Source organism: Tenrec ecaudatus, chromosome 1 (assembly GCF_050624435.1).
Source record: "Tenrec ecaudatus isolate mTenEca1 chromosome 1, mTenEca1.hap1, whole genome shotgun sequence".
In the NCBI taxonomy this organism is placed as follows: Eukaryota; Metazoa; Chordata; class Mammalia; order Afrosoricida; family Tenrecidae; genus Tenrec; species Tenrec ecaudatus.
In genome coordinates, this window is record NC_134530.1 from 167,725,569 (window position 1) to 167,866,926 (window position 141,358).

General features: G+C 54.4%; 1 protein-coding gene across 2 annotated transcripts; it reads left to right on the forward strand.

Moving 5' to 3' along the window:
• Positions 1 to 656: 656 nt before the first annotated feature.
• On the forward strand, positions 657 to 120,145 carry KIRREL1 (kirre like nephrin family adhesion molecule 1). Of its 2 annotated transcripts, none has more exons than XM_075563644.1 (15): positions 657 to 1,018; positions 99,766 to 99,915; positions 101,625 to 101,774; positions 105,574 to 105,731; positions 107,627 to 107,777; positions 108,629 to 108,734; positions 108,823 to 108,971; positions 109,057 to 109,184; positions 109,678 to 109,852; positions 109,940 to 110,040; positions 112,176 to 112,374; positions 113,511 to 113,618; positions 113,772 to 113,911; positions 114,407 to 114,484; positions 114,677 to 120,145. In XM_075563644.1, exons 1-15 carry the CDS (start codon positions 967 to 969, stop codon positions 115,154 to 115,156), a joined length of 2,325 nt encoding a protein of 774 aa, XP_075419759.1. In that variant the 5' UTR covers positions 657 to 966; the 3' UTR covers positions 115,157 to 120,145. The 2 variants fall into 2 exon arrangements, with proteins under 2 accessions (XP_075419759.1, XP_075419760.1); XM_075563645.1 differs by having other exon boundaries at positions 109,726 to 109,852.
• The last annotated feature ends 21,213 nt before the right edge of the window (positions 120,146 to 141,358 follow it).

Here is a 141,358-nt window from a genome sequence, read left to right on the forward strand (position 1 = left end):
AGCAGCCCTACTGTGCACTTACTTCTCTAGCGCTGGATTGGTAGGGGGGGGGAGGGGGTAGGGGGGGGCGTTTTATCTGCAAAACCCCCCCATCCTTTTACCCTAGTCCGCAGCATTCAGTACTCAATTGAGAATTCTCCCTTTGAGAAAAACAGAGGTTCGATTCTGGATGTTAGGTTAAAAAAAATTTTAAGAGGTTTTTATGCTTCCTAAGCCACTAACTGCCCCCCCCCAACACACATAGACGCCCACCCAAAGGCACCCATACAATGTTCCTCACCAGAGTCCTCCTCTAGGCTAGACACCCCCAGTCCTTAGCACCGCTACCCCCCCCCCCCGCCCCCACTGTCTGGTTCCACGGGTGGGAGAAGGGACCAGTGCGCAGGGGTCCAGCCGTCCCGGTGCCAGCACCCGCTCTGGCTGCGCGCTTCACCCCTTTGCCCTCAATTCCTTCCTTCCTCTCTTTGCTCTCCGCCTATCTCCGTTCCAGCGAGGAGTGTGTGTGTGTGTGTGTGCGCGCGCGCCCGCGCGCGCGCGCGCTGAGCGGGTGAGCGCGCGTTGGGGGAGCAGGGGGAGGGCTTGTGGAGGGAGGCGCCGTCGGAGGGAGAGTAGACGTCAGGAGGAGGAGGGAGGGAGGGAGGGAGGGAAGGATAGAGGGAAGGGAAGGGAAGAGAAAGGGAGAGAGCGGCGTAGAGCTCCAAAGCGAGCCAGGGAGCGGAGAGCTAATAAAGGAGAGCCCGAGAGAGGGCGGGCGGACCGGGAGCCCCGGGAGGAAAGAGAGAGGCACCGAAGGGAGGGAAGTGAGTTTGCGCGTGTAGTGGTGTGTGTGCCTGTGTGCGTGTGGGTGTGCAAGGGCGGGCGGGCGCGGGGCGGGCGGGCTCCGGGTCCCCTCCTCCCGGCCCGCCGCTCTCGCCGCCTCTCCAACTCCGGGGCCCAGGCGCCGCGGGCGCACGGCGGGCGGACAGCATGCTGAGCCTCCTCGTCTGGATCCTCACTCTCTCCGACACTTTCTCCCAAGGTAAGCGCCGCGCCGCCCTGCACGCCCGGCCGGGGGGCACCGCCCGGGGGGGGGGTTGGGGAGAACGCGGGGTGCGGGCGCCCGCGGCCAGCCCCTGGGGGCGCAGCGCCACGCGGAGGGGGCCCGGGGCCGGCGCGGAGTCCTCCGGGCTGGGGAGAAGGAGTTTCCCGAGGATCGGCCCAAGTTGCTTCCTCTGGCTGCGCGGGGGGACGGAGACTGGGGGCCGCGGGTGGCACTCGGTAAGGGACCCAGACACTCAAAGTCTGTACGGCAGCCCTGCCTGTCCCCTCCCACCGAGGCCTGGAGACCGGACGCCCCGAACCAGCCCGCGGGGGACGAGGGAGGTTTCGGAGGGGGCGGGGGTGGGGTAACGGAAAGCTGGGGAGCCAGCCTCTTGAAGATGTTGCTGAGGGAATCCCCACCACCCCTCTCAGTCCCTGGGAGAGGGGGCGGGGGCGGGGAGAGGGGTGCTGAGGCGGAGCCGAGGCTCCAGTCCTGGGGCTGCCCCTTCCAGAGCGTGGGAGAGGCGCCCCGAGGCTGCCAGTCTGGATTGGGAACCCTGGCTCACTGAGGCTCGGGCTGGGGAGTGGAGTTCTAAAGACGCTTTGAATTGGGGAGGGGGTTCTGCAAGGGAGCAGTTAACACCCCAGATGGGGTCAGAAAGTGTTGATGTCTGGGGCCTATTTGGAAATTTGGAACTGGTGGGGGGGGGAGCGGCTTGGAGGGGAGGTTGAGAGATTAGAAAATGTTAATATGTCCTGGGGGGGGGGAGGCAGGAGAGCAGGGCACTGAAGGACACAGGGGCCAGGCTCTAGCCAGGGTCAGGGTCTGTGTGAGTGGGTCTTTGCCTCCTGGATGGTACTCTGAGGAAGCTTTTAATCCACACTGCCCCTTCCCAAAATGGAGCTGACACGCAGAGAAATGGACACACAGTCACAGGATTCTGAAACCGACTCCTCGCTTTCCGAGACACGGATATACCCACAAACATCACCCACACGGAGACAGACACAGACACACAAAGACAGCGACACGTCTGAGGAAGACACGCAGACTCCTCCTCCTCCCCCACATCACACACACCCGCACACACATGCTCCCAAACACGGCAGCACCTGGCGACACAGGACATGGGTGCATGCCGACGGTGACAAGGGCACAGGCACACTTGGACACAGGGACACCCCTACAGATAACGGAGCCTCCAGCAAACAAAGAAACTTGAACAGACATCCTTGTGGGCACATACCTAAGGAGACTGGCCACAAAATGGAGGAGGTGGTCTCTTTCCCGGAGGGGGCAAATCTGGGGGCAGGAATCCAGCTTGGACAGAACAGTCTCCAGCGGGCATTGCACCCAGTTCCCAGTTCCCTTCCTGGGCTGATGGGGGCCTGTTTCAGGGGGCATGGGATGTTAACACTGGACCTCTGCTCTCCTTGCCTGGCCTCTCCCAGCTTGGATGCCAAAGCCTGGCTGAGTTTGGGGTGGGGTGAGGTGGGGAGGCAGGTTCTGATCCATCACTGACCCTAGGACACCCTTACTCCCCAGCACAGTCAAGACCCCAGGAAGGGTGCACATCCCTGGTGTGAGCCCCCGAGAGTGGGAGGTGGTCCTGGAGAAAAGGAGGAGGCCCAGCCCTGGGGTTGGCAAGGCAGGCCAGCCACTTGGCTGAAAGTTGGGAAGATGACTGAAGTTCTGACTTTGTTCAGCCAGGCGGCTCAGGCAGGGGGAGGCCCCAGGGGGGTGGGGGAGGGCCGGGCCTGATGCGTGCCTACTGGTAGGTGTGGGGGACAAGCTTCTGTCTGCCCTGTCCCTGCAGTCTTCACATGGCAGCAACATGGATACGACTGGGCTTTCAGGAACAAAAGCTGCATTAACCACACAGGCCAGACATGCGGATGGGATCAGGGACAGAGACGGTCAGAAAGAGCCCTGATGTGTGGTGTGCCTTGCTCCCTTTGGAAAGGAGAAGGGCTTGGGGAACTCTTGAGCTTCCCACCTGCCTGTCTCCAACCCTGGGGAGAAGCTGGCCTGAGGAAAGTGTACACAAGTGTTGGGGTGTAGGGAGAGGACAGGCAGGAGGGATGAGGAAGTCAGTGGAAGTGTTGCTGGGAAGCCAACTGGGGGCAGCGGGACAGGGCGCCAGGGAGGGTAGGAGTGGGGGTCTGGGGAGACTTGGGACCTGGTGTGGGGGTGGCAGGACCCGCTCCTTGGCTTCTGTTCTTCAAATGAAGGCATTCTAGGTCAGGGGCAGGAAGACTGGAAAAGGAGAGAAGGTGGAGGTAGGGGTGGAGGTGAGGGATGGGGTAGGGGTATAGAAAAGGTGGGGGAAGACCACAGAATTGAGGGGAGCTGAGATGAGAGGGGAAGGTGGGGGGTGGGGGGTGATAGTGTGAAAACCAGCCTAGGCCGGGGAAATAAAAATCGCATTCTGAAGAATTTCAATAGGCTTCATCAATCTTCATTTTTCACTAAATAATTTTCTGTATCTTATCTAAATGAAAACCATTATCCTTCCCCCCGTTTCCATCATGCGCTGGCTCCTCAGACTGATTACACTGAAAATTGAAATATTTATTCATTTTCTGGGAGATTTTCTCGCTCCCCAGTCTCGGGGAGGAGAAATTGAAAAAGAAAGATTATAGCTAATCAGAGCAATGTGGGATGACAGGCCGGCTAGGGGCGGGAGCTGCCTACAGAGGGGAGTTGGGGAGTAGGAAGAAAATGTCCCTTCAGCCCCCAGAGCTCCCCCTGGCATCCCTGCCCCTGCTGTTGAGGGGGGTGTGGGGCAGAGGGAAGAGACCCCAGGGCCTCCTAAAATCCCAGCATTCAACTCCCAGAGTGCAGCTGCATCCTGGCAGACCACAGCAGCCTGGAAAAGGAGTTGGGAATAGGCTATCCCCTTTACACACACACACACACACACACACACACACACACACACACACACACACACTCCCCTCTCCCTTGCCAAGGCTGCCAGAGCAGGGCGCTGAGGTTGGGAAAGAAGTCAGGAGAGGTGTGGCAGAAATCAGGATACAGGTCCCTCACCTTGACCTTGATTGGAGTCTAGTCCATCTCCTACCCATTGAGGCCCAAAGGGGCAAGGGGTGGAGATAAGTCCTCTGTGCCTGGCGTTACCCTTTGCCACAGCCTTGGAGTCCAGAGAGCCCTAATCAGGAGCAGAAGGGGCATCTGGGCTTCGTTCCCAGAGCGGTAGCCACTGTGGTTGTGGCTCTGATTTTGGTTCTCTGGGCTGGAGAGGAGGTGAGGAAGCCTCGCCTCGGCTCCCCTGCTCATACTCCCTTGACATGACAACTGTGTGCCGTGATGCAAGGCGCCTCTAGAACTTCATATACACTAGGACCAAGTCTCAGCTCCTCTCGGATCTGACACCTTCTGACATAGCGCTGTGTACACGGTCCGTGTTAGTGGCCACCGAAGTGGGTTCCAACTCACAAGGACCTCACGTAGAACAGTGCAGTGCTGCCTACTTAGTGTGCTCTGTCGGCAGTATCTTCCCGTATTCCCGTTCAGCGTTGTGGTTATGGTTTTGAGTCTCTTCCAACCGAAGGGCCTCATCTACCGGCAGTATGTCTACTGGAGTCAAACACTCAGTGTTTCCAAGGCGGTGAATCTTTACAGAAGCAGACGGCCTCATCTTTCCTCCATGGAGCAGCTGATGGTTTTGAACCTCTGACCTTGCGGTTAGTGGTCCATTGCTTACGGGACAGCACCACCAGCTAGGGCTCTGTTCTGAACTATAAGGCTTCATTGGCTGGTTTGGGGAAGCAGATCGCCATACCTTCTTAGTCTGTCTTAATCTGCATGCTCCACTGATACCTGTTTGCCACACTTGAAATCCAAGTGGGATAGCTTCCGGCATACGGTAACGTGCAGCCCACCGCAGTACGCTGGACTGACAGTGACACGTGCTTCTTATGCAGCTGATCAACTGATGAGCGTGATATCGTGTTGGAGGGAGACAGTATTACGTGATGATTGAATCGCAAACTTCCGTTCCTATTACTTGGTAGTCCTGTCAGCTTGCACAAATTGTGTTCCCTCTCTGGGCCTCAGTTTGTCTGGAAAGTGAGGATGGTAATGATACTTTATAGGGTTGCGATGACAATGACATACATTCTTGCCGCTGGATGCTGTGGAGTTAGTTACAACTCTCAGTGACACTGCATAACAGCAGAGACACTGCCCGCTCCTGCTGCTTCCTCTGTCTTTCTTCTGCATTGAGCCCCTTGCTGTCGCCACGGTGCCGATCCATTTTGCTGAGGGTCTGTCTTCCTCGTTTTTGCTGCCCCTCTACTTTACCAAGCATGGCGGCCTTCTCCAAGAACTGCTTGGTCCCTCCTGATCACATATCCGAGTACATGAGACCAAGTCCCGCCACCCTCGCTTCATTAAATGTATTAGCACATGCGTCAAGTGTGCGTGCGGCACAGTGTCTGGCACGGAGTCAAGTGCCCACCCATGCCTGCTCCGTGGACGCAGAGGCTGGTGGTGGGTGGATGGGCAACGACTTCCCTGCACCTGCTTCCAGCCCTTCTCCAGTTTCTCGCCCCAGCTGCCCAGTTACTTGGTCTGGACTTTCAGTCTCACCTCTTGGCTGCTCCTGGAGAGCAGCAGGTGGGGGCAGCGCCAGAAGGCAAACCTGATCAGCTTCTCCCTTGCTGAGGGAATTCTTTAGGAAAAGGTCTAGGGCAGGGCCTTGAGGAGCTAGTGGAGAAGAAGTGGGCGTTTGCGTGAGAAGTCGCTAGGACTCTTGTGTGAAATGAGGAGAGGCAGTGTCCCTGAGTTGGCGGCATTTCCGAGCCTGGGAAACATAGGGATCAATTCCTCAGCGTTTGCGCTAACTCCTTTATATGCATGATCTTATTTCATCTGTACAACAACCCCCTGGGACCGGCTCTGTGATCAGCCCCATTTCATGGATGAGAAACTGAGGCTTAGGCGGCTAAGCATCTTGCCTGGTGGGTATACTAACCGGATCATCCCCAAGTCAGTGCCAACCCCCCTTTGCCAGGGATCCCAGGATCCCACTTGCTGCCAGACAGGGCTGATGCTGGGCTGGCTGGGACCGATTTTACTGGTCCACCATCAAAAAAGGACTAGAGGGGGAAAGAGAGTTTCTCATGCAGGTGAACTGACTCAAGGAATGTAAACCAATGCTTCATTTGATTCCTGTCCTACTTAATGTTGGTGTTCAGTGATTTTTCTTTGACCGCGCGATGGTGCTGGGAAATGTGCTTATTTGTTTGCTTGTTTTTGAGGACTTGACTCGATTTCTAATATTAAACCGGCCTTACGTGTCCGTGGTCTACAGATGTGGGGACTACTTCTGGTCCATGCTGTGAAGTTCCAGTGGTGGCAGAGTGGTTGTGCATGCACTGCTAGCCACTTTAAGTAAGGTCAGTCGTGTGAACCCACCAGCTACCACTCCCCAGGAGAAGGAGGAGGCTTTCTGCTCCTCAAGAGTTCCAGTCTCAGGAACCCACAGGGGCCGCTCTGCTCTCTCCTACAGAGTCCTCGCTGAGAATTGGAATGGGCTCATTGGCAGGGAGTTTGGAGCCCTCTACCCTGCTAGGGCTGGCTCCTGGAAAGGACAGAGTCATGCCCAGAGACAAGGCATGGGGTGCCGAGTGGTGCCCCCTGGGGACATCCCAGAACAGGGGTCCCCCTAACAGCGCTTAACAACACCAGGCCCCATCCCACATCCACCCCCCCCCCCGCAAAGCCTATTGCCATCAAGTTTCTGATAGCTACCCGATACAGGCTTTCCAAAGCTGTAAATCTTTATGGAAGCAGATTAAAAACAATTTAAGCCACATACCATTAACAGTTACAGTCTCAGAAACTCACAAGGGCAGTTGTACCTTGCCCTAGAGCAGTGGTTCTCAACCTGTGGGTCGCGACCCCTTTGGAGGATTGAAAGACCCTTTCACAGGGGTCACCTGATTTACAACAGTAGCAAAATTATAATTATGAAGTAGCAACGAAAATGATTTTATGGTTGGAGGGTCACCACACCCTGAGGAACTGTATGAAAGGGTGGTGGCATTAGGAAGGTTGAGAGTCACTGGTCTAGGGCCAAGGCCAAGGGCTGGTGTCTTGTCTAGAGGGCTGCTAGCAGTTGACATGGACTGCTGGCAGTGAATTTGGTTCTGGGTTTTATTTGCATACTTATTATGCCTTCAAGGGAAGTTAATATTGTCCGCATTTTATAGATGGAAAACCCAGAGTTGATAGTTTAAGTAACTTGCTCCTGGAAGTCATCTGCCCAGGGTTAGATTCCAGTGATGTTTTGTCTCCCTGAAAAGTCACTTTGGAGCCAGCCACTTCAAGTGTGGAGTCGTGGCCTCATGCCTCCCGTATAGCTGGCAGCTGTGGAAAGGCCGGGAGGCCATCCTGCATCTTCTTCCTTATCCTGGGCCCCACAGTGGCGGCCCGGTTCCGTTCCTCCTTTCTCATTCCATTCTCACCTGGAGTCCACACCCATTTCCCTGCCCGTTTGGCTGACTGGCCATGAGGCAAACCTTACTGTCAGGATCTAGGCATTGCTACACGCCGGTGGGAAATGTATGCGCTGCCTCTTGTCCAGAGCTTCATGATGCCCCAACCCACTCCCTCCACTCTTGGAGCCATTGGACGTTTCATTCATTGGGTTACTTTTGAGGTGTCTCACTGCCACTGAGTCCATTCCCACGCCCAGCAACCCTCCAGGACAGGGCAGGACTGAAGTTCCCAGCCGGGAACTCTTCGGGGGAAGTGGAAAGTCTTCTGGTCTGGGCAACTCTTTCATATGTTGATAGAGCTATGGAGGCACCCTTGGATGGTGGGTAGTAGTTCTTTATTCAAAAGATAAGAAAACAAAGAGGGAGAGAGGTTCAGTGACCTGCCTAGGGGCTGGACCAGAGGGAGCAAATTCCCTAACCTCCTCCCTTTCTGTGAGGTGTTTCTAGCTGAGGATCTGGGGATTCCTCTCCAGAGATGGAGACAGCCACCCTCCTTCCTGAACTAGTCCTGACACCTGCCTGCCTTCTCCCCAGGGTCTGGTAGACTTTGGGAGAAGGCTTGACCGAAAGGCGGAGGCTGTGGGTGTGGTAGAAGCACACAGTGGTACAAGAGAAAGGGTTGTCTTGGCGACCCTTGAACCTACACTGTAAAGCCAGGGAGAGGCTGCTCAGCAGCCAAGGGTCAGTGGAATGGGCTTTCCCAGCGGGAGGGAGGGAGAAGACCATTTTGTTTCTGTGGAGGGCTTAGACTCTGTTTTGCATTCATTAGTAACTGACTGGACATTGACAACTGTTGGTAATTCAGGTGTTCTTATGCCCATTTGCCAGATGGGCAGAGGGGGAGCCATGGACTTGAGCAGCGTGCTCAAGATTACACAGCCAGTAAGTGAAGGAGCCAGCAGGGAGGTTGGGGTGGAGGTCAGGGACCATACCCTCCCTCCACCTCTTGGCCATTCCTGCTTCAGGCATACACATATAGTCACACACACACACACACATACACACACACACACACACACCCATATGCCCTTCCTCACACACCCATTTCTCATACCGATACCTGTAAAGACAGATGCCATATATACTCCAGTATAAGCCGACCCTACTATCAGCCAAGGCACCTAATTTTACCACAAAACTGCATAAGAAATGTGCTGAAAAATTCGGCTTATACACGTGTATATACGGTACTTCTCCCCAATCCATCCATTTACCAGAGCACCGGGGTGCAGCACTGCCAACTTCTTGTGTATCCTTTTTCCTCCGCTCTAGCAGCTTGCCCTGGCAGGAGTCCTGGTGGTGTAATGGTTACGCTATGTGTTGGCCTGTGATCCTCCTGGGGCGGCAGTTCGAAACCACCGTGGACTGCGTTTTCCACTTGCATAAACAGTTTCGGTCTCTGGTCTCTATGAAATGGCATCGACTTGATGGCAGTCCTGCCCGTCTTAGAAGGCAGGGTGTTTGTCCAGCCGTGAGCACTTTGGATGCACACGTGACCCGCTTAGCAAAGTCAGAAGCCACTGGGTCCCCATTCTGTGACTGAGTCTGTCTCCTTGCTGCCGCCCCAATTTCTGGCTCTTACACCTGCCTTCCCAGCTCTGATTCACAGACAATGAGACCCTGATTAAGTTCTTGGAGCCCCAGGAAGAAAACTGCTCTGGCATCCAGGCACCACCCCAAATTGCACTTGTCTTTCTTCTCACCCCATCTCCCTCCAGCCTCTCCACTTCTTCCCTCCCTCCACCTTTAATTTCTTCACCAACTTTTATTAACCTCCTTTGTCTCCAGGGGGCTGGAGCTGCATCCCCCTCTGCCCTCCTTGAGCCCATTTAACAAAATTGGGATCGTATTGAAATAAATGGGCCTTGCAGCCAGCCAACCTCCTTAGGATTAAGAGTCTTAAATCCAGGGGTGGAAATCTCCAGCACTCCCTGGCAAATTCTGTGAGTTTCCCAGGAGATAATGCTGCTGTTTCATTCCTCAGGGGGACCTGGCTCTGGGGAAGGTGATGGGAGAATCTCCCTGAAGGCCAACGGGACCTGACTTTAAGGTGGGGATGGGGGAAGGCTTGAGCCTGCTAGGCCTTCCTGACTGGGTTGCCCAAAGACACCACCTTATCTCAGGCGGGGCTAGAAGCGTAGATTCTTCTCCAGGGCTGGGTCTTTTCATACTTCTTCCTGTCCTGGGGAGTGAGGCATATATCCTCACAGGAAGATGTGTGGGTCCATTCATTCAGCGGAAAGGTATTATGGGCTTCTATGAGCCAGACCCTGTCTGTAGTAGACACTTGTGATACAAAAGAAGGAAAATACAACTTTCCCTGAAGAATCTCATCTCACGTCTCTCTTCCGGAGCAGATGCTTAACCTCAGTGGGCCTCAGGTTTTTCTTGCAAAAAAATGGGGGAGAATTACATTTTTAAAGACCAGCGAATGGCTACTACTATTTGCAAAACATAGTGCTAGACATTATGAGGAATTAAAAAATAAAGGACAGTATCTGATCTTGGCCCCTCCCTCTCAAAAGCTTTGAGTGGCCCTTCCAAAGCGGTGTCCTTCCTTCCGTGCCCGGGACTCCAGAAGAGGGGAGAGTGTGCTGTGGGCTGACGTGTCCAGGAACGGGCCCATGGAGGAAGTAGGCTTAATGATGGGCAGGATGTGGATATGGCAGGAAAGGGAGAGAGGACATCACCAGACGGGATGAATTTCTCAAGCCAAGCCCAGGATGTTCCAGGGACACCAAGACTGGTGGAAGCTGAGGACTTGGATGGGAGAAGAGTAGATGAGGACTGGCCCAGGAAGGCCTTGAGTAGGCCAAAGTCTGACCTGTCGGGAGTGGGATTTCTGTTTGGCACAATCTTAAGTGTTGGGCTGATCATTCCTCTCCTGCCTCAGCAAACCCTCCCCTTCTCTTACGCCCTTGGCTATGGATATTTGCACCTCTTCGATTAATTTGTTTTTTAATTTTTAATCGGTGAAAAAGGTAACTACGAGCTTGACTATGAATGCAGAAATGAGCAGAGAAATAGCAGCCTGTCCTTGGGACGTCTCAGACTAGTGACCTGGGTTGGGAAATTGAGGAAAGCTTTTTCTCTGAGAATCCTTCAGACAAGCAAACCCACTGCTATCTAGTCAATTCTGACTCACACAGCTACCCACTAGGGACCAAGTAGCACTGCCCCTGGGGGTTTCTGAGAACTCTTGAACTGCAGACCTGACCTTGAGGTTGGTTGGGTATGAGATAAAGAAGCCTGGAAGCACAGTTCAGGGGGCCCATCCAGGCCCCGCAGCCTGGTCTCTTTGGAGCCTGTGCTGGGTCTACATGATTATGTAAGTCTACAAGGCCCAGAATCCTGGGGAACCAGATGACCCCATTGAGGATCGTGGTGCATGTCGTCCTTTTAAGGTCATGCTAAGGGGGCCTGGTGGTGCTAAGGATTAGGCAGTGGATTGTTAGCTACAAAGTCAGCAGTTCAAAACCACCAGCTACTCCTTAGGGGAAAGATGAGGCTTTCTACTCCAGTCGAGCAGTACTGTCTCAGAAACCCACAGGGGCAGTTCTACCCTGTCCCATCTGGTCACTGTGAGTCAGAATTGATTGAATGGCAGTGAGGTAGCTTAAAAATTTTTTTTTTAAATCTGCTTCCATGAAGATTTCTAGCTTTGGAAAACCTATATGGGTGTCGGTATCAGATATGGCTTCATATCAAGAAGGAAAGCGTGTTTGGAAACTGACTGTGTTAGCAATTGTACAACACTGCTTGATGTGATGGAACTATGGAATGATAGGATATCTGCATGAGCTCCCAATAAAATGGTTTCGAACATATAGGTTTGCTTTTGGGGGGCGGTTGGAGGGTGGAGGCCTGGTAGTGTAACCGTTAACCCCGGGCTTAGCCTCCCATGCAGTGGCTCCACACGAAAAAGAGATGACCCCTCTGGGGCCGCGGAGCACGTGGCCCCAGGAGTAGGCATTCCCTCCATGGCACCTCCCCACTGCAGCAATAAAGGTCCTGCAGGCGGACCCCCGCTGCTCCCGGCCTCAGATGGGCAGACATTTGACCACCCCCCAACCTAGAAATGCCCCAGACCTCCACGAGGAAGTGAGCGCCGGCATTCTTTATCCCCCAAATGGAAACTTTCCACCCGCTTCCCGCCTTGGGCTCGGTGCGTGGCCCGGGACTGGGCACCGGGCACCGGGCAGGGGGAAACGGTGAGTGCAGTGCAGCTCCCCCGCTGGGGGCTCTCCCTGGGCGAGGGCGATGGACGCATGCACACACACTGACTGGACCATCCGGAGAGATAAAGGCTTCGAGTGAGGTATGTGAAAAATGCCGGAGCCCCAGGGTCCCGGTGGCGGCCCGGAGGGGGAGGGGGAGGGGGCGCCCGCCGACGGGAGGCCGAGCTGCGGCGGGCGGGCGGGCGGGAGCCTCTGGAATGCGGCGCTGTTCCCGACGCCCCGGCGCTGGACAATCCCTGATTGTGCCCCGGCTCCGGATGGAAGGAGCGAAGGAATCTGAAGGAGGGCGCCCAGATCCCTTCCAAGGATTATGATTTCCAGGAAGAAAGGCAGTTTATACAAAGCATACGCTCCCCCCAATCTCCCAACCTCTTGTGTCCAGTTCCCCGACTCCTCCCCTCCTTCCCACCCAATGGAGCTGATTTCTAAATTAACTTCGTCCTTGTAATCAGCTTAGCGGAGGGCTTTCTTTTCTTTCTTTTTTTTGCTTTCACTCTCTCCCTTTTTCCTGAATTCTCCCGGGAACAGCCTGGGGCCCTGCTCGCTCCATTACCCAGCATTGTCAAGCCACGAGGTGCTTTGCACTGCTCCTTCCCATTCGAGTCACTTAACTGGGAGGTCATTAAAAGGAAGGACGCCACGGACATGGGGAAGATGGGCAGAGAGGGCGAGGGAGGGAAAGGGAGAGGAAGAGGGGTGCTTTTTAAATGAGCAGAAATCCCGGAATAGTGCACGCTGGCTGGATGGGTGCTGCTTCTGAAGGAAGTTGGGGTTCTCCATGTCAGCTCCCTCATTGCCGCCCTGCCAGAGCTGGTCGGCTCACCAGCACGCAGGTTTGTGGGAGAGAAACCAAAGAACCCCCTGCCCACCGCCATGGACCTGGTTGCCACTCTCAGTGACCCTGGCAGCCCGTTTCTCTAAAGATTAAACCAAAAGCAAACGCACTGCCATCGAGGCAGCTCGACTTGTGGCCGCCCTATAGGACACGGTTGAACCGCCCCAGTGGGTTTCCGAGGCCGTGACTCTTTGTGGAAGCAGAAAGCCTCATTCCAAAGTGGGGCGCGCCTGGTGGTTTCGAACTGCTACCCACAGGGTCCTTTGAGGCCCAACGTGTAACCCTTTACTCCGCCAGCCCTGGTGGCGCTGTTGGGTAAACATTGACCTGCTAACTGCAAGATCAGAGGTTCAAACCCACTAGCCTCACCGGAGGAGTGATATAAATCCATCTGCTCGCTGTGAATAGGAATCCATTCTGTGGTCGTGGGGGAGAAAATGTTGTGAGGTGCCCCACCTCGCCCAGCTTCAACAGCCATCTGTTCGCCAAGATACCGGGGTTTTAGTCCCAAACCCTGAGCAATTGACTTGTTGCTCTATGCCTCTGTCTGTATTGTCTCCCTCCCCCTGTCCTGGAAATCTTACAGTTTCCTGGGAGGTGGGCCAGGGAGAACTCCCAGAGGCCCCCCACATTCCTCTCTTCACACCCCTCTCTCCTAGGAGCACTCAGGGCTGGCTGTGGCCACCTGTGCGTCAGCACTCCCGCCCCCATTCCTGGATCAGCAATTCTGTGCTTGGTGTTTGATCCTGGACCAACGGACCATCACCCAGTATACAGCCTACGGGAGGCCTCTCCCCACCAGTCAAGGGGTGAATGAGAATGCAAACTAATTTTAATGTCAGTTTGAGCTAAATATAATTAGAAAAGAAAATCTGACTTTGCAAAAATCCCCACTACAATGACTGTCTTGCAAATCCAGGTTGAAATGACTTCTGGGTTATCTGCGGCGCTGCTGCTCTCTGTTTATGCAGAAAATTGAAGGGGGAGGGGTGTGCCTCTGAAGTCTGCATCTATAGGGTCTAATTTATGTAATACCTTTGCTGTTTTCATCCCAGGGCTGTGTCATGTGAGGTGAGTCTGTCCTCTTTCAACTCAACTTTGTGCCCTGCATGGGGTAACACCTGGAGTGCCCCAGAACCTCCTACCTGGGGGCCTGGGAGCGTCAGTCCCTCTCCAGTGGACTTGATCATGATCTGCTCACTTAATTAGAGCCTCTGCTTTCTCACCTATAAAAGCAACTCCTTAGGGTTGTTATGAGGATTGAGTAAAAGAATCTATATTAAGGAACAGTATTTGGAGCATAATAGGTGCTCAATAAATCCTAGTTATTAGGAATATTGCCTAGTGCCTGCTTTTTACACTTCACAGCCTAAGGCCGATCTGAGGACGGAGGCTCGGGGAAAGGAGCAGTGAACAGATGTAGGTCAAACCCTGTCTCATGGCTCTACGGAGTAGAGCTGAGCTCCACGGGCATGTTAGTGACTGTAATCTTGACAAAAGCGAGCGCCAGGGCTCACTTCCATGACACTGCTGGCTGGGCTCAGTTAATAGAGAGGATCCGATGGTTTGCACCATGCAGGGGCCTCATAGAGAGCTAAGTCTCCACTGTCCACTGTGCCAAGGGAAGTGGCCAGCGGTGTGGGTAAGGCCTGCATTGCTGGCCTCTGGGGTACGGTGCCATGGGAGTTCTGGAGAGGCAGCCTATAATGGAATGGAAAGAACCGTGATTTAGTATTAAGTGTGTGCCCTGGCCCTGGAGATGGAGTGGCCTCTTAACTTCTGTGAGTCTTAGTTCAGTAGGGTGTTCACACCGCCTTACCTAGACTTTCAGTCATGGAAAAACCTGGTTTTCCCAGTATACTGCAAGGTAAGCATGGTTATCATTTTAACCTTTATCTCCCCAGAAGGTCTCAGCCCACCCAGTGTGTTAGAACAATGCTGCGCAAACTGTGGGCATACGCGGACACCCCTGGGGATCTCCTTCAAGTGCTGCTTGAGATACAGATCTAAGGTCAGGGTTGAAACCTGCATTTCTAAGTCTCTCCTGCCCCAGTTCCCAGGTGATGCTGATGCTGCCTGTCCTAGAACCACACTTGGAGGTGTTGGAGGATGTTTCCCCTTCGGGAAATAGATCTTGAACATTCTAATGGAAATCAAAGAGAAAATAGAATTCATGTAATTGAATTCATTTCTCTGCCAGTTTAGTTGTATAACAGAGCCCGGGTCATTGATTCCGCATCATCGATATGTTTGTTTCCAGGAAGCAGGTTGTGGGATAGGAGAGGTGCCGTGCTTGCCTCCGTATCTTTCCACGGCCCCAAGACTGACTCATCCCCGTCTTCTCTGACACCCACAGACTTACCCCCCCTCCCCCAAATCTGTCCATGCCAACAGTTGCCAGCTGCAAATTCAAAAAGTAATGAGCGGATTTGTTGGAGGAGACTTCTCTCTGCCGACGCCAGTGATTTCTACTGGGATTTAAATTTATTTATTTATTAAAAAGTTCTCATGATTCAACTTTTAGTGGGAGATTTGGGAGGAAACACTTTGAGCTGTAGTGTAACCATGATCATGATTCTATTGGTTTTGGCTTGGGAATTGGGCCATGAGAAGATGGTGTGATTTGGGAAGGGAGGTGGGTCATAGCTTGGTTGAGGCCATGATTTTGGGAGAGCAATGGGGAGTCTTCTCTGGATAAGTAAGATACATTGTTTAGTCAATACAGTGAACTGGTTTGTGTTCTCTTTCTCTCTCGCTCCTCCATCTCTGTGCAGAACCTCCAGGCACTGGAGGAAGATCTGAGGACCAGAGAAGGCAGAACCCCAGCCTTCAGGCTCCCCCAGGCTTAGTGAAATTAGTCCTTATAGCTCAAGAACATTGACCACTAGGGCCCTGAGGAAAGGGTGTGGGGTCCATGTCTGACCTCCTTCAGCCACACAAGGAGAAGAAGAATCCAACTTCACATCTGCCCAAGGATGATTCATGAGGCAGAGGTCAGGCACACCTCTACCCTCCAGCCTTTGTTATCCTATTCTGACACCACCTGTCCCTCTCACAGCACTTTACTTCTCCGTTGGGTTTGATCATCCAGTGCACTAGCCACACAGAGTTCACAGACAATACTTGCAATTATGAGGCTTCATTAGGCAAGTTAGCAGGTTACCACAAGTTAGGCTCAGAGAGCATTCTAAAGACACAGACCTTTTGTTCACCAGTGAGAACACCAGCCACACCGCTGAGCACATCTCTCTCTGGCCCATAGGCTCTCCACTACAAGATCATTTGACCCAGGCTAGTGTTACAAAGGGTACCCACTCAGCAGAGGTACTCAGCTCTACTCCTCCCATGGGCCGAGCACTCTCCATCACTCTGCCTCATGATCTCAGCACGTCTCCTCTGCTGTGTCCCACGGTCTCAGCACTGCAACTCTGGTGCCTTGGCTGGAGCTTGCACATGCTCAGGAGTGGGATTCCTCTGTTCCTACTTCTGAGGTGGCTCACTTTTATACCCAGCACAATGGCAAAGTTGACCAATCCCCAAGCTAGAGGCCTCTATACCTTATTTGCATGACAAAGACGATGGATGGAAGAGCCATACCAAGTTAATTTCATTTCATCTCAGGAAAAACTTGGTGCCCTCTTCTCCCCTCCTGAAAAATGACAGACACACATTCGACAGCCTGCCAGTACACAGACAAACTACAGCCGTATATCCAGGGGCATTTCAGAGTCAACAGAGAAGGCTGTGGGAGTTCTGGGAGTGATGGTTCTTTAGGAACTCAAGCATCTTGGGGCTCTCAAGCCTTACTCGAATCAACTGCCAGACACCAGAGTGCTAATCCTCTTTCTGAAGAAAAAGAGATTTTACTAGCTCTCTCAACTCCCTCACTTTCATATCTAATAATCCCTGACAAGCAGGAAGTTCTCCTTTGTGTCTACCTGGAACCCTTCCTGCCCCTGCATGAAAACTTGCCACCGAACGGCTCTCCAATCTTCTCTATTTTCTGGATAAATAACATCTTCTCCAAGAGGTTCATTTTTCTCACACTTCAAAACAAACCCCGAGAGGGGAGAGGCGAGGCTGCCTCTGAGGCCCCAGCCGAGCCACGGCAGATTGTCTTTCCAGGGGTCAGATTTGCTTTCCAGCAAATCTCCCAGGCTGTCCTCCCATAGCAGCGTGCTCCCTACCCCCAGCCCTTGTATCAGGGCTAGAGGATGGTGCTCCTGGGAAGCTGGCTGAATCACCATGTCCTTAGCTGTCCAGTTTCCCCTTGTCAGCAGCTCAGAGCCACTGGGGACTGGAGGGCTCTGGTGTCCTTGTCACCACTGCTACCTGAGAGCCCCTCCTCCTCCCTCCAAGGGGTCTTCAGGGGCAGGATGAGAGAGAGAGGCCCTGGCATCTGCACCCGAAGCCAGGTATCTGCAGCAACGTGGGCCATGGTGGGCACGGCGGAGGTGGGGCTACTCCACAGTTGGGTTTCTTCTCGATTCAGAGAAGGATGGTTTTCCTCTTGGAATCACCCCAGGATGTCCTCAGCCCAGCCCTGCACTAGTGGATCCCAAAGGATGTGAGGGTGGGCGGATAAAGGAGGAGACTGGGTGTCCGTGACGGGGTGCCTGCCTTCAGGACTCTCCTAATAAGGAGCTGGAACTTCTCTTTGGGATATTGGACCCTATGCGAGAAGCTCAGATGTTTGACCCTAAACTAGAACTAACTTCGTCTTTTTAATTGGGGAGACAGGTTCCCGGTCTTTCCCAGGGTCCAAACATGTACAAAGACCATCCACTCTGCTATGTGTGCACCTCCTCCCGTACAGAGGTGCAGTCTTGGGTGGACATATGAACCGTGATAAGAGCTGTAAGAGCCCCCAGTAAAATGATTTGAAAAGAAGAAAGGCAGAAGGTTGTGCAAGGAAAGATGGAGGAGGCCTACCCATACAGGTGGAGGCAAAGTCGGGGCCAGGAGGCCTTCCTGCCCACCTACTGCTGAGTGGGCTGGAACCTCTGGGAGCTGGAGCTGCGGTGTCACCTCGCCAAAGGTGGCCTGTGCAGCATTCACACCAGCAGCGTGACACACATCCGCACACCCACACAGGCAGCCATGCACTGCAGGAGAGGGCTGGTGTGAAATCAGCTCCCGCTCCCTGGAGGACCGGGCGGCATCGGACTCCTTCTGAGGAGGAAGAGCTGATGCGTCCTGCGGGAGAGGAACGTGGGTGTCCCGGGCACCTGGGAGAGATGGGAGAATATGCTGAGCTGGTTCCAGCAGCAGGAGTCAGCCTGTGGGGCAGCCTGCATTGGTTTGGGGGCTGTTGTCCCCTTTCTCAAGGGTAGGAAGAGAGGACAGTCATGGCCCAGGGTCCTGGACGTGCTGCCTGGTGGCCTGGCACAGGACAATCTGCACAGCCTGGCTGCCTGTCCCCCAGCAGAGCCACACGCCCCAGTGCTCACAGCCGGTCGCTCCCGGGCCCTCTTCCTCCTGCTGTCCTTCCCTGTCTGTTGGTCTGTCACTCGGCAGGAGTGAGATGCGCCCTGCTCCTGAAGCATTTGGTGCTTGATAATTTGTGGATTATAGCTAACTCTCGATAAAGATTCCCCTAATTGCTTGGCTCACCTCAGGTTCTATCATCAAAGCAAAGCCGTGAGGCCCCCCTCTCGCCCTCCTTTTCTTTTTATTATCTCTTAATTAATCACTCTGGCTTTCACACTTAGCAGATAATTACAGTCTCCTGGGCATGCAGCTCATTTTCATAACCTCCTGCTCCAAAGCCAGCAGCCAGGGGGTGGGGAGGGAAAGGGAGAGTGGGAAAGAGAGGTGCTGGGGCAGGGGGAGGGGAGGGGGGGTCCGGGCAGCTGGTGGGTGAGACCTAAGTTGAAGAGGAAGGGATTGGGGGCAGCAGCCACAGCGACCTCAGGGTTGTGAGCATGGGAACCAGGAGACTAGGTCTTGCCCAGCAGACCCAAGGAATCCTTGCCCTGCCAGGGAGCAGGGAGGTCAGTCCAGTGCTCCCGGGCAGGTGGAGGTGGGCAGCTGCCTCTATGTCCGCCTGTGCTGACCCTGTCTCTACCTGAGCTTCTGGTGCTCTGGCTCAGTTGGCCGTCAAGGGTGGAGGGGCAGGAGGTGTGTGTGGTTGGTGGCATGAAAGCAAGAGGGGTACCAGCTGTCTTGTTGAAGGGAGCTGGGCACACACGAGGAGCTCTGGTGGCACTGTGGTTACAGCACTCAGCTGCAAACGGCACGATAGACAGTCTGACCCCCGCCGTTCCAAAGGAGAAACACATGTCTCCAAGATCTGCAGGCTTGGGAACCCTACAGAGCAGTTCCCGTCTGTCCTTCAGGGCTGTCATGAGCTGATGTTCACTTGACCAGCAACAAGTGTGGTTGGTTTTGTGTGTCTGTATTTTGAAGACACACACCCAGGGTTTGAACCCATGATGTTGATGTTGTTGTTGTTGTTGTTGTTGTTGTTGGGTACCTGTGAGTCAGCTCCGACTCATGGGCATCCGATGTACAACAGCGCCCGGCCCTGTTCCACTCGCACAGTGGCCCTGTAGGAGCCCCTGGTTGCAGTCACTGCGCCAATCCATCATGTTCAGGGTCCTCCTCATTTTGGCTGCATCCCATCGGAGAGCGAAGAAAAATGGTGGTTCGGGAGAGTCGTCCGTGGGAGAAGAATTTGCACCCTCTACCCCAAACTCAATCCAACACTGGTGGGTAGTTATGCAGCTTGTGGGGGTGCCGTTGAGTGACCCTGTCTCCACAGGGCACAGAGCGCAGGCCAGGAATTGAGGGGAAATGGGAGGGAGAAAAGGTGGTCCTCTCTACTGGGCGCAACCCTTCTGAATTGGCTGGGCAGCTGGATCTGGCATCATGGGGCCCGGTGCTTTCCTTGGGCTTCCAATCCAGAAATAAAAAGAAAGGGCACAAGTGCAGATGAGGGATTTGAGAGACTCAAGAGACTCAAGAGACAGAAGTGTTTACCCAGCGAGTCCAACACAGAACTGGACTGCCTTGGGCTGGCGGCCTGCCCTCATGACTGTCCACCTTTATTGTGTTAATTGTGGTGGATTCCAACACTTGGTGGGGTGCCCCCCTCACCCCCCACCATCCCCCCCCCCTGCGGGCTGCCCCAGCATGCAGAGTAGAACTGTTGCACTCTGTTTCCAGAGACTGTATCTGAGCTTCCCCTGGGTGGGCTGACCTATTAGCCTTTCAGCTAGGAGTCAAGGGCTTTAGCTTGAACTTGAGAATGAAGTAAATGGGATCCTACTACTTTCTTTGCCCTTACCTATCCTTCTAGACCTGGGGTCGCCAAAAGTGAGGATCATAAGCCAGGTGCGGTTCTTTCAGTCTACACATGTAGCTCGGAAGTCAAAATGAACATCGTTTCATTTCCAAACATTTTAAAGTCTATTTATTCGGATAGCGATTTCATTTGTTTGTGAAAATACATGTATGGCTCTTGAATAATTTTAAAACTTGTTGTGAGGGACAGGAATGGGCTCCTCCATCTCCAGTTTGCTGACCGCTGCTCTAGATCTTGGGCTTGTCCTGTGACCTCCGTTGAGTCTCGGGTTGAGGGAGTCTTGAAAGCCTGCAAAAAGTCTAAGCAAAGCCGAGTCCCTGGCGCATGATAGGTGCTTCAATGAGGGAACCCTCAACAAGGTCAAAACTTAAAAAAACCCAACTCACTGCTGTTGAGTCGATGGCGACTCATAGCAACCCTACAGGACAAGGTAGAACTGCCCTTGTGTGTTTCCAAGACCGGAACTCATTACGGGAGTAGAAAGTCCTGTCTTTCTCCCGAGAAGTGGCTGGTGGTTTCAAACTGCTGACCTTGCCATTAGCAGCCCAGCTTGCAGCCACGACACCACCAGGCCTTCGCTTAATGAGATCGTTTGACACAGTAGCCAAAGAAACAGACTCACCTACAGGGACGGTCCTGGAGGCGGCAAAGGATCAGGCAGCATTCCCATAAGACTACTGTGTCAGTCTGGGTACTTTAGAGAAACAAATCCACAGGAGCTCATATGTATAAGAGAGAGTTTTATCTAAAGGGTAAGTGCACATCAAGAAACCATCCCCCCCCAGTGTTGCCCAAGCCCACAAGTCCAACATTAACCCATATGTCAGACACCCATCCACAAAGTCCTCCTCCATCTCACAAAACACACGCAGTGATGCCGACTGTAGGAGGAAAACCGAATCAGTGAGCGTGTAAGCCTCTCAGCGCTGGCAGGGGTCTCCACGCAGCTGCTCTAGCACCCAGGGGTAGGTCCATGTGGCTTCTCCTGGGAGATGTCTTGCAGGAAGTGAGCCTTGCCAGCTGAAGCAGGGGACTGGTTAAGGCAGCTGCACCCTGGTCTGACCACCAGAAAGCAAGAGACCTGAGAACTAGAAAGGTGAGGCTCACCGACCCATTTATCCCTCCGTCTTCCAATTACACCAACAAGTGCTTATCGGCCAGGTTGGCACCATGAACTAACCACCTCCCCCGTCATGAATTAGAACCACTGGATGGCAACTCCCAACAAGCTCTTCCGGACTAGCATTCTCATTTCCACCACCCTGGCTAAGAGCACCAAGCTCAAGCCCTGTAAGAAACACATGCATGTTAGTCCTTTGAACGAGGCTGGTGAGGGCAGGAGGGCCCTTCGGTTCTCTGTCCTCACTAAGGGAGGGCACGCAGCTTCTACCCTGTGCTCCTTTGGGAGTCCTGGCCGGCCACGCCGCTCTGTCCCAGGACAGTTTTCTTTCCACACATACACTGTTTGGCCTGGAGCTGTCTCGAGCTCAGAGTTGATTGGCATTCAGCTCCAGGCAGAGCAGGTCTTCTTTTCCTCCAGGCCTCTGACTGGCTGCTGTGTCTGTCACGGAGCCAGTGTGCCAAAGGGTTAAATGGGCGAAGTCCCACGTGGATGACAACTTCGGGTGCAGCTTTGTCTTCTTAGAGCCATTACGTAAGCAACCAGCGAATCAACCCCTCTCGGCTGTGTAGTGGAGTCCGACTCGGGGCGACCCCTGTGTGGCAGAGTAAGTGTGCTCCATTGGATTTTCAGTGGTCACGATCTTCAGCCTGGAGACCACCAGGCCTTTCTTCTGAGGCACATTCAGGTAAACTCTAACCTTTCGATTTGCACCAGGACAGGCATGAAGTGTTTTGTTGCTAGGTACTGTGGAGCCTTGTGGTTGTGTTAGGTGATGCTGAGTCTCAGCAGGTGCTGTGGCATGTCCTCTGACTCACGGGGACAGAACAAAATGCTGCCTGGTCTTGTGCCACCTGCTCAAGCACGGGTATGTGTGAGCCCATTGGTGCAGCCCCTATGTCAGTCCGTCTCCTTCAGGGTCCTTTGGCTGGCCCCCTACCTTACCAAGCATGACATCTTCCTGGAGCAGTGTCTTTGGTCACTCTGATGGCTCGTCTGGGGAGAGCAAGACCCAGTCTCACCATGCTTGCGTCGAAGGAAAGTTCCGACTAGACTTCCTCCTGGACAGGTCTGTTGATTCTTATGGCAGCACATTTGATATTCCTCTACTCTTTGCCAACACCCGGCCCTAAGGTGTCAGTACATTGCCTTGCTGCTGTTAGGCTCCATGGAGTGGGTTCCAACTCATAGCGACCACAAGGAAACACCGCCCAGGCTCCTGCCATCCTCACAATTGCTGTTATCTCGGAGCCCATCATTTCAGCCACTGGTCAGTCCATCTCGTCGGGGCCTTCCTTCCTCTTTTAACCTGCCCTTCTACTTTACCAAGCAGGATGTCCTTCTCCAGGGACTGGTCACTCCTGATACCATGTCCAAAGTCTGCAAGGTAAAGTGTCACCATCCTTGCTTCTAAGAAGCATTCTGACTGCCCTTCTTCCAAGACGGGTCTGTTTGTTCTTTTGGCCTTCCGTGATACTCTCAGTGTTCTTCTCCAGGACCATAATTCAACGAGACATCACAATAGGAACAGCTAGATTCAGAAGGCAGGTACGGAAAGAACGCTGAGTGTCACTCTAGATGTAGATTTTAACCTCATTTATGTCTCTTAACGGAGTGACCTGACACTGACCTGGGCCAGTTTTCTTATCACACGTTAAGAAGCTCCATCTCCCAGTCTGGCTGCACAGTTTTCTGACCCCGCCAACCTGTGGGAGGTCCTGAACAGGCACTACATCTCTGGGGTTTCATTTGCAAGTCAAGGCTGGGGCACTGGTCTCAGAGGGGTACAGTGGGGCAGCCCAGGAGTAGCAGTGCATGCTCAGGGCAGAAGCAAACATCTTACCTAGTTTCCAACCTGGTCAGGGCTTGGGCTCAGACAGCAGGGGTGCCCACCCCGGTAAACACTCACAGAGAGACCCCTGGGGGTCTGTTCCAGGAAGGTTGGGGGACTCTAGACAAAGGGCATGGGTGCTTTGTGTGTGCTTGTTGATACGAACGGTTCCCTGAAGAAACACGCTCTGACTTTGCCCTGAACTTTAGCTTCGGTCTATGAAAAGGCTCTGCAGAGTCTTGTGGGAACATAAACATTTGGCAGATTTCTTTCCCTGAAAGCTATTTCTTCGCCTTTCTTTTTCTGGGAACTTTCACCCGCAAGATCAAGGCCTCCTCCACCCTCCCCTCCTCCCTCCCCTTTGCCAGAGTCACCCAACTGCTGTGCCCGCCTCCCTGCCCGCCTGCCCACTCCACCCCCCCCCCCGCCTCTCCCCTCCCCCAAAAAGGCAAAGGAAAACAAAGTTAACTGGTGTATACTGGGAATCACCTCCACAAACTGGGCCAGAAGAAGACTGAAGCAAACAGATAGCTGCCCCCAGAGGAGGGAGAGAGAGAGAGAGAGAGAATAAGCAAATTGCATCTGTGGTGAAAAGTGAATTCCAGACATTTAAAATTCTTTTGGTTTTAATCATCTCAGAGGCTGACCATAGCCGTGGGGGGAAGGGAGAAATGAAAACCAGGGCCCTGGATGCTGGGGGAAGGCAGGAATCTCGGCTGGCCCTGGGTGAGCCCAAAGGCTTCCATATACAGGTACTGGCTCCTGTCCTCAGCCCCTGTCCAGTGCCTCCCCCTCCCACGCTGCGAGAAGATCTCTCTCTCTCTCTCTCTCTCTCTCTCTCTCTCTCATTTTACAGGCTCAGTTTACACTCAGTCTTAAAGCACTGACCTTTCAGTTTTCCAACCAGATTGCATGTTCCCCAAGGCCCTGGACTATATTTTGCTAAAAACAAAGCAAAACAGAACCAAAATAACAAACAGCAGCCCCCACTCTCTTAGCTGGTTGCTCCCAGGGTCCCTCAGTGAGAGTCGGGGCCCTCGTAGAAGGGTTCCCTCATCTTTAAAATACGAGCAAAAGCCAGATTCACTGCCACGCAGTCGCAGCGCCCCCCATAGGACAGTGCCCACCTGCTCCTGTGGCCTCCCGAGGCTGTCACGCTTTTCAGGAGTAGAGTCCCTCTTTCTCCCGGGAGGGGCTGGTGGTTTCCAGCTGTTAGCCTTGAGGCTAGCCACCCAACAAACAACTGTACCACCGCTGCCGCCACCACCGCCAGCCAAGGCTCCTGCATCTGCAAAACAGAGGCCTATACAGGGTCTGTGGGAGCCTGCCTGGCCCTTGCTTAGGGGTTGGCCTTGCCGGAAAATGGTGACTCTCCTCAAGGTTGGCTGTTTGAACCCACGCAGGTACTCCCTCGGGCGGGAACGAGGCCTCGTGAGGGCGGTAGGAGCATGCCCCGCGGAGCATGTGTTGGAATCCGCCCTGAGACAGTGGGCTTGTTTTGTGTTGCTTTTAAGAGTGCCAGGAGATGAGCCGAGCCCCGAAGAGACTCCAAAAAGAACTGACAAGCCCGACCGGAAACGGAGGGTCTGTTCTACACTGCTGTGGCCTTCCTTTGGCCCTCACAGGCTCTCTCCAAGATTGGCTTAGGAGCTGAGACTTGTGTGATTTGCGGAGGCCTGGGGGTGCAGGGAGCCATCCTGCCTCTCGCCCCACAGGTGCACCCTTCCCCTGGAGAACGGCAGCCAGCAGAGCCCGAGGACACGACACGGGGGCAGCTATCTGGCTCCTCCATTCGTGCTCCCTGAGGTGATAAGGACATTTTTTCCCTGACCACTGTGGGTTTTAAGTTGAGGGACGGGATCAAGAAAAATGTGTCAGCTGGGTAAGGTGATAAGTTGACAGACCCAGAGCCAGGGGGAGGCTAAGAGAGAAGCCGGAAGTGGCTGGGGAAGATAAAGGCAGCGATGTCGCGATGAAGCCACGCTCATGAGCTCTTTCTTTCTTCATCTGCGGCCCCTCATCTGTGTCCAGCATCTTTCTTCTCTCTGAGCCCCTCTCCCAGCCCTTTCCTCCCCCAACGTCAAGTTCTCTATTCCTCTTTCCCCATCTGGAGGCTTCTCCCCCATGCTCATGACCACCAGCGGTATCTCCTTCTTACTCCCTGCTCCCCCTCAGACTTTGATTCTTGAGCCGTGGACTTTGTTCACACATCCCACCTCCCACTAACCTTCCCCAAGAAGATGACAAAAGTTTGAGCTCCAGGCACATTAGAGTTTATGTCGGGGCGTGTCTTGAATTTTAATCTTGACCATGCCTCGAAGCTGCTGCCGCTTCTTGGGCAAGGCATGTCCTCTTTCTGCTTCTCAGCTGTCAGATGAAACACTCCTCAGGCGATGCCCAAGACCCACACAGTCTTCTCTAGCCTCAGGGAGAGAGAGCAGACTGCCTAGGTTCAAACCCAGGCCCAGGCATCTCTTTCATAGGGGGAGGGCAAAGATGATATGAAATAATCTGAGTCGAATCGGCCTGGTGTCTGAAATACACGAAGCGGGCGGTATCTGCTAGGTCTTATCTCTAAATCAAAGGCCAGCATTTCACTGGACAGAGTCACGTGAAGAGCCTTGGGTTTGCAGTCAACTTTCAACTCTGACTTTTAGTGGCTTCTTTTCCTGGCTTCTGGTGTGACCTTGTACAAGTCAGTTTCCTTCATGGAAATTCCTAAAACTGGTTCTGCCGGCTCCTGGGGCTTGTGAATGCAAGCTAACACAAACTCTTGTCCTTGTCCCCGTGCCTCTTCACAGTGCCTGTCAGCATGGTTCATCCCCACGTGGCACCTTCCCCACTCTGGGGCAACCACACGGCTCTCTAGGCATTACCAACATCCTCAGGGAGCACAACCACCCTGGAGCTAGCCCTTGGGAGCCCTTGAGCCAGCCAGAGGAAAAGCTAGAAGGGTGGTGGGGGGGACAAGTTTCTACTCCCAATCCATCGCTTGTTCTAAATGCGGCAGTGGTATTCATCTCGACCTTGACTCAGATGCACAACCTTTGCGTATGCGCTATAAAACGGAAGGGAGACATTTCTGTTGCGGAGCAGGGAGTAAGATATTTTGTCATCTAGGCCATTTCAGAAATGATTACATTTCTCCATTAACCGGTGGACTCACCTGTTGGCTCAGGGTCCAAAGCAACCATCGCCACCGCTGTGCGGGTCTTCCAATGCCTGCAGACCCTCCGGGCAGAGCAGAAGTGCCTGGGAGGATTTCCAAGGCGGTGGGGTGTTTGTGGCGGCGGACGGACACGTCTGTCTGCCGTTAGAGCTGCTGGCGGATTTGAACTGCCCATCGTTCAGTTGGCAGCCGAGTGTTTCAACCACTGTGCCACCGGCGCGCCTAATTCACGTTCAGGTCTAGTGAAAGAGCCAGCAGGGTGCCCACAGTGAAGGTCCCTAGGTCATCAAGGAGGAGTGAGCCCTGGCGGTGTAGTGGTGACGCATTGGGCTGCCAACCAAAGGGTCAGCAGTTCGAGACCACCAACCAGTCCTCGGCAGAAAGAGGAGGCTTTCGACACCCCTAAAGGGTGACAGTCTAGGAAACCCACAGTGGCAGCTCTACCCTGCCCTGGGTTGGAAAGGCCCGGAAGGCCCGGAGTCCTTAAGATGATCAAGATGGGGGTGGGGGTGGGTGAGGTGGAGGCCGTGGCTTCCTCTGACAACCTCTGAAGTGTGTGACGAGGGTTGGATTGATGAGGGTGGGTTGACGGATCGGTCCCATCTCAGCCCTTGAACAGATAAAGCAGGCCCTTCTTAGTGCCAGACAATAGGAACCTTTTGGGTCTCTGACCCCACCCCCAAGACTGCCTAAGCTAAGACCTCTCCTCAGCGGGCTCAGGGCCCCTCCGAGGGAGCTCTGCGAGAGAGCTCTGTTTGAAAAGCACAGATTTAACCCGATCCCTGGATGTTGTGACAAATGGCAAGTGGGTGACGTGGCTCACTGCCCCAGAGCAGCGACCAGAGCTGAAAGGGACACCTCGGCCCTTCACCCCCTCCCCAAGCCCCCCACCAGTCTGGGAAGCCATTGCGTCTGATCCTCGCCACAGCCTTCCCTCCTCCTCAGTCGACTCGCGGTCTTCCTGGGCGTGGGGGGGAACCTGCTGTCCAGTCATCTGAAGGAGTTGAGGCCCACACTGGAAGAGAGAATCAAGGCAACACTACTCCTGGGACTGCCAGGAGGAACCCCCACCCCCACCAGAGATGCCCTTATCCTCCAACCTCTGCCCCCTTCCCTCCTCCGGGGCCTGTTCTTGCTGTCATGGCAACCCAGGGATTAGGACCAGCTTGGAAGGCCAAAGATGCGGAAGGGTTTGTAGAGGAGGCAGGTGGAAGGAGGGGATGAGATGATGATAAAGAAACAGAGTTGCATTGGGGGCGGGAGGGGGCAGCAGGAGAAGGTTAAGGGTAGGGGCATCGAGAGAAATCTCCTGCTAGTCAGAGGGAAAAAGGAGGGGTGGGGTGGGGGGTGGAGGGAAGAGAGAGAGAAACCTCAACTTTTATTTAAAATCAGAGAGCAGTTGTACGCCCGAGTCGTTGCTATGGCAACGGCAAAGAAAAGGAGATAGAGAGCTTGTGAAGCCGTGAAAACCCAATAGGGGTAAATGTTTAAAGCCAGGAACAAAAACCAGAGATAATTAAGTAACAGGCTGCAGGTTCCATACTTCTGCCCGTTGTCGGGGGACTTGGCCCCGAGATTCCAGCCCGCTCTCACCTCTCTCTCCCCTTCTCCCAAGCAAGCCCTCGCTCACCAAGAGCATTTCACAGCAGTCGCCCCAGCCCTGCAGAGGGGACTCCCTTCTCACTCCACCGCCCCCCTCAGGCCAAGGCTGGGCACATCTCTCCTTCCCTATTAGGGAAAATGTGCTCTCCGCAGGGAGGCAAGGGGGCGCTTGGCTCAATGAATGTGAAGGACTTCCACCTGAGGTGGACTGCTTAGTTATGGACTCTCCTTCCTTGGAGCATCTCACGGACAGAGGCTGGCAGATGGCGCAGAGGAGGCCGACCTCTGGGTCTCTGGGATGCCGGCATTCCGGTTCTTCCTCTGGAAGGGGAGATACGTTCTAGTCTGGGGCTTCTTACCTGTGTTAAACACTACCTCTGATCTCCGGTGGGCTGCGCCTTGGGGTTTTCCCAGGAGAATGCCCCTCCCCAAGCCTCGATATGGCCCCGGGCTTGTCATGAGACCTGGGGAGGATAGGCATGCTCTCCGAGGATCCCTAGTGGTGTCGTGGTTACTCATTGGCTGTGCTCCCCAAGATCGGCAGTTCAAAACCACTAGCTTTCCCTCTGTAGGAAGACGGGGCTTTCTGTTCCCATAACGATTTACCGATTTACCGTCTCAGAAACCCACAGGGGCAGTTCTATCCTGTCCCCAGGGAGGAGAATACTCCCTGCTGTTTTATTTTTTAAGGAAGTCTTAGTCAAATCTCCCTTCTACTTCTCCAGCCTCCCCACCCACCCCACCCACCCCAGACATCACGACAGCTGCTCAGTCCCTTCTCCTGCTCCCCCAGCGAGGGAGGGCATCTTTGGGGTTCGGTCTCTTCCGACCTCTAGCTGCCTCCTCGGAAATGGTGACTATCAGAGAGGGCTGTGATGGGCTTTGCCCCTCTCATCTCGGGAGGCAGCTCTGCACCGGGGCCGGAACAAGTGACTCGGACGAGTCCTGCGTTAAACCCACAGCTCCCCGTCCCGCCGTTTATCACCCGCCTCCAGCCCATTCCCCCCACGCTCTGAATTTTATCCTGAGACTAAGCCAAGCCGCCAGAGAGTTGCGAACCGAGACCGAATGGCTTTGGCCCCTCAAAGAACTGCTTTTCCTGAGCTGAGCCTTTGGCACCGTGCCACCAGCCTGCCCTGAGGAATGCTCTGAGAAGCAGCCTCCGAAACTCCGGATTGTATTTATGGTCGGAATGTCGCCCAGGACGTTGTCCTCCCCATCACAGTGTCCTTTTATGAGGCTCCGTGGGAGGCATGCCTGTAGCTGTACTTTTTCCTAAGCATTTTATGGACGCCTGAAACTCGTGGCGCAGATTTCGTTTGCCTTCTTTGCGCTGGCTGCTTGGGAGCTCCAGGCCAACCCCTCCAGTCATCTGGAAAGAAGCCTTTGAGATCTGACGGGCACAGGATTTTGGACTCACTGGATCTTACCCTCAGTCTATTTCTCCTGCTCTTGTTCGCCTCCCCGGCTTCCCTGTGCTCCACCAGCCTTGCGCTCAAGGCACCGACTTCCATTTCAATCTACATCTTTTTATATATCATTGAAGTGCGTGTGTCTTTGTTGTTGCCCCAAATCATGAATGAGACAAGTGCACACGTTGGATGAATTACGATCGCTAAACCACAGAGCAGCGGCAAACAGCAAGCAAGCGAGGGGAAATGTCAGCCATTATTTTAAGTCAGCGAGTAACAGGCACCGTCTTTCATCTTGCTTGCGGAAGGCCTGGAAAGATGAACCAAAGACCTCACAGAGCGATCGGAGTTCCCCAGGCTGAACCCCATCAAACCCACTGCTGCCCCGTCCACTCCGAGATACAGTGACCCTGTTGGGCTGGTAAACCGACCCAGAGGGTTTCCAACCGTGTGACTCAGTAAGCAGACAGACCACCACTTCTTTATGACAACCATGGCCCAAACTCACTGCTGTCAGGTCGATTGTGACTCATGGTGACCGTGCTGCCCGCCCCTCTCCTCCCAGTGGGGAGGTGTTTCTGAGGCTATAACTCTTTACAGGAGCAGAAAGCTTTCCTCCTGCTCCCTTGGAGCAGCTGGTGGAATTGAACTGCTGACCCTTCAGTTAACATCCCGATTCATAATCCACTACGCCACCAGTGCTCCTTCCCCGGGCCTTACGGCCTCTGTAAATAGATTTAACTCCAGTTGACCCACCCAGTAGAGAGAGAGGCTCCACCCACATGGGTGACACCCAGCCACTAGGATGGTAGTGTGTTGTTTTTCAGCTTTGCAATGCATCATGGTGTTCATAATGATAATAATAATCAGATTTGCCATGCTTATTAGTGTTGACTTGGGATGCTAAATGAGTTTCTAATTCCCTGCTCACACCAAGCCTGACAGCTGAAAGGTTCTGGGTGGCAAAGGGAATCAGCCTGCCTGGGATTAAGATTTTTCCATGGATAATATCCAGCCGGCCAGATTTTTTTGTTGCATCAGCCTTGTCCGGCCTGGCTGGGGAGAGCAGGCCGCCTGCGGAAGGCACCAGGGTTAGACAGGCAGGAGTTAACAGGATGCGGGCTCTGTGTCCACACCACGCACCTTCACAACTTGATCGGGCTCGGTGTCCTGAGTCTTTCTTTCTCGTCCACTCATCTCTCGCCAACCTTTCATTTTCCTGACAGTTCTGTTTGGTTCAACCCAGCGATGATGGGGGCCTGTCCTACACTCGAGCCACTTTTAGGCCTTGTGGGTGCGAGCTCCCTGCCTCGTCGCAGGGCGAGACTCCAGTGTGTTGTGTTGCTTCTGCATTGGAGAGGTCCTGGGGTGGTGCTCAGTTGCTGACCACAGAGGTTGACGGTTTGAATCCACCCCTAGGCACCTCGAAGAAAGGCCTGGCTGTCTGCCTGTGGGCGCTGACGACCATCATGAGTCAGTCACAGGACGCTCGGCCACAAGTGGTTTGGGTTTGCTGGCCTTTTGAAGATGGAGCGGGGAAACGGATTGCGCTTGGTTACGGATCTAAAGGCTGGAGGTTTGAACTCACTCTGTGGCTCTGAGAGATAAGGTTTGGCCATCTACTTCCATAAAGATTCCAGCCAAAATGTCCTTGGAGGTTCTTCTGCTCTGTAACATAGAGGTTCGTTACCAGTAGCTTTCAACACCACAGCAACAGGGTTTGGATGGGTTTTTTTGTTTTTGGTTGGGGGTGCGGCGCGGGTTAGGCCTCAGTGTAGTGGTTAGTCATGGGGCTGCTGACCTCAAGGTTATCGGTTTGAAACCACCAGCTGCTGTTGTAGAGAAAGACGAGGCTTTCTACTCCCATGAAGAGTTGCCGTCAGAAATGCTTGGGGGCAGTTCTGCCCTTCCCTCGGGGGTCACTCTGAGCTGGGATGGACTCCTGGCATGAGAGGCCCGGTGGGTGTGCAATGTCGCCGTGCTCTAGACTGCGTCAGGTCCCTGGTCTTCCGCCTGCCTCTGAGTCGGGGAAGCCCTGCCCAGGATACCTGGCCCCGGCAACCGGCTTCTCTCTGGACGCCTGGCTGTTTTCCTGCCATCGTTTCCTCCTGGCCCCCAGCCCCTGGCTCATTTCTCTCAAGGTCTCCTGTGACTCTCCTTACATCTTCCCTTTCAAAGGCCTTTTTTTCCTTTCTGAGTTTCAAGGTCTCTCTCTTCGATGAAAATAAATTTCTGAAATAGAAAACAGCTCCATATTGGTTTCTTTCTTTCTCTCTTTCTGCCCTTCAACTTTTCTTCTTCTTTTCCAATCACTCACCAGGATAGAAAATAAAAACAGCCTCCCCAATCTCCTAGTTCTTTTGCTCAGCAGACAAAAAGATCCTTCAGAATGAGAGGCGAAGGGGGAGAGGGGAAGGGGAGAGAGTGAGAGAGAAAGGATTCCAGTTAAAAATCTCTGTCAGGGTCAAAAACCTGACAGAAAAGCTTTGTTTGAAGGGAATGCGAGGGGAGAGGAGGAGGGAACTGGAGACTGGTAACTCTCAACCTCCAAAGGCGCAGGCATCTGGAGAGTTGAAGGAAATCTAGAGACTGAACATCCCCATTGAAGCCTTGGAATCCCTTTGATTTCCTTTTTCACAAGAGGGTCTTCTCCTTTCCGGGCTCCTCCAATGCACAGGGAGGGAACATTGGGAGGTGCGGAGGAGGAAGGGGAACTCAGAAACTACTGCCGGGGTTTTCATTCCACTCCGGGTCAGAACTGTCCAGAGTTGCTTGGGAAGACTGCAAAGCAGCTGTGGGCCTCTTGGGAGCCCCGGGGCTCCAGCAGGGCGTCCAGCAGGCGCTGCCCCTGCTGCTTCCCTGGAGGGGGATAGAGAAGGGAGTGAGCGCCACGGGAGCCGGCGGGCGAGGGTGACTGACTGGCTGTGGAGAAGCTGGTGAAACTCTAGGAGGACCCTGAGGCCAGGTGGGAAGCCACCTGGTGGCGTTGCCCTGGAGAGGAGGCAGATGGGTGCAGAGTTGGGATGAAGTGTGAGAGGAGGGGGCGGGCATGGGTTATGTCGACAGAGGTGGGGGCCAGGTGCCAGCTGCTCACCAGGTCTAGGCATCATGGAAGAAAGGGTTAAGAACACGCCTCCCTGTGAGCAGGAGGAAAGCCCAGGGTAACTGCCGAAGGGGTGTTCGAGACTGGACTCGGAAAGAAAGCGCAAAGTGGGTACCTGGGTCTGAGGGTTCAGAGGGAAAGGGAGGAAACAGGAGCCCATGACCCAGGAAAGAATCCTGCCCACCTGCCTGCCTTCTCAGGAGGCCGCCCTGGTGGCAGGGTGGGCGAGCCAGCTCTATTTGTGGCTAGTGCTTAAATCCCAGGCTGCTTCTGCCTCAGCACCTGGTATCCAGCCATCGATTGATGTGTGACGAGGGAATATGAACCGATTTTAATATTAGCCTGAACAAAACATAATTAGGAAGAGAAATCTGCTTCTGCTGTCGCGGCTGCTGCAGCAGAGAAATTACATAAGGTTCGTTTGGTGGCGTGGGGCCGCCTCCCCCGCCCTCCTGCTGGGAGGGCCTGGTGCATGGACCTGGCCCACAGAGGCCTAGAGCCACCCGGCGCTCCTGAGGCAGACCTGGGGCCTGGAGCAAACCTGAGACCCTCCTCAGGCAGCCGGGAGCAGACACCACACAAGGGCACATTCAAATATGTCAGTATGCAGAGAGCCAGCCCACAGGCAGAGGGGGAAGGGGCTGGACAGAGTGGAAAAGGACAAAGGGCCCAGGTGCCGCCAGGCTTCTGTGTGGGGGAATGGGAAAGCAGCAGGGAATATATATATACATACATACATATACCGAATTATCCCGAGACAGTTGCAAGAGAAGAGGATGGATTCAGGAAAAGAATTCACCTGAGCTTATTGTCCTGAATGAGCAGGATTATTTCCGTCTCCGATGGACAGTAGGGAGATTGGAGAGACAGTGGTGAGAGCCCGCTAACCAAAAGGTTGGCAGTTTGAAGCCGCCCAGGGTCTCCGTGGAGGAAATTGCTGGTGGCCTGCTCCTGTGAGGATGGCAGCCGGGACAGTCCTGTGGGGCCGTGTCCACTCTCACGTGGGTTTGCGAAGAGTCAAAAATCAACTCCGGGCACATGCCCCCGCCCTCTTGACAGCCGGGGGGGTGGGGTGGGGTGGGGGGGCAGGGCATGGCGGATTGTGGTAGAGGCTCTTCCAGAAGTTGGAGGGCATCTAGGGGAAGGGAGGGTTCTAGGGGTGACATCCCTGCTGAATGTTTAGGCCCCAGAACTTGACCTTCCTGGGCCGGGGTCCCTCACGGGGAGGGAGGGAGGGGTGGGCAGACCGAGCTGCTGTTCATTGTGGGCACTTAACTAGGGTGGAGGGAGGCTGGGGTGGAAACTCCAGGCCTAATTGCTAGGTCTCTCTCAGCTCTTCCCGGGAGCACCGGGCAGGAAATTCCAGGCTTGTAGGATCATTGCTGCGCGCAACCGCAGGGCTAGGGAAAGAGGGCGAGAGGCAGAGGGAAGGGAACTACGTCCTCTCCATCCCCACCCCGCCCCCCTTTGCCATGAGAAACATGTTTGCAAAAAGCAGAGCAAGTGGGGAAGGCTGAGAGGTCCGCAACCAGACAAGGGCTCCCCTGGAAAGAGAGGTCCAGGGCTGGGGAGCCTGCAGGCCCTGAATTCAGTTTGAGGTTGGAAATAGACCGCTGCGGACGGGGCAGGAATTCGTTTTCTCAGAGTGAGGCTTTTGTTTTTTGGTTTTTGCTCTGAGGAATGACCCATGGCTGGGAGCTTGCTTTATAAGAGTGGAGCGAGGATGCTCTTGTGCAAGGAAACGGTGGGGAGCAGGGAGCACACGGGGAAGGGATCTTGGGGTCTCCAGCTCAGCCTTTTGCTACATCTAAGGAACAAGCCAAATGGTCAGCGGGCCCCTCCCTCTTTGAGATCTCTTCCCAGAAAGCTGGGTTTTGGAGCAAAAGGGGTTCTGCTGGTCACTGTCACCTGACGGTCGCCTCTCCGGGCCCTGGACAACTGCCATGACAAGTTCTCTTACCTTTGGTCATGGCCCCTTCAGCCTGAGTACCCCCTTCTCTCCCCATTGCCCTCGGGATCCTGGCAACCACTGTTCAGGAAGTTGCCCTGACTTCTGTCAATGAATAAACTAGCCCTTCGATCCTGCCTGAACCATACACCACGTGCTGGGCAAGCCAGTTCCAGCTCACGGCAACCCCGCGTGTGCCAGAGTAGAAGTGCGCACCCCAGATTTTCAGTGCCTCACTTTGGAGGAAGTAGATCGCCAGACTTTTCTTCCTCCGTGTCTCTGGGTGGTCACGAACCCTTAGCCGTTGTTAGCAGCAGAAAGCATCGCCCATTCTTCATCGCAGTGAGCCGTGCCTCTGCCTCCTGCCCTGGACTCTGCTCCTGGGGCGGACGGACTGTGTCTTGTTCGTGTGTGTCCACTTCCTCTCCTCTCCTCTCCTCTCGATCCCCAGCAGTGCGCCTATCAGACAACAGAGTCCGTGCACCGCACACATGCACGCACTGCTTATTGAGTGGATGGATTATCCCGTTGGTCAAACTGCAAACAGCAAACTCATGGCTCTTGAGTCACGGCCAACTCGTAGTAACCCTAGACGACCCTATAGAAAAACCCCAGCCCCTCTGCCCCCAAACCGTGAGTTTCTGAGACTGCAACTCAGAAACTGGCTGGTGGTTTCGAACTGCTGACCTTCTGGTCGACAGCATAACGTCTAGCCAATGGGGTTCCTTCTGTCCGGTTGGTAGATCCCTGTAAGGAATGCTGCCTTCCAAGTCTGGCTCTTCTTCGTGCAAACCCACTTCTCACACGGTTCCTTAATAGGTGTTCAGGGAATGCAAACACTTTAAAAATATTATCTTCTGTAGCACATAATTAGGTGCTACTAAAAATTCATTATCATGCTTTCTAAAGCCCCCAAGAAACAGCCTTTGCATTATCTACACCATGGCTCATCCTCAGTGGTGCCGATAATCAAGATGTGAATGTTTTCATCGTAATTGATGATGGGCCACCTTCAAGGGCAGTTGGATCTATTGGGTCCAAGGAGGAAGAAGCTGTGGTCTGTGTCCTGGGTCATTTTGTCTTTTCAGTTGCTAACCACCCTGGGCTTGCCCAGTGTCCTTAAGATTGGTGGCCCCACCCTAAGCAGCAAGCTAAAAATGACCACTGTGGGCTGGCATCAAGTATCTCAGCCCAAACCTCAAAAGTCCACAGGCAAAATATATCGCAGCCAGCTCTCTTTCTAGGGCTGCTTCTTTCTTGGAAGGAAAATACAAAAAATATATCATTCTTTTTGCTGCTGCTTTAAGTCTTGTGTCCCGTTTGCTATGAGAACTCTTTTTCTTAAAGACCGGGCGGGATCGGGAGGAAGCCGAGGCTGGGCGTTCTGCTCCTGACCAGGTCCTGGAGATCCACAGGGGCCTCTCTACCCTGCCCTGTAGGATCGCCGTGAGTCCGAATGGACTCGTGACAGTGAGTTTGTGTGTTTGTTGAAGACAGTACTTTTATAGCGGCTCTCTTGACGGAGAAACGTAGCATCAGACTAGCGAGTGGGACACTTACACGCGGCCAGCTTCGTCAGCTGGAGAGAGAATCGTGGCATTGGGAACTCGGGGTGAGGCCTCAACCCGCTCCTGCTCTGGTCTTGGGTTGCATTCCTGATTCTGTTCCCGAGCAAGCTGTGTGGCTTTGAGCATGGGACCTGACCTCACGGGGCCGCCACGGCCTGGCCTCTCCGTGGAGAGGTGGGGCTAGGTAAAACCAGACATGCTTTTGTTTGGGGCTGTGGTTTTTCGCTCAAGTCTGCAAGCGAGGTTCCAAACTGTGCATGTGTATGGGTTTTCCGTGGGAGGTCACATGCCTTCAGTAACAGGTTTTAAAACGGTGTGCTTGAGAGAAAAAGAGTCTAGTTATGCTTTTTCTCCCCTACCTGGCCAAGACTGAGGGACCTCCCCACGCCCCCAGGTTCTTGAGTGTGACAGCTGTGGTGGGTTGTATGAGAGGGTGTCGCCTCAGCCCTGGCTGTGCAACTGCAAGTTTCAGGAGCAAATGATATATGTGGACGCGCACATTCACATCCTCGATATAGGGGTGTGTGTGTGTGTGTGTGTGTGTGTGTGTGTATGTCTCTGGGATGTATGCATCTATACAACTACAGATAAATATAATGCAGCCTGAGGTGTTAAATGCAGAATAGACAGGAAGTGATAGTGGCTGTAGGCTGGGGAGGGGGCGGGGGCGGAGGCGGGGCTGGCTGCAGTTTGGCCAGGCTTCCTTAAAGGGCTAAGCCAGGAGCCAGAGGAGAACAAAACCCATTCCAGGTGAGTGAGTGGGTGCCGCAGGGTGTGAGGCTCGATGGGCAGCTAGGGTCACTTTTTATAACGGATTCTCAGTAGGCACCTGTTGTGGGTTCATGAGCGGTGGGTCAACATAATGAAATGTGCCAGGCTACCTTCAGGCTTCTGGGCATATGGAAGTTGGGGAGACAAGGTATCAGGAGGGTGCTGAAGGGGAGCAGGAGTGTCCAGAACATTGAATACTACCTGCAGGGAGGGAGCCACAGAATTTAACTTGGGTGACTCGTGTCCTGGGGTGTTGGTGTGAGAAAAGACCTTGGGGATTAGGCAACTGAGGACCAGAGAGGGGACTTGAGTTTCCCGAGGCCATACAGACTCCTGATCAGAGGACTCCCATTCTAATGCTTTTTCTACCACAGCCAGGTAGCACCCATGTTCCTGGCGCAGTTTCCCTAGAGGACTTGGAGCTAAGTGTGCCAGGGGCAGCACTGCAGACCCGGGACTGTGCTATGCTATAGCCCTGCTGCCCCCTGCTGTCGGGAGTCAGGACTTGTCCTGCATCCTTTGTCGTCCCCCCCACAGGGCGATGCCCTGTGTGGAGCAGGGCATTCAGGATTGTGTGTGGCCTTTCAAAAACAGATTGCCAGGCCTCTCCTCTGAGGTGCCTTTTGGGGGATTCGAACCACCAACCTTTCTACTAGTCCTTGTGGTAGTTGGAACCTGCACCACCTCGGAACCTGAGATCCACTGCCAGCTGCCAAGATCCCAGGCCCCTTGATTTAATTCTGCACACAGCAGCACACCGTCCCCCACTGCCCACCCCCTGAACTGACTGCACTGAATCAGAAGGGAAGTAGGGGCTCCAAGTGGCCAGCTCCTCGGAGCCTGGTCATGCCAGTATTCCTTTGAACGGCGTAAGGGCATCTGCTGGCCTTTGACTAAAGTGCCTGGGCCCCAACCCCTTTGTTGTCTGTCTCCTCTCTTGAACTCCTCTCTGCACGTGCCTTATGTGGGTGCAAGTGAAAGAGGCCTTGGACTTGGCACAAAGGAGCAGGGAGCAGCCAGGAGCAAGCCTCTAGAACAGCGGTTCTCAACCTTCCTAATCCTAATCCCGCGACCCTTTCATAAGTTCCTCATGTTGTGGTGACCCCCAACCACAACATTATTTTCGTTGCCACTTCATAACTGATTTTGCTACTGTGATGAATCGGGTGACCCCTGTGAAAGGGTTGTTCGCCCCGCCCCCCCAAAGGGGTCGCGACCCACAGGTGGCAAAGCGCTGCTCAAGGATGACGGGAGGGCTTACAGCTGTCTTCTTCAGCTCTCTGTTGAGCCTCGCTGCGTCTCTGGGCCCCTGTGGCCAAAGGGTTCCTGTGCTAGGCTGCAAACTGAAAGTTAGTTGTGACTTGCAGTTCACCTCAGAAGAAAGGCCTGGAAAATGGCTTCTCCCGGAACCACCCAGTGGAAGCGGCTTGTGCAGCACAGGTCTCCTCTGGCCTGCATGGGATGCCACGAGTGGGAATTGGAGCGGGTTTGGGGCTGTCACTGTTTGGGGCTGCTTTCTGTTGCTGCTGGGTCCTCCTTGCAGCTGCGAAGTGGGCCAAGCAGATGCCAAGTTCCTGGGCCTGGAAGAAGGCTACTTACTGCCTTTTCCTCTTGAATTTGGAAAGGGCAGAATGTGCATGTGGTCTCCAGGGCATCATTCCGCTGCCCTGTAGTCCTTTGTGAGTGGTGGGGGCGAGCTGGCCCCTGGACAGGGCATGCTTTCTCATCTTTGTCTACACAAACCCTCCTTCCCTGTCTCATGAATGGCCAGGGCTCCGCAGCGCTAGACAGTCAATTGTATGTTTTCGTTTCGTTTAGTTTCAATTCAACAAGCATGTATTGAGTGCCAGGCCCTGTGAGGTGCTGAGGAAACACAGAACAGCCTGGCCACTTGCCTTCCCGGAGCTCCCAGGTCAATATGTTTTCATCGGAGACCAAGGACACCTAACTCGGACACAGCGAAGCGGCTGAAGGAAGAGAAAGGTCTGAAAGGAGAGAGAGATGGCAATCATGGGACCCCCAGACCCGACCAGCAATGCTCCTGCGCAGGGACCATGGGAGGAGTTCGGAGTCATTTCATCATTGCTAATCCAAAGGCATCTGGCCAACGTTCCTTATCTCTCAGCTTGGAGGAGCCCCAGTGCTCCCGGAAGGTGAGATTGCATCCTCTCTTCAGACTCCCCCAGGAAGGCTTCCTGGAAGAGGTTCGATTGCGGAAAACGATCGGTGGAGAGGAAATATTAAGTTATAGTTTGGGGAAATGGATCCCCGCTGTCAGGGGTCATCGGGAGAAATTGCTGGGCGATGTGAAAGAGGAAGTGGAGACGCAGGGCTGCCTGCGGACGGGTGCCGTGCACAAATTGTGCGGGACTTGGTGGGCCTGGGGGGTGCAAGTGGGAAGGGCATTTGCCCCACTTCTGTAAGATCACATCAGAAAGTTCACAATTAAGAAGGGAAGCTTGAAAAAGAGCTGGGAGTGGGAATTGTATGTATTTCCTCAGGCTAGGAGCCCCTGCGCCCCAGCATCCTCCCTGCCCTCTCGATAACAGACAGCATTTTTTTTTAAAGGAGAAAGGGTGGCGTGCCAAAGCCCGGTTAGTGACTTTTGAGGAGTTGGAACTTCTGCCCCTAGGCTGAGGAAACCAGGCCACAAAACAAGTCCTGAACAACAAATTGGTGCAACGCTAGTCACTAGCACCTGCCTGGCTCTGGAAACTTTCACCAGTAACACAAATACAATCGTATTGTACAGAAGAAGCCCTGCCTTCCGGCCTCCTAATCGCAGCCATGGGCTGGCCACCAAAGTGACCCAGCCCAGACTCAACCTGCGCAGAGCGGGCGCCTCTGCGGCGGGCCTGCCTCCTCGGTGCACGGACAGCAGGCGTCGTCACCCTTCTTGGCTCTGACACCACAGCCTGGTTCCTGTCACAGGGTTTTTGGGTTTTTTTGTTTTTTACATCGGGGACTTTCTAAAGAGTGGGTTTTCGTGTTCAGTTCAGCAGCCCAGTGGAGATGAGAAAGTGCAGCCACATCCTCCCAGAAGTTCCTTCCCTTCCCTACTGCCCACCCTGAACGGGAAGGAATGCCAGGCTACGTGACCCAAAGACTATACCCCTAGGGTCCCAGGGCCTGCCTCTGCTCTGCGATCTCGGGGATACGTGCCTTGTCTTCAGCTGGTTGGGGGCCTTCAAAGAAAGCGCCAATCTACACCGGGGCTTCCAAGCCGGCCCGTCAGGTTGCCAGTTCAGCTCAGGCAGAGAGCTCAGCTCCGCAAGGTGATGGTGACTTGTGTGGGCCCCCCAAGGGGAGTGTTATGGAGACAGTTTCTCAAAGGACACAGGTCGCTCGCGGGGGGTTAGCAGGACCAGTCCGACGAAGATTCAAACCTGCACCGATGAGAAAAAGGCCAGGAGAGCTCTCTGAGGACTTTGCCCCCACTGCCCCGCAAGCATGCGCTTGCTCGGCCTTCCGTTCCTCCAGGCCTGCGAGGGCTGAATCCTGAGAATTCCCTGGTCCTACAGCCCTGACCTTGCCCCTTCCGACGTCTTTTGGTTCCCCAAGCTCCAGGAACATGATTTGGATCCCTGGAGGACGGCGTGAAACCCAGCACCCTGGATTCTTTGGGGAAGCATGAGAGACGTGGCAATGCCACCTTCAGAAGTGGATAAGCCAGGCGGATGGACGGAGGGCTTGTCGGGAAACACCCGCCTGTGCGTTGTAGGAGGACTTTTTGATCTAATGTTTGTGTCCACACGTTCCTCAAGATACACATTTCTTTCCATGTGGGGGCCCACCTGCAGCGGGAGAGGGGAAGAGGGTGTTACCTAGCGGTAACAGAAATGCCACAGGGAGGTGGCTTTTATAAAAACAACAACTTGGTGTGTCTTTTCCACAGCTCTGGAAACTAAAAGTCCAAATCCCGGGTCTCAACCAGCTGGGTTCCTTCTGTGAGCCTCTTTCTGGGTTTCTGGCGATAGTCGGCAGTCCTTGGTGTTCTGTGGGGCTCTCTGGTATCTGCCGTCCCCCTGTGGCAGGGCCAGATAATCCAGAGTAGTCACTTTGGGATCAGCTCCAGACGGACACATCTTCATTAGCCTAACACATGGAAAACCACGCTTCCCAAACAGGATTACACCCACGAAAAAAGAAAAAAGAAAGCCGAATCCATGTCCATGAAGTCAGTTCTGACTCACGGCGAACCTATAGGACAAGGTTTCTGAGACTATAACTCTTCATGGGAGTAGAAAGCCTCTTCTCTCGCCCTTGGAGCAGCTGGTGGTTTTGAACTGCTGACCTCTGGGTTAGCAGACCATTGAGTAACTCAACACCACCAGGGCTCTATCATATCCCTAACCAAAACCCAGACTCACTGCCATCAAGTGGACTCCAATTCATAGTGACCCTTTATATCTAGGACAGGATCTCCAGAACTGCTCCTGCGGTTTACTGAGACTCTTAACTCTAGACAGGAGTGGAAAACCTGGTCTTTTTTTTTTTTAAAGGGTGCAGTTGGTACACAATTAAATCCTTAACAATAGGAGGAGGATAAGAATTGGAATGACGCAACTCAGTAAGAAAAGGGGAAGGACAAAAACAAGGGAAACCGACAAAGAAAGAGCAAAGGTGTGTGTGTGGAGGGGGCCGGTGCTAGAGTGTGAGCAAGAGGTGCAGCCTGGAGGGAACAGAGCCCTGGAAAGACAGCAGGAGAGGGGGCCGGGGACCTGCTGCAAAGGGGGGAGAAGAAGCCTTGGGAGACTGCTCTGTGAAAGGAAGGAAGGAAGGAAGGAAGGAAGGAAGGAAGGAAGGAAGGAAGGAAGGAAGGGGGGAAGCCAAAGCAAGGTGAAGTGGGAGCAGAGACTGCCCAGCGTGGTGCTGGAGAATCACTGGGAGGAGAAGCGGCACGGTGAGGGGATGGGAGGGAAGTAGGAGCCGTGAGAGAGAGGAGAAGGCAGGAGAGGCAGAGAAGCCGGGGAGGGAGGCATGCATGGCTGGTTTAATGAGCCACTCTCCCTTCCCACTCCCCAGGAGAAGCAGCTGCTAATTATGCCTCCGTCCTCGTGGGCAGGAGCAGGTCAGGCTTCTGAAGAAATGCCCTCGCCCAGCATCGAGGGGCAGGATGGGTGGGAGGACAGGCGGGATGGGAGTCGGGGCAGCAGTGCTGAGCTGGCAGGATGGCAGATGGGGCCTCTGCCCTGGGCCAACCAGGCCTCTCAGATGGGTGGTAGGCACACTGCCAGCCCTGGGTGGCGTGGGTGGGAGGGGGCACACCTATTTTGCTTGGCTCGCAGGCACTGCTATCGCTTCAGTAAGTCATAAGAAAACCCAGGGCCCGGAGGGAAGGAGGAGAAGGAGCAGGCCAGTCTGCTCCCAGGCACCTCCCTCCGGGGGGGGCCCTTCCCCTGCCTGGGATTTCTGTCCTGTTACTGATGCTTTGCCTCCCCGTCTCCGAGGTCCCCCAAGCCAGTGAGTCTCCTGCAAACTACGGGCAGTTCCAACTCCAGTCACAGGTGGGCCCTGAGTAGCACCCCGGACTTACAGAGCTCCAGATATTGGAACTGGGGTGCATACCTCTTCTGTCCCCCTCCCTTCTCCCCCCAAACTTTTTGCTCGTACATGAGCTGATTCCGGTGTGTGGCGACCCCCGGGGGATAGAGTAGAACTCCATTCCGTAGGATTTCAAAGCTGTCGCCTTTAGGAACCAGATCACCTGGCCTCTTGGTGGGTTCAGACGGCCAGCCTTGAGTTAGTGGTGGAGTGCTTAACTCTATGTGCCTCTCCTACCCCTACTAGAGCCTTGTTGGCCCTGCCAGGCCACTATGGGACACGTCAGGCTGATCACACTGAGCGAGCCCCCTCCAGTGCCGTGGCGGACAGACCACCACCGTCGCATGAAGGACTGACACTGAAGAGAATGTGTGGGGAGGACGGAAGCTGTGCTTTGGGAAGCAAGAGGCCCCACGCGGAAGCGCAGAGAGCACAGGCTTTGAGACCAGAAGTGTTTGAGTTAGGATCCCAGCAGAAGTGCTTCCTAGTTCTTGGGCTAAGGTCTTTATCTTTCTGAGCATCTAGTTCCTTGGGCTGCAGCCACAGCCGGTGCGCGATAGGAACCTACCCGATCTTCAGGAGGGCCCTATGAGACATTGTATCCTCCCCATTTTACAGACGGGGAATCCCAGGCCTGAGGAAGTGCAGGAACTCACCTGGTCTCTAATAGGAGGAGACAGCAGCTGAGGCTGGACTCAGAGGAGGTACTGGAGACCGGGCGTGCACCCACCCACCGTGTTGCAAGATCTCTCTCTCTGAAATGGGCATGATGGAAGTACATGCAGGAGTGTGGGGAACCGTCAACCAGCTGAAAACAGCCGGCACATAGTAGGCCCTCAATATGTGTGTGATCTCAGAACAAGGGAGGGGGGCGGAAGGCCCAACACACCGCCATCGAGTCAATTCAGACTTGTAGTGACACTGTAGGACAGGGTAGAACAACCCATTTCCACGGCTATCCATCTTTACCAAAACAGACTGCCCCCTCCTTCTCCCTCGGAGCTGCTGCTGGTGGGTTCAAACTGCCCACCCACCGAGTTCTTCAGCCCCTGCACTCACAGGGCCCCTCAGAGCCAGGCAAGCCCGCTGCCACGGAGTCAATTCCAACTCGCAGTGACCCTGCATAGGGTTTCCTAGGCCCTAAATCTTGACCGAAGCAAACCGCCTGAGCTTTCTCCTCCAAAGCAGCTGGCGGGTTGGAACTGCCCACCTGGCAGTTCGCAGCTCAGTGCTTACTTGAGTGCTTCCATGACAGCTCCACAAGGGCAGAGCAGGGCTCAAAACTCACTGCCATCCAATTGATGCCCATTCATAGCGACTGTGTAGGACAGGCTAGAACTGTCCCTGTGAGCTTCTGAGGCTGTAACTGTATGGGGGGATAGAAAGCCCCATCTTTCTCCCGAGGAGTGGCTGGCGGTTTCGAACTGCTGACCCTGTGGTTAGCAGGCCCTCCCCCACCTCTCACCCCGTCACTACTATGCCACCAGGGCTCCTCATGAAAAGGCTGGAGGTGTCACATTGCCACATGAATAGCATAACTATGTCAGCACAAGATCACTTATTAGGGGGTCCCGGAGAAAGGCTTGACCTCATTCCAGGTAGAATTAAGAGGAGAGGAGCCCTCATGGTGAATCCGGCGGATTGAGTTGCTCACTGAAAGGTCAGCAGTTCTAACCCACTAAACCCTCCACAGGAGAAGGCTGGCATGTTCTGCGTCTGTAGAGATTTACAGCCCAGGAAGTCTGTGGGGCAGTTCTGCTCTGTCCTGTTGGGTTGTCAGCATGTGGCAATGCGGTTCAGTCTTCTGCAGTGAGCAGAGGCATGCCCCGAGAAGGAATGGTAATCCAGAGCCCTTTTAAAAATATATATAAATCATTTCATTGGGGGCTCGTACAGCTCATATCACATCCATACATGCATCCATTGTGTCAAGCACATTTGTACATCTATTGCCATCATCATTCTCGAAACATTTGCTTTCTACCTGAGCCCTTGGTATCAGCTCCCCATTTCCCCCCTCCCTGTCTTTGGGTAGAAAGGGGTAACCAATCACAATGATCTACATATAACCCCCCTCCCAGGGGGATGAACAACAAAAAATGGGTGAAGGGAGGCAGTTTTGGATGGGATTACTGAACACAGGAGAGGACCAATACTTTCTACTGCCAGTTCCCCTCTCCTTACACACCCCTACACAGCCCACTCCTGCCCTTCCCAGGCTGCCAGGCCAAACCCAAGACTTGCTCACTCTTGTCTCCAGCTTTGGAACATGCCCCTGTCTCTCCCCAGGGCCCACCTTCTAGGCCTTCAGAACCAGCCATGGCTCGTCTGTGGCAACTGATCAGCCTCACCTTCCCACACTGGTCTCCCCGTCCTGGTTCCTCGTTCCTCGGGGGGGGGCCCCAGCATTGAAGTCACAGTGGATGGTCTGTTAGTTGAACAGCCCGCTCCCTGGTGGTGGGCAGTGTGTGGTTGTGTCGTGTGCCCCATCTAGGTGCAACCTGAATGTGAAATTTAGGAAGAACCCTGGGGCCTCATTTCTCTAGCGGTAAAGCTGGAGGCACCGTTGACTTCTTGTCACAGCCACCGGCGTGTGCGAGAATCCCTGTGCCAGGCACCGGAGGTGTGGGGGTGCGGCGAGCAAGACCGGTCTCAGGTGGCAGTTGGCGGGCCTGGTAGGTACAGGAGGCGTTTTCCTGGTGATCAGCCACAGGGTGCTTCAGAATTTTAGGGGTTTGCACAGTTGTTGTTGTTTTTAGTGTCTCCTCCCCCCGGAGTAACGTAGTATAGAGCTTTTTGGTTTTTAAAGAACTGCACGGTTCCTTTGTGGACCTTTACACCAGAATTCTGCCAGGTGGGTATTTTAGAGGCGGACAAGTAGGTGCTGAGAGATATCCGTGCTCTTGCTCTGGCGAGGCCAAGCAGAACCAGGTGGAGCCAGGAGGCGGCCCACACTCTTTCCCCAGGTATTAGCACATAGCCCACACCACGGCACTGTCTGGTGCAATTACCTGCCCAGAGGCCTCGTTTCCGTTTCAGCTGGAATAAATGACCTTTATCTTTGTGGTCATCTGCTCAAACCTTTATTAAGCACATAATTGTGTCTGGCTCGTTGTGGACGCAGTATAAAGAGACAGGGAGGGCCCCGCCCCTGCCCTCTGGGGGCTGCTGTCTAAGCCAAAGGCACTGGCATGGATAAACCTGTACAGGGCATTCAGGCAGCAGGATGAAAACGAGACTCTACCGTGAATCGACAGCAAAGTATGTACAAGACTCTGCAAGGCCAGGGCCACGCGGGTTTGAGAGATGGCACAGAATGAGCAACTCTTGCCAAGCTGCCTGGCAGATCTCCATAACACTAGACCATGGAGGGGAGTGCCTTCTCGATAGCCACCTCCTCTCTCTCTCTTTCTCTCTCTCTCTCTCTCTCTTTCTCTCTCTCTCTCCCTCCCTCCCCTGCAAAAGGCTCCACAGTTACCGCTGTGTGCACATGCGTGCGTGTTTCCTGTTAGTCCTCCGGCTCCCCGTCCAGAGTTGGGCTGGTTGAGAGACGAGTAGTTATGGGAGTCCTATGTCTAGATACTGGTGGGGAACCTGTGAGCCCTCCTGTGGCAGCGTCGTCAAAGTTTATTCTCCTCCAATGTGCAGCAAGCTAGTGAGATGGCAGCAGCACTTGTAATACAGGAGAGGGGAGGACCAAATAGCAAGGCGGAAACCAGAGAGAGAGGAGAGAGTGAGAGAGAGAAGTGTCTCCACCTCCAAGGAGGGTACTGGATTTCCCAGAATTCTCAGGAGAAGGCCATGCCCACACAGAGGTCTCATTGGCCATAACCCAATGGGCAGACTAGACTCCACCCCTTAATCCTCTCAATCCCAAATTGACATCAGACGATGTAACTACCACAACACAGAATTCAAAAAACCTGTAAAAAGGGTGGACGCATCTCTCTCCCGTCTTTGTCGCCCTTCACTGTTTCCCCTTATGTAATTTGGCCCATTGAGCCTTCGGCAGGACAAGGCTTGTGATCTCTCTGTTTCAGGTTTGGAAAGAGGAGCCCCGAGAGGTCACCGTCCCCACTACCTTCTGTCACTCTTGAGTCGTTCTGGCTCCAGACAACCCCGCAGACATCAGCGCACAACTGTGTCCTGTCTCATTTTAAACAGCTGATTTTCCAAAAACCGGTCTTTCTTTCGGGGAGCCTTTGGGCAGGCTCAAACTGCCTACCCTTTGGCTAGCAGCTGAGCCCATCTGTCCTTTGGCCCACCCACAGAGCGCACACACCTGGGGATGGCAGGACCAGAACCCAGATCTCCCTACCATGTAGCATCCCAGCTGGCTGTACTCCATAGGTCACACTTGAAGATGCCGTCAAAGATGGATGGGTCCCAGGTGGCTCAATCTTGCCCCCGTTCAAGCATGGCTTTGAGGCCATCGACTCAATCAAGAATCTTAAGAAATGATGATGCTTCCTCCCTCCCCTCTCACATGCACCTGCTCTCTGTACTCCGTGGGTCATGTTAATTGAAAGGGCCCTGTTGGCTCATGGGTAAGTACTCGGCTGCTGATTGACAGGGTGAGGGTGTGAATCCACTCGCAGCTCCACGGGAGAAAGAACTGACAGTCTGCTGCCATAGAGACTTCAGTCAAGAAACCCTGCAGTAAGGCTGTCTGCTCTGAGTAACCACCGTGAGTTAGAAGTGACATGACGCCACCTAGTAACACAAGGTCAGGAGCTTGAAACCACCTGCCCCTCTGAGGGGAAAAAGATGAGGCTTTCTACTCCTGGAGACACCCACAGATAAAGAGCTACAGCCCCAGACACCCACAAGAGCAGCTCTACCCCATCCTGTAGGGTTGCCGTGAGTTGAAATTGGCGCGATGGTAGTGAGTGTGCTTTCTGACTGGCATAACACCTCTCCCACCCCCAGAAGTACAGCTTTAGCAGGGTCCTGGCTCTGGGGTGCCTCTGAAGAGCCAGGTGAGCTTGTCCAGTGACCTGCAAACCCAGCGTGCTCTTCAACAAGCCCAGAGCTCCCAGTCGGGATTTGACCCTGGCCCTTGGCGTAGCTTAGGTTGGTGACTGTGGGCAGCTTCCTCGGTTTTTCTGAGCCGCACTTTCCTCATCTCTTGAACGGGTTTGCTATTCTTTGTCTCCCACCCCCTCGGAAGTTGCAAGTTAAGAGGTTTTACATTCTGAAACTTGACATAGCAGACAAAGGTACTGGGGGTTTCTTCCCGAAAGGCCTGGTGGAAACGTGGGACGAAGCAGCTGCCTGCTTGGAATCCCGCCCAGTGGCTTAGAGAATGACCTTCCTGGTTGGCTGACGCTGTGCATCCATGCACCCACTTCCTAGATCTGGCACCCAGAAGTGGGGTCCCCAGTCCTAGGTGCAAGTGTTGTCTCACGTCACACTGAGCACCCCATCATCAAATCACAACTCCATATGCTACCTCGGGTCCAAAGTGAGAGCTAATCCCATCGTGAAGACAGGTCTCATTAAGACATCTGTAAGACAGAGACAACAAACAGCCTGGTTGATAGAGTGGCTGTGGCTGCCTGGGAATGTGTCACCTCCCCTCCCCCATTCATTAATGATGATGGGAGGTTTTATTCCCCCCCAACAAAAGTGTTAATTAGACATCGGTCTGAACAGGGATATTACACAAATGAATTAAACTCAAACCAATCAACAAGCCAGCTCTGTGCTTCAGGTCCACCGAACGAGAAGGGAATTGAAGGCAGTAATGGGAAACAATGGTAGGATGTCTTCTTTAATATAGAATAATAAGCAGGAAGCTTCTCTTTGGTTCTAGCACCACTTCTTGGATGGCAGCTACCTGTGTCCTTCTGCTGCCTCTGCCTTCTTGTTACTTTCTCCCCTTTTTCTTCACACACACGCCCCTGTCCAGGAGGTTTGGGGAATTATGTCATTCTTGTTACTGAAGCACAGAAAGAAACTGGCCTGGCATGGCCAAAAGTACAGTGTACGCAGCTTGGACATTAGGCTGGAGGTGGGCCGGAATGGAAAGCGATGATGTCCACTCCAAAGACCCCAATTCTGATTCCCACTCTGTCACTAATCACCTCTTGTTTCAGTGAGCCCTTGAACTTTTTAGAGCCAATTGGGTTCCTCATCAGAAAACCGGTTATTAAACCTTTAAGAGGATAGCACTTAGCAGCCGCGCAGTTGCTGTGGTCAGCTGTGGACGAGTGGTTGGGGCACAGACCCCTGGCAGCCACAGGCCCAACAGGATCAGACCATTGGGACTCAGGGTTTCATGGCTGACGTTAGGAAGCAGATCACCAGGATGTTCTTAGCCTGTCCTAAGTCTGGAAGCTGTTCAACACCATAGCAGTGTGCAAACCTCATGGGCTGGGGATTGAACTCAGGTCTCCTGCAGGGAAAGAGAGGTTTCTGCCACCGGACCGCCACTGCCTCGGCGTGTGTAGAGTCGAATTGTTACCTAAGATTTTCCAATGATGAATTTTCAGAAGTGGATGGCCCGACATTTCTTTTCAGGTGCTACTTGTTGGACTTCCAAACTTTGGGTTAGCAGCTCAGCATGCCCAGGGTCTCCTAGATACACTCCCCCAACGCCACACTCACTGCCATCGAGCCGATCCCAACTCAGCGACCCTAGAACTGCCCCCCGTGGTTTCCAAGACTATCGGTACGGACAGGAGTAGAAAGCCTCATCTGTTCTCCCTTGGAGCAGTTGGTGGTTTCAAACCACTGACCTTGTGCTAGCACGCCAGTACGTAATCCACTATGCCACCAGGGCTCCATAGGGCCTTCATGAGTCTGAATGGCTGAGCGGCTCCTGGAAACACGTGGTGGCGTGGCAGCGAATTCCTGCTGCTGAACATCCCCTGTTGGAGGAGTGGGAAGAGCCAGAGGGAAAAGAGGCCTGGCCTTTTGAGAGCCCCCAATTGTTGGGGGCGAGCTTGACAAGTGTGTGGTTTTGCACATGAGAACAAGGCAGAACTAGGTCTTAAACACCTAGCATGTCGCTAGAGCTGGAAGATCGGGGTTGAAACGGGAGATGGTGGAGCAGAATGGAGACATTGCGGGCAGGGGTTATATTATTCTCACTCTGGGAAAGAAGCCGCTTACACGCACAGCCACCCGGAGATGTTGGTGAGATTGACGTGGAGACTGGCCCTGCCTGGCTGAGGCGGGAAGTGTGGGCCTGCGCTGGACCGATGTGGCCGTGGGGTGTGGATTCCCAGAGGGTAGGACTGACTCATGCCTCGTTGCCTGGCACTTAGGAGATGCTCAGATGGATGACTTTGATGCCTTGGGCTGTAAGGGGACTAGGGACACCCTCCCGTCATCTCAGGGATTCGCTGGAATCAGAAAGGAGTCGAAGGCAGAATTTAAGTTGTTTCCTTTGGGAACAAGATATCTACTTTGGAGATCCCTCCCTTTAACATTCCTTGACTACAGCCTTCAGTTGTGATTGCATGAAGAAAACAAAAATCCCCACAGCGGGACCATTGAGCCACATCTTGATAAACGGAGCCCATTGAGAAGTTGTCGATGGTTGTCTTTTACTCTGACCCACCATTGAGGCCCATGGAAGACGCGGTCAAGAAATCAAATAAGGCATTGCGTTGGGCAAATCTGTGCCAAAAGAACCTCTCTCAAATGTTAAAGACCAAAGATGTCCCCAGAGGTCTCAGGTGCACCTGACCCAAGAAGCCAGGCTCGGTTCCACCCCTTCCTTCTTCTGCGTGGGAAAGCTGGCAGCGAGAGAGCAGGGAAGCCCACCCGAGAATCGATGCCTTTGATGGATGGTGTTGGCGGAGAATATTGGAAATCCTACGGATTGCCAGGAGAACAAACATCCGTTTGGCAAGGAGGAGTACAGTCAGAGTGGCAGGACGTCCGCTTTCTTTGGACGCCTTAGCAGGAAGGAACACCTGGAACAGGACAGGCGGATGCTTGGTACAGTGAAAGAGGAAGCCCCCAGGGAGCTGGATTGACATGGTGGCCGCAGCAACAGGCGTGGCAGGAGCACATAGCAACCACTGTGGGGACGGCACAGGACCGGGCAGTGCTTCCTTCGGCTTTCCCTAGGGTCACTCCCAATTGAAACCAACCTGATGGCCCCTAGCAACTCCAGGCTGTCTGTCTGTGTGTATGTCTGAGGAGCCCTCTCCAAACCATGTGAGCCAATTGCTGCTGCGTGGACTCCAGCCCGTGGCAGCCCCGTGTGGGCCACTGTAGCGCTGGGATCCACCGCATTTCCGGGGCCTGATTTTGCAGAAGTAGCCCGCCAGGCCCTTTTCCCCTGAAGCCTCTGGGTGGACTTGAACATCCAATCTTTCAGGTAGCATATGTGCCGTTCGACCCTCTATCCCACCTAGGACTCCCTTCGTCATGTAGTCAACCCCAACTTCACAGGTCTGTCTCAGGCCAGGATGAGGATCCCAGTTCCCTTTGAGAGTGCCCCTCACCCCACCACTGTTTCTGACTCCCCCTTTACAGAAACTAACTGTACATCTTCCCACGAGCGGCTGCCTTGAACCCCTCACAGCTCGGGGGCAGAGGGTGAGCCGGGTGGTGTCACCCTTCCCCAGGACCGTCTCTTCTTGCTGTTGCAGCTCATTTAATTGCTCGTCACCAGCGCCACTGCCGATCCGGAAGCCGTTTGATGCTGTCCCACAGTCTGCCACTGCCAAAGGAGCCTACTCGCTCCTGTTCGTCCTTGGCACGTGGTCACGGGGCCCCACGGGGCTAGACCTTCAGAGACCGAGCAGGCAGCTTCTCTTCATCCTCCTTTTTTGTTTCAAAGGCCTCGGTTTCCCATAGAGTCATTCTCCTTTCCCAATTCCCCTTCCGTCTTACTTCTTCTGCATACTTGGCATTTCTCATATCACGGAAATCCAAGACCTAATGGGATCCTCAGCTACGCCCACATTCGTGGCTGTGGGTCACCAATGAGTAGATTTGACTCATAGGGACCTTGGAGGACAGAGTAGAAGTGGTCCCGAGGGTGTCCGAGGCGGTAATCCTTACAGAAGCAGGCTGCCACCTCCTTGTCCCTCCCGCTGTGTTCAAACACCTGACCTTTTGGTTAGCAGCTGAGCACTCAGTCAGTGCGCTAATCAGGCTTCTCGTGTCCCAAAGAAGAAAACAACTCTGCCATCAAGTCGATGCCAACTCCTGGCGAATCCAGAGGGCGGGGTCGAGCCGCTCCGGGTTTCGGAGACTAACTTCCCCGTTTTTGTAGTAGTTTTGAACTGCTGACCCTGGGGTTCGTCACCCAGTGTGTAACTGCTGCACCACCTGGCATTGAACTCTAATTTTGCTTCTTGGGTAAATGTACACACAGGCCACAGGCGTGTGCCGTGTATTTTGGTTTGTGATTCCTGGCAAAGAGAGCACGTGTTGTGAATCCAAAGAGTGGGCCTTCTTCTCTTCTTAACCAAATGTGAGCTCTTGGGGGGAATCATTGAACCCCTCTGAGATGCAGTCTCCTAGGGCTCATTTTTACGGTTCGAAAATGAATATGAAACGTGAGTTGTCAACTGTTCGTCACATGCCAGGGAGAGACCCTGTGCACTCTCTGGCCATTCCCGTGTTAGATTGCGGATCAGGCCTTTGGAATGCCTGGGGTTTCCATCGTTGATTCCTGGAAGTTGGCCCCAGCCTGTCTCCCTAGTCTCCCTGAGTCTGGGTGAGAGTTCTGAGGAGGTGGATGCCAGGCCGGGGCAGTGCAGGAGGTGCCATGCTAGGAATCAACCTCGATCTCCCACATGCGAGGCTAGAGGTCTGGCCCTGTGGGCGCACCACTGCCCACGGCATCAAACGTAAGCCTTGCCTGCTGGCTCTGTCCCCGGGAGTGGGTGAGTGACAGGACGGCCTCATGGTGATCCAAAAATGGACAGCTTTCGGAGATGTATTCTTGGATATGTGTGGCTACCCGGTTATGAGTATAAGCCCCACATTTGTTTCTCACCCCGCCAGAAAGAAATGAGGATTCAGTTTTCATTAAGGAAATAGAGGCGTGCTAGAGAGGGGCAACATTTGATTTCTCTCAAACCCACATGTTCTACCGAAACAGCAAAGCATCTGTATTGAACTACCTGTGTGTGTGTGTTTATTTTTGCTGTTGGTTTTGCTACCCATGCCTGCTTCCCCTCCCCCCACCCTCACCTCTTTGAGTACGTATCACCTCTTAAGAGGGCGGCATTGAGGCAGGAGCTGGTAGCAGCCATCCCCAGTCTGCCTCCTGGCCAGGTAGCTATTCAGAAGCCCTCCCTGACTCTTTAAGAGATCAATTACTTACCATCCATCAGTTTCTCTGTTCTGTGGAAGGAAACCTGTTCAGAACAGCTCCCTCGGGACTGGGGCCCTGGGCAGTGAGGACAGATGAGAAGGGAGACCAGCTGCTGCGTGGCTGATATGCAGTTGGAGCTCCATGCGCAGTGCCTGCAGCCAGGACGGCAGAGAGCTCTGCCTGCCGGCTCTCACATCCCCCATCCATCAGGAGAGGACCAGGAGGAAGACAGGAAGACTCTGACCTGCCCATTAGCAGGCGTCCGCACTTAGGAAGCAGGGACACCAGGGGCAGAGAATGAATATATAATAAGTACCTCCTCTGCACTAGACACTCTGCTAGATGGTCTACTTAATGTTGACCCACTTAGTTAATTCTCGTGAGCCCCGTTAGAGAAGAATTACCAGCCCCATTATGTGGATGAGGGGTTGAGGCCCAGAGGGGTGAAGGCAGAGCTGGGATTTGAAACTCAGACCTGTGTGGCCCCTAAGACCCGAGCTAGCTCCTTTGACCAGTCCAGGGTCTGACAGGTCTGATCAGGACCTCTGAGCACCGCTCTCATGAAGGAGGAAGGCCGTGCTCCTGCTAGATGGACCATTGAGCTGATTTTGACTTATGACACCTGGGTCCTTAGATCAGTGGTTCTCAACCTTCCTAATGCCTCGACCCTTTCATACAGTTCCTCATGCTGTGGTGACCCCAACCGTAACATTATTTTTCTTGCTACTTCATCACTGTCATTTTGCTACTCTGATAAATCTGGTGACCCCTGTGAAAGGGTCATTTGAGCCCCAAAGGGGTCGAGACCCACAGGTTGAGAACCGCTGCCTTAGATGGAGGCCACGTGGCTTGATTCCTCGCACCAGAATGATAAGAATAACCAGACAGTTGGGTGAATTCAGCCACACTCTTATTTCCTGGCAGCAATCGTGTCTATAATTTTGGAGGACCATGGCTCTTTGAAGTAGAACATAAAGGTATTCCATCACCTCAGGGCCCCGGAAGCCTATGGAACTACCCAGAGCTAAGGAGAGCTGGTCTGTCCAGCGGTGGATTTACACTCAATAGAGTTTACTATCCGCCCCCAGTTCTCAGCTCGCACAAAAGGGCTGAGTGTGGAGATGCTTCCCTCAATTAACCTTCAAAGGGGTGTGGTTTGTTTGTGTACCTGGGTGGGGCCTTAGACTTGACCTTGCTGCACGGGGATCTGCCACATGCACTACGACGTCAGGGATGCCCCTGGAGTACAGACTCAGCATATAGGGTTTGAAAATGTTTCCAGTTCCTCATTCGTATTCGCTCGTTTTTATCGCAGCCCTATTTCCTGGTTGTGATTCATTTAGATCAGTGTTTCCCAGAGTGGGCGATTCGGCCCCCAGGGAGGGCTGGGAACCATCCAGGGGCAGCTGCAGAAGCAGATGCCTACGCTTTGCCCTGGATTGTGGGCTATAGAGCAGAAGTCTCTCATTGGCAGGTGGGCACCGTGTAATTTTTTTTTTTTCCTGAAAGGGTCACGGTAGGGTAGGCCCACAAGTTTGGGAACCTATGATTTAGATGGAGTCTGTGGTGACCTGTAGCCCCCAGCATGCGCCCGGGGCAGGGGTTTAGGGTGAAACATGTGTAGCTTCTTTACCTAATGGGGCAGGATGGAAACAGAACAAAGAAAGAAAACCAGTTGCCGTTGAGTCAGCTTGACTCCGTGACCTCATGGGGGTCAGAGTGGAACTGTCTGGGGTTTTCAAAGGCTCGGCGATTGCCGGACCTTGCTTAGGAATCACCTGTGCGTAGAGGCGAACCTCCAACCTTTCAGCTCGCAGCCAAGTGTGCTACTTTTTGTCCAGTGCAGGAACCCCCAGTGGCCAACACATGGCCATTATTTTAATTCCCGTCACCTATCAAGTCCCTTGAAGGAGCCCTGGCGGTTGACACCATGATCTGCTACCTGGGAGGTGAGCAGTTTGAAACCACCAGCTGCTCCGTGGGGGAAAGAGGTGCCGTCTCGGAAACCCACAGGGGCAGTTCTACCCTGCCCTGTAGGGTCACCATGAAATGGAATTGACTTGAAGGCAGCAAATTTGGAATCTGGGATTGAGTCCCTTCTCCAGGTCCACGCCCTATTCACAGCTCTGTCCCTCCGGGAAGCGTCCCGAGACTAAGCTCACCAGGACTCCAGTTGCCCGGACGTGTACTTTGCACCTGGGCTCAGGCGGCCTCACTCTGGGATTCCCGAGTAGCTTTGGGCGTGTTGTCCCAAGCATCCTAGGAACCAGGCCCCCAGGGTAGGCATCTCTCATCTTCTCCCCAGATTCCTCCTTGGGGCCCGAGCAGGTTTGTGCCCAGAGGGCACTGAGGCTGAGTCCTGGGATCTGACTCCCTACATCATGTTTCCCCTCATCAGGAAGCAGTTCCCAGCTCCTCGTCAGCTAGACACCAGGCAGGACCAGCACACCAGCTGCTCAGTGGTTCTAGTTGAGTTAGGATCTGGCTCCGTGCCCACCACCTTCCCAGAGATCTCCTCGGGCCTCTCACCCCTCTGTCCCGCTGAGGAGGTAGGAAGGTCAGCTAGTTCTTCCTCAGCTAGGCGACAAAGCCTGAGGTGCAGAGGTTTGTGTGGGGACCACACCCACTCTCCCCAGGGCCGAGCCGGGTCCTGACCATCCATCCATTTACTCCCTGATTGGTTCCACAAATAGTTACCGAGTCTCCACTCAGTGCCAGAGAGGGTGGCTGTAGTGGCTTGGTGACAGAACTCTTGCCTTCCATGTGGAGGACCAGGGTTCAATTCCTAGCGAGGGCACCTCACGCACAGCCCTCGCCACTCTGCCCATTTCCTCCGATGGTGCACAGTTCAGACTGGAAAGCAAGTCTAGAGTTCTGCTTTGGAGTCAGGAGCTGACTGGCCAGCCGCTCACAGCAACAACCATGGGCCAGGTGTGGTCTCAGTCCGGGCGCTCTGGCAAGGGCTGAAGTTGAGGGCAAGGCGGTGGAGGGGGCAGGTTCAGTGGTGATGGAAGGAGCACACATCAACTAGCATGAATGTTGCCTTACAATACAGCGGGGTGATGTGTAAGAGACTGACAGCTTCTCCTGAGGACTCCTCATCGCTCTCTTCGTCCTCCTTAATGGAGTGCTTCCTGGTCTACTGTAGGAGACGCTGTGCTTAGACTTGAGAGCCCCCCTGAACAGAAGAGGGCTTCAGAAGGCCAGGCTGCAGGTCGGGGGTGAAACGTCCTGTTCTTTGGAAGAAACAGATTTGCTCTTTAGAATAAAAGCCGCACGAGGGACCATTGATGCTGCTGCCAGAACTTCTGAATCCACAGACAGACTAGAATGGCTCCTGGGGTTCTCGAAGCTGAAAATCTTTAAGAAAGCCTCACCTTTCTCCCAAGGAGTGGGTGTTGGTTTCGAACTACTGACCTTGTGGTAAGCAGCCCACTACACCACATTTCTAAACGTTATAGCTAGCCGTATATCTACGATGGTGATGCGTCGATCTTAAGGTGGGCTCTAGAGAGAGTCAGGCCCAGTGGATGTCGAAAGTAGAGAGGTGGAGCTCCATAAACTCAGCCGAACCAAACCTCCAGCCCCTACCCCGTGGGCTGGAGAGTAGAGGTGCATTTTAGGGGGGGGCTTTCAAGGTAGATCACCAGACCTTTCTTTTTCCCAGGCACCGGTGAGGGGGTTGGAACCGCCAACCTGCTGGTGACCAGTCAGGCGCTTAACCATTGGCGCCACCAGGCATCCCTAGGCTCTCAAGAGACAAACTCCCTTGAGTGAGGCTGATGCACCGCAACGCTGTAGGGCAGGGTGGAGCTGCCCCCTGTGAGTTTCTGTTTAGGGGAGTAGGGGCTCCGTCTCCCTCCCGAGGAGCAGCTGGTGATGTTGAACTGCTGACCTTGAGGACCGCAGCCCACTGTGCCACTGCTTTAGCCAGAGCTGCCCAGCACGCCGAAAGGGCAGCTTCATGAGCCCCGGAGTTCAGAAGCTTCAGCGGGAGTCTGGATGGCCGCATGCTGGGTCCACTGGACCAAGGCCTCCTCCGCGAGAGGATGGTTGGACAAGGTGACCTCTGCCATACCTCCCAACAGTGATGCCCTGCCATTGTGTCACCACCTCTCCCAGCCCCTCCGCCTGCCCTTGTGTCACAAATGCCTGGTCTTTGCTGACAGTGCCCGAGCCTCCTTTTCATAGAACTGTTCGTGAAGAGGGGCCCGGGCTGCTCAGCAGTAAAAGGGAAAATTGCTGGGAAATAGGCTTCCCTTTCCTGACCCTGCGGCTCTGGGCTCAGGTCTTTTTCTGTATCGAATTGCCAACAGTGAAATCGCGGGGGGCATATGCTGTTTGCCTCCTTCACGGCCCGCGTTCCCACCAGTCGGCCAGGGAGAAAGCCATTAGCAGCGTTGGCCCGAGACGCCGGCTGGAGGACAGCAGCGCACAAGGGCCAAGCAGGACAGGACGTGGGAGCCAGGCAGGCTGGGATGGCGAGGGCCGGGGCGTGCGCCATCTGCCTGGGACCTCCCACCGGGTGCCCCACACCCGCCCAGCAAGCTGGTTTCCCTCCACTCATTCCCAGTGGCCCTGAGCCCACAGTCCTTGTGGGGGGTGGGGGTGGGGGCGCTCCTGCCCAAGCACTGTTGTCCCCCTTTCCTCCCCTCCCCACCTCTCCTGTGTGCGTACCCCGTGGGCCTCTGGTGTGCCTACGGGCAGGGCAGGTGTGGGTTTTCTCAGCCCGGGCTTTCTTTGTAAATGGCCTAGATGTTGCTACCTGGGTTGGTGTGGGTCCCAGAGGGAGTTCCCAGAAGGCCAGGGCCGTGTCTGTCTTGTTCTTTACAGGGAGCTGTGCTTGTCACCACGGGGTGCTGTCGTTAGGCTGTTTTCCGTTTGTTTGGATGTGTTTGGGTTTTTGTTTTTTGGCAACCATGCCATCTCCTTGAGGTCTGTTGATTTGCTTATAAAGCAGAGCTCCGAAGGGGCTCACCTGCGGAGAGCAGGGGACTGGGTCTCCCCGGGGCTTTTCCTCTCTGGGCAATTCCTCCAGTCCTGCTCATGCCCCGGGGAGTGATGTAACCCTCGGTTCATTCATTCACTCTCTTATTTGTCCAGTTCAGCCCATTTACTGAGGACCTTTTACGAGCCAGTTCCTGGGCTTGGCCTCCAGGGAGGTATATCTCAGTAAGAAGTAGCCTTTGATCCCCACAGCCAAATAAGGAAAACAGGCATGTGGATTGAAAAGGGACTAAACATAGCAAGCAAAGCCCAATAATAGAGGGACAAGATGGCCAGGTGGAGGAGAGAGAACAGGGTCGGATCCTTGGACAGACCCTAGGTCCTGACTCTAGCGCTTCCTAGTCTTGTAATCTACTGGAGCCCGTGTTTAGCAGCTACTGGTTGCCATCAATGGACCCCAATCTGCAAGAGGAGCGGTTCGAAAGCACCAGCTACCCTCTGGGAGAAAGCCGGGGCTTTGCGCTCCCAGAAACAGTTACGGTCTCGGAAACCCACAGGGCCGCAATGAACCGGCACGACTCCATGATGGCAGGGAGTTGGTATTTGTTGAGTGAGTTACCATCAGGAGCCCAGGTGGGTACAGTTTTAAAGTGTGTGGCTGTTAACCAGCACTTTGGGGCCCAAGCGCACTGGCCGATTCCTAGAAAGGATGTGCTAGTCGGCTTTCATAAAGAGCTCTGACTCGGGAACTCTGTGGGGCAGCCGAGTCTCTCCTATGGGATGGCTGTGAGTTAGGCTCCCTTGGCAGCAGTGGGCTCGGTGTGGTGGGTTTTAGTTGCCATCGGTCAGCCCGGGTGTTGGAGGAGAGCTGCGGGCCATCAAGATTTCCAGGCTGCACCTTCAGAAGCAGATCTCCGGGACGCTCTTCCAGGGGCCTCTGGGTAGGCTGGAACCACCAACCTTGCGGTTAGCAGTCAGTAGAGTGCCACGCAGGCCTCTGTGAGCCCCTGTTTCGTGGAATGATAATGTCCATCCGCTACCCTTTTTCGGTAACAGAGAGCTTAGCCCTTTGCACCGCCCCCCCCCTTCTAGGCCTCCCCAGGCCTCCGCCCGCCCCTGTTTGGTGGCATGATAATGTCTATCTTCTAAGAATGCTATGAGGGAGAATTAAATTAGTTGAGTGTAGTCAGCACTCTATAAATATGAATTCCCCCTCCATTGTCTGAGAATATGAAAGCAGTGACTCACCTTGCCTGGGGAAATTCAGAAGGCCTCGTAATGAAGGTGGTTTTGAGCTTGACCCAGCATGGAGAACCGTTTTCCAGATGGAGGGAAAGAATGCCAGCCCTAGTCGTGAGGGGGGTGGGGGGACCCCACATTGCCTTGGAGTTGTTTCCCAGGCACAGCGCCCCCGTGCGTTTCAGAGTAGACTGTGCTCCATTCAGTTTTCAGAGACTGTCTTTCTGGTGATCAGTTGGGCTGCTGACCGCAAGGTCGGTAGTTCAAAACCACCAGCTGCTCCTCAGAACACTGAGACCTTTTCTCCTCCTGCCCAGAGTTACACAGTTCCAGGAAACCCACCGGGCCAGTTCTACCCTGTCCTGTAGGGTCACTATAAGTCAGAATTGGCTCCAGGGCAGTGAGGTTTTTTGTTTTGCTTTTTATAAAAAATCTTATGGGAGTAGATCCTCAGGCACAGCTGGGTGGATTCAAACCCCCAGTCTTTCAGATAGTGTCCTGACCCACACTGTTGGCCACGACAAAAGGCCTCACCTATTCAGAGAAGCAGGGCTGGGTGAGCATGCCGAGAGACAGGTAGAGGGAGGTCTGGAGGGAGAGGAAGTCGGGCCTGGTTTCAAGGGGCCTTAGGTGCCTTGCTAAGGATTTTTAATGTCGTCAGCAGCAGGGTCATGGTTGGAGGCTTCTGAGCGGTGAATGCTTTGAATCCGTTTGTGTGTAGGATGCTACCCCTGGGGGGCAGTGTGGCTGTGGCGGGGTTGGGATGGGGGGATGCGAATGGATCTAGGGAGAGACAGTGGGAGGAAGCAGAGCAGGGATAGATGACAGGCAGCCATTTGGCAAATGTTTATTGAGCAGCTATGCCGTGCCAGCCACACTACGCCGTGCTGGGGACATCAAGATGAAGGAAATGGCAGCCCCGGAGAAGACAGATGCCGAGAGACACAATGGGCTGCGGTGAGGGTTGTGCCGGCTGGAAGCAAGGTGCTGCGGAGGCCGAAAGGCTGGACCGCAGATAAAAGAAGCTTCAGACCGGGACGCTGTGTCTGTCACCCAGCCTGGCAGGCTGTGCGATCGTGGCACAGCTCCCCAGGGCGGTGTAAGGTGGTCGTGGTGCCAACAAGGTCCAGCAGAGAGAGGGGAAACATTTCATTGAAACTCAGCACCTGGTGTTGATGGGATAAAGGGAGGGGCCCAGGCCCCTGCACTAACCGTCCCTGAGGAAGGATCTAGGGTTCGGAGTTTATTGCTGGCAGAACCCATTTGAAGGCCCAGGGCCCATTCTCTGAGGGGGGAGGTTTGCCAGGGAAGGGGCTGGAAGTTTGGTCTCGTTCATTAGCTTGCAGAGCCTTACTCCTCGACCCAAAGGTTGGTGGTTTGAACCCAGCCCGCAGCTCCCTGGGGAAAAACACGAGCAATCTGCTTGTATAAAAGGAAACCCGACTCACTGCCCTGAGTCAGCTGTGACCCACAGTGACCCTATCGGCCAGAGCAGAACTGCCCTGCAGGTTTCCGCGGCTGTGGCTTTTTACTGGAGGAGAAAGCCTCGTCTTACAGCCCGGGAAACCCACAGGGGCAGGCCTCGCCTCTGTCATGTGAGGTTGCCAGGCGTCGGAAGTCACTCAGGGGCACTTAACCACATGGCAGCAGCCTTCTCTTCAGATCGCTTTGGTTAATAATCCTTGTCTAGAAGAGCCAGATCCAGTTCTCGGACACTGCGACCTAGTAGTGTGTGTGTGTGTGTGTGTGTGTGTGTGTGTGTGTGTGGCTTTGAGCAAGTCTGCCTTCCTGGTTGTGAAATGGGACGTTGTGAAGCTCAGGCTAACTTTACCATGGAACTCAGGCGAATTGGTTGGGGTGCAGAAAAAGGGGGAGGAAGGTTGGGGAGCTGGTCTGTGCCAGAGCTGTATTCTGAGGAGGCAAGAAGAACAAAGTGAACCTCAAAGTTCAAAGAGCCTTTTTGGAAGCTCGGAGAACTTGCCGTGTTTCCAGAGCCCAAGATGCAAGCAGAGGCTGGAGTGAGGCCCCCAGAGGTTTCTTCAAACACTGGAGATTGACTGCCCAGGGGTGGGGCTCTCTGCATGTAGGGAGGTGGTGATATGATGACGCTTCCTCAGGGTGTGTGTGTGTGTGTGTGTGTGTGTGTGTGTGTGTGTGTGTGTAGGTAAGAGAGTTGGTAGCCTAACCATGTTTCCAGGTGACCGTGCAGGTAAGGGGGCTCCGTCTGGATGTGACCTCTCTGCTGTCCAACACTTCCTGTTTCAATAGGAAGCAGCTATGCTATTTGGAAGGAATCTTCCGTATGAAGCTAGGGGCGCTGTAACTGTGTCCTTGAGTATGCCCTGGTGGTAGAGTGAGCTGCACTAACCTTGAGGTCAGCAGTTCGCCTCCACCAGCCACTCTGAGGGAGCAAGAGGAGGCTGCCTGCACCTGGGAAGCTGTATAGTCCTTGAAGCCCTAGGGAGCGGCGCTGCTGTGTCCTGTAGGGTCTCTGAGTCAGAGTTGCCTCGATGGCCTTTGGGCTTGTTTCTTTTCGCCTCAGTCTAGGTGGCTTACGTGTGTGTCTTATGGGAGGCTATTGGGAGGGTAGGAGAGACTATGGAGATGAAGGCACTTGATAATTTGTAAAGCACCACACCGCTGTAATGATAACTAATGTTTATTGAGTGTTTACTAAGTACCAGGCATTCATCTGTGTGCTTTGCATATGCATATTACCTCATTAAATCTTCACAACAACCCAAGGTGGATGCAATGCAATTATCCCCTGTTTGGTAGCAGAACAAATACAGGCGCAGAAAGGTGGTGTAACCTGGTTCCGGCCTGCGCGCTTTTAATCTCCTGCCCTGCCGGCCCTCTTGGCGGTGCGTTGTCATGCGCAATGTGAAGGATGATCGTATTTCGTGGTGGGGGCTCTCCCACACCTGCAGTAAGGAAAAGTCGTCGACATTGGGGGTGGGGGCAAGAGGGGGACATCGGTGGTCCAGTGGAGGAATTCTCCACTCACGGCCACCACCCATGGGTCCAGGAAGGCTTGCATTGCTGTTGGTGCGGTGCTTAGCAGACTCAAGCACCAGTTTCCATACAAAGATGATGAGGAAGAAGGGCCTGGTGATCTATTTCAGAAAAACCACCCAGTGAGCCCCCTTTGTATCACAGTGATCCAGTCTGCGGTCAGTCATGAGGAGGGGGCAGGGCAGAGCAGCAGTTTGCACCCCATGAGCTGGGCCGCCAGACAGCAGCTGGAAGTTCGCAGCAGAGGGAGGGAGAAGCTGTGGGCAAAGTGGGCTGGGCGATCTACCTTGGGAGAAACTGCAGTGGATGGGACCCAAGCCAGCCAAACCCACTGCCCCGGAATCGATTTCAACTCCTAGCGCCCCTGTAGGACAGAGTGGAACTGCAGCCTCCTCTTTCTCCCGCCGAGTGGCTGGTGGCTTTGAACTGCCTACCTTGCTGTCAGCCGCCCACCTAAAAAGGTGACACAACTGTAAGCTATCATTAGGTTTGGCCGACAGCCCATCCTTCTCCTCCGTGTAAAACAAGGACTCCACACCACCCCCTCCCCATTCCTGTGCATACTTACCTCAGCCCTCTGCTTGGCCCCTTCAGCACGCCTCCCTCCCCCCACGTGGTGGCCTCCACCCCAGCCAGGATCAGATATGTCCTTTGTCTTTCTGTCTTTCTGCCTGGCTGCTCCCTTTCAGGGGATCAAGGTCTCTGTGTCTGGGAACACTGACATTTGGGGGGGAGGGGAGCCCGAGGGGCAGCCCTGGGAAGCCTGACTGGCATTCCACGAATAAATGCCTCTGCAGGAAGCATCCTGGCCATGGAAGAGGCTCCTGCCTTCCTGGGCCCCTACCTAACAGGCAGAAAGGGGAGAAACAGAACAGAAAAAATATCTCCTGGAGAGGTGCCCGGGAGGCCTGGGGTGGGGGTAGGGGTGCTGAGTGGTAGCTGCAAGCAGTGACCAGCAGTGACCGTAGCCGCAGGGCTGGGTGCCCCCAGCTCTCCCGGCACAACCAGACCAGCTACCGAGAAGGGGGCGGGGGCCACAGCAGCTCCCCCAGGGGAGGGGCGCCACCCCCTAACCAGCATCAGGTGAGCTGAGCAGCATGCTTGATGTGGGTGACAAAAGGCTAATGCAATTTAAATGTCACTTTCAAGTCATAATTATTACTAAGAGTTTCCATTTACATAGTATTTACGGAGCCAAGCGCTTTAGGTACCTCCAGCGGTTGCCTGTGGGGTGGGGATGGCCCTTGCATTTCACAGGTGAAGGAACAGAGGCGGGGAGGGGTTTCTCAGCATGTCTGGTTTCCGCGCCACTGAGGCAGCTCAGCTACAGCATGGGGCTGGCGACACCGAATGGTCCAGTGCGCTCATGCTGGTTCTGCAGGTGACCTGCTTTGTGACTTCAGGCAGATATTCCTTCGCTTCTCATAGCCGCCGTGTGCCCATGTCTACAACGGGAGTGATCCCTAAGTACTTTAGGGTGTTTGGGTCGGGATTCCATGAGGCCATGCAAATACAGAGCCGACCTTGATATCTGAAATATTCACGCATCCGTTCCATACGCACCGGGTACCAGCTCTATGCCCGGGTCCTTCCTGCCCGCTAGCTACCAGGGAGCTTCAAAATCAATTCAAGAGGAACGGCGTTTCCCCGTGAACTTTCTGAAGCCCCGAGAGACGAAAAATGGAAAAGGCAAATGGACATGTCTCCTGCCGATAGACGCCAGGCGAGGTAGCAACTCTGGACAAGCAGCTCTAAACAAAGGTGCAGAGCTGCAGGTGAGCCCTCCCTCATCCATGCCCCTGAGCCAGGGGGCTTAATGCCCCACCCACCCCTTCGCTGCAGAGCTTACATGTCCAGCCGGCACCATAGTGCCTTAGGGCTGGGAAGTATACGGAGGCCCATCTCCTCCGGTCGCCCACCTTCATGGGAAAGGGGCAAACAAGACTTTTCTGAAGGAAGGAACAGATGTATTTAATCCGCCCCATATTTTGGGGTGCCAGGCCTATTTTAAGAGTGCGGAGAATATCACACATTTGTAAACTGAGGCTCAGGTAACAGAAAGGAGGTCAGGAGGATGAGGAAGTCGGCGTTGGTGTGTGATGCTGGGAATTGGGGGGTCCCTGGGTGGCATCCATGCCTCAGAGCTCAGTTCCTGGTCTGGGGTCCGCTCCTGAGACATGTTGCCCTCGGGAGCCACTCTATGGTGCCCGTGCCCGCGTGGGGCCACCAGGAGTCGGAAGGGACTCAGTGGCAGCGAGCAGCGCTGCAGATCAGCAAAGGAGGGGAATCTGGGGTTTGCTGAGGCAGTGGTGCGATTTTAAACAGTGACAAATGTACTGGAAATCTAAAGGGCTGCGTAAGGGAGTGGGCCTAGCAGGGCACAGAGCATCCCAGGCCGGGGGAAGGCCCTGGGCCTGCCCTCAGGGAGTGTGCCTGGTGTGCTGGAGGACAGGTGAGTGACTACCTGTCCTGACCAGAGGGCCTCTCCTCTTGGGCCTTGAGGATGGCCAGAGCAAGAACATGAGCAGCCACAGAGTCATAGCACGCACAGAAGCTGGACTAGCCTGACGGCTGGGGTGACAGGGAAGGTGGCCCGGAGGCCTATCTCATCCACTTTTGACACCACAGTGGCTGCATGGGGTCAGAGCCCGGGTGGTCGGGCAGCGTGCCAGCTGACAGGAAGGATTATCCAAATGGCGGTCTGCAGCCCGCCCCGTCTTACAACAAAGCTCCAAGTCATCGCTGGGAGCATCTTCATGTCATGGCGAAGCCGCCGTGGGGGTGGGAGCCCTGTGCGCCACCAGGCACATAGCTGCTCACACCTGCCTGTTGTGTGTGTGACATGTGTTCATTCCTGAGACGGTACTCCTGAAGGTGGGCCACGTCGTCTGCTTTGGACACCACACGGCAAAGGCAAAAAAAAGTAGTAGAAATAAGATGTGTGTGTGTGTGTGTGTGTGTGTGTACGCGCACACACACATGCATGCAGATGATGAAAAGCTAGAAGATTTGGGGCTTTTTCCTTTGCCTGAGATGGGAAGGCTGAGGAGGGACACGCTGTGGTTTCTGTTTCCCCAGGAGCACCCTGGCCGCCGCATTGGGAAGAGACTGTGAGCTCAGGGTGGGCGCAGTGAGGCCATTAGGCGGCGCTGTTGTGATTCCGGCCCAGCCTGGTGGCGGCTGGAGCCCCAGGGTCCCTGTGGAGGCAGGTGAAGTGGCCGAGCTGGCAAGGTTTAGTGGTGCAGGGTGAGAGAGAGAGGAGCAGGGGGGCTGACGGTGACACGCTGGCCTGAGCCCTTGAACGGGCTGAGTGACTAAGAGGAGCAGGTGTGGAGGTGGGCGGCCAGGAGCCCAGCCTTGGACGCAGGAGGCATGCCATGCCGGTTAGACACTCAAGCAGAGACGTTAAATGAGCAGCTTAACACACGTGCCTGGCACTTGAGGGAAAGATCGGGTTGGGCTGGAATACCGGTGTGGAGGCGGTGCTGACGGCCAGGACTGGAGGGCTCACCACTCGGCAGTGAGAGGGGCACTCGGGCCAAGGACAGGGGGTTATTGCAAAGGAAGGTGCAGGGAGCAGGAAGACAGCCGGTCACCCGGGACCTCTGCTGCCGTGTGTCAGAACGTCAGGCAGGATGAGAGCTGGCGTTGTTTTGCAGCTTGGAAGTGACTGGACGCTTCGGTGAGACACGTTCTGCTGTAAGTTCTGAAGTAAATAGGGTGGGGGGGATTAGGTGCCCGATGACTCTTGAGCAGTCTCGCTATATAGAAGCGCAGGACAGTGGCGCAGTGGCGGGCGCTGGGGCAAAAGTGAGGAGGGTCAAGGGCAGCCTATGTCCGTGTGGACGGAAAGGCTGGTGAGGAGCGGAACTAGACGTTGAAGAAACTGGAGGTGATCGGTCCCAAGAAGAAGAGACTCTTTTCCCAGGCTTACAGGCCTGTCGTGTGGAAGAGCATGAGAGTCGTTTTATGTGACTCCAGAGAGAAGAGCCAGGCCCAGTGGTTAGCCACTAGAAGGAGCGAGTTACTGTGCAGCGTCAATAAGAATTCCAGGCATCCATTTATGTATTCATTCAAGAAACAAAGGTTACATGCCTGCGATGCAGCCAGCATGGCCCGGACACCGAGAAGAAACCCAGGATAAGGGTCCAGCCCCTCCTGGCCAGCGGAGGAGAACAACACAGGCCGTTATAGTACCTCGTGGAAAGGGCTGACGGGAACCCCCATGTCGGATTAAGGAATGGGGCGGGTAATGGGGTTCCGGGAAAGGTCAGGCTGATGGGGGCGGGGGGGGGAAATAAATGGTCGCTGAGGCTATTCCACCTTCGGATAACTGAGAACCTATTTGGCCTAAATAAATGCGCCTTTAGAAGGCACTCGAACCTCAGTGATCTGGTACATTTCTTGGATGACTGGGCCATGTAGATACAGCCTTCATAAAAATGATGTGTGATAGATGGGGTGTGTTTTATCCTGTCCAGAGTGCGTTTAATCCTCCCAACAGCCCTGCCAGCATGGCGCTGTCACCCTCTGGGATACTTAGTCGGGATGACTGAGGCGCAGAGCTGGGAGCATGTCAAGATGAAGCCCGGCCCCAAACCAAGGTCATGAGACCAGCTTGCACCACCAAGTACTTGGCTACGCTGATCATCGTCTATTACATCGTCCCTGCACTGATCCGTTCACAAAACTGCTGTGAGTCGGGATTTGGGTCTCTTGTACAACACTTCGTACTCTGTGCCCCCTTTGCTGGATGTTTTTCTTGATGTTGCCCCAATCTGATCCTCTGCAAAGCCATGTGTTCCTATGAAGCCCAGCAGTTTCCTGGCCTGGACTCTCCCCCTCTGCATTCCACTTCTGGCAGAGAACCTCCTCGTCCTCCTGATCTTACATCCCGTTCTCTTCCTTCAAGATGTTCTCTGGAACTCGAGTGCCCTAAAGCTGTGGGATTCCCCAAGAGTGCGCGAAAGTGTGGGATCCCCATCCTTCCGGGGCTAGCAGCCTTCAAGTGCCTCTGCTGTTCCTGATACCCCGGAGATTTTACAAACAGAACACAAACAAAAACCTGTTGCCACGAGTCGATTCTGACTCCTAACGACCCTACAGGACAGAATAGAACTTCCCCCAAAGGGTTTCCGAGGCTGTAACTCTTCACAGAAGCATACCGGCACATCGTTCTCATTGGGAGCAGCTAGTAGCCTAGAACTGCCCACCTTGTGGTTAGTAATGGACTCTTAACCACTGCACCAGCAGGACTCCTTCCCCAGAGATTAAAGAGGGTTCACTATCTAAAAACCATAAGTAAGAAGGATAGGGTCACAATCATCCTCATCATTAAAACATCTAGGGTTTCCAGTCCCTCGGTGGTGCAGTTCACAGGCTTGGCTGCTTATTGAAAGGTTGGAGGTTCAAGCCTGCCCAGAGGTGCCTCGGAAGAAAGGCCTGGCATGCTCCTTCCTGAAAAGCAGCCATCGGAGCCAGTTCTTCTCTGACATGTGAGGGAGCTTTCTAAATGTCTGTGGGAAATGGAATGAAAAGAGAATGGACTTCCCCCCCAAAAAATCTTTTGCACCCCCTTCATACCCAGGGTTGCCATGAGTCCAAAATGACCATGCATTTTTTCCTACCCCCTGTGATGGTGTACTGATTTGATACCCATTTTGCAAACAAGGAAACCAAGGCCTGCCGCCCCCCCGCCCACATTGAGTAGCGGAGCCCACATGGATGCTGTGGTGCCCACATGCCTTCCCAAGAGCAAAAAAGGGAGAAGGAACAAAGACCGAGGGTAAAACCTTCATCAACATGATTGCAATTTATTTATTTTTAGCCTCCCATGGGCTGGTGCTCTGGGGAAAGAAATAGATTCAGTCCCAGTGAGCTCACAGCTACAGGACTGGATCGCAGAACATCACAGTGGCATGAGACCGGGCGGTACAGTCCATAGGATGGAAAGTTACATCAGCAGCTCAGCGCGGGCCCTCAACCATCACCGGTGGGCACCTGCTGCCATAAATACGGGGGCTGGCCGCTGGTACCGGAGTGAAGTCCTGGCCCTCTACCTGGCAGGGGATCCTATGACTCAAGTGGGGGGGAGCCAAAGCGTTGAACCCAGTTGAGAAGCATGTGAGAAATATCGAGTCGGGCTCCTTATTATATGATAGGCGTTGAGATTATTTTTCAGAGCGAGGGGAAGAGGTGCAGTGGGGTGCAGAGACTGAGGCTGGGGTTTCCAGGAAAGCCATCTTGGGAGGCTGATGAGGAAGAGGGAGCATTTGGGAGGAAGGAAAACTGGGATTAACACACGATGGATGAATGAAGAAGGTGTTTGTAGGAGAAGGTGATGTGGGGAGTGGAAAAAGAGGAGAGCATGAACTCTGGGGTTCAGTTTTGCCCCAACCAAGGTGAAGTTACAAGCCTACCAATAACCAGACAGTAAGTGCACTGGTGAATTCAAAGCACGCAGCTGAGTTCTTCACAGAGCCATGGGACACAGCATGCAGCGGGAGCTCAGGGTCGGTGCCATTAGGCATGCTGGAGGCTGAAGGAAGGGTCCTGGGGCGGGACCCTGAACGGAGTCCTGGAGGATGAAGAAGACCGAGGCAGGGGCTAGCTGGCGTGTGCAGACACCGCCGACAGTGCAGGATTTCTGGAAAGTGAAGCATGCGCTGATCAGACAGGAGATGATGCCAAGGAGATAAACCGCGAGGCTGGGCAGGACCTAACCTAATTTAAACTTCATCCTGAGCCGATGGGGAGCCATTGAAGGCTTCTACACAGGGTGGTGATAGCGTGAGATTTGTGTCTTAGGAAACTCATTGTGGCAACTGCGTGGAGAATGGATTTAAGGGGGGCAAGCTAGAGGCAGAGGGAGCAGTTGGGTTATTTCAGTAGTCCAGAGGAGTGGCCAAGAAGGTGTCAAGCATTGTGGTAGTGGGACAGAGAGGAAGTACGCTACCCCAGCAGCCTAGAGAAACATCGTAGACACTCATGTGTATGAGAAGGAGCTTTGTGTAAAGAGTAATTGTATATTGAGAAAACATCCCAGCCCAGTCCAGATCAAGTCCAGAAATGCAATATTAGCCCATTGGCCTGATACCAATCTATCAATTCCTCTTCAGACTCACACAACACATGCAATGGCGCCAAATGCAGGAAGAGCACAGGCCAGGGGGTGGGAAGTCTTGTGGCTCCAGTGGCAGTGGAAGCCTCTTATCTCGATGCTGACACCGTTCTCCGTGTGGCTCATCCAGCTCCAGGGCTCTGGCTTCATCAGTGTGTCTCCATGTGTCTTGCAGAATGGATGTGAAACAGAGTGTGGGTCTGGCCTCCCGTGAGCTATTTCTCTCTTTAGCGCCTCCAAACGAGGTCATCAGGCTGCAACCTGAGTGACAGGCTACACTCCACCCCGTCGCTCTTAATAGTCTCAAGTTGACACCAGATTATGTAATTACCACAGGAAGGGACAGGAGTAAGACCTATTTGGGGTCTGTGTTCCATGGTACCCGGTACCTGGCAGGGCACAGTTGAGGTGGAATCCCCGGTGTGCAGACTAAGGATATGAAGCTGAATATGCCCAGCTGCATATGCCCAGACATGTAGTACCCCTTAGCGAGGGACAATTCTTAGGGGTTGAACTCATGATTGAGTCCTGGGAATCCCTGGATGAAGACCAAGGATTTACCATAGTTCTTTTTCAAGTTTAACACCAAAAACCAGAGTTCACTGGTGGAAGATGACGGGTGGGGTGGGGTGTGGTGTGAAGGGAGATAATATCTAGGGACAGTTGGCCAGGAATTTCTGTATTCCAAGGATCATTGGCCTACTGATGTCCCACAATGGAGACTGCCCTGCACACAAGCCAACAGGGTCAATCCCAGTTAGCCAGAACGGTCCTGGGAGGAAAGGATGGCGAAGCTCCTGTTGTCAGGAGGGACCAGTCCCTGGTGTAAGGACATCATGCTTGGGAAAGTGGGGGGCAGGGACCCTCACCGAGATGGATCAACATGCTGGCTGCCACCCTGGGCCCCCACCGTGACCATTGTGAGGATGGCGAGGGCCGGGCGGCGTTTCAATCTGTGGCACACAGGGTCGCTATGAACCAGAGCCAACATCTGACAGCAACCATAACAGCAGAGTGGTGGACAAGGTCAGGGAATCAGAGAGGACTTGGAGGTGGACAGACATGCGGGAGCATATTGCCCATTAAAGCGAGGAGTCCCTTCATCCGACCGTTCAGCACAGCAGGACAGGGCACTTCGCCCGCTCAGTGTGCTCCACGGCCCTTTGTGGTGACAGGCAGCTGGTGGGGAGGGCTCAGAAGACACTGGACCAGGAATCCAGAGAGACCAGGGTATGCTCTGCCCTGCTATTGACCGGCGCTGCGACCTCGGGGAGATGCGCTTCACCTTTCTGGGAGTCGGCTTTTTCATCTGTGAAATCAGAGGATTGGATTCAATCATCTCCTGAGGGTCTCTTCCAGCTCCAAAATTCTATAATTCTGCAGAGTGCGGTCAGTTATCTCCTGTGCAGTGAGTCCATTCGATTCTTCTCTGATTTCACTAACTCTTTTCCAAAAGCTTACCTTCTCTAGATGTTTGAACACCTGAGAGACAGGAAGTCCTCCTTTATGTCTACCCCTCCTTTCTCCTGCTTCAACACGGACCACTGTGAGGGCCATTAACATGTGCTCCCCCTTGCCCGGAGGAAAGGCGCCTCTCCTGGGTTGTAGGGTTGCCTGAAGAATGCCCTCTTCTGTCCCGCTGTGATGGTGGCTGTGGGTGGGCCCTGGCCAGGGGAGGAGGTGCACACCAGCTCAGTGCAGTTGAACATGCCAGGCCTTCCCGGTCCTCCTGCTTCCGTGCCTGTGCTTTTGCTGCCCCTCTACCTGGAAGGGCTTCCTCCTTCGATAACTTGGACGTCCAGGTCCTGCGTCCAGAGTTTGTCAGCTACCATCGCAGACAATGTGTTGACATCACTCATTCTCCATGGTCCTGCTGAGAAGTATTTGCTATGTGTGCACCTCGTGTGCTGGTACTGGGCTTGGCCCCTTGTTATCTCCTCTCTGAGGGACAGCGAGGATGGGGCTCCTTTTCTGGGGAGGGTACCGATGTTTGCTGTTTCTGCCAGCGAGTTGATTCCCTGGCAGAGGAACTTACAGGGCCCTGTGGGTGTAACTGTTTATGGGAGTAGAAAGCCTCGTCTTTCTTGAACTGCACACCTTCGGTGTGTGTTAAAACCCGTCTCTCGGTGCCTTCCCTATCATGTATAGGACAACGAATGGCTGAGGATGGCCACCAGGCCAGTCCACATTAACCTCTGCCTCCTACCTTTGTGTCCTCCCTCCTGGGGCTTCCTACCAATGCCTTCACCAGCTCTCTGGTTATTTACGTGGACAGTGACTCCCCTTTTCAGCCCTGTTGATTCCTGCCTATATCTCATATTCATTTCATGTCTCTTTATATAATACCTTAGTTTTACAGACCTATAATGTGTCTGGAGGACCATCCCAGCCCCAGTCACTGTCAGCATACTCTCCCTAAGCCTTTGTTCCCTTCTCTTACCCACTGTGACAACATCCAGACTCCTGGCCCAGCCTGTAAAATGCATACTCTTTGGCCCCACTCGACCTCTCTTGCCCCATCTCTGTTCTTTTTGCCTCTCTTAAACCCTAACTAATTAGAACCACTTGTTGTGATCCATCAAACACCCATGCCCAAAGCTTGCCTCATATTTGCCCACCTCAGTCTGGAGAACACCCTCACTTTACCCCACCCTAAGGCCTCTCAGCTTGGTGAGCACCTTCCTACTTTCCAGGTCTTTGTCTAAGCATTCAATGCATCAAATCTGTGCCTGAGATGCTCTTGACCTTCAGCTGGGATGGACTCAAGATTGTAATTTGGCTCTTGTGGATTTGTTTTTTTCGTTTTCAGCTTTAACCTAAACTTGCCCATGAGCAAGTCAGCCCCAGGCCTGGTTTTAGCTGCTGATATTGAACTTCCCCATTGCCTCTTCCCAGAGCTATTATCAGTTTGATTTCTTCGAGGACTAAGGTGCACCTGACCCAAACCATGGTCATCTCAAGCCCTCCCTGTGCGTGTGAAAGGCAGACATTGAATATGGGAGGCCGAAGAAGCAGCAGGGCAGCATCTGAATGACAGTGCTGGCAAAGACTGGGGAAAGTATTGCTGAGAGAGCAGAGGAATCTGTCTCGGAAGAAGTACAGCAGGGGTGCTCCTCAGAGGCCAGGATGGTGGGACTTGGTCTCACACACTCGGCACATGTGAGGGGAAAGCAGTGGCCGGCGGGCATCGTGCGTGGTAAAGGAGCCAGGCAGCGAGAACAAGGAAGACCTTCAACAAGCTGGATTGACGCCGAGGCTGCATCGATGGGCCCACACGCAGAAATGGCTGTGGGGGTGGCACCGGACCGGGCGGTGCTTCCTTCTGTTGTGCACGGGGTGCCAATGGGCGGTGGCACCTAACAGCAGCACGCCCCGTGAGTCTTCGTCTCAAGCTCCTTTGAACTTCTTCTGGCCACTAACCCGTCTCTTAAGCTAGGCCACACCGACCATTCCTCTGTCTGGCCTGCAGGCTGCCAGCCCTGCGCCACTGGCCCCGTGTGGCAGTCCTGTGTTAAAGTCTCTTCTCACCTCTAACCTGTGGGTCGGCCTGTGCCTGATGTTGGATTCCACCTTCTTATTCTACGGAGCCCTAGACGGCACTCAGAGAAAGGGGTGTCTCAGAAGGAAGCCCTGGCTATCCACTTCTAAAAGGTCACAGCTCTGTCTGCGACACGGGGCGGGGCGGGGCGGGGGTAACCAAGGCAGCTGGGGGGGGGTGTGCACGTGCGTGCGTTCAGTTCAGTTACTATGAAGGCTTCGCGAGCATGTCGTCAGGTGTCGTGGAGTCGGTTCCAACTCACAGCGACCCTCCAGTCAATAGAAGTAAATCCTGCCCCGTCCTGCGCCGGTCTCACAATTGTCCTTAGGGCTGCACCCATTGTGGCAGCCACTGTGCCACTCCATCTTATGAAGGGCCCCCCCCACTTTTTTTCGCTGCCCCTCTACTTTACTAAGCATGATGTCCTTCTCCAGGGACGGGTCTCCCCTGCTAGCGCATCTAAAGCATTTAAGGCGACGACGTCTTGCCAGCCTCGCTGCAAAGGGACATTCTATCTGAGCGTTCTGGCTGTACTTCTTCCAAGACAGACGTGTTTGTTCTTTTGGCCCTCTGTGCGCTTTCAATCTTCTTCTCCAGGACTGGAATGCGAATGCATCGATTCTTCTTCTTCCTCGTCTTTCACATGCATAGGAGGTGATGGAAAATGCCTTGGCTTAGCCCTCAAAATAGCATCCTTGTTTTTCAAGAGTATGGGATGCCTTATGGACCCCCTTGCCATCATGGAACTCAGCATGGACTGTGGTGCGTAGTAGGTCCCTAGTCACTGTTTGCTGACCAGCCTAGACTGGAATCCCGTTGTTTCGGTAGGAACTTTCTCCGAGTGTTTGCCAACAGAATTCCGAGAGCCGTGAGGAGGGGAGCGGAGGTGAGGGTGAATGAGGTTGGGACCAGTGCCCCTACACAGAAGGGACAAATGAGAGATCTTGCCAATAACGTGCCTGTGGGGTATCTTTGGAAGCATCGTTATGACCGTCGGTTAATTTTTGATAATCCCCCACAGCCTGCTGAGTCCTGGGTAGCCAGCTCCAGCCAGTGCCAAGAGCTCAAGACATTTTCTACAAATTGGTTCTCAGAGCATCCTCAAAGCTCTCCAGCCCCCCACAGATCCCTAGAGAAGGCAGGCTGTGGGTTAGCCCCCCTCTCCCCACCGGCCCCGTCTCCCTGGGAGGAGTTGGCAAAGCTGGAGTTCAAACCCTGCCGTCCCGTTTTCCGGCCAATGCGTTGGTTGTCTACCCTCTCTGCTAAAATCTGCCACCACCAAATTGCCATTACGGCTCCTCATCTTTCACTCTCAATTTTGTTCCATTCAGCAAATAGGTGTCTTCTGGAGTCCCTGTGCCTCAGAGTGGCCTGTGTTTCGGGCATTGAAACCATCGAGAGATGGGGTGATGCAGCTCCTGACCTTGGCAAACTGTGGGTGGAGGTGAAGGTGTGATGGGGGAGCGTATTCCATAAGACACTTCACAATGTTTTAGAACACTTTCACACACACCTCGGCATGCTTTCTGACCGCCCATACTCGTGGCTAGTGGGCTGTCCCCGTTCAGCAGCGATGTGAATCTGAGGCCCAGAGAAGGTTTCAGCTTGGCTCCAAGGACTTGCCACTCTGCAGTCCCACCTTCCTCTTGGACCGGATGAGAATGAAGTCCTAGGGGATCCCCTAGGGCCAAGCCCATCTCTGGCCCTGACTTTTAAAGAGCTAGGAGATTAGAAAGTGGGGGCAGGGAGAAAGGGGTAAGGCCTGAGGTGCGAGAATTCCCCCCATCTGATCCCCTAGAGCCTGGCATTTGCTGTCCTCACCAGGAGCTGTTTTGCAAACACGCAAAGACTCTGGCCTCCATCCTCCGTGGTCCTTTACCACCGTGGCTCTAAGAGACTTGGGGTGCCAAAGGAGAGAGGCTGGCAGGTCTGGGGGCTTGAACGCGGAACCTCTTGGATGAGAAACCGAGGCGCCCTCCACATCAGTAACCTGGGCTCCTCCAACCTTGTCCGCCGTCTGTCGGCAGGGTGGCAGCTCCCCTCCTCATGCCCTGGCCATCCAAGCGCTGTCTCGGGAATGCCAACACGCCAGTAATTTGTGTGCCTTGCAAATACTTTATTGGCATCTCATGGTGTTGAAAGTCATGTAATTATGAGCAGAATTTATATGTCGCCAGGGCTGCTTGGGCGCCCCCCCCTACATCTCCTGCCAGGCACTGCAAATATTGGAGGCTGGTTTAGCAAAGAATCCAACGTGCCTGCTTTTATATCTATGCACCCTGTAGATAAGGTTTTAATTGAAAATTGGTTCATCTGTTCCTCGTGCCTAATTACAAGCCGCCTGCACTGCCAAGGGAGCCTCTGGACAGGAGCCCAGCACCCTCCAGGAAGACCTGGGGCTGGGTCGCTGGTGGGGATGGCCATGCCTTTGGCAGTGTCCCCGACTCCTGCTTTCTTACAGAGGAGCAGGCACTGGCGTTTACAGTGGGGTACTCCCCTCCCATCCCTCTTCCTTCCTCCCTGGCTGCTGACTCGCCCAGGAGGACAGGATGCAGCCAGGATCTCCGTCCCCCCTCGGTCCTGCTGACTCCTTTCTGCCAGCCCAATGGGGCAGAATTCAGTCCTCTCTGTCAGCACCATTCCCTTTGCTGCTTCGGTCCTGCCCGGAGGCCACTCGCCCTTCTAGGGCATCGCCTCCCTGCCACTTCCTCTCCTCCCCACACCCCTCTCCAGTCAACTCCAGACTCTATCCTCCTAAGAAGAGGAGTTTGTCTGTGTCCTGAGGACTTGCCTCGCCGTTTGCTGGAGCCTCCTCCATCAGGGCAGCTCCACACCTAGGGAAATGCTCGGCGATGGCCTGAGATGAGATTGAACATCATGATGAGGGAGAGGCAGGGGCAAGTTGGCCATCTTGTCTGGGCTGACGAAAGTGTTTGCTTCAAGGCCTTAGGCAGAAGAGGTGCACTCAGGACTGCCCTACTAGGTGCTCACAACCTCCACGCTCAGCCACCTCTCCTGCCCCCCAGTCACATGTCACTGCTGCTGCATTTGACTCCAACAATAATTCCCTTACCAGAGAGCTGGAGGAAGAATTCATTTTCCAGCTCCAGCCGGGCGGCTGTGAAATATGATTTCTAAAGTGTTAATAATGCATCACGTTTAGATAGCACTTTACATCTTCCAGAGCGGCTGGCTGGGCAGGGGGCCTGGCAGCCTGGGCCTGGGACGTGGGGCCGACTATTGCTTTCATTTCTGGCCCTCTCATCTGGAACATGGAGCCTGCCCGTCGGTGCCTCGGTTTCTTCTCTCAAACAGGAACAGAACCACCCAGTCTTGGCCTCTGTCCAAGTGTGGAGGTGCCTCCCCTTATACCCCGTGTCTTCTTCCAAACCTGACTCACTCATTTACTTAAAGGAGCCAGGCGGGTTTTAAGCATTGAGCTGTTAACCACAAGGCCAGCGGTTCAAGCCCACCAGCCGTTCCTCTAGAGAAAGATGAGGTTGTCTGCTCCTGGAAATGATTTGTAGTCCTGGAGACCCACAGGGGCAGCTCTCCTCTGCCCTACAGGGTCCCTCAGAGTCAGAATGGACAGCATTGGGTTGGATTAGGATTTGCTCCTGCGTTCATTGTCCAGCCTGCATCAGGCACCCTCTGGGGAAGTGAGCGGTTGGGATAGCAACATGGTGGCACCCCTTGCCTCCAGCACTGTGTGAAGGGGGCTAAAGGATGACCCCTTTCTGTCTCTGATTTTTTTTGGTGGGGTATGAGCTGTGGGATGCCCTTTGTAGACCTCCAGGGTCTCTGTGTGACCCATTCAGCTCACTTCTCTGGACCCAGTGCCTGCCCTCTGCCTCGTGGGTGGTGGCCTGCTCAGAGCCACTAAACCCTACAGGGCCTCGCCCTCCTGAGACCCGAACCATTCCTGCCTTTCACACATAGATGTCCAGGGGACCGAGACTGTAACACCTGGACGATAGGTAACATCATGATCAATGGAGGAAAGGTTTACGTTGCCAAGGATTTGGTCTTCCTTGGATCCGCACTCAGTGCTCGTGGAAGCAACAGTCAAGAGCTCCCAGATGTACTGCATTAGGTCAATCTGCTGCACAAGACCTCGGTAGAGTTACTGTGCCAAGGTGGACCTAACCCAAGCTCTGGCCTTCTCGGTTGCCTCATATGCACTGAAAGTTGACATCGACTAAAGAAGACTGAAGGGGAAATGGTGCATTGGACTCGTGGTGCTGACGGAGACCATTGAACGTACTGTGGACTGGTGTGTCTCGGAAGAAGGAGGGGCAGAGTGCTTCTTAGAAGCAGGGATGCCGGAGACTCTGGTTTACGGACTTTGGACATGTCGCCAGCAGAGACGGGTCCCTGGAGAAGGACGTCGTGCTTGGTAAAGTGGAGGGGCATGGACAAGAGGGAGGCCGGCGACAAGAGGGATCGACGCCGCGTCTGCAGCCATGGGCGCAGGCATAGGAAGAAGTGTGAGCACGGCCGGAGTGGGCAGCGCAGCCCCGCTGCAAGTCAGGACAGCGCCTAGCGCTGAACATAAGCACCGGCCTCGTGGCGCGCGGCCAGGGTTCTTCGTAGAGTGAGAATAGACCCCTGTATCCTCGCACCTGGGTGCCTGCTAACCAAAAGGTCTGCAGTTTGAACCCACCAGCCAGCTGCTCCGTGGGAGACAGACCTCTACTTCTGTGGAGTAGACACCACTCCACTCTGCTCTACAGGGTGGCTGGGAGTCACACGGTTTTAACCTGCTGCCTAGCCTTTCCCACCGGTCAACCCTGAGCTAGAGAGAATTCGCTCCTTCCCAGCCCACACGACTGCTTCCAGCAAGTGCTCCTCCCCTCCGTCCCCCCCTCCCCCTGAGCTAAGGAAAAACCAAGACCTGTCATGGTGACCCCAGGCTCCCCACTGACCACAGTGTTAGTGGCTGTCCAGTAGCCTCCACCCCAATTCATGGCAGTGGAAGGAGCCACTGCCCAGCCCAGCACCAACCCCATGACGGGTTGGGGCATCACACTCATTCAAGACTGTCCCCCTTGACACACTGGACTGCAGGGGCGTCCCCCCCCTTTGCAGCCTTGTGCCCCGGGAAAGCCCACAGCATGTTTTCACCAATAAGATCCAGTTCCCGCCCTGGATTTCTGGGTTCAGGGAGCCATGGCTCCGCCAGACTGCCCTTGTGATGGCCGTGGCCCTCGGCATCCCCGGCTGAGAAAGGAGGCAGTGGAAAAGGTAGCCACCAGGGGCTTCCTCCCACGTTCTGTGATGATACTGCTGCTTCAAACAAGTCCTCGGTGGATTATTAGGTAAAGAGAAGAACCCCTTTGATAAGCATATAATTACCTTCCCGTGGATTCATTCCATCAGCCGGTGTGGGGTTGGGGGTGGGGTGTTTCTGGAAAGAAAGACCTGCCCTGTCTCTGGAATGTCTTCATCTTCATCGACTGCCTGTGTCTGGGGCCTGCGGGCCTGGCCCTGAGTAGAAGCTCCCTGTGGGCTGGGCCTGGGGCTGTGTTGGGCTGTTTGTTTGCATCTGTCCTGCGCCCTGGCTGCAGGCTGGCACAAAGCTCAGGCGATAAGGAGGGCGGATGCTGCCTCCCTGCCCTCGGCCCCTCTGACTCCTCTTACTTCCTAAGAAGACAATTCCTCACCAAGTTTTCCCAGTGGGTCGCGCTGCCGCTGCTGTTCGGCTGACACCGTAGCTGACGAGTTATTAAAAATCCTTCATTATTATTCTGTACCGGCTCTCTCCCGCCCCCACTCCCTGCCCTGCCCCAGGCTTCCAAGACCCATGGCTGTCACTGAGAAGTACCTGGAGGCCCCAACCCAGGCAGAGGCAGGCGCTTCACCACCCCCCACAGCTCACCCCCACCCCTGCTCTCCAAATGGCCCCAGCAGACATCAGCTGCTGGCCACGGACCCCATCTCGGGCTGAGGGTTCTGGCCCCTGGGTTCCCCATCCCACCTCCTACAGGACTCAGGGTCTTATGCAGGCACCTCGGTTGCCCAAAGATTTTTCCCTCAGGAGATGGTCGAAAACCCCATTGGGGTTTTCAGAGTCCTCCGGATCCCAGTAGGGAAGGCATCTCTGAGGTGTGCACGTTCCTGGTGACATCTGGGACCCGATGCTTCACCCCCTGGGGAAAGAGTGACAGGCGAACTCCATCATCCCACTCCCGGAGCTCAGGGTCCAAACCCAGCTCATCCATCACACATCCCGATAATCAGATTTGGCCGCTGCAAGAACAGAACCGAACACGCAGTTCTTCCCCCTGGCTCAGACAGGTCCTGGGAGATGGGAGAGGGTGGGGGGGCGGGGAGGCTGGGCCAGAGAGAGAAGCACCCTTCGCTGTTCCCTCCTCACCACAGAGAGTCCCAAGGGCACCCTGTAAAAGGGCTCCTGACCTCTTGCCTGGGCAGGGACCTGGGTCAACACTGTCTCCTGACCCCCTCTACTTGTTCACTGACAGATCTTGCCCTGCTCGAAATGTGACATCCTTTGTCCTGAACCATAGCAAACAAGTAACCCAAACAAAACCAGCTCACTGCCATTGAGTTGATTTTGGCTCATAGTGACCCTATAGAGCAGTGGTTCTCAACCTTCTTAAGGCTGCGACCATTTCATACAGTTCCTCATGTGGTGGTGACACCCCCCACACATACCCAACCATACAATTATTTTCATTGCTATGAATCAGGTGACCCCTGTGAAAGGGTCGACACCTACCCCCAAAGGGGTCGCGACCCACAGGTTGAGAACCGCCGCTGTAGAGGGTTTCCAAGACTAAGTCTTGGTGGGTCAGACTGCCTCATCCAGCTCCCTCAGAGCAGCAGGTGGGTTTGGATCCACTGACCCGTGGTTAGCCCAACACCCAACCTGCAACGCCAGCAGGGTCTCAGATCCCAAGTTCCTTCTGTGCCAACGCTCTTAGCGCCTCAGACAGCCCCAAGCCCCGGTGCATCCCCAGTTTCCAGAACCCCAGCTGGAGCAGAAAGAGAAAGCAGGCACACGGCTTTGGAGAGCAGGGTTGGAGACAGAACATCAGTTGCTGTTGAGCTGACTCAGATGCGTGCTGACCCACGAGGGTCTGTCCGAGTAGAACTTGTGCTCCCTAGAGTCTCCAGCGGCTGATTTGGTGGGAAGTAGATCACCAGGCCTTTCTTCCAAGGTGCCTGTGGAAGGTGAACTGGAACCTCCAACCTGTTCAGTTTGCAGCCAAACCCTTGCTTCATGCCGGGACTCTGGGGACATAAAGAACAAACAGAAACAAAGTCACTGCCATTGAGTCCCTTCCGACGCAGAGCAACCCTGTAGAGAAGAGTAGAACCGCCCTATGAGTTTCTGAGACTACCACTCTCGTGCATTTACGTGGACTTATAGCACCGCCCTTGTGGATTTCCAAGACGGCAACTCTCTACAGGAGTAGAAAGCCTGAGCAGTAGCTGGTGGTTTCAAACTGCTGACCTTGTGGTCATCAGCCAGATTCATAACCACTATATGCTACCAGGTTTCCATCTACCTGTATAAAGAATAAGCATCTATATTTGGCTAGAAAACTCAAGGACCTCAGTTTTCACCATGATTTGGCTTCCTAACTGAACCGTTTTTTGTGTTTTTTTACTTCTACTCCTTTGATTGCTTACATGAATTCTGGGACCCCGTCTATCCAGAGTCTGAAATAAAATCTAGCATTCGAATTAGGTTAGCTGAAAGCTGGAACTAGTCAGAGTGGCCTTTGGGGTGCTGTGGAAGACAACGTATAGTCCGTACAGGACACCGATATAGGCACGAAGGTTCAGGCCAAAACAGGTGTTCCTGCTAAGGGGAGAGGTCAAGGTTTGCTGGACCACTTGGTGCTCCGTTTCAGCTCATGCCAACCCCACATGCATCTGAGCAGAACTGTACTCCGTGAGATTTTCCAAGGATGGTTTTTCAGAAATCGGTCTCCAGGGCTCTTCTTCTCAGGGGAGTCTGGGTGGACTTGAACCTCGGGTTCAGAGGTTCTCAACCTGTGGGCCGGGACCCCTTTGGGGGTCAAACGACCCTTTCACAGGGGTCACCCGATTTATCACAGTAGCAAAATGACAGTGATGAAGTAGCAGCAAAAATAACGTTATGGTTGGGGGGTCACCACCACACGAGGGACTGTATGAAAGGGTCTTGGCATCGGGAAGGTTGAGGACCACTGCTCTAGTCGGTGACTAGCTGAACACATAGCTGTTTCCACCATTTAGGATTCCAAGGTTTGGCTTATGTTCCATTTTATTTCATAAACATTTGTTGGCACTTATGCCTTGGGGAGGGAGGGGGTAGGATTTAAGATGCCTTCTCACGAAGCTCAAGTTCTCCTTAGAATTTGGCGCCCGAGTGAATTTTAGGATGAGGTTTGGATCCGAGTTTGTGTTGGGGCTGGGCTGGGGCTAGGGGTTGTTGTTTGGGATTAAGGTTGAGCAGGAAGACAGGATTAGACTGTGTGTAGCCATGTGGTTGGTGCGAGGTTTCTGTGGAAGTTGCTCCCCCGAAGCTCAGCTCCTTAATTCTCTCCACCCACTACTTACTCAAGCTGGCCTCTGCTGTCTAAGGCTTCCTGGACTTACTGGAATCCCGTTAATGACAGCCACCATCTGCCACCCTCCTAGGGAGCAGCTCTTCTTTCTCCTTCCCTCCTGGCTCCTTCTGCACCATCCGCCCCCAGGCCGGCATTCCTGGGGGCGGGCCTGGGGACCTCCCCGCCTACTCTCACACCTCGGAATTAATTTGGAGATTCTTGGACCCTTCCTTCTCTCTCTCCCTGTCTGTAATCTTCTCTGGTGAATCATTTGTACCAACCCCTGCTGGCCTTCTTCGTCATCCCCAGCCCTCAGCCAGCTTAGGGCTTTATCACTCCCTCCTGCCCCACGGGGGAGAAAATCTGGGGCCCAGGCTGTCTACTCCCCCCAAGTATTGGGGTCTCAGAACCTCAGGGGCAGGTCTGCCCTGTCCTATGGGGTCGCTGGGCGTTGGCATCCACTCCAAGGCATGATGAGTTTGCATTTCCTCTCCTTGGATCCCTTTTCCCAAGGGGTTCCTTTCCTCCTAGGTCCTCCCATGAACTCTATTCAGGGACCACCCTGTCCTAACTGGCAACCCCCTCCCCACCCCCATACACACCCTCAAAAACTCACCGCCATCACTCACAGCATACAGGACAGGGTAGAACAGCCCCCGTGGGTTTCAGAGACTCCGGGGGTGGGGGGGCGGAGGGAGAGGAAAATCTCATCTTCCTTGAGAAGAGCTGCTGGTGGTTTTGAACAGCCGACCCTGCACTTAGCAGCTGCATGGGTCGCCAATACACCACCAGTTCCATCTTTTCGACCAGGAGACACTGCCGTCCACCTCCCCACCCCTCACCTCCACTCCAGCACAGGATCTGCCCCGCTGAGCAGCCTGGCCCGTGCCTTACTGAGGCAAAGTCACTCCCAGCTGATACTAGGTGTCAAGGAATGCTGGAGTCTGGGCACCAGGAGGGTGGTGTGTCCCCAGTGCCCCCTTCCTTCCACCCAGTGTTCTCCCTTCTTTTCCTTCCAGGGGCCCCAAGCTGGAACATAGTGGGTGTGGATGAACCGCCAGGAGTTTAGGACTGGCTTAGGAAGGAAGTCCCAGAATGTTCTGAGCAAAGGCCAGACTGCTCCCTCCCATCCCACTTCCATTTCAGAAACATTTTCACAGAACCAACTGCCCCCTACCGGTCTCCAGTCCCGCCTGCCTGCTGTGCCAGCCACCCTGCCCCCTCTGCCGCCGCCTTTTCAGCCCTCCCAGCCCTCCTCGGGCTCCCAGGAGACAGCCCCGCCCCACCACTCCATCCCCAGGACGGTGAGCTTGATTGACTCCGATATCCAGAGAAGACAGCACCACTCGTTGGAATGCAAGGCGTCCCGTCCCCTTGCTGGGAGATAATCGAGGGGAATATTGGCTCATCCAGGAAACGAGGTGCTAAATTTGTTGTGAGATTAGTGTCACAAGCAATCAAAGGGAGCCTCCACGCAGCACCAAGGGCTGGGCAGCTAAATGAGAAATCATTAGGTTATTGCAGAGACCTGGGACAACTAAGGTGGAAGAAGGAGACCCCTCCCCGCTCCCCTGGGAGCTCCACACAGGGAGCTCCAAACAGGAAGGGAGAGACTGGGAGGGAGAGGCAGGCTGCTTTCCCAGCTCTGGATGTCCGACACCCTGTGCTGGGCCCATCAGGCTGCGCTTCATGAAGCTTGAATCAGCATCTTCCTTTGACCCCTCGTGCTGCCACCTGGGTGGTGCTATTGTTTTAGGGGCTGTCAGGTCATTCTGACCTCATGGCCACCCCATATGACAGAGAACTGTCCCTGTTGGGTTTTCTGGACTCTCCTCTTTATGGGAGCCAATGGGCAAGGTTTCCCCCAGCGAAGCCAGTAACCCCAAACCCAAACCCACCGCCACGGAGTAGTTCTGATACACAGCCCTATTGGACAGAGTGGAACTGCCCCTGTGGTTTTCTGGGACTGTATGTCTTTATCGGAGCAGAAGACCTCATCTTCCTTCCTGTGGAGTGGCTGGTGGGTTCGAACTGCTGCCCTTGCCGCTAGCAGTCCAACGCATCATCCACCAGGGCTCTGAGGGGTTGCTTTAAACTGCTAGCCTATCCTTTACCAGCCCAGACTTAACCGCTGGGCCACCAGGGCTCCTTGGTGTACTGGCAAGGAAGGAAGGGATGGTGGACTAGCTCAGGTGAGTGACCCCACATCAGCTCCAGGTTGGGTGAGTAGAAACCTAGAAAAGGGCGCATGGAGGAGACCGATGGGGCAGAATGGCTGGTTTGGATGGGATGGGAAGGGAAAACGAACACCTTTCTTTTACAACTTCTCTGAGAAGGGGAATTGGGGAGCAGTGGGCCCAGTGGCCCACAAGTGTATTGGTAGGCGACTCTCCCCTTTCCCTGCATGCTTGCCTTCTTGCCAACACAGCCGCAGGGTGTCCCTGGCCTTCACATGCTGTGGGGTCCGAGGAGCAGTCACCAACCGCACGGCCTTGCTGAGGCCGTCTCTCCATTTGCCCTGGCTGTGGCCCTGGCAATTGGTGGCCCCCACCATGTCCCCACCGCTGCTGTGTAAACTTTGAGAATGGTAAGGTGCACGGATTTAGCCTCCTGGAACCTCCTCAGCTCCTGGGGCCTGTGCGTTCAACCTGAGCAGCGCACTGGGTAGATCACGAGCAGACCCGCAGAGGCCAGAGTTGCCAGCCTCCATCCAGCCCACCATCATCAATCCACCAATCCGGGAGGCACTGCTCAGGGTCTGCCCTCCCCTCTGCACGGCCACTGCCTGATGAGTAACGCCATCTTGAGAGTCTGCTCCTACCGCTGTTAATTTTGGAACCCCCGGTTCCAGGCTCCCTCGGCTCCCTGCAGCAAATTACCATTCCGTGCCCCGTGCACGTGTGGAATGAACCGAGTTTGATGGATCGATTCAGCCGCAGGTCGGAGCTGCTTTTACTTTACGCAATTGATCCAGATGACCCTGCCTCCAGAAGTGCCTTTGGATGGGGCGGGGGTTGGGGGGTTGGGGGGTGGGGAGAGATCTTTTTCATGGAAATTCATTGGAAATGCCTAGGAAGGACTGGCTATAGTTAGAAGGTACCCATTTGGTGGCAACATGCTGGCATTCTTAGGCAGACATTGCAGGACACACACGTGACCTAGACACATGAATGCAATTCAGGACCCTTCCCTGCCTCACCACTGTGTGACACGCACGCTCACACCACTGCACAAAGTCCTAGTCCTTAGCGTGAAACCCAACCCTACCCTCAAAGCCTTACCAAGGTAGTAAGCCACGCCTCTGCAGCGCAGACCAGCCAAATCGTGACGTCTTTCTAAAACAACCTAGGAGTTTCCGGAGGGCAGTGTCTGAAGAATACCCAGAGCACGTTTAATATTTAGGGAGGTCTGACCTCGGCTCCAAGTTATTTATACCTTCCAGCCACATCCAACTGCTTCCTGGACTTTTATCCCTCTGAGCTCGGGCTCATGCTGTTCCCTTTGTCGGGGATACCCTCCCCCTAGTTCTCTGCTGAAACCCTTCTTGTCTCCAAAGTTCAATGCATGTTGAGTTAGTGAACATTGACTCACTGGATAGCTACTCTACCCAGCAAGGCCACCATAGTACTCTATGGTTATATGAAGGGCCTAGGATTCACAAAGCCTAAGACGGTATGATGGGTCTCTGTATAAAAGAGCAGTATGGAAGTCAGATATGTAAAACAAAACCTCCTACCATTATGTGACTCCTTCCCCTAGGCTGAGTAAACTCCTCAGTGGTCCAAGGTCCACAGTATGCCCGGACTTACCAGGCTGCTCACATTCCCACATTCTTGTCTCCAAGAAGTAAGCCCGCCTTGATCACACCTCATCATTGGCTTTGCCTGCCTTTAGCACCTAATTCAGTACTGACAGAGAGGGAGAGCAGCTACCCAGCTTCCCCTGCAGCCAGCATACTCCGCCCACCCACCACCGCCGTACTCACTGCACCACAGAGCCTGAACCCTTTCAAGGATCCTGCACCAGACCATCCTTTCCCAGCGTATCCTCATTGCCCACCCTTTTCCTCGTGTTCACGTGGAGACTCTGTCTTTGCTCTCCTTTCCCCACTTACCTGCTGAGCTCCTACTCATCCTTCAGAACCCAGCACAGACATCGCTTGCTCTGCACCTCCTCCTGGTGGCTCTGTCAGGGCACTGACGCGAGATTACCTGGATGACCAGGTAAACTGAGTGATGGCAGGAGCTCATTGTGTCTTGTCCACACCTTTGCCCAGGACAGTACCTGGTGTGTAGTGGCACTCAATAAATAGTTATATGAATGAACAGCTGATTGAAAGATAGTGAACTGACTGGACTTTCTCTAGGGGGTGGGTGGGGCCCTTTGTCCCTTAACCATTTACTCCAACAATCTAATGATGAGTGTCTATTGTGTACATGCAAGGCACTTTTTTACCTGTCATCTGGAAGCATGTGTGACTAACTGAGTTTATGCCTATTGCCTCAAGGAGTTTACAATCTATTCCCCGAAAAAAGGAGTCAGGATAAAACAATGTAGCTAGAGGTCTAAATCTATTTGATTATGTTCAGGCCCCATCTCTTGGGAAGCATCTTGTTGAAGTTTCATGGTGAATTACCCGGAAACAAAGGTTTTCCTTATACCCTGGACTTCCATCGTAGGCTGCCTTTTGAATTATCCTTTCTCCTGCACATGGCTCTGGACAGAATTCTCCCCTTAAAAAGCCAACATTGCAAACCATTTCTGTCCACTGTGATCAAACTGTTACAAATGGATTATTTGATGAGTGTTGTCCAGAGTTGAGAAGAAAATGCATTTGGTGTGTGGACAGAATCCGAAAGCACGAGTGTTTAAAGAGATCGGAAGGTTGACCAGAGCCTGGGGCACATGTCTGCCAGGTGGCACCCAGCCTTCCCGTGATGGGATGGGGACTGCACTGCTGTGCCTTTCGGGAACTTCTTGGAAATAAAGAAGGCTGCTTCTCAGAGGCTTTAGCCCCTGGTTCCCTGGGTGGAAGCCACCGGGGACACTGATGTGTGGCCTGGGGCTAGAAGCCAAGAGGCAGTACTGGAGGCTGGGGATACACCTGTGTGATGAGAAAGTCCAGGTGTTTCGATGCTCCGTAGAAAGTCAGCCCTAATCAGAGCTCCACACTTTCCTGCATTGACTGCTTAGCGGGAGTGCTCACAGAGTCGGGCATTCCGTGCAGAGGTGCTGGCGGAATCTGTGGGGAGTCACCTGTGATGGTGGATTCTGGACCCTGGAAGGAAGAGGCTGCTGTTGGGTGCTGCCAAGTTGAACCGATGTGCAGCAGAGTGAAACACAGCTGGGTCCTGCGCCATCCTCACGATGGCTATGTTCGAGTCCATCGTTGCAGCCAGCATTTCCGTTCTCTCCCCCAGGCTCTCCTTTTTCTCTGCACCAAGCATGACCCGTCCTTTCCCAGGGGCTGGTCTGTCCTAAGCAAGTGAGACAAAGTTTCACCATCTTTGCCTCGAAGAAACATTCTGGCTATACTTCTTCCAAGACAGATTTGATCGGGCTTTTTTGTGTTTTATTGGCATCCCGTGGGATTTTCAGTATTCTTCACTGGCACCGTAATTGTGTTAGCTTGGGTTAACCGGAGAAACAAATTCATAGGCACTTAGATGTGTATAAGAAAGAGCTTTCCATACGAGAGCAATTGTATATTGAGAAAACATCCCAGCCCAGTCCAGATCAAGTCCATAAGTCCAATATTAGCCCACATGTCCAATACCAATCTATAAAGTCCTCTTCAGACTCACGAAACACATGCAAGGATGCCGAATGCAGGAAGATCACAGGCCAGTGGGTGCAAAGTCTTATGGATCCCGTGGTGGTGGGAGCATCTCAGCACTGGCACCGGTCTCCACTTGGCTCCTTCAGCTACCAGGCCACAGTCTATGTCAGCACCATGTCTTGTCAACTTAACCGTAGGGGTTCGGTTGGTTGGTTCTGCTTACTCTCAGGAGGAGTCCCGGTGGTACCACAGTGAGGCACTTGGCTGCTGCTAGCTGGAAGGTGGGCACTTTGAACCCACTCACTCAGTCTGCTTCCACAAAGATTTCCAGCCTTGGAAACACGGAGGCAGTTCTACTCTGTCCTGTAGAGTGGCTAGGAGTTGGGATTCCACTGGAAGGCAGTGGTTTCTTGGTTTGGGGAGGGGATGTGCAGAGTGGGGCACACGTATGCATTGGAAGCTCCCAGAGCTTAGAGACAGAAAGTGGGCGTGCCCTTCATTGCCCCTATCTAGTGTCAGAGGATGGAGCCCTGGTGGGACGGTGGGTAGGAGCTTGGCTTCGAACGGAAAGGTCAGAGGTTTGAACACACCAATGCTCCTTGAGAGAAGAGTCCCATAAACAGTACAGCCTCAGGAAACCCCTAAGCAGGGCAGCTCGACTGCCCTGCGGGATCTCTGTCAACCGAAATGGGCTCAACAGCACACAACAATAACAACAACAGTATTTGAAGACCTGGGTGCTCCCCTGGGTCTTTGGGGTTCATGGTAAAGAACACCCTTCTTACTGCTGCCCTCGCCCATTACCTTTCTGGTTTCCTCTGGGCTAAGGCTGTTTAGTCAGAAGACGGTTGCTGGAATTGCCAGGACACCTGTGTGGCGAGGGGCCTGGGGACCAGTTTGCATTTCTTCCTGGGCTTGGAGCCTGCTGGCTCAGAGGTGCCTTTCTGGCTTCTCTCAGCGAGTACTTTGAAGTTAAATCAGAATGGTGGTAACTAAGAATATGAAAACTCCCTGAGGGAGGCGTCGGAGCAGAGCTTAGTTAGTCTCTGGTGACAGAGGTTGCCCGTCAACCGCATGGTCAGCACGTTGAAACCACCCGCTGCTGCTCCTCGGGAGAGAGGCGAGGTCTTCTACGCGTCCAGGGTTACTGGCTCAGAATGCACAGGGGCAGCTCGACCCTGTCCAACGGGGTGGCAAGGATCTCCACGGACTCAATGGCAGCGAGTGGGTGGGTGGTGAGTGAGTGGGTGGGTGAAGGGAGACCCGTGCCCATCAGAGTGAAGGAGGGCCCCAGAGGCAGTAGAATTCATTTGCCTTCCTGGCCACCCCACATATGCAGAGCGGAGCTGCACCAGAGGACCGGACCTTCAGAGGCCTTTTCACCAGAGCAGTTCTGGGTGCTATCCAGCTGCCAACAGCCTAGCTCAAATGGTCTGCCCCACCCATCAGGGGATGGGCTGGGCCGCCGGAAAAGTGACCTCTGCCCAAGGAACAGTGAAGGGATGGGGTGGTGGAGCCTGGCCTCTGAGCTGGGCGGCCACCGGGGGCACGGATTAGCTGCCCCCAGAACTCAGTCTTGGGAAGAATGTGATCGCACAGTTACTTGAGCCAGTCCTGGTTGGTGGGGTGACAGGGCCCTGCCCTCAGCTGCCTTCTAAATTACCTCCGACCCAGCTTTACCCCATTCTCTCTCCTCCCCTTCCTGGGCTAATCCTTTCAGAAATCCATCCCACTTCTCGGGATTTCACTCCTTTTCTTTCACCTAAATGCTCTGGACCTTCGGATGAGGCCAGAGGGTGGTGATCCTCCTGCCCTTCTGCCCTGTAGCCTCCCTCCCCACCCCCACCCCCTGCGCAGACTCCTCGCTCCTTTGTACCTCCTCAAATCTTGCTCCTCATTTTGTATCCATCTTTCTCCTCCTCCATTCCTCTCACCACTTCCTTTTCCCTCCCTTCTCCAAGTGAAGGAAGGCTGCCAGCCAGAGACCTCCGTGGTTCCCCACCCCGACCCCTGATCCGTGCAGGGAGAGCAGGATGTGCCCTGCCTCTGGAAAGGGGACCCTCAGTAACCAGGATGGTCGTGGGGGGTGGAGGGAGCTGGCTCAGAAGCCACCAGCCCTTTGGAGCCATGTGGACTCCAAATATACCCTCCCTTTCTTCCAAACAGAAGGTGTGGGTTGGTGAGAGCCAGGGCCTGTCCCAGCTTGGCTGTAACCCTCAGGGCCTCTGTCTGCTGGAAGCGTTCCTCTGCTCCTGCCATGGTGAGGCTGGTCCCTCCTGCCGGCCTGCTGCCCTTCCCCCTTCTAGGAAGTCCTGCACAGCCTCTCTGTGGTCTCTGTCTTTGTCTCTGGTCTCCCTTGACCCTCTGCTTGTCCATGGCGCTCCTCCCCGCCTTCAGCCGACTTTGCTCTTGGCATAGCGGACCCCCCTTCAGGGGTCTGTGGGTTCTCTTTCCCTGCCTTTTCTGGACTCCAGGACGGCTGCAGACCCAGGCACCTGAGCCCCTCCCTCTGTCAGCCTCTAGGGTCAGGGGACCCTGGTGTGGAGTGTCGGGTGGGGCAAGGGACCACCTTCCTTTCTCCACTCCCCACCTCAGCTCCTTGTGCCGGGCTCCATCTCTGGATTCCAGTCTTTTCTGGCTCAGTTGGGGACTGGCCTAGCATCTGCCTCTGCCCCCTCTTTCCTTCTCTGTCATTTTCTCTCTTTCTTCTTAGCCCGCTGTCTCCTCTCTCAGCTAACGTCCTTGCCTGCCACCTGTCTCCTCTCTCCTCCACCTTCTTCCCTTTGCCCACAGAAGCCAAGTTGAAATGCAGTCCCCCGCCCCCCCTAACAAAACCATCCATGAGCCCTATCACCAGCCCCCACTTCCTCCTCCTGTCTGTCAGACCTATTAAAGCCAACCCCACTCGAACTTATCATGGCTTGATTGTCCCCATAAAGCATTCCTGGGGGTGCCTGCTGGGGCACATTTGCATAGAGCTGTCAGACCGGGCTGGCCCAGGTGTCTCAGGGCTGGCCGGGCAGAGGGAGCTGGCCATCCAAATGGGACAGCCTGGGCCTGCTTCCAGCCGCACCTGCTAGTCTTTTTCAGATTAAAAATCCAAAGTCCAGGTGAGTGGCCTTGGGCTGGCAGGTCATTTCAGGGACACAGGCATGGCTGCCCACTACTGCCTAGTCTCTCCACTGTGAGCCTATTAGAAAGGGCTAGTAGGAACCCAGGTGGCATAGTGGTTATGTATTGGGCTGCTAACCAGGTCAGCAGTTTGAAGCCACCAGCCGCCTCTCAGGAGAAAGATGAGGCTTTCCACTCCCAAAAAACGTCACAGTTTCAGAAACCCACAGGGGCAGCTCTGCCCTGCCTGTAGGGACACTGAGTGGGCATGGCCTAGATGGCAGTGAGTTTGGTTTTTGGTTTGGCATTCGGGGAACACAAGGCTCTGTGCTGGACGTGCCATGTGGGTAGCCCCTCTACCATCGCCATACCACAACGCCCCACACTGGCCTTTGGTGCTCGTGAGCGTGAGTTCATTTGTTGGGTCCCCTCGTTGGGGTTTTGCTGCATAGGGTTTTCAAGGCTGTGACTGGTAGAAGCAAGATGCCCAGGAGAACTGTCTCCTGCTGCCTGGGTTTGAATGACCAAAGAGTTGAGGGTTTCAATAGTTGTTGCCACCCAGAATTCCTCCCCAGCCCAAGAAGAACTGTGTCCTTATGAATGTGCACAGGCTTTGGCCTGGGCGCCCAGACAGCAGGAAGTGGGGAAGAGAACCTTAGACGCTCAGAACTGGAAAGGCTCTTGGGTGTCAAGTTCTTCAGCTCACACTGCACAGCTTGTGGAAGCGGGGGGCGGGGGGGTCTGAGAAGGGAAGTGACTTCCCCAAAGTCTCACACAGCTGGTTGGTGGCAGTGCCAGAGCCATCTCAGGCCACATGGCCTGACTCCTGGCCCAGAGTACTTCCGTCTCTCACTGAAAGGGGGCTCCCAGCCAGAGTTCCCTTCCTGCCTCTCTCAGGGACGAATCCACTGGCCCCAGACCCAAAACTCAGCTGGCCAGGTCACTGTGAACACGGCCTCTGCTGGGGCCCTACAGCCAGCCCTCGGGCAGCTCCAATGCAAGGAAACCAAGGCAGACTCCCACCGCTTGTAAAACCCTGCCTGGTCCCTGGAAAGACTCCCCTTCATCTGTCCCTTCCGTCATACATCAGTGTGGCTGTGGCTGTGGCCAGGCAGGCTGGGGTGCGATGGGGCCCGAAGCTGGTGCTTCTCCCTCAGGCTCCCTGGGGAAAGAGGACGGGGGAGGGAGGTGGTTGAGTCAGAGGACTGGGGGCTCCTCATGTCATTGTGTCTTTATCAAAGGATCCTGAACGCTGGAGAACCTTCGGAGTGGGGGCCGAATGTCTGAAATCTCTTTGGGGTTTGGGGCGCTTCACCTGAACTCCAGTCATTGCCACACGGGAGGGGACTGTCTGTGCGCCGCTGGTCCTTCCTCTGCCGGAGAGGGTGGGTGACGAGCTGTCAAGTCCCACCAGCTTGGGATGTGGGGGGATTCGGGGCAGAGGTGGTTCAGGGGCACAGTGTTTGCTTTCCACAAAGAGGGCCCCATGTCCAGCTGCTGTGCCTCATGTGTGGACACTGCTCATCTGTCACGGAGGGCTGTGTGTTGCTGTGAGGTTGCACAGGGGTCTGTGGAGCTGCCGGACTAAGACTAGGAAGAAAGACCTGGTGATCTCCTTGCAAAAAACCCCAAGCCAACCATCTGATTCACAGCACGGGTTTGTCCTCTGACTCAGGGGCCTCCAGGAGGCCAAGGGCAGCGAGGATTCTGGGCCGGGCTCTTGTCTGCAGGCTCTCTGGGGGCAGGTTCTATGTGGGTCTAGTGTCTGCCTCTCCCCTCCTCTTTCCTTCTCTGGCATTGTTTGTTCCTTCTTCTTAGCCTCTCCTCTCAACTGTGTCCTTGCCTGCCAGCTGCTTCTGTTCTTCGATTTTGATCTCTGCCTCCTCATGTGCCTCACTCTGCCCAGGACCAGGTCAGCAGTCTCCCCTCTCCCTCCTGGTCTACTACAAGTGCCAATCTCCCTCTCTCCTCTCCTCTCCCATCACGGGACCAGCCCAGAAGATCAGGGGCCTCTTTTCTCTGTGAGAGCATCCAATGCGAAGGGACCTTGCTGGTGACTGCCTGTTTTTCAAGGGGCAGGACGGGAATGGCCGAGGTGGGGGTGAGAAAGATTTAAGGGTGGGGAGTGGAGATGTGGGAGCAGAGGGAGGGAAGGGGAGGGAGGGCGGCAGGAGAAGAGTTGAGTGAGTGGGGAGAGATTTAGTTCCATCTGAAAGCTGTCTGTGCGAATCAAAGGCTTTCCTTTGAACCAGCAGCATAATCTGGAGTGGAGAGCTGGGGACTGGCTCCTCAGCCCAGGGGGTTCATTACTGCTCCTTTGATAAATCCAGGGAGACAGGGTGGAGCCTCCACCCCACCCCCCCTCCTGGCTTCCTGGCTTCCCCTGTGTTGAACCCACTCCCTCACTGGTTCAGGGCTGGCCCAGCAGGCAGGGTTTCCTGCTAGATTTAGAGATCCACTTCCCGATCTCCATCAAACATAAGATTCAGCCTCTCCTTCCTCCCAGGCCTCTGTGTGGAAGTCTGGTCCCCAGCCTTGGGGACAGGCCTGGCAGGGACAGGAGGTGTGTTCCTTGAGCCACTGGGCAGATGTTTTCCACTGGCCTCTCCCCGGCCCCCCACCCCCAGCCAGCCGTGTTGCCCCAGGAAGGTCAGGGTCAAGGAGATGTGGGTGGGGCTTAGAGGGAAGGGTGGCTGGGAGAGGGGTGCCCCCTGTGTGTGGCAGGAGCGTGGGACGTGGTGAGGCCCCTGGGAGCAGGTTTGTCCAGTGGACAGACTCTGAGCTAGAAGGGCCGAGGAGACGGAGTGGTGGGAGGACCACAGGGGCAGGCTGTTGGCAGGGCGTCCCAGAGGGACCCTGGTATCTCGTTCCCTTCTTTGGGAAGCAGCTGCCGTATGAGTTGTGTGACTGTTGGTAAACTGGTTCCTCTCTCTGAGCCTTAGTTCCCTACCAGCGGTAATAACTGGGCCTACCTCATTGTCCTTAAGGGTCAGAAGATCCGTGACATGCTCAGCCCAGGGCCTGGAGCTCTATGAGCAGGGTTTTGATGCTGGTGGCACCGGTGAGGCAGTGAGAGAATCTGCCCTCTTCATGGAGGGCGGGGGTGGGGTGGGGGGGTGGGGGGGTTAGATTCCCAGCACCCCATGCATAACAATTGCCTGTCAGCTGCTGGGAGCACTGAGCAGATCCAGGTCCCAGCAGATTCCCGAAGGAAACAGACAAGGAACAAAGGTCAGGCAATCCTGCTCAGAACAAAACGGACCACAAGGGTCTGATGCCCTTGTGCATGGGATGTGATTTGGCGGCTCATGATAACAAGCACTGATGATGCCTGCTTCTTTCACTAGCAGGCAGTGGCAGTCTAAAGACTGGCATTTGGTGACCCCCTAAATTGCCCAGGAGCTCTGGTGGCATCATGGTTATGTGTGTGGCTGTCATTTGACAAGTTAGCAGTTCAAAACCACCAGCCACTCCTCGGCTCCTTGGGAGAAACACGAGGCTTACAATCTCGGAAACTCACAGGGCCAGTTCTACCCTGTCCTATGGGGTCTCCATGAGTCAGCATCGACTCAATGGCAGGGAGGGAGTTTGAGTAAATCCCTCTGGGCAGCAGGCCCTGCCTGGAGTATCCCTCTTCCTTTCTTGCCCATAAGTGACCAAATAGACCTGCCCCCCTACCACCCCCCAAGCTTCCTAAGCTATAATCTTGCCAGGAGAAGATCGCCAAGTCTTTCTTCTGCTCAGTGGGTTCGAACCGCCAACCTTTAGGTCAGCAGCCGAGTGCTCAGACACTGTGCCACCCAGATTCTTGGTGTACACTTGCTGGGGCAGGAGGGTTATGGCAAGGCTTCTCCTGGGGTTGGTGGCCGTCGGCAGGGCAAGTCTTCAGGGCACTGACCAGTCCCAGCTGTATGAGCAAGGCCCTCCCAGGAGGCAAACAAGGTGAAGAGAGACGTTTGAGGTGTAAAGGGGGGAGAGCTGCACAGCACAGGGCCCCCACTGCTCTTCGGGGTGGGACCATGGATCCCTTGATGTTGCATGTGCTTCTGACTATTCAGTGGCCTGGCACAGTACCCAGAGCAGGCAGTACCCTGGCTTAAGCCTCACCGGTGCCCCCCACCCCCATGGCTGTCACCTAAGTATCTGAGCCTTCTTTCCCATGGAGGGAATGAAGATCCTTGGGTGACCCCCAAAGATCAGTGGTTCAAACTCGCCCAGAGGCACCGTGGAAAAAAGTCCTGGCCACCTTCTTCCATCAATAGACCAGGCACAGAATCCACTGGGGCGGCTCCACCCTGTAAGACCTGGGGGGTCCCTGTGGATCAGGATCCGCTGGACAGCCTCAGGGTTGGTGTGGGGTCTGGGCAGTGGCTCCAGATGCTCCAGAACAAGGTGCAGAGAGCACCTGGCAGGCATGTTGTCACCGGGAGTCACTTGCGTACCAAGGAATGTTGTTGGAATTGAAGGAACAAGAAAGGTAAATCAAAGTGTCTCTGTTCTCCTGGGGCTCCCAGGAGAGTGGGGGAGGCCGAAACATGCACACACATGAGTAACTTTTAATACAAGGCAGGCAGTGATGAGTGCGACAACCAGAAGCCCAAACAGTGCGCTGGAAGAACAGGGGAGGGAGCGCTTCCAAGCCTGAGCACAGGGGAGCTCGGAGAGATGGGCTGGGAGAGATTGGCTGCTGGGGGGAGGATTGGGGGGGGGGGGTTAACCTGGGAGGGAGGGAAATGGAAGTTCCTGGTAGCACCGACCTCTCCTCCTGCATTCAGCACAGAGCTCCCCACAGCACCCCCTAGTGTGCCCCCAAATCCTCCCCAGGGCCCCTCCGTGCTCCCCTCACCTTTGCAATGGTGCTTCCTAATCTGTTCCACCACATATACACCTTGCAACCTTTCCCGACTGGTGGGAAAGACAGTGCCCATCAATGGGGATCGGAGGCGCCTCAAGTCTCAGTCAGCACTCCATACCATGCTCTGCAGCAAAGAGCCCATTGGGAGAGGGCAGAGGGGTCAGAGTAACCAAGGCCCCATCCCAGCTCCCACCTCATCCACAAGGACCAGCCACTTTCTCCACACTCACGCCCGCCCAGGTCTATGTGCCTTCTGCACCCCATCTCTCTGGGAATGTCAGCCTTCCACCTTTTATCTTCCGCCCTAGCTCTCTGGGACTCCCTGGGGTCTGTCCCACCAGCTCTGCCTTGGTAGCCTCTCTGGATCTGTCTGCCTGAGGCCCTGCGCTCTCCTGTCTTGGCTGCTTCCCCTCCAGTCTCAGTCTTGCTCTGCAGTGCCCTCTGCCTCCGTGTGGGTTGTCTTGTCTTTGTCTCCATTTCTCCTTGTCATTTGCACCACGATTAGCCTCCCCTGGTGTGTGTGTGTGTGTGTGTGTGTGTGTGTGTGTGTGTGTGTGTGTGTGTGTGTGTGTTAGTGCTCCTGCGCCTGTGTGCACAGCTCAGTTCTTCTCTGCCTGTCTTCACAATGGCTGTTTAAGAGTTCACCACATCTGTGATGGTGTCTGAAGGCAGGGAGGGAGAGAGATCAAAGCAGGTGGGAATTCATTTAAAAACACAGAGCAGAACGCTGAACCAAGCTCACCCCAGACTGGAGCAGCTGAGGGCCAGCCCGCTTCTGCTTTCACTTTCTGCCTGAGATCAGGCTCTTCCTGACAACCCCCCCTACCCCACCCACCCCAAACCTGGTTCCCCAGCCCCACCCTGCAGGGAGCCATTTCCTTGCATTTCTGGTCAGCACAAGTTTTTGTCTCCTGAACATGGGCCAGGGATGGAATGGAAATCTCCCCTCTGGTTCTAGTGCAGGCTCTGCTTTGCACCATGGTCGGTGGGAGGATCGGTGGCCAGCGGGGACCTGTGCTCGGATGTGTGTGTCCCGTTAGTCTCCTGGTACTGGGTTTGCATGGGGCAGGGATGGTTGGCTGGTAGAACTGTTACCTTCCACGCCAGAGACCCAGGTTCGATTCTTAGCACCGGCACCTCATGCGTAGTCACCATCCAGCAGTCGGAGAAGGCAAGGGCACTGGTAGGATGTTGAACCAGTTTCAGAGATGCTTCTAGACCAGTGTTTCTCTACCTTCCTAATGCCATGACCCTTTAAGACAGTTCCTCAAGTTGTGGTGCCCCACCCCCAACCATAGAATTATTTTTCATTGCTCCTTCATAACTAATGTTGCTACTGTTATGAATCGGGTGACCCCCGTGAAAGGGTCGTTCAACCCCCCAAAGGGGTCACGACCCACAGGTTGAGAACCACTGTTCTAGACTGACACACCAGGAAGAAAGGCCAGGGAAAAGGCATGTGGATCTCGAGGGCAGGGCCGGGCATTGTTTGCTTCCATAGTGCACTGGGTCGTCATGAATCAGGAGCAGACTTCATGTGAACGAACGCACAGCAGCCCCGGGGCTCTTGGCACCTCTGTAGCTCTCAAGGACTAGCCACACGTCCGCCCTGTGCCCTCCAGTCCCAGTCGTCCACGATGCCACGGGACTGCTCTGCCCTCCCTGCTGCCACACGCCCTACTCAGAAACTCTCACCTGCCTGGCCGGAGTCCTCATCCTCCTCACCTTCATGGGGCCTTCCAGACCAGGTCCTGCACACGCACCTTTCTCCTCGGAGAGCACAGTCAGGGCTCGCCCTGCCCGACTCTGCTGGCCTTCTGAGCCTGACCTGGAATGAGCCATGTGCTTGGTCTTTCCCTTAAATGGAAGTGGGGGCGGGGTGACTTTCACCAGAGTCCAGGCTTCCCTGGGGTCCTGCAGAGGGTGGGCCAGTCCTACAGAGGGTGGGCTGGTCCTGCAGAGGGTGGGCCAGTCCTACAGAGGATGGGCCCTGCAGGTGTGGGCCAGGCTCCTGGAAGAAGGGAGAAGGAGCTGAGGGCCCTGAGGCATGGATTCAGTCAAGGAAGGCTTCTCAGAGGAGGTGGCTGAATGCTGAAGTTGTGGAGGGAGCTTGTGACCACGCTCCCATCTCCCCCCTCAGAACAAGGCCTGTGCAGAGGCATAGAGGTGTGGGGAGGCAGAAAAAACAGGCTTGGTTAGGGGCATGGAGGGGCAGACTCCACCTGGGTGACCTTTCCACCGAACTTGCTTCCTAAAACAACCCCCGGCTCTGGGTTCTGGGGAGGGGCCATTGTGTCCACCCCACATCGCCAAGAGCAGGTCTCAACGCCCCGCAGGGATGTAGAAGGCCCCTTATTCCTTGTATGTCTGCTCAGCTTTTGGTGGGGTGGGCGGCGGCATCCACTGTCGTCTGCGCAGGGCCAGTCACGGTGACAGCCCCCCCTCCCGTGTAGAGGACACCTGGCTCTTTATAGACAGAGCATGGCCAGCCGCATTGGAGTGCAGTCTGAGTGGCACAGTGGGGAGGTGTTCCGCCGGTCAGTTGTTTGAACCCACCAGCCGCTCCGTGGGAGAAACCCCTGGAGATCTACTTCCCTTAAGATCACTGCGTTGGAAACCAGGGGGGTTGTTTCTACTCTCTCCTCTCCAATCGCCCCGAGTCGGGACTGAGGAAAGGGCACATGACGACAATCTTATTTTTCTCTCATAACCATCCGCTGTTCACCGAGGAGAAAGAAGGTGGGGAGCGAGTCAGATGGGTTAGCAGCCCTGCATCCGTGTGTCAGCCTGGGGCTGACGTCCGAATGCGCAGCCGGAGTGGGGGAGCATACGGTTTCCTTTGCTTCCCTTGTCCGGGCTCCTTCCTGCACCGGTAAACGAACATGGGCCCGAGTGGGGGAAATGACACGCCCAAGGTCGCACGCCTCCTTCTGACAAGCTCCCCAGCACCTGACTCGGACTCCAAGGTGCTTTCCACCTGTCTCAGGGTCAGCCTCCTCTCCCGAAGACCAACCGGAGCCAAAGGCTCGCTGTCCCCTGGAGACTTCAACCAGAGAGGGCTCCAGGCTCCACGTGGGAAACTCTCCAGCTATGCATATAAATGGCCTCTCTGAGCCAGGGCCCACTGACCACCCCACTCCCGAGCCCTTGACTGGGGCTCCAGGGGCCGAGGGAAGGAGAGCCGGAGAGCCGTGAGTGTGGAGAGTTTGAAGCACAGAGCTGAGCTGGGGAACTGTGCAAGGATATGAATATATTTGAATAATAATGAGGGCAATGCCGAATTAATGATGCTGGCTGCTCACCTGACCCACTCCTTCCCTCCCTCCGGATCGCAGGCACCCCAGGCACCTGCCACCCGAATCCTTGGGAATGTAGACAACCCTTCCCTTCCCTCCTTTAGCAGTTGAGGATAGGAAGTCGGGTCAGCGGAGGTGAGTGTGGGGCGGGGGCAACTGCCTTTATTTCCCGTGAAGACCGAAGGGGCTGGATTTGCCTGTTTCCCAAAGCGTGAGGGAGAGGCTGACTCAGATCCGGTCCTTCCGTCTGCTCCCTATCCCCACCCCGGGGGTCCCCCCTGGCCCAGCCCCTCACTTTCTCAGTTCTCCCTGGTGGCGGCAGTCCACAGGGCAAGCAGCCCTAGAGGAGAGGGCCCTCCTGCCCCCGCCCACCGCTGCCCTCCATCCCGTGACAAATAAAACCATGCATGCTTACGCCTGTGCCTGAAGACTGGGGGATCCAGTGGTTAGAGGAGGGCATGAGCTAGCTCCCTTTGGCCCCCAGGAGCTACAGGATCAGCCTAGGAGGACTTCCTGGAGGACGGGGGGTATGGGGCAGACTCAGGAAGAAGGGAAGAAATCAGGAGAGGAGAGGTGAAGGGGTGGAATGAGAGTAGGGCCCTGCTTCTGTGGTGGCTAAGAGGGTCAGGAGGTATAGGTCTTGGAGTGGAGAGGGATGCATTTGTATTACCCTGAGGAGTGACGGCAGATGAGAGAAATTATGGGGAGTTGGGTTTGGAAAAGGATTGGATTTGGGGATTGTGGGCTCTGCATAAAATGAGGGAGTCCAGGAGGAGCAGGAGAGGGAGGAGTCCCCAGAGTTCTGGGGAAAGCTGATTTTGGCTACTGTGGTGTGACAGATTGGGGGCACAGTGAGGAAGCCCCTGACCTCTCCCACCGTGGTCCCCAACTGCTCCATTTCCTCTCCCCTCACCCAACAGGCCAGTAAAGGAAGCTGTCGCTCACAGCTCAGGGAGCTGCTGGGTGCCCTGCCCAAGGCCCAGGCCTGCCCCACACCAGAGCCCACCAGTGCTGGGCGAGCGGGTGGGTGGGAGCGGTGGGGGAGAAGAAACCCGGAATCCAATTCCCTGCTCCATTTAGGCTCCACAATTAAAGGCAATTACTCTGCAGTTCTCTAATCAAATGCTCCCGGCCGAGCTGCCAGCCGGGCAGCCATGTGTAGCTCCCGCAGCCAGAGGGAGAGGGGAACAGAAGTGGAGCCATCGGCCCGCAGCTCCCAGGGTGTGGGGGGCTGAACGTGGGCAGGGATACCTGTGTGTACACACCCATGCCCTGGGGCTTGGGAACAAGGGGTAGGCACATGGAGGTTGCCAGGAAATGTGTTCATAGCTGCTGGTTTGGGGGCACCTCCAGGACCAGGAAAACTTACCTACCTGTTAGGGTGCACAGATCATGACGAGCCTGCCCACAGCTACCCTGATGCCCTCACTGGGGGCATTCACAGGGCATCGTGCCTGGGCCACCCTGCATGTGTGTCAGCACATGGTGACATGTATGACATACGTCCTGATGGGGTCAGTTGGTATATTCATTTGTATGGGCCAAAATCACAAGCCTTGAGGGGGACTGTGGCATCACCTTTGGGCTGTTGTCTCCCTCGACTTTGTATGTCGTCATGCAGTGACGCGGGGGAAGGGGTGAGGCAGCTGGCCATAGTGGCACCCCAGTTCTCTGTCGTCAGGCTGCTGGGTGCCTGGTAAGGTTCTCTTCTCCCTGGGCATCCCCTCAGCATTCCCATCTGGAAAACGAGGGGGCTGGACTGGACTCACCTCCAAGGCCCTCCTATAACATGCTTTCTAAGCCTTCTCGCTCTGAATCCGTCCCAAGGGCCACAGAGGGAGAAGGAATCCAGGATGAGCCCCCAACACTCCAGAGCCTAGTGGCTGGAGCTGAAGTGGGGCAGTGACCAGAGAGCTCACCTGCCCACCCTCAGCTCCCTCCCTCGGGCCTGTTGCAGCAGGGGAGCCTGGGACTGGGGGGCGGTGGAGCCCCTCTCCTCAACCAGTGCTTTTCCCTTCTGCCAGGGACCCAGATGCGCTTCAGCCAGGAGCCAGCTGACCAGACGGTGGTGGCCGGACAGCGGGCCATACTTCCCTGCGTGCTGCTCAACTACTCGGGGATTGTGCAATGGACCAAGGACGGTCTGGCCCTGGGCATGGGCCAGGGTCTGAAAGGTGAGTGGGGTGCCCGGCCATCCCACCAGCAACATAGACCCACCATCACTCAATCATCTCCCCACCTTGCTCCTTCTCTGTGTACTCGTCTTCGAGGTGCTGCCCTGCCCCTCCTCTGCCGTGTGTGTGTGTGTGTGTGTGTGTGTGTGCCTATTGCTGCACTCCACACCCCACACACAGCCTTCCCTCCTACTGCAGACGAGCTCAAGAAAGGCCAGCAGCGCCTGAGGGACCAAGAGTGCCAGGAGACCTCTACATAACAGATGGAGATGGAGACAGACAGAGGCCCAAAGAGGTGCTGGGAGACAGCATCCTCTTCTCCTGCGGGAGGTGGGGCACAGGCCCCTTCTGATGAGGTTCTCAGGCCCTGCTGGTCCCACTGGCTCCGCTCCAGCCTCTCCTCTCTCCCTGCCCAGGCAATGTCTGCTCAGAGGCCAAAAACTCATTTTAATATCAGCCTGAACACTTATTTATTTATTCATTCAACAAGCCTTTATTAAGAACTGGCTGTGTAGTCTGTGCTGAGGCAAACATAATGAGTCAGTAACAAAATAAATAAAACACCAACCTCCTCGATTCCAAGGCAAGTGAAGATTCCCCAGGGCAAGGCCAACAGGCACAGCAGAGGAGTCAAGGGCTGGGTGCCACTCCCACCTCGGCCTCTGCCCCACCGGGAGACCTTCGGGAAGCCGAGTCCCCTGGCTGGGCCATGGTTTATTCCTGCGTAAAACAGGCATGAGAGTCCCTGGGATGCCTGCCTTTGTGTGCTCTAGTGAGTTATTGACCCGATGAGGATGTGCTTCCTGAAAACGTACGGCTAACCGCCACGCAGGGGAACCTGTAAGGAGGGGAGGGGTGGGGGGGGTGTTGGGAGGACTGGCTGTGGGTTGTGAGTGCAGGTGGAAGGGACCTGTCTGTAGAGCAATCTGCATAAGGGAAAGAGATGGGTCTGCAGGATCTATTGATGGTAGAAGGAGAAGGGAGCAGAGAGCAGAGAGAGATCAATAGATATGGAGTGAGAAGAATCAATAGCCTTTGGACAGAGGAAGATAATGGGAGGGAGCTGATGGCAAGGGAGTGGGAGGGTGAGTGTAGAGAGTGTGGAGGACCTGGAGGAAGGGGGAGGGAGAGGAGAGCTGGGACTGGAGAAGGCCAGAGGCCCTCCACCCAGCCTCTCTCTGCGGGAACCCAGACTCTAAGCTCAGGGGCTCCCCCAGGGAGCTAGAGGGCCCTTGCCTCATCCAGCCCCGTTCCCCCCCCCCCCATGGTGGCTAGGGAGCAGGGTGAGACGTGTCCCCTGGGAGTGCCTATCTCTTCTCAGTGCCCACACGTTCCCCCCTCTCCTCTCCCCACTCTCTGCCTCTCCACCCCCCCCTTCTTCCCTGTTATTATGAGAGACATTTGTCTGCAAACAGCCTCGAAGATTTCATCTGCTCCTGCTCCTCTCCCCCTGCCTCGCAGCTTCTCCTGCTTCATGGCGTCCAGCCTCACAGTGTGGGGCGTGTGGGGTTTACGTCACGGTGTCTAGGTCTGGGACCAGCTCCCCTGCCCTTGGTGCCCCAAAAGAGGTTAAAGGGGCAAGAGCAGGCAGGGAACCCAGAATGGACCCTGGTAAGGGTGAGGGGATGGGTGCATCGTGGGGCGGGATGGCCAAGGCTGGTGTGGATGCATGCTGAGTCTGATCCTGGCCTCACTCTCTGCCCCTGCAGCCTGGCCACGGTACCGGGTCGTGGGCTCCGCGGACGCCGGACAGTACAACCTGGAGATCACAGATGCGGAGCTCTCCGATGACGCCTCCTATGAGTGCCAGGCCACGGAGGCCGCCCTGCGGTCCAGGAGGGCCAAGCTCACCGTGCTCAGTAATTACCCCAGGACCCCATCCTCCACCGCTCTGCCTCTCCCTCCACTGCCATGGAGCCTGGCCCAACTCATAGCAGCCCTCTGTGGGGGCAATTCAATCTCTCCATGTAGGGCTGTCAATCTCTTCGGGAGCAGCCAGCCTCCTCTGTCTCCCAAGCAGTGACTGATGGCTTTGAACTGCTGACCTTGCAGTTAGCAGCCCAATGATTAACCCACAGTGCTCTCCCTGCCCGCTCCAGTTCCCTCCCTCTGTAACTCCCCAGCCCTCCCTTCCATGCTCCTGGCTTCATCCTGGCCCCAACTTCTCCCTCCCAACTTTCCAAGAGGGGGTCTGGGATGGGCAAGCTGTGTGGAAGCTCACCTTTACTCCAACCCACCCCCAGGCAGCTCCCAGACAGGAGGCTGCAGTCTAGTGAGAGAGAAGAGGTGCCCTGTCCCTGCTTTGTCCAAAGATGTAAAGACCCCATCCTGTCCCTCCCTTCCCCAGCTCTCATGGCAGGCACAGCTTGTGGGTCTAGGGGTCTCTGCCATAATCCCTCACTCTTCTCTGCCTTCCCCCACCCCGACTCTCCCAGTCCTTCTTCCTCTCCTCCCTCCCTGCTCCCCTCCTTCGAACTCACCTCCAGCCCCCTCAGGGAACAGGGGCATGGGACCAGAAGGAATGAGCCGTGCAGGCTGAGCACTGAGTGTCGGAGACTCCAGTGACTGCCTGCATGGGCCCTGTCTCTTGGAGGCTTTGCTTCAGGCAGCTCCCCCGCCCCCATGGGTGGGGGCAGAGCAGATGTCCCTCTATGGTAACACCCGAGGCTGTCTGCATAATGAGGACACTCTCGGAACACCCTGCAGGAATGAGGCCAGCTCCGAGGTGCCCCTGCCGCACTCTGCCCCTTCAGCTCCCTCTGCCTGCGGCGCTCCACTCTGTGGCCTCTGCTCGGTGGTGTTTTCTGCTCTGGTCTCTCCATGCCTTTGTCATGGACCCCCCCCCCCCCCCCGACTTCTTTCCTGCCTGGCTCCCTCTGCTTCCCCTCCCTCCAACCTGCCAGCAAGCAGGAGCACTGATGGCTGAGTGCTTAGTGGTGACGTGTTGGGCTGCTAACTGCAAGTTCAGCGGTTTGAAACCGCCAGCCGCTCTTCAGGAGAAAGATGGTGCTTTCTACTCCTCTAAAGAGTTACAGCGTCTGAAACCCACGGGGACAGTTAAACCTTGTCCTACAGGGTCACTGCATGGACTCGGTGGCAGGGAGTTAAACCTGACATCACTGAAGCAGGGAGGCTCCCGGGACAGATGGCAGAGAGAGAGGAGCTGAGAAGACAGAGCTTATAGACCAGGAAGTCTGGGAGGGAGCTGCGACGGACGACAAGACGTCCAGCCAAGTGTGGCGGGAACGGTGCTGGCCTGGACATCGGGGTGCACCCAGGCTCCAGATGGACCTTGAGAAGGTCACAACCCTAGGACATCAGTTTCCTTCTTGGGAAAAACGGCGTCACGCTGCCAGCCGCTGGCTCAGCTGCCAGCTGTGAACTAGGAGGGTCTGCCTGGTGCCTTGTCTAGATGCTGAGCTCTAGAGGGCCCCGCCCAGGAGGGTGGGGCTCCCAGGCTGGTGCCCGGCTTGCTTTCCCGATAAACAGGGAAGAACAGCCAGCAGGACTGAGGTCAGAGGACAGGAATCGATGACCACCGGGGCAGGCACGAGGAGGCCTGGTGGCACAGAGGGTTAAGCAGCTGGCTGCTACCCACGTGGGTGGTGGTTGGAGCCCACCAGCCACTCCGCAGGGGCATGAGGAGACGATCTGCTTCCCTAGAGACCCATGGTCTTGGGGACTCCGAGGAGAACTGGGCCGCAGTTCCGAGCAGCCCTCCCCCGGGACACCCTGTGCAGAACCAACTCGAAGGCAGGGCCTTGGTTTCAGGGCTCAAGGGGGAGGCGGCACCTTTCATTCCTCATGGGCGGGGGAGCGCCCACCCTGGGCCAGAATTCCAAGGGAGAAAAGAGCTTCTTAGGAAGCCTTCTCCCTACTTTAGTCCTCCATAACTGGCTCTGTCCGGGGCCCCTGATAGGACCCCCACCCGTACCCCAGCACAGAGTTAGAGGCAGGCAGACAGGGTGAAAGAATGGCCCTGGGTCTTGAGGGGACCAGGGCCTGGTGAAGCATGTAGGCCAGTGGGGGAACCGCATGACAGGAGGTGCTGCCAGGCCTGCGGACGCATGGGGGCTGTCCCACCTGGCAGGGGGAGAGGGGCAATGGAGATCTGATGGAGCAAGGGGACAGGGCATTCACTGCTCCCTCCTGCCTCCCCGCTCACCCACAGCCTGTAGGTAGGGCAGAAATGAGGAGTGGGTGGTGCCCAGCACGTGGTGCCAGCCTGTCTGCATGTAACAGTCCAGGCCATGCCCCTCCGTCATTCCTCACCTCCCTGGGCCAGCCTTCTCCACAGAAGGGCCTCTTTCCTCCTTCCTTACGGCAGGGCTGAGAAGAAGTCCCCCAACAGTACAGACCTGCATTCTCTCACACACCTCCTCATTCCCAGTGGTCAACGCCGCTTGAGGGCAGCCACGATGAGAAGGAACTGTGGGTCAGGTGGGCTTGGTCCAGACCCCAGCCTGGCCATCTCACGCCCTCTGTGTGTCTGGGCCCATGGGCTCAGCATCTTCCAGCCTCCATTCCTTATCCGTAGAGTGGGGTCCATGATATTTACCATGGCAGGATTGTTGCCTTACAGTTTGCAGTAAGGCGTCAGTGACATCACACCTGTGGAGTGCTGCAGCCTACAGCAATAAGCTAGCAGCGTCTGTCCATCACCTCCCAGGTTTCAGGGGGGCCCCCGGCACAGCCACAAGCCTGGGGAGTAGGGCCCAATGTTATTCTTGCATTTTCCAAACAAGGACACTGAGGCTGTAGACACAGGGACACAACAAAATAAATGTTCGCTCATTGACACACAGGAGCCCTGGTTGCCTAGTGTTGACACGAAGGCTTACAAGGTGGGCTGTGATCCGCAAGGTCAGCAGTTCAAAACCACCAGCTGCTCTGCGGGAGAAAGATGAGGCTTTCTACTCCTATAAAGAGTTACAATCTCAGAAACCCTCGGGCAGTTCTACCCTGTCCTATAGGGCCACTGTGAGTTGGCATTGACTCCATGGCAGTGAGTTTTCCACCACCACAGGAGAGTACCTCGCTGGCTGGGCCTGGTGTCTCTCCTGTGCCCACCTGGATCCGCCTGATGACATGGGTTATTAGAGCCCAGACAGAGCCCAGGAGACTTCTCAAGCCACCTCTAAGCCTCCACCTCACTGGTCTAGTGACCCAGGTAGTCACAGGATGGGTAGGCAGCTAGGAGTCTGAGCTCTTGCTGGCTCCCCCCAGCACGTGGGAGAGAGTGGAGGTAGGGAGTCCCCATGGGAGGTCGCCGTAATAGGCCAGCTCCTCTGGCTGCCCGAGGGCAGAGGAACAGACAGGAGGGGAGAGGAAGTAAGCAGATCTGTGCGACAGGCCCCCTCTTGGTGCTAGGCCCTCTGGGAATGAACTATACTTAAACCTGGAGACAGCCCAGCACCTTCCTCCTTCTGAGGGCGTCTCTTCCATGTACAGCACAAGACAAGCGCCAAGGAGAATGGTAGCGGACTACGGCACTTGCTCAGAAACCTCACTGGTGGGGACCAGAGAGCTACGGGCCCTGGAGGCCATGGATGGAGCTGGCCTGGGTGCAGTGGACAGCGTGGTTATGTGAGGTGGCAGGGGCTGGGTAACCAAGGTAGGCTCCCCCGCAGGCTGACTGTGCTCTGCTCTGCCCCACAGTCCCCCCAGAGGACACGAAGATTGATGGCGGCCCTGTGATTCTGCTGCAGGCAGACATCCCCCACAACCTCACATGCCGAGCCTTCAACGCCAAGCCAGCCGCCACCATCATCTGGTTCCGAGACGGGACGCAGCAGGAGGGCGCCGTGGCCAGCACGGTGAGACCCACCAGCTCTCGGCTTCTCGTCGCTGTTGCTTTCACACATGGCCTCACCACATGCTCGGGGACACAGAAGGGGCCTTAGCGACCAGCTGGCCCAACCCTCTCGTGACGCCCCCCAAATGGAAGTGTTCATGTTACTGTTTAGTCAACAGCAAAAAAAAAAAAAAACCCACTGCTATTTTGTGACTGCTGACTCATAGCGACCAGAGAGGACAGAGTGGACCTGTCCCTGTGGGTTTCCAAGGCTGTAACTCTGTACCGAGTAGAAAGCCTCATCTTTCTCCCTAGGCGCGACTGGTGGTTTCGAGTTGTTGTCCTTGGGGTTAGCAGCCCATCGTGCAACCAGGGCTCAGGAGCTATTATATATCGGAGCTGTTAGGGGTCATCACGGTGGTTCTGACCCACAGGGACACTGGGTGGGACAGAATGAAGCACGGCCCTGTCCTGCGCCATCGTCATCCTTGCCCACGGGGTCAGTCCATCAGTCCAGTGGGGGTCTTCCTCCTTTTCACTGCCCCTCTACTTTACTAAGCATGATGCCCTTCTCCAGAGGCTGGTCTCCCCTGACAACATGGCCAAAGTATGCCAGATGAAGTCTCGTCATCTTGGCCTCTAAGGAGTACTCTGGCTGTACTTCTAAGACATAGAATTCGTGTAATAATAACTAACATTTATTCCGTGCCACCTGAATGCTCAGCCCTGGGAGAAGCACCTTCTGAACAGCAGCTCTCCAGGCTCACAGTGGGTCTGCAGGACAGGCATTTCTGTTTCACCAGAGAAGAACCTGAGCATCAGAGAGGTTGAGTCACCCGCCCAGGTCACACAGGTGGCACATGGCAGCGCTGGGATCTGAACCTGGGATGACCTGTGACTGACTTTCCCAGGTCCTCACCATTGAGAGGAGTGACCTCATCCGTTTTTAGACACAGGAAGCTCCGGCACAGAAATACCAAGTCACTTGCCCCGAATCACAGGGCAAAGCTATTGTTGGGGCCCAAACTCTTCTCCGGGGCTGCATGAAGTTGGCTGATGGTGGAGTGGATTCAGCATCGGGGTGCCTAACTGCAGGGTTGGCAGTTCGAACCCGCAGATAGTCCTTGGGAGGAACAGAGACGGTCTGCTTTACACTGCCAGACTGACAAGACCCAAAGGAAGCCCTTACGGAGCCTTGGCTCTGTTCTGTGGGATCCCTGCAAGTCAGAATGGACTTGACAGTAGTGGTTTAGGGCTGCCTGTTTTCAAATTTGGCAGCTGCACCAGGTGACCTGTCAATGCCCATGGGTAGTATCCCTTCCTCGGGGGTTTTTATGTTAAATCAGAGCCACCCTGGAGCTGTACCCAGTCATACCAAGCAAAGGCAGGGCACAGCTATGGACATCTGGAGCCTCGCTGGAGTTAATAAAGGGTTTCCCTGGGCAGTTTGCAGTCTGGGAAACAGCATGGGGTGGGGTGGGGAGGACGGGTGACCATATTTGGAGACCTCGGGCCAAGTGCCACTGACCCACTGTGATGAGCTTCTGAGCCCCCTCCCTGCCTCCAGGTGTCAGACACGCAAGCACACAGGGGCGCCGTGAGGCCGGCTGGAGGCGCCTAGAGCAGTGTGCGGGCCACACTGACTGCGAAGGGCACGTGTTCAAACAGGGCAACAGCCTTGAGGAATGGGTTGGCCAGGGAACATTCTAGAAGAGGAGGACCTTGGCCTGGCCGGTACTCAGAAGACTCCCCCAGTGAGCCCCCGAGCCACAGGGAGGAGATTGTAGGTAGGGAGGCGGGGCTAAGCACCAGGTTAAAGTACTGCGTCCCAAGGCCACCTCTGAGCCCAAGCTCCCCTTGAGGGCACCCGAGGTGGGGTTTGGCTTGACCATGTCTCCCACCCCGGTTCTGCCCCAGGAACTGCTGAAGGACGGGAAGAGGGAGACCACTATTAGCCAGCTGCTCATTAACCCCACGGACCTGGACATCGGGCGTGTCTTCACCTGCCGCAGCGTGAACGAGGCCATCCCGAATGGCAAGGAGACCTCCATTGAACTGGATGTGCACCGTGAGCAGGGTCCCGGGGAGGGGAGGGGAGGGCGGGCAACTATCTGAGGCTCTGAGAAGTCTGAGAATCTCCCCCAGAGACATCGGGGCAAAGGCCCCTCTTGAGCCTGGGCTGGGATGTGGGGTGGGCTCTGTTCAAACCAGGAGGCAACTTTGAAGGTACACCTCCACTCTGTGGGTCTTTGCTTCCAACGCAGCCCCTTTCTGTCCTGAAACGAGGCTCTGGGCAGCCTTTATTCATCCACTGATGAATAACCATGCAGGTGTACTGGGTGTGTGATTGTGGGTCTCCTCCGGACCCTGGGGATGGGGGTGGGGGGGCTCGCACACAGGATGGTCTGTGCTTGGAAGTTTCAATGTTCTGAACCCCATCTGGCTCCCCAAGATTTCTGGGGCGGGAATGTGGGCCCTTTCCTACTTCCCCGGGTTGGGAAATGATAGTATCAGTGCATCAAACCTAGAGCATCCTACCTGGCAGGTAGATGTTCAATAAATCCGCCCGGCCTAGGGAATGGTAGGGGTGTGGACAGCAATTGAGGGATCCACCCCCGGCGCCCCCCACCCCCTCCAACCATCTTTCAGGGAGTCAAATGAGTCCACACTGACGCCTAGTGGTCTGAGTGGGTAATTGCAACCATCAAGTACTTTCAGGTAGTAAGTATCCTTAGCAGACACCCTAGCAGGCCTCCTGGGAGCCACCAGTGGGGAAGAGGGGAGGAAGGCCTTGGAGCTGCTACTGGAAACTCAAAATTCCTGATCAGCCTAGTGTGGTGCTTTCCCAGTGTAAGTGCTAGGGAAGGGCAGAGAAACTCAAGGCGGTTAAGACCCTGCTTCCTGTCGCCCACCTTGCAGACCCTCCAACGGTGACCCTGTCCACTGAGCCGCAGACGGTGCAGGAGGGTGAGCGCGTGGTCTTCACGTGCCAGGCCACGGCCAACCCTGAGATCCTGGGATACAGGTGAGAGGCGTGGGGGGCGGGGCGGCGGCAGCAGCGGATTTTGGGTAAGGTCCAAGTGTTGCTCCTACCTTTGCATTATCTCCTGCAGGTGGGCCAAGGGGGGGTTCTTGATTGAAGACGCCCATGAGAGTCGCTATGAGACCAATGTGGACTATTCCTTCTTCACGGAGCCAGTGTCCTGTGAGGTCCACAACAAAGTGGGGAGCACCAATGTCAGCACTCTGGTGAATGTCCACTGTGAGTGACCAGATGATGGGGGGGGGATGATCGGGACTGACCCCATGAGACTCAGACCCTGACAAGCTGCCTCTTGCTCTCTCAGTTGCCCCCCGGATTGTGGTTGACCCCAAACCTACCACCACAGACATCGGCTCTGACGTGACCCTCACCTGTGTCTGGGTGGGGAACCCTCCGCTCACCCTCACTTGGACCAAAAAGGATTCAAACATGGTAGGACTTTTGCCCGCCTATTCTGAACACTGGGGGGTGGGAGAGGTGGGGGGCTAGCTCGCAGCCTTCTTTTCCTCCTTGAACTTGGGCTATCTCTAGGATCCAGAGACCTGGAGAACAGCCAGAAGGGGAGGGACGCAATGCCGGGGGTGGGGGGGTGGGGTGGGGGCGCAGGCCAGGGTAGGAGTGAAGCTTTGGAAGGTAGAGGAGGCTGGAGTGATTGGCTAGAGAAAGCCTAATTCCACAGAGACCTGCAGCAAGCCCTTGGAAACCATCACAGTCCTCCCCCACCTTCCCTCCCCATGCCTGCCCTCCCCATGCCTGCTCTCCGCTCTCCACTGTCTGCTCTCCATCGCGCAGAGATAAGGTGTTGTCAAGAGGCCAGGGGCTGGGCCAGGCGCTTTCGGGGACCTGCGTTCCCTTCTGGGTATTCACTTGTGGCCCTTCCTGCTTTCTTTCCAATGCCTTCGGTGTGGGGCCCACACGGACCTAGGGCCCCAGGCCTCCTGGCTCTCCACCCGAGGCTGCTCTCTCTGCCCAGGTTCTGAGCAACAGTAACCAGCTGCTGTTGAAGTCCGTGACCCAGGCAGATGCCGGCACGTACACCTGCCGCGCCATCGTGCCTCGGATCGGAGTGGCAGAGCGCGAGGTGCCGCTGTACGTGAACGGTGAGTGGGTGGTGCGGGTGGGGTGAGGTGGGGGTGGTCCAGCCGTGCGGGCGCTGCCTGGCCCTGACTCCGTCTTCTGGCTTGCAGGGCCCCCGATCATCTCCAGTGAGGCTGTGCAGTACGCAGTTCGGGGGGACGGCGGCAAGGTGGAGTGTTTCATCGGGAGCACGCCGCCCCCAGATCGGATTGTGAGTGCCGGGGACATCCCCGCAACCGTGCTGCCGGGCTCCGCAGCCTCCGACTCCCTCCGGCTTTGCTCTTTCCACCGCTCGCCTCTACCCTGCACATCTGACCCTGACCCTCTGCCCCTCTTCTCTGTCACTTGCAATCCCTGGAGGGAGGCATACCGGTATGGGCTTGGCTGCTGACCTAAAGGTTGGCAGTTCTAACCTACCCAGAGGTGGCTCAGAAGAGAGGCCCCACTCTGTTTACTGCCACAGCCTTGAAGACCGCACGCAGCCCAAACCCACTCTGAACGCACGTGGCCCCCCGTTGAGTCAGAACTGACTCGATGGCATTTGCAATCCATTTCTCGCTCAAATCTCACTTTCTTCCTCGATGCCTCCGAGACCCCGTGCAAAATGCGGGGTCTCTGTAACCTCAACCATGATAAACAGGAGCTCATGGTTAATGTGCTCCCGCTGTTAACTGAAAGGTGAGCAGTTCGAATCCACCCAGAGGGGTGCCTCTGGAGCCAGGCCTGCTGATCCACTTCTGGAAAACCAGGCTCCGGACCGCACCCAGTGGAGCAGTTCTACTCTCACGGAGACAGTGTCGTCCCTCGCCACAGTCGACCCGGTGGCTGATTTTTTAAAAAGAAGCTTGCTGTGAGAAGTGGTTGTTAACAGCAGCCCATCCCTCCCACCTCTCCTGCCCCTGGGCCAGCACTCTGGCGCTCTCTCTCCTCCATCCCCTGCTCTTGTTCAGCCTCCTGAGCCTCCCCCAGCCCCTTCTCTGCCCTTTGCCCACCAGCTTCCTCTCCTCAGCCATGGCTCCTCTTTCCCCACAGCCCCGCCTTCCCTCTCTCCCCCAGCTCCCCTCCCTCCACCAGTCCACTGGGCTCCTTCCTTCCTGCTCCCCCCGCGCCCCCACCATGAGCCATTAATCCCTTCTACGACCATTAACCGTCAAACCCCTCATCACATTTAATGACCATTTGGCTAACTCCGGGGTTGCCCAGGGACACTTCATTACCATGGCCGCCCGGACGGCGGGAGGCCCGGCTCCCAAGGGCCTTTTCTCAAAGATCCAGGAGGATGGATCCCTGGACAGGAGCCAGGCCTTGCGGCTCCCCCTCCCTGGGCCTCCACTGAGGGAGGGGACATGCAGGGTGGGCCGCCCTGGCAGGGCACTGGGGAAAACTGCTCGCCAGCCCTGCTGGGTTAGTGACCGGGCCAGCTGCAGGTTGGTTAACGGTAACGTTAGAGTGGAGACTGAATTGGGTTTAGTTAGACCCTCGCGCTGTTCACACTGGAGGACTCCTTGAGCCTTATCTAGCTCAGGGGTCAGCACACTTTTGAGACAGAGCCAAACCTGTCCCTCAGAGCAACTTAAAAATTATTCAAGATCCATATATATATTCTGACAAAAATAGATAGCTGTGGCCCTACTAAAAGTAAAACTCGTGTGTGTGTTAAAAGACTTCATCAAAAGAGTACTGTAGACATATATTCACAATAAGTGAAATCACCATTATCAGAATGGTAGCTTCTAGATGAAATGATGATGGTTTATTTTCATTTATAGTTTGACTCCAGAGCCACATGTACCTACCCAGAGCACCGGATATGCCTCATGAGCCACCATTTGCTGGCCACGGATCTAGTTCTAGGCTGGTCTTCCCAGTTTTCAGGGGTGGGGGGAGGCGGGGAAAGTGAGTCCTAGAGAGGGGAAGGCAGGCCACGAGGGGACCCAGCAGCAGAGCGGTGCTCTCAACTCCCAGTCCAGGACTCTCTCTGAGGCACCAGGGGTCCCCAGAAGCTGGATGGGCTGCATCTGCCTCACATGGGCATCTCTATACAAACACTCCTGGGCCTCTCCCCGAGAGATTCAGATGTAGGAGTGAGGCCCCAAGAACCAACCTTTTAAAGACTCTCCCCTGAGAAATTCCAGGCTCAGCCATGTATGGAAATTCAGCGCCACCAGTCTGAGGCCATGGGTGTGGCATGCCTTCACATTTGTTAGAGGGTCCGTGCTGGACTGGGCTCAGGACCACCTCTGCACACGGCCTGAGGATGCCTGGAGGAGGAACCAGGTGACACCTGACTGCGTGTTTCCACCACCTGCCCCTTCCCGACTCCCTTTGGGCTCTCCCCCTCCACAGGCCTGGGCATGGAAGGAGAACTTCCTGGAGGTGGGGACCCTGGAACGTTACACGGTGGAGAGGACCAACTCGGGCAGTGGGGTGCTGTCCACGCTCACCATCAACAATGTCATGGAGGCCGACTTCCAGACCCACTACAACTGCACTGCCTGGAACAGCTTCGGGCCGGGCACCGCCATCATCCAGCTGGAAGAGCGAGGTGACTGGCAGCGCTGGCTCCAGGACGGAGGGCAGAGCAGCCTGGCCATCTACCCCCCTTTCTCCCCTGGGGGGAGAGGGTGTGCTTTGGGTGGTACTACTGTCTGGTTCTGACCCATTTGAAGACTAGATCAAGACAACCTATCTGGTTGGATTGTTGGAGGGCTAAATGGAGCAATGTGTCTGAAATGGCCGGCTCATCCCCCCAAACCACACTCCCTGCCATGGGGTTGATTCTGACTCATGGTAACCTTATAGGAAAAGGGAGAACAGCTCCTGTGGGTCTCTGAGACCAGAACTCTTTTATGGGGTCGGAAGCCCCGTCTTTCTCCGGCCTGTTCATGGGGGCTCAGTGAGCATTGATCCCCTGCCTCCAAAGCCTCCACAGTCAGGTCACAGAGATGCATAGGAAACACCTCAAGCCATAGGAAGATTGCCTCTGACTTTCCAAACTCCCGAGTGAATGAGAGGAAGGCAGCCATCTGACATGGGAGATGGAAATGACCAGTGGAAACCCCTTAATCCCATCATAGCTGGGGTAGGAAAGCTCAGAGTAGCTGGGGGAAGGTGGGGCAGGGCCTGGAGCAGGATCTGAAGGAGACCGGATCTGCCGAGGACATTGTGCTCAGCTCTGGGGGCCAAGGGAGCTGCGGTGAGCCCTGGGTGGAGAGCTATGGGTGGGTGGTCACAGATGGCGAAAGAGAAGAGAGAGCAGATTAGCACGTCTGGAGATTGCTGACCTCACACAAGAGCCCAGCCCAGAAAAGAGGAGAGGGATCTGGCTTCTATAGCAGATGGCCTGGCATAGGCGGGGCAGATGGACAACCAGAGCCAGAGTCCTGTTGGCGCGGGGATGAGACAAGCATGGGGCCACAGCTGTGGATGGCTCCTGGTGATCAAGCCCAGGCTCAGGCTGAAGTCCAACCTCAAACCCGACCTTTTCTAATCTGGCTTGATGGGAGCCAAATACTGTCTGTCCACCAGCAAGCTTGGTTGGAAGGGAACCGTCCAGCACTGTAAACCCAGTGCTGCCCATGCCGCCTGTGATCCAACCCCCAGCCACCACTGAGCTCAGGCCCCCATGCGGCCCCAGCAGGGCACCAGCCATAACTCTGTTCCCTTCCTTCCCCTGTGAAGAGGTGCTGCCCGTGGGCATCATCGCCGGGGCCACTATCGGCGCGGGCATCCTCCTCATCTTCTCCTTCATCGCCCTGCTGCTCTTCCTCTACCGGCGCCGCAAAGGCAGTGAGTACAAGTGGGGCCTGCCCCTGCCCAGGCAGTGGACCCCTCCCCAGGCACCCTGCAGGCGGAGGGTGGACAGGATGGGGGCGTGGCAGTGGAGCTCCCCGCCCAGGCTGGCAGAGACTCTGTGGTCCAGGCAGCCTTTCCGTGTTCCAGGTCGCAAGGACGTGACCCTCCGGAAACTGGACATCAAGGTGGAGACAGTGAACCGAGAGCCACTCACGATGCACTCTGACCGGGAAGACGACACTGCCAGCGTCTCCACTGCCACCCGGGTCATGAAGGCCATCTACTCGGTGAGGGGCTTGCCCCCCGGGGCCCACTCCCCCTGTACATGGCTACACCAAAGACCTCATACAACCACTTTCCTTGTCTCCTTCCTCCGTCTGCCTCCCTGGTCCTGGCACATAGGTACACATACGGACATGCATGCACACACATGCCCCCCCCCCCACAAGCCACCCCCAGGGCTAAATGCCCTCCAGCACAGGAAGGACAGCTGGCTGTCTCCTCAGGCTCCTTCACCCCGTTCTTCCCCCACTGAGTGTTAGAACTGGAAAGCCTTCGTGTTCTGGGCCAGCTGCCTCCTTGCCCCGATGAGGAAGCAGTCCTAGGCAGGACTCACAGCCACACTGCATCTTAGCAATGCATTTGGTGCTAAACCCCGGGGTATCTGCTGAAGAGGGGCCAGGTCTGTCTGGGTCTCCATTCCCTTCGCTGGAAGTGGGTAGGTGACAAAGGGGTCCGTGCAGGGCCTCCACTTTGACCCCACCCCCCGCTGCTGCCCTCAGTCCTTTAAGGATGACGTGGATCTGAAACAGGACCTGCGCTGTGACACCATTGACACCCGGGAGGAATATGAGATGAAGGTGAGGGGAGAAGGCCCCAGGGCAGGAGGCTGGGTGGGGACGTGGGGGCCAGGGTCTGTGGGTAGAGGTAAGAGCAGGCTGGGGAGGAAGTTGTGGGCTGGGGGCTTCCTGAATAAATGGAGGTGGTGGTTTGGTTCTGCCTGGCTGGAGCCAGCCGGCAGCAAAGTCCATCCTCCTCTCTCATTGCCCCAGGACCCCACCAATGGCTACTACAACGTGCGTGCCCACGAGGACCGCCCCTCGTCCAGGGCTGTGCTGTACCCGGACTACCGGGCCGCTGGCCCCACTACCCGCTTCGATGGGCGCCCCTCCTCGCGGCTCTCACACTCCAGCGGCTACGCCCAGCTCAACACCTACAGCCGAGCCCCGGCCTCCGACTATGTCGCTGAGTCCACTCCCTCGGGCCCTGCTGCCCCGGCTGGCACAGACACCACTAGCCAGCTGTCCTACGACAACTATGAGAAGTTCAACTCCCATCCCTTCCCCGGGGCGGCCGGCTACCCCACCTACCGACTGGGCTACCCCCAAGCACCCCCCACCGGCCTGGAGAGGACCCCATATGAGGCATATGACCCCATTGGCAAGTACGCCACAGCCACACGCTTCTCGTACACCTCCCAGCACTCGGACTACGGCCAGCGCTTCCAGCAGCGCATGCAGACTCACGTGTAGAGCCTGCGCGGGCCGGGCGTCTCTGCGGGGCAGAGGAGAAGGCTCCCACGGCAGTTCCCTGATATTCAGGGGCGTTGCTTGCTCGTTGCTCCCGTCTCGGGTCAGCCTTCCTCCTCCCGCCGTGGCAGGTGGGGAGCCGGTCTCCCAGAAACACCCCGTCCGTCCCGAGGATGGTGCTCTGCGCATGACCCGCCTCCTGGGCCTGCCCACCCCTCTTCTTCGGGCGCACGTCTCTCTCCTGACTCACCCGCTTGCCTGCCCCCCCCCCACCACGGGGACAGGGAAAATGGAGCTTGGGGAGATCAGAGGGGGCACTTTTTACAACCCCTTTCTGTCCCACCCCCCTGGTCTTCCATAAGTGGAGTGGGGTTAGGCCCAAGGGACAAGAAGTATGGGGTAGGTGACAGTGACCCAGATAGTGGACAACAGGCTAGTCCAGCCAGCCCCTCGCTTCTCTCGTGTTCTTGCTCGGGGTGCATCTCTCCGACGTCGGGAGATTGCAGAAGAGACTTGTTTTAGCTCTGTCTACACATCAGCCCTAGGACTGAGTTCGAATGCACCCTTCATTCCACTGGGATCAAAGTGCCAGCCATGCTGGCTGCCCAGTGGACATCGGCCTGCCAGCCTGCAGAGGGATTCCGGTGTCCCCCTAGAGCAGGAACCCCACTGGCCTCCTCCGGGCTGAGCCAGGCAGATCAGTGAGAGGTTTGGGGTGGAGAGAGGAAAGGTCAGGAACCCAACCTTGATTCACCAGCAAGACTGCTGTGCGCCACAGAGCAGTTCCCAATACCAACACCAGAGGGAGCCCACCCAGGCAGGCACCCTGCCCGTCCATCTGCCCCACTTCGTGGCTTTCACCTGAGCTGGCTGTGGGGGTGCTATAGGCCATTTTTCAAAGATCGCTCTGCGCGTGCTCTCAAACACACACGCACACACACAACACAACAATGAAAACCTCATTCGGAAAGAAAAGCTGTAGGGATTTTCCCACCCAAATCCAAGTCCCAGGGCAGGAAAGGGGCGGCACCCCGTTCTCCATTCCTCTCAGTCTCTAAGCACTTTGAATCCATTGTGAACGTCCAGGCGGTGAGACCTGTCTTGAGGGAGGGAGCCCGGCTGCCCGATCTGCCGTCTTTCTCTCCAGAGAGCCTCCATGGCTGCATCGCGGGAGCAAGAAGAAATCGCGACAGGTTCTGCTCATTTGATGTGTCTCCCCTCCCTCCTTCCTTTCTTGGACCAATCAGATTTCTTCTTCCACTTTCAGTGCCTTGAGTGTCCAGCTTTGGCTGACCGGCCAGAGCATTGGTTGACCTGTGTAGGGAGCGGGGACTTGCGAGCCCCGGCCGCATTGTCTGGTTTCCCGGTGTTGGGTGAGGGGCCTGGAACAGGCCCCTGCTAGAGAGCTTGTGCTGACTTCAAGGCCCGGTGGCGCAGAAGGGCACTGCAGGCACCCCTCCCCCCCATGCTTTCTCCCCGCTCCATCCAATGTGCGCTCTGCCACCCCCAACTCCCCCTCCCAGCACACGTACACACACATTCCACAGGGCTGTTGCTCAGCCTCCACCTCTGACCAAAGAGAACAGGCGCTCCAAAGAGAATCTCCCCCACCCCAGCCTCCTCCCCGCAAGAATAAGTGCGTGGAGTCTGCTCATCTTCTCCGGCTACACTCTGTTGCAAAGCCTGGGGGTGGGGGGTGTAGGGGGAAGGGGGTAGCCTGTTGTGTGCAACTCCCAGAATGCACCTTGCCCCTTTCTCGGTGGTCACCATTCATTAGTCATGTTCGCTTTAATGAGTTACATGCTCATCAGCCACGGGCCATCAACACCCTTACAGATGGGTCTGTGGGGTGACATTCCCGGGCAGCCACTCCCTGGTAATAACCAGCGAGAGACTAGCTCCAGTCCCTGCCGCAAAAGCTGGCTCTTCATCCTCCATTTCTTTACGGAGGGATTCCCAGGCAGGAGGCCCTTCCTGGAGGCATTATGACAAGTTCCCAGCCAGTGCCCACGCCTGCAAGCAGGCACCTTCCGGCAGAGCCTTGTATGTGAGCTCTGTGAAGGTCTGTGGAGGATGTACGTAGGTTCGTGTGCAGGCAAATCCATGCAAATGTGTTGATTAGCTTCACAGAAACCAGGAGCCGTGGATAATGCAAACAGTTAAAGTTGAAAGATAGTGGTTTTTTAAGCAGGGCGGTTCAAAAAGCATCCATGTTTATTTGGGGTCTTCAGGCTAGACTCTTGTCATTCCCCCTTTGGGGGTTAAGTCTTGGGCCCCTTGTGCTGGAATGACCCAGGAGTGGGGCCAAAGGTCACCACGAGGGAGCACAACCAGGAAGGTAGCTCAGTAAGCTGAGCTCTGAACCACAGCTAGTTCACTGGGGAGGCCTGTGCAGAGGCAGCTGTCCTCCTGCCCTTGGCATACTGCTCTGGTTGGCATCTGACCTGGGGTCAGCATGTTTGGCAAAGTGGAATAGGTTTTCTGAGCAACAGTCAGCGTGCCTTCGATGATGGAGCTCTGTTGCCAAGGCTGGAGAGTCCTGCGGCCTGGACCTCGGTGGGTCCTTGTCAGCACAGCAGCCTCAGTGGTTCAGAGCTCCTTTAGCCTCGTGGGAGTGGAGAGAGCTAGTAGTGTCCAGAAGACCTGGGACCCAGGTGAGAAGTTGCCATTAACTGAGTGACCTTGAATCACTGTATGCGTTCCTTGCCCCCCTCCTTCCTGTCCTGCAAAATGAGGGTGAAAGGTTGGGGACAAAAAGCAAACATACAATTCTGCTTTGGCTGTATTCACCTGGGAGCCCAGGGGCTCTCTCCCCGGCCGGGAGTGGGGGGCAGTGAAGGGTGAGGAGCTGGGAAGGCCACCTCGCTTACAGAGAAGCACACACCACGTACTTCGCCATCGTGTCACCCGAAACCCCCTGATCAGCAACTGTGACCAAAAACCATACCCTTAGCCTCAGAGTGAAACCAATTGGGGGGCTATCCACTGGCCTTTGGGGTATCTGGACTGCCCCCAGTCAGAGTTCTTCTGCTGGTTTGGTTTTACAAAAGTGCCCTTGCACATGGGCTTCTTGGCTCCAAGCTGAGTTGTGGGGCAGTTTTCCCCATGGGGAATAATGGGTGTCCCGTCCACCCTGCTCCGCGGGGTCATTGCCCTAGCCTCGGGCAGCTTTGCATACTCACAGTGCAGGGCGAGGGCTGGAGTCTGAGGTGTCAGGCAAGGAGTGAGCAAGCGCAGCTGACCTCACCATCAAGGAGCAGCTTGCAGCGGGAAGGAGAGGGACCTAGCGGCTTTGCTGGAAATTCTGGGTCTTGAAGAGGCGCTTGTGGTTCTGGGAGTGTTACGGTCTCTGTTCCCTAGGGAAGTCGCCAGCCTCCGTTCAAAAGAATGGACCCTTCAAAGGCCAGTCACAACGTCTGTGTGGGACCAAAACCACAGAACAGAGAGGCTGGGGTGGGAGCAGTGGGAGCGGTGCGCCACAAAGGGCTTCCCGGGAAGGAAAGATTCTTGGGACCATGCTCTTTCGGACAGAGGACTCCTTATCCCAGCAATTGGGCCTTGGCTTATCGATTTGAGAGACGCCTGGCCTGCTGTGCCAGACAGCTCCGTGCACTGGCAGCTCTCACTGAGCTGAGGGCCCTCTGTCCAGGGCCGTGCGGCCTGCGCTCTGAAACTGGGGACCTTAGACAGCAGCTGCGCCTTATCCTGGACCCAGGAGCAGAGCAGCGTTGGGCCACTCGGCTTTGATGAGAACCCCATGAAAGCTAACTTGCCCCGGGTGGACTGGGTAGGCTCAGTCACTGCCTCCCTCTGCAGAGTAGACGTCTGTAGCCTCCGCTGAACTCCAGGCCCCCTTTGCGCGACCTGGCTGCTTCCCTGCGTTTTTAGCGCTGTGTGCCTGCGCCAGGTCCCCACTCTGTACCTCTATCGGCCCTTCTGCTATTGAGAGACTCACCCAAAAGGCACCCATGAGGGCCCTGGGCCTGGCAAAACCTGGGAGGAGGTGGCAGTGGGACAGTGCAGTGTACAGATCAAGGGATGTCATTGGAAAGGCGTTTATTTTTGTGAAGAGGCCATCAAATTAGCATTTAAGTATCCCATTCTCTTCTCCCTCCCCACATGAAGTCCCGCCCCTCTCCTCTCAGGACTCTTTCCGAATGACTCTGTCCTCACCTTGGTCAGCTTGGTCCTGATGCCCCCTCCCCTAGACTGGTGGCAAGGACCAAGAGAGAGGGCTATGTAGCTTGGGAGATTTCTGAACCGGGGAGAAGGGGACAGAATCCCTTTTCTCTGCATCACTGTGAGGGAGCTCCAGGCCCTGTCCCTGGGGAAATCATTGCTGCCAGAAGTCACAGGCCATATTGGGCAGTTGTGGTACAAGCCTGTCCTGGAAAATAATAATAACTATTTGCATAGAACTATCACTCATTCCTACCAGCCCCCTGTCTCCTGTTCCTGGCTTTTTGCTGGCCCCAATCGTCGGCCTTCCCGAGTGTTGGTGAGCCCCGGGCTCTTCCATTCACTTCTGGAGGGCGCCAGAGCTGCCGGTAGCTGGGGAGAAAGCAACCAAACTGTCAGTGCAGTCAGCCCGGTGGTGCGACTGTCGGCAATAGCGGCCCAGAAGAATTGTGCATCTGATATCACTAGAGAAGGCCAGGGCTTCCGGTGGCCCTGAGGTTTTACCCCAGCTCCTCTTGGGATCGCGACCTCGGATTGCTGGCTCCAGCTGAAGTTTCTCTACTCCAACCTTGATACTAAATGGATCCATGATGATAACGAAGAGAAGAAAATATATATTATTTTTATTAGGGCAGACCATCATAGATTTTTAGCAGTGTGTATCTGTGCGTCCCTCACACCTTTTCCTATTCTGACTTTTTTTCATTTTCCTTTTTTTTAAATATTATGTACTATATTTTTAGTCTTAAACACACTATATATTATATATATTTAATTTTTTTATATATATGAATATAAATGTTTTTAAAAGTACCGTGGCTCTGGCGTCGTTCGTTTGCTGCCTGAGCAGCGCTCTCTGGGGGCGTCAAAGCCTCCTGGTGTTCCGTGAGAAGGGCCTGGGTCTGCAGGACAGATAAGCCATCTGTGGGCTGAGAAGATCTACTTGCATCACCTAGAAAGGGTGGGGCAAGTGCATTTTACTCACCAGTCTGTGACTGTCACGGAACCCCGAGGCCAACGATGGCAGTTCCAGGACCCGTGCTCCTGGCAGATAGCTGCCAGGCTGTTCAGCGCCAAATCTGATCTACTTTGAATCTACAGGTACAGGCCCCAAAGGGACTGAAAGAGGACATGTGAACACTTCTGTCTCGTTTATTTAAATGCTCTCCGTGGGGTCAAGGATAAGAAAGGGCTTCTGCCCCCCACCCCCCACCACAGGCAGAGAAATCCTCCCCCCCCCCGAGATATAAAGAGCTGGTACCTACATTTTAACAAGCCCCGCCCCCCAGTGATTCTTGTGTGTACAATAATCACTTGGGGGGATCTTGTTAAAATTGAGATTAAGATTTAGGATTCCACATAGCTGGGGTCAGGCTCAAAAATCTCACTGCTATTGAGGCAATTCGGACCCATGACGACCCCACAGGGCAGGGTAAGTCTACCTCTGTGGATTTCTTAGACTAGCTCCTTGCAGAAGCAAAAAGCCTAGAATTTCTCCTGCAGAGCGGCGGGTGATTTCAAACTGCTGACCTTGTGGTTAGCAGCCCAACACATAACCACTACGCCACCAGAGTTCTGATCACTGGGGTGGAAGATGCAAATTCTCAGCAGGGAGAGGAAGCAGAATTAACCGCTGTGAACGAGTTACTATGTCTTCAACCTTTTGAACTTGCCATAAAGAAACAAAAACAAAAACCAGATGGTGCAGTAGCATGTGAGCACGCACGCACACACACACATACACACACAAAACGCATCTTCCTACTGAAAATTCCGAAATGCACTGCGTTGAGTAAAGTTTGCAACGATTTCACTTTGCCCGTTCCACAAGAGTGTTTAAGGATAATTGAAATTATTTTTGGATCATGTTTTTGAAAACAATTTAAGTCATTAAGAGACATACAAAGGTTTATTGTCCAGTTAACCAGGAGGCAAAAAATAGAGTCCACAGTAGCCTTTTAAGGGACAGAGCTAGGCTTTAAAAGCTGCGGGGGGGTGGGGGGAGTTGTTAAAGCCTCAGAGAGAGGAGAAGGCAGGGAGCTGGGCTGGAGCTGGCAGGTGTGTGGCCCAAACCAAGAGCTTGCAGAATAGCCAAAGTTAAGTCCAACCTGGATAGAAATGAGAGGCCCAGATACAGGGTGAATTTGGAGGCCATGGCCACGTGAGCCGCATTGGGACAAGTCAATAAGACACTGGCCATGGAATCCAGAATCAAGTAAACAAAATAGAATGAGGGAAAAGAAAAACAAAAATACCCCCCAAAATGAGAGAAGAAACAAGACTGTAGAGACATGGGCCAAAACCAAACCCAGCACATGGCCACTGAGGGGATTCCGCCTCACAGTCCCCTGTTGGGCAGGGTGGAACTGCTCCGGAGAGCTTCTCTGCGACTAACTACAGAAGGAGACAGCTTCATCCTTCTCTAGCCAGGTGGCTGGAAGTTTTCAAATTGCTGACCCTGGGGCTAAGCAGCCTGACTCGTGTAACCACGACACCTCCAGGTCTCTGGAAACGTGGAGGTCTGGTAAATTCTCAGGCCAAGAGGCACTGGAATGACAGGGGTGTTTTCTGTGGGTTGTGTTTCTTGGAGTTACGTTTTATACATTTCCCTATCAGAGCCCACCACAGGGCCAACAGGTACTTGGGGACATGCCGGTGTACTCTCGGGTGCCACACAAGGCCTCCAGGCCTTGACTCCCTGTTTGCCCCAGCTGAGAGACAGGTAAGGGCGCCTTGCCCTCTTTCTGAGCCTTCATCGTGAGGAAGGACCCTCACATCCCTCCACCCTGAAGACAAGTCATAATGGCACTCTTGTGTTCAGGTGCTAGGGAGGTAGCTCTAGGCCATGGGACCTCATGTACCATAGAACAAAGCCTGTCCCTGTTCTGTGCCGTCTTCACGGTCATTGGTGTGTTGCAGCTTCGTGTTTGACATGAATGCCAACCTGGGGGCTCGTCTCTCAGGGCGACACGAAGCAATATTCTGATGCGAGCCACAGGATTCTGTTGGCTAATTTTTGAAAGTTGATTGCCAGGCCTTTCTCTCTAGTCTTAGTTTAGAACAGTGGTTCTCAACCTTCCTAATGCCGCGACCCCTTAATACAGTTCTTCATGTTGCGGTGAACCCAACCATAAGATTATTTCCGTTGCTACTGCATCACTGTCATTTTGCTACTGTTATGAATCGTCATGTCCATATCTGATACGCAGGATGCATTTTCACTGTTACAAATTGAAGATAATTAAACATGGTTAAAGCATAGTGATGAATCACAAAACAATATGTAATTATATATTGTGAAATATGTATGTGTTTTTCAACGGTCTTAGGTGACCCCTGTGAAAGGGTCATTCGCCCCCCCAGGGGGGTCAAGACCCACAGGTTAAGAACCGTTGGTCTAGAGGCTCGGCTGAAACTTGTCCACCCTGGGCCCCTGCCAGTACTTGGAATACTGGTGTGTCACTTCCAGTTTCATAGCAGCATGCAGACCGCGACAGTGACACACTGAACGGTGACACGAACAGCGTCTCTCATCACTGAGTTGTACAGATTACAAGCTGCTTCTAAAACCATTCATTCCGAGGTCTGACTCACAGCAGGAGCTCTGGATCTATGTATAAACACGCTACTGAAACGTGATGTTCAGTCCTCTCTGCTCCGACCTCAAACGACCTTCCCAAAGGATGGATCCGTGCACTCCTTTCATGTGCATTTCAGCTTCTTCCCCTTACATCTCAGCACCCAATGGACTCAGGCCCGGGTTGTCTCCGCCCCGCACTTCGCCCCTCTGCAATCCTGCCCGAGTTCTTGTCTCCACCATTGTTTGTTTGTTTTTAATTTCCAAATCCTGCTTGCCTGTCCTGTTCTTTTTCTCATTTCCAAATCCTACTTATCGCTACTGCTCAGCTCGACGGCCTCCTGTAAGTTTTGCCTGGCTCCTCCAGGGACGAGGACCCGCGAGAGGTCACCTGTGTCTCTGGTGTCACGGACAAGCCCTGTGGTCAGTTGGCTGTGTCTCTGAGACCTTAGCCCTTTCCTTGTAAGATGAACGCACTTGAAGGCGGAGGGCGTCTGCGTCACCCCACCAAGGGCCTGCCAGATGCTGTCGTGGTTAGGTGCCACTGTGCTCACCCCTGTGGCAGTGCCACGTGCAACAGAACGAAGTGCTGACCCGGCCAGCACCGTGGTCATTGTGGGTATGGATCGAATCGTTATGATTTTCCTTGGCCCTGCTCTTAACTTGGTCTTGGTCTGTATGTTCCGAAGAAGCCTGTCAGCATCCCAGCAGCACACACACCTCCACTGACTGACAGGTGGTCACTGTATGTGAGGCACATTGTCTGGGAAGTGAACTTGGTCTCCTCTACACAAGGCCAGAATTCTCTGAAACCACCAAGGCCTCCCCTGGCAGATGGGACTCAGTAAGTCCTGATGGGATGCAGGGACGGGGAAAGAGGGAGAAAGGGGAATTGAATGGAGCACAGGCACGGTGCATAAAGGGAATTGTACTTAGAAGAGTTCTGCTTGATGAAGTACTATAGCATGGTTAGTGATTAAAAGCATGGGTTTTCAAATCAGCAGGCACTCCCAGGACTCACCCAGATGGGTTCCCTCTTTCTGAGCCCCCTGACTGCTGGATAAGGCCAACATGACTCGTTTGGGCCAATGAGCTATCAAAAGAAATAACGTGTGGTTTCCAAAACAAAGCTTTTGATTGCTAGCGCGGGACCATCATTACCGGGGAGCTCATTTATTCCAGATGACGGCGCTCCGTATCGTGGTGTCTCTGCGAGGGCCCCTGAGTGGCCGGGAGAAGCAGTCCACGAGGAGCAGGAGTGTGAGAGAAAAATGAATCCGCAGTCCGTTAGTGTTCTGCGGCTCACCCACAGGAGAGGCCTGGGGCTCTACTTCTGAAAAGTCCACCATTGACAACTCGGCGGACGGCACTTCGTCCGGAGCATGTGGACTCTTCAAGGGGCACAGTCAGCTTGGCAGCAACTGGTTTGATGGATTACTGAAACGTGGGCGGGACAGGGACCTGTGACTACACCTCCACAGCCTATGCTACTGTCCCCCCTATGCTACTGTCTCCACCCCGCACTTCGCCCCTCTGCAATCCTGCCCGAGTTCTTCTCTCCGCCATTGTTTGTTTGTTTTTAATTTCCAAATCCTGCTTGCCTGTCCCTCCGCCCCCCAACTAACACACTGACACACTGCTGTCGAGTTGATTCCACCGCGTGGCTTTTTTCCATCAGTAATAGACACCATTGGGGGCCACTCAGTGGAAGTGGTGGGAACTCTCACAGCCTGTGTCCCAGAGGAGCAAAGTGATCAGCAGAAAGGTCAAGTAGCTCACTTAAGGTCAAGCTGTTTTCATGTCTTCGTTTCCTGATATGGCGTGACTCAAAATGAGAAAAGAAAAACCCACCGGCAAACATCTATGTGACACGCATGAAGGACGCAGCTAAGATCATTGGACGCTGTCACAAATGGAAGAGGAGCCACAGCGATGGATACCCCGGGCGTTGGTGAGCCGAAGTGAAGTGGTGTTGGCCATTTTGAATCAGGCAAGTCTAGGGTCTACTCTGTGGGGAAGGACAGCTCTAAGAGGAATGGAGTCACTTTCATGGTCACAGAGAGAATCCATATATAAGTTCCAAATAAGCATAATGAAGGTTTGTGGAATTCCCATTCTTCTCAAGGTTATCCATAGTTTATTGTGGTCTACATGGTGGAATGCCTTTGTATAGTCAACGAAACACAAGTAAACATTCTCTGCTTTGAGCCAAGACACCCACCCCCCCACCCCGCATCAACAATGATATCCCTTGTTCCACGTCCTCTTCTGAATCCAGTCTGAGATTCTGGCCAGCCCCTGTCAATGTACTGCTGCAACTGCTGTTGCTAATTGTTATGGTAAACCAGCCTCTAACAACCATGGGGCCCGTAAGCGCAACTGTCACATATAAAGATCATAGTAAAGTCAGAGAGCATAGGAGAGGTAGGAGAGAAGGTAAAATAAAGGAGTCAGACACATTTCATGGTAGCATACTCACTTCCAGGAAAGCCATGATCTCAGCAGCCAGGTCCAGGCAGAGAGAGGGAGGAGGAGTGGGTCTATTTCCAATCAGAGCATATGTACACTTTCAGGGACGTGCGAGCTTCCCTGATTGCATCACAATGGGAAGGGGTTGTATAATCAGCACTCATCAATTGGAGTGGGACAAGATAGGGGTGTCCATGCAATCAGAAGGGGCAGCACGAGGGGTACACACGTGACAACATGGGCAGACCCTAGATTCAAGATGGCAGCCTAACCTTGGTCCTCCTTGAGTGGGCTCAACCTTGTCTTTGGGCTTTAACCTTCTCAGAAGGGAGTGGAACCTACTTAGGGTAGGATAGACTCTCTCGACTGATTGCTCTAGATGGCTGAGAACTCTTAGGGAGGTGACCTCTAAGAAGCTTGTGTTTGTTGACCTTCAAGTGTACAGTCATTTACCACGTGCTGCATGCAGTGTCTTAAGTTTGGTATATATTTTTGGGACAACCTGGGGAAAAACCCTTCTGCATCCCACAGGTAATCCTCAGCAAAATTTTACATATGTGCAATATCAGTGATACTGTTCTACAGTTTGAGCATTCTATTGAGTCACCTTTCTTTGGAATGGACACAAATATGGATCTATCCCAGTCAGCTGGCCAAGTAGCTGTCTTCCAAAATTTCTGGCACAAACAAGTGTTCTCAGTGCTTCATCAGCTGCTGAAACATTCAATTGGTGATCTATGAGTTCTTGGAGCCTTGTCTTTGGCCAGTGCATTCAGCACAGCTTGTACATCTTCCTTCAGCACCATTGGCTTTTGCTTCTATGCTGCCTCCTGAGATGGTGGATGTTGACTCGTTCTTTTTGGTGCTGTGACTCTGTAGTCTTTCCATCTTCTCTTGATGCTTCCTGCATCAGGCAATATTTTTCCCACAGAATGTTTCAAGATTACAATTCAAGGCTTGACATTTTTCCTTGAGTTCTTTCCGTTTCAGATATGCTAAGCTTGTTCTTCCCTTTGGATTTTATAATGGTATTTGAAATGCAGGATCTAGACCCAGCAGAAACTGAAGTTTTCCATTATGTCTACTTATATAAGAATTAGGTCAAACCCCCAAGGAAGCATCCTTTCAATCACTGCAGCCACGCTGTGCCTGAGTAAGGGTGTTATATTCCCACCAAAATTTTCTTACAACTGCCCGGCTGTGACTACAATGTGTTATCATGGGGGATTAGAATGTGTGAACTGTCAAACCAGGGAGAATGCTGGCCCAGAATTGCCCTGGGTTAAGCAAACCTTTCATGGTGCACATTTCCACGCCCGCCCCAGCGAGGCTGGCACTGAGCAACTGCACCCAGTGGGGTCACTCGGGAAGGTTCTCTCTGTCACAGTGAATTTTTTGGTAAATGCAGTTTCGCTCAAACCGCGTTTTTGTTTTCTGTGTGTGTGATGTCCAATTTAAGAGAACAGCGTGCAGCTGTGAAATTTTGTTTCCCGCTCAGGTAAAATGACACAGAAACTGTTGTGATGTTGAACACAGCTTACAAGGAGGCGTTATGGGAAAGACTCAAGTGTAGAAGTGGTTTTCTTGTTTCAAAAAAGGTTTTCTTGTTTTCAAAAAATGTCGATTGATGGCAAACCTCATTCTGGACATCCGTCAGCTTCCTGAACAGAAGAAAATGTCAGCTCGTAGTGCATTTGGAGTCGGTTCCCCCAGGTCAGACTGTTCATCAAGTGTCCTATTTAGAGGTCTGAAGGGATTGCCTAACAGTGTGCAATAGAAAAGGCCTGATCTGTGGCAGATGAGGGACTGGGTTTGCCACCGCGACAGTGCACCTGCTCATGCAGCCATCTCGGTGCGCCAGTTTTTGGCAAAAGAGCAGCATGCCTCTCTTGCCCCACACACCTTTCTCATCTGACCTCAGCCCATGCAACTTCTTTTTGTTTCCATGAATGCCGAGGGGCATGAAAGGACGGTGATTTGATGATGTAGAAGAGGTGAAGGAAAATAAAATGAGGGAGGTGCTGTCAGCCATCCAAACAGATGAGTTTGAAAAGTGTTTCCAAGAATGGAATTGCAGTTTTGACAAATGTAGTAAGTGTAATGGGGAGAATACTTTGAAGGTGATAAGGTTGTTTAGTAAAAAAAAATTAATGCATAGCTTTGGAAAAAAATTCCGTGTTGTTTTATTTTTTGGAGGGTGTACCTCCTTGTACATCTACAGAAAAGAAAAATGGAGAGGCTCCAAATCATTGGTCAAAATAAGGTCGACTGTGGAAGCAACCATCCATTTCTCCTATGCAAACTCAAGTTGAAGCTAGTGGAAAAAGCCCATGAGCTCTAAAGGAAGACCTCCTTGAGGCGTATACCCTACTTGGGTTTGGAGGCTTCCTGAATAACAGACTGACCACCACACTGGCGGCTGAAGACCAGACAAGTGGGGAGATGGCAACCAGGACATCATCCGTGAAGAAAGCGAAAGGTCGTCACAAAGCACAGAAGAAAGGAAAGGACAAACTGGACGTCAGAAGAGACTCTGACCCTCGCTCTTCAAGGAACGGAAGCTAAAGCAAATGGAAGCCGTGAAGTAAAGGGGTTGAACAGGACCTGGAAGGTGTGGCTCAGAAAGACAAACATGTGCGAGGACCTGGAGGGATAAAACCAGAAAGGAAGAGCACACGCAACATTTCTCAAGCCGAAACGGCTGAAGAAAAGATTCAAGCCTCTCATTGCAGCATTGAAGAAATCTAAAATGGACAGAGGTGAGATTTTCTACAAAGACGCACAGCCTCTGAAACCTTCAGAGGCATTTCTACTCCGGCAGGGAGGTGTTTTTGTTACGGAATATCAATCAAAATGTTTCAGCAAACAGATGTAGAACTAGAAGTGGCCATTCATCTGTGCCAAGAAATCTGGTCAACTGACTGGAAGACAATCATATTTGTGCCAAAGACAGGTGATCCAACAAAATGCAGAAATTCTCAAACAATTAACTAACGTTTATATCACACACAAGTAAAAGGTTGCTGAGGATCATTTTTAAATGGCTGCAGCAACATTCAAAACGGGAATTGCTGATGGGGGCTTGGAGTGGAGACCAAAGCCCATCTGTAGATAACTGGACACCCCCCATACACCCCCCCACACAGAAGTGGTATAAGGAAGGGATGATTCAACCAAGGTGTGATATAGCACCGATGAATCACACCCCATTTCTTTAGTTCCTGAATACTTCCTCCCTCCACTCCCATGACCCAGTTATATCTACAAATCTGGCTAGACTGGAGAGCATACATTGGTGCAGATAAGAGCTCTCAACACATGGAATTCAGGAAAGATAAACTTCTCAGGAATAGTAATGGGAGTGGAGATATCCTAAGGGTAGGGGGATGGCTCCGGAGGAAGAATGGGGAGAAAGAGGAAACCCATCATAACACTGGATATGTAGCGCTCCCCAAAAGGGGATGAATAGCAGAAATGTGGGTGAAGGGAAACAATGGACAGTGTAAGATACAAAATAACAATTAACAATATATAATTGATGGAGCATACCTGTGTGGAGGCCAGGGGTGGGTCCAACCTATGGATCAGGTTTCAGGCTTCTGATGCCTTCTTAGGGGCGTGGCCTTTTTATAAGGGAGACGCTGAGAACTTCTCTCTCGCTTGCCCCTCTGGCTTCCTGCTTGCGTGCATTGTGCATCTAGCTCTGGGCGGGTGGTCTGTGCAGCCTGCTGGCTCTGAGAGCTGTGGCACTCTGCCAACTTCCTGCCAGTGAGAGATCCACATGACTGCACCCACTGGCCTGCTTCCGCTCACCTTCCTGCCTCACAGGCCTATCACTGCATGAGTCTAGAGATGGCTCCCGCTAGCATCTGACCTGTGGGCTCGCGATGGACTGGACTGGGTGGCTTCCTTGCTATACATTTCTTCCTTGATGTAAAGTTCTTTCTTGTACATATATAAGTGTCCCGGTTTTGTTTTTCTAGAAAACTTAGCGTAATACAGATGCTTACTTGGGTTTTATTGATTATGCAAAGGCAGTCACCTGTGGGGGTCATACCAGGTTAGGGATGACATTGTGAAGAATGGGAATTCCAGAATGCTTCATTGTGTTCATGAGGACTACAGAGCCAGAGTCTGTTGTTGGAGAGAACACAAGGAAGCTGTTTAAAATCAGGAAAGGTGGGCATCAGAATTGTATCCTTTCGCCATCCTTGTTCAACCTGTAGGCTGAGCCAAGCATCTGAGAAACGACCCTATAAAGCAAAACAGCATTAAGATTCGAGGAAAACTTGTTAACAATGTGCACTATGAATACGACACCACCTTGCTTGCCGTGTTGTGTGAAGGTTTACAGAGCAGACCTGTTTGCCGCTCAATAACTCACACACTTTGTTTCCTGTCATTGACTACAATCCTCACAACATAACACCACTCGCTCTGCTTCCTCCCTGAGTTTCCTGTTTCCATTGCTCTTTCTTTCCTAGCCCTCCTGATCTCTGTCCTTGGGCAAATGCTGCCATGTGACCATTGATTACTCTAAGGTGTGTGGACCTCCCTCGTGTTTACAGGATTTACAGACCTGCCTATTGTTTGGCAGGAAGCCGAGCCATGAGAGTGAGCTTATTTCCAGACCTGGTGGGTGACTGAGTGCCATAGACTTGGGGTTCCAACAGTAAGCCTGGTCTTATGATTTTGAGTTCTGTTCTACCTTTTTCTCTTCCTCTATCCAGGGCCTTCTAGTGAATGCAATCGTTTTCGGAGGAGTTGGTCATGGCAAGTGGGCAGTTCTTCTACTCTCAGGGCCGGAGAATGGTGTTCATGTGGTCCAGGACCCACTGGATGAGTTAATTCCACGTGCCTTCAATTTTCATCACTCTTTCCTCTGGACAGGGAGAGACCAAAACTTGCAACTTCGATGGGCACTTTCAAGCTTGTAAGACCCTAGTCCCTACTCGGCAGAGTAAGAAGTTGGGCATTGTCTTTGTGAACTATGCTATGCCATTTGACCTTTGTGTCCCTGGGACCATGGTCCTGAGCCACCAGGCTACCAACTTACTCCCTCAAGGTGTTTGGTTATGTCTGAGAAGTTTTCCTAACTTTTGCCTCTGTATATCCCACCACATTCATGGACATATTGGCAGCATAGGTAAATACACATGTAGAAATATATATTTGTAGGCGTATATATCCGCTCTCCCTCTCAAACCCATTTAGCCCAGGTACTGATTTACATATGTAGTTCTAGATCACTGTTATGCCAGTATCATGTATACAGTACACGTGTTGTCTTTATCTCGGCCTTGTCCCCATGGCTTCTTCTGCCTGGCCACTTTTGATGACCCGCCCTCTTCTTGCGTATTGTCTTACCCTTAAAGTGAAGCAGTCTTGAAGCCCTTACTAGCGATGGTCAAAGAATAATGCCTTTGATATGAATTACATCCTAACATAGAGAAAACAAGAATCCTCACAACCGAACCAACAAGTAATATCCCGATAAATGGTGAAAATACAGAAGCTGTGAAGGATTTCATTTTATTCAGCTCCATAATCAGTGCTCATGGAAGCTTGTCGTTAGGTGCCATCAAGTCGGCTCCGGCCCATAGCGACCCTGTGCACACAGAACGGACGGAGCACTGCCCGCTCCTGAGCCGCCGCCACAATTATCCCTGTGCTTGAGGCCACCGTGGCAGCCACGCTGTCAATCACCTCACAGAGGGCCTTCCTCTTTCCCCTGTGCCTCCACTCTACCCACCACGATGTCCTTCTCCAGGGACTGGCCCCTTCTGCCAGCACACCCAAAGCATGTGAGACGAAGTCTTGCCATCCTTGCCGCTAAGGAGCACTGTGATCGTCCTGTATTAGGAAAATTTGCTGCAAAAGTTTACTTTTGTTCTTGAAAGTGTTAAAGAACAAAGATACTACTTTGAAGACTCAGCCAGGCCCGACTCAGGCCAAGCTAGCCTCACTCCCCTCGCAGGCGTGTGAAAGCTAGACGCGACATAAGGCAGACCGAGGAAGAACTGATGCCTCGGCGTGGCCGTGTTGGCAGAGAACATTAAGAATACGATGGGCTGCCGGAAGATCACCTCTGGGTTTGAAGAGGGACAACAGGATGCTCCTGAGCAACGAGCAGGGTGAATTTCGTCTCGCCTCTGTTGGACATGTTATCCAAAGGGACTAGTCCCCGGAGAAGGACCTCAGGCTTCGCGGGAAGTCAGAGGGAATGGGAAAGAGCTCAGCAGGGAGAGGAGTTGGCCTGGCAGCTGTGAGGATGGACTCGGACATAGGATGACGACGGTGAGAACGATGCAAGACCGGGCAGTATTTCATTCTGTTGTCCATCAGATCGATCTGAGTCGGGAGCTCTCCTGGCCACAGGGAGAGCAGGCAGGGAACACTGGCCGGGCAGTGGGTCCGCAGTTTGAGCCCACCGGGCCCTCCGCAGGAGCAGGAGGTGGCAGTCTGCTTCCGCAGATGTTTAGGTTAGCAGTGGAGTGCTTGACCTCCGGGCCACACAGGCTCCCCGATTATCAACCACACCTCGTTGCGGAGTGGTAGCAATGCTCCGTTGTTGCCGCTGCCGTGAGGTGCCATCCCGTTGGCGCCATCAGTTTAGGGCTACTTTAGGGACAACCGAACTAAAACGCTGCCCAGTCCTGAGCCAGCCTCGGCATTCGAAGTTCCTGTCCATTGTTGCAGCTGCTGTGGCCCTATACTTGACCAAGCATGATGTCGCTTGCCAGAATCTGGTCTTTCCTGAGGACACGTCCAAAGCCTGGACAGCCTGCCTTCCAAGGATCGGACTGGTTGGACTTTGTCCAGGACAGATCGGTTTGTTCTTCTGGCAGTCCAAGGTACTTTCAATATTCTTTACCAACGCCATAACCAAACGCCCAGCTCTCTCTCTGTCTCTCTCACACACATGCATACACACACACACACACACACACACACACACACACACACACGAGAGGCCACTGAAAGCACCTCCGGAGCACATTGATCCTCAGACTGACATCTTGGCTCTGTAACACTGCTGAGCGGTCTCGGGAAGCAGGTTTGCCCAATGCAATGTGTCCTTTGTCTCCTGACTGCTGTAGCCTAAGGACAGAAGTTAGGGTCTCCAGGACTGTGCGCATTAGGGTCTCCACGGCTAGGGATCATTATGGGAGCAGTCTGGCAGCTTTCTCCCACAGAGCGGCTGATGGATCTACACTACTCACCTTCCGGTTCACTGCCAAGTGCACCCACTGGCCTACCAAGCTTTCTTCCGCAAATACTGCGGCCTAGAACACCTCATGGGCCAGTCAGACTCCATCCCGTCATAGGTGTCAGGAATGGGAGTCAATGGCAGCAGCTAACCACAAGAACCACATATTTGAATATGTCCATGAAATCTTTTCAAAGTCGTAATGACTCAGTAATGAAGCAATTGTCATTAACCTATATAAGAAAAAAAATCGCGCCATCCAAGACCCCTCCCAAAATCACCCAACAAATAACTATAAAGGCTAAAACAGCACTAGCAGACTGACTTCAAAGCCCTGGCAGAGGCACGCCTTGGAGCTTGGTGTAGTACCCGCGGCGGGCGCTCGGTGGCGCCACTCTCCTCGCTGCGGTGCATGCTGCCTCTGTAATGGCTCCCTGCAAAACCAGTGCTCACTGCTCGTTTTGTTTTTTCTCCAGGTTTTCCTAGAAGTGAGCATCCTCGCCAGATTTTTATCAGTGAACGAAGCTATGGAGGTGTTTTGTAAAGGTCAAGTGGCGTAAAGCGAGGTTTGGACAAGCGAAGGGGTGCCCATCTTTGGTCAGGGTTAGCTTCTCTTAGCCTGGAGAAAGAGGAGCTCTGCTCTTTCCTGAGAATCTTGCTGAAAGATGTCAACCAGCGCCCAGGGGTGATGGGAACACCATGGCATCTGGACTGAGAAGATGGAGCGTAAAGTCCCCAGGAGTGCTTCATGCATTCAACGTTGTGAACCAGGGCAGGGCAGCACACCTTTCTGAGTTTGTCTGTGAGAAGTTGGGAGCGTTCGATGAGATGAGGGACATAAAACCTCTGTAAACTGCCAAACGCAATCCCGATGTGAGTTGATTACTTTGGCCGATTAACACTGTAGCATCCACACCCCCTACCCCCATCCCTGCAGCCTGCAATATCTCACATGGAGCACCTCACTGCTACACACCTATCCCACCACCACCACCCCATGACACGCTGGCAGCTCTAGGGGTAATCCGATGGTAGGATAATGTGTACACCCAGCTGGGCACTATACTGTCCGACTTTCCAGGCCCCAGGATTCTAAATTCCACAGCCACTCTCTACAAAGCAGGAACCTGGGGGAGGAGAGAGATCACTTACTTCGCTGGCGCTAGCTTCCCATTTCCTTTGCTCATTATAATTAGCTACCCAGAGGCAGCCTCCCGGGGAGAGCCGAGCCATCAGCTCCATCAGCTCCCGACTGGAACGGAGCAGCTTTCTCTTTCTGTTCCCTCCACATCACACTGCTCTCTTGGTGGTCGCTGTGCAAACACATCCTGCATTCAGCTGTAAACTGGGGGAATATTTCATATCTCGAGGCTCAGAGTAATGTTCTACCTCTCCAGAAAAGACCCTGAATGGAGTTTCTTTTCAAACACGAGCCTGTCAATACTCTGAGACTGGCTCTCCAGAGTCAGGTGACAGCCCGAGGGGTGACCAAAAGCTTGCTTTTCTCAGAACCCCACGGATTTCTCCACTTAGGGGTCCTCAAACTACGGCCCGCCGGCCACATGTGGCCCTCCGAGGACATTTATCTGGCCCTCCGGGTGTTTTTGTCACGTTTGTTTTTTGACTTCAAAATAAGATATGTGCAGTGTGCATAAGAATTTGTTCATAGATTTTTTTTTTAAACTATAGTCCAGCCCTCCAACGGGTCTGAGGGACAGTGAACTGACCCCCTGTTTTAAAAGTTTGAGGACCCCTGTGCCTGCCTATGAATGTCAGAATTTCAAAAACTCAAGGCCCTGTTAGGCAGCTTAGCCTAGGGAAGTGGGAAGTCCATTTACGCATGCCCAGGAGAGCCAGCAAAGGACAAAAGCTGGATTTTCCCACAGGTGGGCCCAGATGGGCGTTACACCTGGAGCAGCCCACCTGGGCCGGGTGATTGTAATTCAGCCAATGGGATCGACCTGGGGTCGTTCACCACACCTCCCCCTGGGAGCCCTTAAAAGGCAGGGACCAGAAGGGAGAGGGGCTCTTGGTCTCTTGGTCTTGTCTTGCTTGGGTGGTCTGGTCGTCTCTGTGGGAAGGGAGAGATCCTTGCGTGTCCTGGGGCAGTCTCTGCCAGGCTGCATGGTCAAAGGAATCCTATGGGTGCCGCGTAAAACCTGAAGCTTCTTTGAACTTTCATTAAATTCACTTGGATCACGAGCCCGGCTTCGGTGTGAAATCTTTCTCGCGTGGAGCCAAGGACCGAGGCTGAGATTTAGGCCGAAGAGAGAAACCTAACAGCCCCTCTGGGGCCATCTGGTCCAACCATGGACTCAAAGGAGGAAGACCCTGGTTCAGCCACAGACCAATGGGCTCTGCATCAAGACCTCCCCAGAGCCCCTGGGTGGCACAGAGGATTGAGTATGCAGCTACTAACCCAAAGGTGGGCTGTTCGAGTCCACCCTGAGGCGTCTCAGAAGGAAAGCCCGTTGGACTACTGAGAGGTCACAATCACTGGCAAGGTAGGGGCACGGTTTTATGCTACAAACACACGAGTCAGAATGACTGAGTGGCAACTCATGGGCAACTCATGGGATCCAGATCTCCGCTGCGCTAGGAGCCAGGGTGAGGAGGCTGTAGCTTAAGCAGGGTGGTGTCTGGCCTTTGGAATCTGAAGGATTGCCCTTCCCTCTAGCTTTCCCCCTCAGCCCCTCCCTGAGGGAGACTTGACCTCTTGGTGCCTCAGTTTCCTCACCGTTCAATCTCATTCCTTCATTTGTGCCAAACAAATACTGTGGAACGGTTGACGCCACCCGGCCCAGTGGTCTCTGTGAGACTCCGTGCACTTTGCTCACCTGTGCGTCATGCTTGCAGTTCTGTGAGGACTGCTGATGAACGGGCTGTTTCCCCTGCTGCTCTCTGTGGTAGTCATTGCTGAGTGTGGTGGAGTCCGTTCCGACTCCTAGCACCCTTTGCATGACAGTAGGAAGTACCTGTTCATATGGTTTCCCCTGAGACGTTAGAAATTAACCCACTTCCTTCTGACCCACCGAACTCTCCAACAACACGGGCAGCTGGAATGTGGACACGCTCCTCTGCACAGGAAACAGTCTGAGAACCAGGCGGCCTATCTCCAGCCTGACCACATTGAGGTGATGACTGCACCAGAAGACCCCCTACCCCCAAAGCTTGCCTATAAACACCCCTTAACCTGCTGTTCAAGGAGGCCAGGGTTGCCCGACAAGATCCACTCTGCCTCTGTGAAGACTCAGTCCATGCTGACTCACAGCAACCCTATAGGACAGGGTAGACCTGCCCCTGTGTTTCTGAGACTGTCACCCTTGACGGGAATAGAAAGATCTGTCTCGTGAGGAACAGCTGGTGGGCTCGAACTGCTGACATTGTCGTTCGCAGCCTAACGTGTAACCTTACACCACAAAGGCCCCTCTCTCGACTACTCAAACTAACAGACAAACAAACGAACACTGACATCGAGCCAATGTCAATGCATAGTGAGTGACCTCTGACGCAGGGAGAACTGCCACTGTTAATTTCTAAGACGGTCACTCTTCGTGGGTGTAGAAAACTCTCTTTCTCTTCCGGAGCGGCTGGTGGTTTTGAACTGCTGACCTTTTGGATTGCAGCGCAACTTGTAACCACTGCGCCACCAGAGCTCCTTCTTACTCTGGACTTCCCTTCCGCCCGGCTCCTGAATGGTCTTACTTGTGATTGGCTGCCTGACTCCTTCGTGTTGCATGGACACATTTACTCTGGCCCGCACCCCTTCAAAACTCTGGGGACCCAGCAAGGAACAAAATAAAGTCTCTGCTCTCGTGGAGCTTCTAAGCGTGGGGATGGATAGCACAAATACGTCTGCTGGCAAGACTTGTCTATGGAGAGACTTAGACCAGGATCAAGGTGCACCGGGAGGCACAGGGCTGGGGAGCATGCACTATTTTCTGTTGAATCACCAAGAACCACCTGTTAGGATAGGGGGACAGGCAAGCAGTGTGCATTAGTGAGGGTACTTTAGAGAAACAAATCCACAGAAACTCATTAATAAGAGAGAGTTTTATATAAAGGTTAAGTGCGCATCAATAAAACATCCCAAACCAGTGCTGCCCAAGCCCACAAGTCCAACATTAATCCATATGTCCGGCCCCAATCCATGAAGTCCTCCTTCACCTCACAGAACACATGCAGTGATGCCGACTGCAGGAGGAAAGCCGAGTCAGTGAACGTGTAAGCATCTCAGCGCTGGCAGGGGTCTCCACACGGCTGCTCCAGCACCCAGGGCTGCATCGGCGTAGGTCCATGTGGCTTCTCCTTGGGGATGTCTTGCAGGAAGTGAGTCTTGAAAGCTTGAAGCTGCTAAGGCAGCTGCACCCTGGTCCAACCATCACAAAGCAAGAGACCCGAGAACTAGAAAGGCGAGGCTCACCGAGCCATTTATCCCTTCGCCCTTCAATTAATCCCACATGTGTTTATCGGCCAGGTTGGCACAATAAACGAACTACTTCACAGTGCTCATGTCTGGGGAAGCTAATGTTCTAGACAGAGGGGGCAGCTGCCACCCACAACAGCCAGGAGGCAGACAGGAACTGCGAGTTCAAGGACCCACAAGGAGGCCATCTGGCTGGGGCTGGAGGTGGGAGCAAAGAGAATGGGCATGAATGATCCAGTCACAGAACAGGGGCAGAGGGCCCAGACTGTGAGGACTCACAGGTTACTGACAGGGCTTCAGACATTGCTCTGAGCGATGAAGATGTAGAAAGTCAAGCCATTATGAAGTTATTGTCTTTGTACTACAGGAATGCAGGAACATCAGCAGTTTTATACACATCAACCTAGTGCTCATGTATATATATATAAGTGTACAGTACCGTTAATTTACTATTGTCACCTTAGAAAACCAAGCCCAAATGGGCTTTTCTCTTGACAGCACTAATTGGAAGGCATTTCTTCCTTCCATTGAGCATAAATCCACATCCTCATTGTAGCATCTCCCGGTGGCTATGGCCCACGTCTTCTGCCCGCTCCCCCAAGCAGCCCTTTTGATATTGAAACGTAATTGTTATGATGTAATGTCTCTTCTGGGACATCTCTTTTTGGAGAAAAACATCCCTGACGCTTTCTCCAGATATTGTTCCGGACTCTTCCTTGCTCGGCTCCCCCTGCTCCCGGGTGAGTTTTGAGCAGATGCCAGGACCCCGCAGGATCTCCCGCACGCCCCTTTGGAAGGAGGGACAGGGCTCAGTTCAACATGCGCAGGGTCTTGGCTTCCCTGTTCCTCCTAACCTCTCAGTGAATATGAAGACAGGCTCCTGGCTCCTGCCACCGTTCAGCAGTCTGAGAGCAGTGCCTCTACCGCCGTGGGACCTGACTCTTAGGCAGCCAGCACTGGAGATGGAAGGGAAGAGGCTCCCAGGACAGTGCGGTAGTTACATAATCTGGTGTCAATTTGGGACTTGAGAGGATTAAGAGTGAAGGGGTGGCATCTATGGGATCATAGCCAATAAGGCCTCTGTGTGGGCATGGCTTTCTCCTGAGAATTCTGGGAAATCTGGTTTTTCCTCCTTGGAGGCGGGAGAGACTCTCTTGGCTCACTCCCTGGAAGACACTCTATTGACAAGACATATGGAACCACGCTAGTGCCCTCAGCTGGAGAAGCCACGTGGAGACCCCTGCCAGTGCTGAGATGCTTACACCATCACTGGATCCAAAGACTTTCTACCCACTGGCCTGTGATCGCCCTGCATTCGGCATCATTGCATGTGTTTCATGAGTCTGAAGAGGACTTTATAGATTGGTATTGGACATATGAGCTAATATTGGACTTATGGGCTTGGACTGGACTGGGTTGGGATACTTTCTCAATGTAAAATTACCCTTCATGTAAAATTTTCTCTTATACACATATGAATCTCCCTGAATCTGTTTCTCTAGTCTGCCCGCACTAACACAGACAGATAGCTCTGGTTCTTTTTGGCGGCACCTGGGCTTCTTACAGCATCCTACAGGACGCATTTTTTTGACAGCATCCCGCCATTGTGTCCTCTCCATGGTGGGCTTATAAGAACTCTTTCCCACCACAGCTGACCACCGTGACTCAGGCCTCCCGGCTTTCAGGCTCTAGAACAGGATGGCTGATCACCAGGCCTTTCCTGCGCTCATGACCTTGATCTCTTTTCTCTCTGGTTAGGCAACCAGAAGACAAGCGTTCTAGCCCAATACCCAATTCTTAGCCACGTGACCTTGAGCCAATCAACTACAGTCTCGGAGTCTCACTTGTTCTCATCTGTAAAACGCCGTTCCTAATGTTCCTGCCCCAGCAGGGAGAATAGCTCCAGCGAATACTGAGTCTGCTGCTCCAAACCCAGCCACCCTCACTGCCGCCACGCCACAGCTGGCTGGGTCCCAGTGCTCATCCTCCGCCAAGTCTAAGTGGTCGCTGCTCCCACCCTTTGTGGCCCAGAATCTGTGCTCTGCAGCCAGTCCCGGCGGGAGTGATTCCCTGGGGAAATGTTACCTGCTGGGAGAACAAGACCCTGTTCTAGGTTTCATCGTTAGACTTCAACTAAAATAATACATCAATCCCTTAAGAAATGTAAATCGTTGCCACAATGCATCCCTCCTCTGCCCCAAACTGTATGGGTTCTCACTGCACGTGGCATAAAATCTACCCTCTTTCCTCTCCGTGGGGACCCCTGGTGGCGTTGGGCTGTGATCCGCAGGTCAGCTGTTGGAAACCATCTGTAGCTCCGAGGGGAGAGGCGGGGCTTTCTATCCCTGTAAATAGTTACCGTCTCCGAAACTCACAGGGGGCAGTTCTACCCTGCCCCCATAGGGTCCCCAGGAGTCAGGATCCACTCCACGGCCGTGAGTCCGGTTTGGAGTTGCTTGCTTGTACCGACCCCCGCCTTCGCCCCGTCCTGGCCTTACCGCTCCCCTCTCATGCTTCACTGGGGCTCCTGCTCTCTGGGAAGCCCCATCCCAATGGACATAAGAGCCCCTTGCCTGCAGGGAAACCACCTGAAGTTTGGGGGAGGCTTGGGATGGAGACTGGCGGCGGTGAGGAAGCTCAGGTGGATTTGATCCCTACTTAGAGTACAAAGGCACGATCAGATATGGGTCACATGCAAATCTCAGAGTAGGGACCTTGGAAGCTAGACCCAAAGGGGAATCCCTGAGGCCACCCGCACCCCAACACGCAATGGACACCTGGGGTAACTGCACAGTGAGCACTAAGGGAAGCTTCCCGCCTCCAGAGCCCTGGGGCTCCAGCGCTGTCCTTCCCACAACCTAAAGGGCTATTAACCGTCTCCTCACTTATTAAAACAATTTTTTTTGGATGCCTGTTCCCTCGGCTCTGGCTCCCCGCCACAAAGAGAAGCTGCGTCCCAGATCCCCCTTTGGAAAAGGAAGGCCCTTGTCAGGGAGGAAACAGAAACGGAGAAGTAGCCCCTTTCAGAGAAGGGGTAGACGCTCAGTGCTGGGCAGAGATGCCTCCGCGTGGATTTAAAATCCACGAGAACCTCCAGGCAAGTGTAGAGAGCACTGAGGCCCTGGAGAGAGAGCCCAGCGTTGGCGGGTAGGCGTGTTAGGGCTGGTTGTACTAATCTCACTCAGGGCTCTGAGGTCTGCCACTACAGCTGGAGCTACCTGCGGGGAGGGGCACACCTTTGCTTCTCTGTCTGCACAAGATGAGGAGGCTGAGATGTATGCAGCCAGATGGCATTGCTAACAGGGGGTTGAGCTAACGGTTTCTGAATTTCCTCTCAAGCCCTAACATCCAGGACTCCAGAATCCTGATGTCTTCGCCACAAGATGGTCATGAGTGAGAATAGTTTGGCTCTTGGAGGCTCCTAAGGGTGACAGACAGGTGACAACCAAGTCATGATCTTTTCAAGAGAGTACGGTTTCAAGGGTCTGGCTCTGATTTTCCATGCAGAGCACCGGGCGTCTGTCCCTGGCATGTTCAAGATCATCCTGAGAGCAAGGGGATGCTCCCTAGGCAAGTCCCTGTCCCTGACAGCCCAGGAGAAGGCAGCGCAGAGCAAGGCCTTGCTGAGGTCCCGCTGCAAAGCAATGGCAGGAGCCTTGAGACCCGCCTCTAAGACTTCCCCATGCTGCTCGCCCCTCATTGCTGTGCTGCTGTTGGTGCTTTCCGTGCCAAGCCAGGTCCAGCTCACAATGACTCCACGTGTTACCGAACGGAACTGGCCCACGTGCTGCCCGGGAAGCCCCGGACTGCTCTTTGGATCGCTAACCACGAGCACAGTAGTTCAAACCTACCAGCCACTCATCCGGAGAAAGATGAGGCTGTTTGCTCCCACGAAGATTTATAGTCTTCCAAACACTGCAGAGGATGGCTGTGAGTCAGAATCAACTCACTGACAGTGTGTGTGTGTGTGTGTGTGTGTGTGTATGTGTGTGTGTGTGTGTGTGTGTGAGAGAGAGAGAGAGAGAGAGAGAGAGAGAGAGAGAGAGAGAGAGAGAGAGAGATCGAGAGAGAGAGAGAGAGAGAGAGAGAGAAAGTTACCAAAGCATAGCGCCAGGTCTTGTTTCCTTGTAGTCTCTGGGCTCTGGGTGGGTTCTAGCTTCCAACTTTTTGGCTAGCCGCTGAGTGCAAACAGTTGGTGCCAGCCAGGGCCCTACGGCTTCTTTCATAAGACGTGGTAGCGACACTTTCTAGACCTCCAAAGTCATTCAATAAAGTAAACAATATTAGTTTACCCAGGTAATGACGGTTGAAGTGCCAGGGTGGTGCCCACTGACATACCCAGGT

Coding starts and splice junctions, on each gene's coding strand:
- KIRREL1 (XM_075563644.1), top strand. CDS start 967: ATGCTGAGCCTCCTCGTCTGGATCCTCACTCTCTCCGACACTTTCTCC. Junction 107,778..108,628: donor CATTGAACTGGATGTGCACC/GTGAGCAGGGTC, acceptor CCCACCTTGCAG/ACCCTCCAACGGTGACCCTG. Junction 114,485..114,676: donor GGGAGGAATATGAGATGAAG/GTGAGGGGAGAA, acceptor TCATTGCCCCAG/GACCCCACCAATGGCTACTA.